Source organism: Cupressus sempervirens, chromosome 3 (genome assembly GCF_028749045.1).
Source record: "Cupressus sempervirens isolate cs-2001-9-10 chromosome 3, ASM2874904v1, whole genome shotgun sequence".
Classification (NCBI taxonomy): domain Eukaryota; kingdom Viridiplantae; phylum Streptophyta; class Pinopsida; order Cupressales; family Cupressaceae; genus Cupressus; species Cupressus sempervirens.
In genome coordinates, this window is record NC_143120.1 from 971,989,718 (window position 1) to 972,133,896 (window position 144,179).

Here is a 144,179-nt window from a genome sequence, read left to right on the forward strand (position 1 = left end):
ATATAAAGGCTTCTGAGATGCATCTAGAATGTCTCAGAATCAACATCATGCTAAGTCATACAACTAGACACATGTCCACCAAATATGGGTTATCTTCCATTAAGCATGAAAGTAAGTGCAATGATGAGAGGATAAGCCTACAATGGTGTGACACACAAAATAATGTTGTAGACAACATGTGCTAAATTAGGAGTGTGAATAATTGTGTTTTCTACATGACAACTTAGTGAATGATGCAAACTCCTGTGTTGTAGAGACCATGTGCTAAATTAGAGTTGCGTACTTCTGTGTTGTCTACATGACAACCCAAAAAGGTGTGCAAACTCCTAAGTGTCTCATAAAGAGAAATAATAAAATAATGCACTAACCTATGTAAACTTAAGTAAAGTGTAAATAGTAAATACCTATTTACACCAACACCCCCCCTTAAGTGCAACTTAGGGGAATGCACTTAAGCTCACTAATGCATAATGGGTCTTGGCTATGAGGCCATGTTAGGTACCCATGTACAAAAGTAATGCTATAGAATGATGCAATGCAATCTCTCATGAAATGGAGAAAGAGGGAAAACCTCATGGGAAAAACCCTCCTCCAAAAAGAGAGATGAGTACAATAAAGAAGATGAGAGAGAGAAGACCTCATAAGAGGAAAAAATCCCTCCCAGAAGAAGAAGAGAGAAGTCAAGGGACTCCCCTATCTACAACATCCTACACTCCCAAGAGATCTCGCAAATGAGTATACTTGACCTCGCTGAAGGGTTTGGTGAAGATATCAGTGACCTGCTCTAGTGTGATGGTTTGCTCATGTATAAGCTCTCTGATATAGTGCATAACCTCAATGTGCTTTGTCTGCTAATGCTGAACTAGATGCTTGGAGATTTCAATGGCACTCTAATTATCACAATGAATAATTTTAGGCTTAGGTAGATCAAATTCAAACTCCATTAGGATGTGTTGTAACCAAAGAGCCTCTGTAGCTGCATTAATAGCTCTTTGATACTCAGCCTCTGTGGAAGAAAGAGCATCATTGTTTCTCTTCTTACTTTTCCAAAAAATAGGGTTGAAACCAAAGTGAAATATGTACCCTAAAGTGGACTTGCGAGAATCTAAGTCTCCTGCATAGTCTAAGTTTGTGTATCCAATCAATTGAAGTCTTGTACTTGCTGCATAATGTATCACATGTGTATGTGTACCCTTGATGTAGTGCAAAATGCACTTGGCAGCTTTCCAATGAAGCTCATGAGGTTCTTGTATAAAGCATGAAACCATGCCAACTGCAAAAGAAATATTAGGGCATGTATGTATCAAGTAGATAAGGCTCCCAACTAACTATCTATATAATGTAGCATGAATGAGTGGAGTGGTACACTTTGCGTCTAGCTTGACACCTGATAGGGAGGGAGTAAGAGTAGGCTTGTAGTCACTCATGTGAAACCAAGAAAGCAAGTCAAGAGCATACTTGGGTTGTGAAAGTGTTATCCCTACTAAAGACTATATGATCTCAATGCCAAGGAAGTAATGTAGCAAACCCAAGTCTGTCATGGAAAATCTATCCTATAGAGAGGTCTTGACACTGGCAATGATGGATGAAGTGCTTCCTATAATGATCAAGTCATTGACATAAAGCACTAGTATCAAGTGAGATTCATCTTTATAAGGAATGTAAACATTCAAATTAGAGTGACATTTGGTGAAACTTGCTAAGAGGAGGAAGGAATCCATTTTGGCATACCAAGCCCAAGGAGCTTGCTTTAGACCATAAATAGACTTCTTCAATCTGAAAACCATAGTAGCATCCTATATGAACCCCTATGGTTGCTCCATATAAATTTCCTCATGAAGATCACCATTCAAAAAAGTGCTCTTAACATCCATCTGGTGTACAACCCAACCTTGAGTTACAACAATTGCTAGTGTCAGGCGAATGGAGTTCATCTTGGCAACTAGTGCAAAAGTCTCTATATAGTCAATACTTGGAACCTACGAGAAACCTTTGGCAACTAGTCTAGCCTTATGTTTATCAACACTTCCATCTACTACAAATTTGGTTCGATAGATCCACTTACATCAAACCACTTTTCTTCCCTTATGAAGGGGAACTAAGTCCCATGTGTAATTTTTCCTCAATAAATTGTATTCTTCCTCCATAGCCTTGTCCCATTTTGGAATCCCTAATGCTTCCTTAAAAGACTGTGGATCTGAAGCAATGGCTATGTATGCATGTGGAAATGACTTGTGTTGTGACCTAGTCCTTTGAGTGTCTGAAGGATTTCCCACCAATGAACCTGGTGCATCAAGATTTTTTTGTGCCCAACAAGGTTTAGTGGAAGAAGAAGAAGGAATGGCCTCAACTATTTGTTGACCGTGCGAAGGTGGTGTCCTGTGAGTCAAAGTTGGAGGAATTTCATCTTTCGAGTCACTTTCATCACTATGATCACTATCCATGAAGGAGGAAGGAGGATTTGAAGAAGCCAAGCTTGGACATGTCTCTTCAAAATGAACACTCCTCTCATAAAATATTTCATGAGTCTCTGGATCTATTAGTTTATATGCCTTGAGATGATCAGGATATCCAACAAATATGCATGGTTTTCTTTGTGGTTCTAATGCCTTTCACTTTTGTGGAGGTATCCTTGCCCATGCTAGACAACCAAAAACTTTGAAGTGCTTGACACTTGGTTTCCTTCCACACCAAGCCTCAAAAGGTGTTATTTCATCTAAGGCTTTATGCAAACTTCTATTTTGGATGTAGTTGGCACAACACATGGCTTCAGTACAAAAGACTTGATCTAGAGACTTGTGTTGAAGATGCAAGTGGTCATTTCCTTAAGGGTTTTGTTCTTTCTTTCAACTACACCATTTTGTTGTGGTGTGTATGCAACTGAATGTTGAAGATTTATACCCTCATGTGTGCAAAAGTCTATAAGTCTGGAGTTGACATATTCTCTTCCATTATCTGTCCTTAGGATCTTGATGGATTTCCCTAATTTTTTCTCAACTTGGTCTTTAAATTGGATAAAGTTGTCAAAGACTTCACTCTTATGACCAAGAAAAAAGACCCAAGTGTACCTTGAAAAGTCATCAATACATGTGAGAACATAGTGGACCTTACCAAAAGATGGTACTGGAAATGGGCCAGCTACATCACTATGAACCAATTCTAGAACAACAATTGCCTTCCAAGACTTCTCCTTGTCATATTTCTCTTCAAGATGCTTACCTGCTTCGCAAATTGGACATACACCCTCTGAAAACTTGACTTGAGGTAGACCAATGACCATTTCCTTACTACTAAGATGCTAAAGGTGGCAATAATTAAGATGTCCAAATCTCTCATGCCAAAGTTTATTTTGTGTATTTGAATGAGTCAGCAATGCAAGAGACATGGACTTAGGAAAAAAATGTGAGAATGAATAAAGTCTTGTCTCATGATTTGCCTTTCCAACCACCGCCATTGAATCATCTTTGAGATTTTTCACCACTACTGTGTTGGAAAGGAACTCTACTTTGTTGCCACATCCATAGTGAGTTATTTGATAGATGGAGAGAAGGTTGGTGCTAAGGTTAGGAACATGAAGTACATCCTTGAAGATGCCATTTTCCAACTCAACATTGCCTTTACCTTCTACTTCAACTTGAGTATCATTGCCCACATAGATGTAAGGTACATTTGATTGTTTTAATGAGGAAAATTGCTCCCTTGAAGCATCCATATGATGTGTTGCTCCTAAATCAAGAACCTATTCCTCTACATTATTTGTACTTGCAACTAAAGCTTGTCCCTTACCCTTTAAAGTGGATGAAGATCCCTTCTCCTTATATGCATTTGGAACATCAATTTTGTGTTTCCTCATAACGTTGACCAATTCATCAATCTGCTTATCCTTGCACTCATGTTCATCATGACCATTCCTCTTACAATAGGAACATGTTTTCTTCTCCTTTTTGTTGGAATTGTTCCCCTTTTAATTATTTTTGGAAGAAGACTTTCCTTGTTGTGAAGAAGAATGTTGAGTGGAAGAAGATTGATTTGAGGAAGATTGTTGTTTTAAGGAGGACTATTGTGTTTCATCTTGTGGCTTAGCTTTCCATTGCTTCTGCCTCTTGTTTGAGTTTTTGCCACTTGAATTACCTTCATTTGCTACCAAGGCTTTGGTTTTGGAAGACTTGAGAATTCCCATACCCACTAGATTGTCATGTTCTAAGATCAACATTTATGATAATTTCTTAAATGAAGGCTTAACATAGGCACTACTCATTGTAAATTTGTGTGTATTGAAGCTAGAAATAAAAGGAGCATATTCAGGTGGAAGATGAGTCATGATGTGTCTGATCATCTTTCCATCCTTGATGGGTTCACCATAATCCTTCAGTTGTGCCTTATACATTTCTACTTGGGTAAGATAGTCCTTAATGGTGTCAAAAATTTTAGGATCCAACTTGAGAAGTTTATCCTCTATGGTGTAAGCCATGTCTTCATCTACTATCCCATACAAAGCTTCAAGTTTAGCCCAAACCTCTATTACATATGTAAGCTTCCTAATGTGAAATTTGACAGGATTAGAGATATTTTTCAACAAGGTTCCTAGGGCCATCTCTTGTTTGGATTCCTAGTCTTCTTTTTGAGCTTCATCAACATCAACGGGAGGTTTCTTTGCAGCACCAGTGACATAACGCAATAAACCTTTTTCTACCAATGGCTCTTTAATATTTTCTTTCCAAGTAGCATAATTATGTGGAGTTAACTTTGAAAAAGAACCCATAATGCAAGAACACAAGATCAAGGAGACACAGTACATAGTACACACCCCCCCTTTTCACTCAATCAAAAAATCCTCCCCACCCCCAAATAAATGACTTTGGCACTTTATAAATAGTGCATTTACAATGGGCCACTTGCCAAAAATGGACAAAGTGGGCTTTCTGATTTTGCTGATTACAACCTCTATATAGAATACAAATCTGGACTATTACAATGTAGCTCAAAATTGCAACAATTGTGAAGCAAAACAATACAAAATAGGACCTATCTCTGAAAGTGATACTTTTGTCCAAATAAGACTATAATCTAACTATAGATCTAAAAACTAGATGAAAAAATATACACTTTCAAAAAAAAGGAACCTAAAAAGTAGTCAAGATGAACCTGTACGATGTGTTTGAAGTTGCAAAAAGCAGGATTAGATAGGTACAGTCACCAAAAAACACTTATATTGACAAATTCATGCACCAAAACTAGAAAATAGCTGCACCACTGAAAAATTCATGAAATTTTACCCAAAATCAAAAAAATTGCACCTGATTTGGAGTCTAGATGACCGAGTTATGGTCGTTTGAAGTCAGACTACCAAATCAAAATTGCATATGAAGAGGGGTCTAAAGAGGAAAACACTATGTTAAATTTGATGGTCAAATGGCCATCGCAGTAGTTCAAAAATGCCCTAGTATGACGGCCAATTGGTCATCAATTTTAGCATAGGCATTTGCTAACATCAGCATCTGTGCAAGCCCCTGCTAACGTGTTGATGATGTCATCCATACAGATAATGACATGTCACATACGAAAATGTACGGACTATATGGAAAAAACTGACGTGGTTAGGTACAGATCTACACTAATGTGACGTATGGTGCTGCTCAATTGGCGATGACATGTTGTCTGCATCAGATCTTATGTGGGCATAGGAGGACACTAACATGTTGCTATGAATGACTATGTAATATTCAGTGGCATAGAGCAAGCCACATGCCAAACTCCATGTGGCTCAGTACTGGACTGTGTAGCTGACTGCGTGCTTGTTTTAAAACTAAACACTGTGGTTGCAATGTAAACTTTGACCGCCAGAAGTTATAGAGTAGGCCGCTTGCCAGATTTTGATTACGAGCGATTGAAAGTCAGTCAAATGCCAGTATGAATGTGTCATCGAATTCCAAAAGTGGAATAATTCCCCGATGCTAACTGTAGAATATTATGCCAAAACCAAATATGTTACGTGCAACAAATAGAATATTCTCTATGGAATATTCAACGTGTAGGGTCGGGAGCTGACAGCCCAGTACTTGTGCACTAAAAAAAAAATCTTTTCCTTTCTCTGCACACCCATTTGGGAAAATAACTCAAAAAAAAATTCAAAAAATGCAAGAAAAAAATAGCAAAAAAATTGATCCTAAAAATTAATTGTAGATCAAATAATGACCATACCCAGATTTGTAGATCGAGCCTTTGGGTTCTTATTTGCAAAAAAAAATTGCCTCCCCATTGACTATGGCCTAAAATAGGCAAATTTATAGTCAATCTTCACCGAATCATTACTCCGGATGCAATGGCGAGGTTCGCTTCGACTCTAGATGCTCCCAATTATAGCTGATGCTCCAGATCTAAATCGAGTCCCTTAGAGAGATGAAGCAATGAGGTCTCAAATGGCTATGTGATGAGTGTCTCCCTCAGCTCTGATAAATGTAAGAATCTACCTTAGGGAAGAATTCACCCAAGACCAAGGAACTCAAAACACAAGCACAAATTATACTAGAGTATGATCATAATAACTGTATAGTATTCAATACAATGTACAAGTATACTAGGAGTGCCTAAGTATAAAGGCCTCTAAGATGCATCTAGAATGCCTCGAAATTAGCATCATGCTATGTCATACAACCAGGCACATGTCCACCAAATATGAGTTATCCTCCACTAAGCATGGAAGTAAGTAAAATGATGAGAGGATAAGCCTACAATGGTGTGACACGTAAAACAGTGTTGTAGACAACATGTGCTAAATTAGGAGTGCGAACAACTATGTTGTCTACATGACAACTCAATGAATGATGCAAACTCCTATGTTGTAGACACCATGTGCTAAATTACAGTTGCATAATTCTATGTTGTCTACATGACAACCCAAAAAGGTGTGCAAACTCCTAAGTGTCTCATAAAGAGAAATAATAAAATAATGCATTAACCTAAGTAAACTTAAGTAAAGTGTAAATAGTAAATACCTATTTACACCAACAGTTTTTGTATCCCCAAACAAAACATTGAAATTTTTTTCTCAAGAATTCAAAGAGAAAAACTCATCGTCAAATCTCATATGTTTAAAAATAATAATTTTTGACCCATTTTCATTTTAGGATATCTGAGAATAAAGTCCAAAACTATATTATTTACTTTGTTGGTTATGCTATATTATTTAAATTTATTGCAGCTTAGTTGTTAAAACATTTTATTAGTTTATTGTATAAAGTTATTTTTATTTTTCACATTGCATTTACATCTTAGTTTAATCATGGTTTTAATTAACTAATCTCCTTAGCTCACCAAAGTAATAGTAAGGGTAACAAGTTCCCTTCTACACACTCTTATATGAAATTGTAAACACCTCTGACATAGATATGAACCCATATGCATAAAATTAATTAAATAAAATATAAGATTTTTTTAAAGCTACCTAGGGGAAGAGCACCAATAGCTAAGCATGTTCCTATAGCCACACTACATTTCACAAACTAAAAAGCTACTAGAAAATCATATATGAACCAATAGTCATTGAGTTTTGAAAAATGAAGAAGAAATTAGCAATTAGATTATGTTAGAAAGTAAAGTCCACAAAGATAACTAATAGTGGTGGGGGGGTGAAGTAGTTATCCAACTATTAAAACATTTATCAACTTTACCAATCCTTAACCATGTGAGCAATATACTCAAAAACCATAAGAAGATATACATATACAATAGTACCCGATATGTTAACTAGGGAAACCCTTGATAAGAGGGAAAACCCTGGTAGGGATGGTACCCACAAAATGATGAACTAATATAAAAGTTCCTTGTAAGAGGATGGACTCTGTTAGGAGCCAATGAAATACATTTAGTACATATCAATCCCTATTAGGAGACTTTGACTCCCTGTTAGGAGTTGTAGTAGGCAAAAGGACCCACTGTCCAAATAGCTCCAAGGGAAAGACCACCAAACTCATTGTCCAATTGATCTCTTTATTATTCCTTGCATAGTAATAGAAAATGAATAGTCTCAAAATCCTCTGTCCTCTTGACCAGACCTATCCTCTTCTAATCCCAATACTAGATCACCAAGTTTGCATCCAAATAATCCCTTGGATCGCTTACTTGCATTTACCAAATACTTTGCATATCACACTTGAATATGCACTTGATCACATGTCACGTTACTCTACAAGGAAAATAAACTTCCTTAATGTCACATCCTTAAAATAATTCCTTGAGTTGGCCTTGAGGCTTTCCTAATTAATTATAGTAGGACCTCATTAAAATATTACAATCATTTTACAAGTACACAACATTGTCAGCTCACAACCTTTACAACTTCTCACATGTGCAACCTCTTACCTTGCACACTTATTTATATCATCATTACGCTATTGACTATCACTATCTAACTGTGCTCATTGTGATTCTATCCCAGTTAATAGATACAAATCAATCATCATAAACCACTTATTAGGTACTTTGTTTGCTTGCTGCCTTTTTATAATTCAAGAATATCTTCTGCATGTCTTTGACTCTCTACACACACACTTGTCCACATAATTAGGATAATTCTGCTTGACCTCATCATCAATACATAGTTCATATGACTTTATTCTCTATCTGCTACTCTCCTAGTCTTTATAAAACAATGCTATGTTAACATTAATGACAAACACAATCATGAATGCAACATGTCAATCATGTAAATAGTCTCTCCAATGTGTAGGATACTCCCCCAAAGAAATACCATCAACATTCTATTGGATAAAATTGTTCAATTGTGTGTTATCTTTGATGTTACACAAATGTCATATTAGTTATCAGACAGAGTCTACTGAGCTTAGTTGGTCAGCAAAGCAAATTCTAAAGTCTACCGAGCATTCCTAAAAGTTACTCTATGGAAATAGTTCTTACCAAGCTCACTCGAGCGTCAAAGGATTTTGTGGCAGAAGTCAATTTCTACCGAGCTCGCAAGATTAGCGAAGGAAAGTCAGTATTTATCAAGTTCACTCAGTCTCCAAAGGATTTTGTAGAGTTTGCAGTGTTTGCCGAGCTTTAGTTGGTTAACACTAGAAATCATTTTTGGAGCAGGGTCGGTCAATGAAGGATTTCATTATTTTGGGAAATAAAGTTCAATTGTTTAATGTAATGATTGTAGTCAATTGATGTAATGATTATTGGCAATTGTAACTTGTAAATGAGCCGACTTGATAATTTTTAAGGTATATATGAAAGGTCAAGTTGGTTATTCAAAAGTATGAAATGAGAAAGCATGCAAGTGTATTGATTAGGTGAAGAAGAAAGTGTGAGAAAATTTTGAAGAAGGATCAGATATCCTTCAGGAGCAATAAAGTTGTATTTGATCAAAGAGGATCTAGTGAAGCGGAACAGAGATTTGTATCAGCAATTCAGTTGCATCTCATTCAAGTCAACTCATTGTTACTTTCTCACAATTCTAGCAGTGATTTCTAAATCTCTTAACAAAGTTGGTTTAACAGCCATTTTGTAAATCCTCTAACAAGGTGACAGTTCTATTGAATTGTTCTCAAGTCTTCTAGCAAGGCCACTCCTAGCAGGGTGATTAAATCCTTTAACAAGGTCACACCTAAAAGTGTGTTTTGTAACCTTTAACAGGGTTGGCTCCTAACAGGGCTCACTTCAAAAGAGTGAAAATTAGTAGCTAGTTACTTAGTGGTTTTTCCCATATTGGGTTTTCACGTTAAATCTGGCATCTCTTGTGTTCATGTTATTTGTTTATGAATGCATATTAATCACTGTGAATGCTTAAGTTCTGTTAAAGATAACATACATTGCATCTATCAAGTTACAACATTTTTCTGTGTGACTATCGAGTGACAGAAATAACTAGTTTTATAAGACATCTAGGGAATCTGTGGATTTATTTTTGTAGCAACTGATTCACCCCCCTCCCCCCCCCCCCCCCCCCTCTCATTTACTCCATCTATATTTCCAACAATTGGTATCAGAGCTTTTTGTGCTTGCAGGAAGGGTTTCAAGGATCTAAGCTAAAGATCAAGATGTCTTACAAAAGGGAAATTTCAAGACTTAACAAGGATAACTTTTCAACATGGCAAGGTCTCATGAGACTCCATATAGCTTCCATTGGAGATACAACATTGAAATATCTTGATCAAGAATATGTAACTCCTTCTGGTACACTATCTGTCAATGACTTTGCTGAGAAGAAGACTCATAACACTATGATGATAGACATTACATCTACCCTAAACTATGAAGAATTTGATGATATCAAGGACAGCAAAACTGCCTTTTCTAGGTGGAACAAGTTGAAAGATATCTATGGAGGTGATGATAATGTGAGAAGAGCCAAAGTAGAAAGTCTAAGAGGACAATTTTATCAGATGAGGATGAGAGAGGATGAGAACATTGCTAAATATGTTGAAAGAGTCAAAGCAATTGTTAATGCAATCAAGGCTTCTGGAGGAGATATCAAAGAGGAAACAGTTGTAAGTAAAGTTCTTAGAACATTATTTCCCATTTATGCAATTAGATTTTCTGCAATTCAGGAAAGAAGATGTGACGCAAATCATAAGATAAATTTAGAGGCCATAGTAGGAAGATTGATTGCATTTGAGCTAGATAACTATGACAACTATGTTTTAGCTTCCAAGAACATTGAATTAGCATTTGAATCCAACCTTTCACTCAAAGAAAAGAGCAAAAAGATTAAGGGTTCTCTGTCAGAAAGTGAAGAAGAACCAGAACAGAGTTCTGACAGTGATCTTGAGGTGGTTGAAGCTCTACTAGCAAGGAAATATTCTAGAGGCAAATGAAAATACAAAGGTAAGGTTCCTTTGATTTGTTTTTCATGTGAGGAAATTGGTCATATTGTTGTTAGGTGCCCAAACAAGAAAAATAAGGATGAGAAGAAAGGTCACAAGTGTAATGGCAAGACAGACTTCAAATCATTCAAGGACAAAAGTAAGAAAACATTTTTCATGGCTAAAGATTCTAAGGATTCTGACAATAGTGAAGATGAAATTGTTTACATTGCTATGAAAGATGAATTTGATAATGATGAGGAAGATAAGATGGCACTTATCTCTCATGTAAACAAAAATGATACATGGATCATAGATAGTGGTTGCTCTCGTCATATGACTTGTAACAAAACTAAGTTTGAACAATTTGAAGACTATGATGGTGGTAGTTTCAAGTTTGGTAATAATGAACCTTGTTGCATAAAAAGAAGAGTCCTAGAATCTCACTAACCAAAGAGCTTGTATGTGATAATTCCTATTGGGTTGAAGGACTAAAACACAATTTTCTGAGTGTGGCACAACTAATCAATATTGGATTCAAAGTGGAATTCATGCATGGAAAAGTAAGACTATTGGATGATAAAGGAAAGTTGATTGGATTAGGCATACAAACAAAAGGTAACTTGTTCTATCTTGAACTTGGTGAATGTTCATGTTTTATTGCTCAAATTGAAGAAACTTGGTTATGGCACGGAAGGTTATGTCATGTGAACTTTGATAACCTGGTGAAAATAAGCAAATTCAAGAAAGTAAGAGGCATTCCTAGTATAAAGAAACTTAATGTTGGTCTATGCAAGAATTGTCAGATTGGTAAGATGGGAAAGACTAGCTTTAAAAGTAAAAATTATCAATCTAAAGAAATCTTGGAAATTGTGCATACTAATTTGTGTGGACCTATTAGAATTGAGAGCTATACTAGACAAAAGTTCTTCATTCTTTTTGTTGATGATTACTCTAGAATGATGATTGTCATGTATCTAAGAGAAAAATCAGAAGCATTTAAGAAATTCAAATGGTATTTGGCCAGAGTAGAAAAAGAAATAGGGAAAAGATTGAAATGCTTGAGGTCATACAAAGGTGGTGAATTCATCTCCCTTGAATTCAATAACTTTTGCATTGAAAGAGGAATCAAAAGATAGGTATCAGCTCTTGGAACTCTTGAGCAGACTGGAATAGCTAAAAGGAGGAATAGATCCATCATGGATTGTGCAAGAACTATAATGATTGAAAAGAACATTGCTATCAAATACTGGAAGGAAGCTATCAGCACTATAGTTCATAACTTGAACTAAGTACAGTTGAAGAAGGACTCATTCAAAACTCCCTATGAGTTATGGTATGGCTATAAACCCAATGTAAGTTACTTAAAAGTATTTGGAAGCAAATATTATATTTTGAAAGAATCTAGAAAAGGAAAATTTGATGTGAAGGTTGATGAAGGTATTTTTTTGGGATATTCTTGCAAGAGTAAGGCATATAGATGTTTGAATTTGTCTACTCACAAAGTTATAGAAAGTGCACATGTGAAAGTTGATGAGTTTGTAGAAAGGACTGAAGAAGAAAGAAAAAAGGAATTAGAAGATTATAGGAGATTTATTTTCATTGAACCTGATACAATGCCAAATACATCTATCAATCAGGAAACTTCTACTCCCAAGTCTTCAGTCACTGAGTTGCAAGAAGTTCAAACCAAGTCGCAGGAAGCCGAGTCACATTCAGATGCTACCAAGCCAATGCCTACCGAGTTTGAAGGACGCGAGAAACAATCAAAATAGCTAGAACCTAAAATTGAAATTCAAAATGAAGACAATGGAATTCAGTCAAAAGGTAAGGAACTTGTATTGGCCAAGTATGTCAGGAGACATCATGCACCGGATCAAATTATTGGAGACAAATTTGAAGGTACTATGACAAGAAGTAAGTTAAAAGGTACTTGTTTACTTGCTGATTTTGGACCTAGAAATGTCAAAGATGCATTAGAAAATCAAAGTTAGATTAGGGCTATGAAAGAAGAGATAGAGAAAATAGAGAAGAACAAAACTTGTACTCTTGTACCTAGGCCTAAAGACAAAAATGTGATTGGAATTAAGTGGGTATTCAAAAATAAGTTGAATGAAGATGGTAAGGTATCAATAAATAAAGCTAGATGGGTATGTAAAGGCTACTCTCAAGAAGAAGGAATAGACTATGGAGAGACTTTTGCTCCTATTGCAAGACTGGAAGGTGTCAAGACCTTACTTGCATATGCTGCATACAAAGGATTTAAGGTATATCAGATGGATGTCAAATCAGCATTTCTTAATGGTATTCTGGATGAAGAAGTCTACATTAAGCAACTTGAAGGTTTGTTGATCCAGACAAGAAGGATGTGGTCTGCAAACCACACAAAGCATTGTATGGTCTAAAACAAGCCCCTAGAGCATGGTATGAAAGATTGCATAACTATCTTATTCAGATTGGTTTTCAGAGAACTAATGATAATAGTAGCTTGTATATCAAGGAATGACCAGATAACAAGATTGTTTTGGCAAAAATATTTGTGGATGATACTTTGTTTACAAGAAATGATGATCAATGCAAAGAGTTTTCAGATCAAATGACAAGGAATTTGAGATGTCAATGTTTCGTGAGATTAAATTCTTTGTCGGTCTTCAAATTCAGCAGAGCAAGAATGGTATCTACATCACTCAGTCTAAATACATCAAGGAGATACTCAAAAGCTTTGGTATAGAAGATTGTAAACCAATTGGGGCTCCCATGTGTACTGGACTAAAGCTTACCAAGGATAATGAATCAAAAGAGGTAGATCATATCTTATATAGATCAATGATTGGGAAGTTGTAGTATGTAGTTCATACAAGGTCTGATATTGCTCTTGCAGTTGGTATTGTAGTAAGATTTTCAGAAAAACCAAGAGAAAATCACATGATGGCAATCAAGAGGATCTTGAGATACTTGAAAGGGACCGAAGATTATGGATTGTGGTATAAGTTTGGAGAAATTTGAACTTGAAAGTGTTATTGATGCTGATTGGGCAAGAAACATTGATGACAGAAAAAGCACAAGTGGAGGAGCATTCTTTCTTGGAAAGATGTTGGTTTCTTGGACAAGTAAAAAGCAAAATTGTACATCTCAATCTATAGCAGAAGCATAGTATGTTGCAGTAGTAGTGAACTGTTCTAATATTGTTTGGTTCAAACAATTGTTAGAAGGCATGAAAGTTGAAATCAAATAACTAATTGTTATGTTTTGTGATAATACAAGTGCAATTAAAATTTCAAAGAATCTAGTGATGCATTCAAAAACCAAGCACATTGCAATAAAGTATCACTTTGTTAGAGAATTGGTGCAGGATAAGGAGATTAGATTGGAAGATGTCCATACAAAGGAGCAAATTGCTAACATATTCACCAAGCCATTACCTAAGGATGCATTCTTGTATCTAAGAGGTAAGTTAGGGGTCATTCTCCTATCTAAAACTTACTAAAATGAAGTTTTAGTGATGCATCAATAGGAACCAAGTTGAAGATCTTTTAGTTGATGCAGCATAGTCATGGAAACATTGCATATGAATTAGTACTCAAGGTACATTGTTACTCATTTGGCTTGTGTTGTCTTTGGCATGTGTTTTCAAAGAGGGAGAGTATAATAGCATATCTTTTTGAAATTTGAATTTGATTGTGGAGAGTTTTCTATTTAGAAAAGAAGCTATGTAATTCCTTCATAGAGGGAGATTGCAGCATTAGAGAAGATTGTGGCATAAAATCTATGAGGGAGAAATGTTCTGTCAGAAAAGACTTGTTCTCAAATTTCATCTGCTATGACATGTTGTGTTGCCATCAATGCCAAAGAGGGAGATTGTTGGATACAATTGTCCAATTGTGTGTTATTTTTTATGTTACACAACTGTCATATCAATTATCAGACAGAGTCTACCGAGCTTAGTTGGTTAGCAAAGAAAATTCTAGAGTCTACCGAGCATTCCTAAAAGTTACTTTGTGGAAACAGTTCTTACTAAGCTCACTTGGGTGTCAAAGGATTTTGTGGCAAAAGTTAGTTTCTATCAAGCTTAGAAGGTCAGCGAAGGAAAGTCAGTATTTGCCAAGTTCACTCGGTCTCCAAAGGATTTTGCAAAGTTCACAATGTTTACCAAGCTTCAATTGGTTAACACTGGAAATCATATCTGGACCAGGGTCGGCCAATGAAGGATTTCATTGTTTTGGGAAATAAAGTTTAATTATTTAATGTAATGATTGTAGCTAACTGATGTAATGATTATTGGTAATTGTAACTTGTAAATGAGCTGACTTGATAATTTCTAAGGTATATATGAAAGGTCAAGTTGTGAATTCAAAAGTATGGAATGAGCAAGCATGCAAGTGTATTGATTATGTGAAGAGGAAAGTGTGAGTGAATTTTGAAGAAGGATCATATATCCTTGAGGAGTAGTAAAGTTGTATTTGATCAGAGAGGATCTAATGAAGCAGAGTAGAGATTTGTATTAGCAATTCAGTTGCCTCTCATTCAGGTCAACTCATTGTTACTTTCTCACAATTATAGCAGTGATTTCTAAATCTCTTAACAGAGTTGGTTTAACATCCATTTTGTAAATCCTCTAACAAGGTGATAGTTCTATTGAATTTTTCTAAAGTCCTCTAACAAGGCCACTCCTAGTAGGGTGATTAAATACTTTAACAAGGTCAAACCTAACAGTGTGTTTTGTAACCTTTAACAGGGTTGGCTCCTAATAGGGCTCACTTCAGAAGAGTGAAAATCAATAGCTAGTTACTTGGTGGTTTTTCCCATATTGGGTTTCCATATTAAATCTAGTGTCTCTTGTGTTCATGTTATTTGTTTATGAATGCATATTAATCACTATGAATGTTTAAGTTCTGTTAAAGATAACATATATTGCATCTATCGAGTTACAACATTTTTTTGTGTGACTACCGAGTGACAACAGTAACTAGTTTTATAAGACATCTAAGGGTCTATGGATTTTTTTTTGTAGTAATTGATTCACCACCCCCCCCCCCCCCCCCCCCTCAGTTACTTCATCTATATTTTGAACACATTCATGCAAACAAATTAATTGTGAAAAAATATTGGTATCATTAATACACCATTACTAGGACATTTGTGTAAAATTTGTATAAATGTGTAGAAAATTGGATCAATTGTGTAAATTTTTGGTTGTTGGAGTAAGCAGAGGCTCTAAATGAAACTTTTTTATTCATTGAGTGAAGCCGAAAGAAAATTACAGAAAAGAATAGTAGTTCAAAGCTAGACTAGCAGTAATAAAAACAATGGTCAAGGGAAACTGCTATCAACAACCAAAGCTATACAATAGACATTAAAAAAATACTAGACAATTACAAAGACATAATCAACAATCCTCCACTAAACAATAACAAAACCTCAAAGGAAAAGATATATTGACAAGATATATAAACTATTACTTGATTTAAATGTAAATATACATTGGAGTTGTCTTCTACTATGGATATCCTTTCCATGAAGCTATAAAAACCTATACTTGATAGCTTCCAATTGCTTGTGATGACAAACATCATTCATCAACTAGGAACACGAGGAAACAAATTGTAGTATGATGTCAAAGTACAAATTTATAGTTTCCATTTCACAAGGAAAACTATGATTAGAAAATAAGACTAAACATCTACTTCTCCACATTTTGAGAAAAAATGATTCTCTCATTATCTCATTATATCAATAATAACATTATTATTAATCCAACTGCCAAGTAAAGCCTTCCTCCAATTTAATACATGGCAAAAAAATTATAGGAAAATGAGTATCTATAATTTGTTATTTTTTCAATACAAAACATAGTCCCAAAAAATATGTTTTAGATTTTCTGTATGGTGGAAAAAGGGGTACTTGGTGTGACCTTTAAGCATTTTAGTTTATCACCAACGAGGAGCTTAAAATGCAAGATTTTCCACATTAGGTATTGAGCATTAGCTTCTTCTTTTGACTTCTAGATCTGAGCACTAAGGCTCCTCCATTTTATTTCCTGAAACTTACAACACCAGTTTGTTTTGAGTCTTGGATTTAATGACATTCAAAAGCAATTTCAAATACATTTTCTTTAGGGGAAATACCAAATCTGATTGTTAACCATATCTAGTCTTTCAAAGAGTTACAAATGACAGGATACATATTTTATTTTAATAATAAGTTCTATTGGTACGAGGGATTTAACAAAAGTTACAAACCCCTTACATTTGTTATTCAAACAAAATACATCCTTTATGTTTTGCCAATTGACCCAATCAATGGATTTTGAGTCTCAATATGTCCAAACTATTGTATACCCTTTAAAAAAGATATTGTGCTTGTTAGTGAAGGTAATTTTTAGAAGCTACCTATGATATTGTACAAGTATATTCCACCATATGAAAGGTTTCCAAAAAGTAAACACACAATAAAAATCTTTTTTTTTTTTTTCCCAATTCAGAGATGTGTGGGCTTGTTGCCATGCCTTCCAAATAGATTGCATTGGCAGGGAAGCTTTGAGATAGAAGAGAGAAGCAAGCAAAATTTTGTGTCACCACCCCATATCTCACCATTCATTGTTCATGGTTGCACTCTCAATTCAATGATGAAGCATGATTTTCCATCATTCTTCTCATGAGATCATTCTTACAATCTATTTAGCTGCTAAGCAGATTCCCTATACCATCTTTAAACTTGGATTGAATACCATGCAACCATGAAACATATTTGAAAATTGTATTCCCTTCCCAATTATACCACAAAGAAATGTTGAATGATTTTATTTAGATCTCCATAACCTTTCTTGGAAGAAAAGTAATATACATGGAAAGACAAAAAAAATTGTTTAATACTTGTATCTTTCTAACAAATAGAAGAATTTATTGCCCCAAGTAAATAATTAGTTTTTAACTTAGCTAAAAATCAGTTCCACAAATAATGTAAACTAATTCCCATGCTAAATGGTATGCATAAGTATAGTGTGATTTGTCCATGCTTGATTTGTTCTAAGGCATTAATAGCTAACACATACAAAAAGAGGGATAAAGGACAACCTTGTCTAATAGAACATTGCAAAAAGAAAATTTCTATTTATAAGCTAATGAAACTCAGGTGGCATTAACATCTTAGAAAATCATTTGAACATTTTGCATAACTTTGGTCTAAAACCTAGATGTTATAAGATTTTGATAATGAAACTCCACCTCATTAGATTATGCACTTTATTAAAATTCAATTTCACAACTTAAAATCCCTATCAAATGTTTAATTCTTGTGGCTAATGCTTTAGCAATTATTTTATGCTAAGTATTAACTAAGATAACAAAGTGCCATCCAAAAATTTAATCTTAAATTTTTCCTTGGAATTGTTAGTTGCTATGTGACCTCATTCAAGGAAGACTTTTATATGGGCTTGAAGCTTTGAAGACTTTTACAATGAAAATTAAAAAATTGAACCCTAAAACAAAAATAAACTCAAATGAGCTAGTAGGCAACTATGCACTCCTTTGTGTTCTTTCTCAAAAGTTGTTTGTACAAAAGATAAGTTGATTGGATAGCCACTAGGGGAGGAGACCCTGTAATCAATAGGGGGTCTAATAACCCTGATAGAGTTTTGTCATAAATACACCCATTAGCTGATCACACATGTATTAATAGTTGATCAAACTTTACCTTTTTTTGGTTGGTGATTGACCAATTTGTGCACCACTTTTGAAACGTTTCATAACAATTACTAGGACATTTAATCACAAGTATTGGTAGTTTTTGGTGTCGACTATTAAGAAGTGAACATAATAGGCCATAACAAGTATTAGCAAGTGTTTTAAAGTAACACTTTTTGACCACTTCACACTTCACAACCTCTATAGAAACCTTAACTTTGAACTCAGAGGTACACCGAAAAATCAACATAATTCAACTTCGAATATAGGAGATCTAGGTGGACAATGACTATCCGAGAAGTTCATTTGACTGCCCACATGCCCTCTCCCCATCATGGCCATGCCCCTGACTCATGCCCTCTATGCTCCCATGACCTGTCAATTTTATGTCATTCTTTTAGGTGTCATGCAATTTCAAATTATGTTGAGTTAAATGTTTTTTAGTACACATGAAGAGTTTAAGTTTAATGTTATATTACTATTTAATAAATAAATTATTTTAAAAATATTAATTTTATTTTTTATCAGTAAATGGTTGTAGCCTTTAAATCTTTTATATTAATAAAATTAAAAATACAAGGGTTCCTTCATTCTAATGGGCACTGGTAGGAAAGAACAGAGAAAGAAAACCTCTAGTCTAGCCCGAGACCAAAGTCTTATATTGTACATCAATAAAAGGGGTATACCCTAGTTTAAAAATCAAACATAATGTCAAGGTGATTACATCATAAAGTGTTTAAGTTTGATTTTAAGACCATCCTGGCATGCTGCAATGGAAATCCTGATCTCTATAAGACATCACATAATAAATAGCAAGGGATGTTAGAAGTTAGAAAACCATAATTAAATAATTGTGATAGTGTTTCACGGAATCCAAAGGGAGAAAACTCCATCATATAGTAGATAATTTTGAGAAATCAAGATTTAGATAGTAAATTATTACCAATAAACGAATGATCAAGTGGGTTAACGTGAGTAATTTCTAATTATAAGTGCAAATCACTTTGTAGAGTCGAAGCAAATGAATGAGGGAAATGTCAAAACTCTACATGGCAAGAAAATGATCTTGAAAGTGACACAAATACAAACGAAGGAAAACCCAAATTAACAAACTGAAATGATGTTTGCGTGCCAAAATTACAAAGACCATTAACCAGATTAGGAAGCTAGAAGAAATGTCATAAGTTACTATCTTTATCTATTCTGGTAATGGAATTTACATATGAAAATTATATACATGATAGATTCGGGCAGATAAGAGGACTACTTATAAAATACATCCTTACAACCAGTTTGTCAAAAAAGGAACAATAACTATAGACAAGTCTATTAAAAGAAATGAACCAATAGCTGTATGTAAGTACTATGCCCTATATTTACCTGGGTCAAAATATTACTATCAAAATGACCTAGAATTACAGCTAAGTATGCCAATATTGTTTCTTAAAAACCATGATAATCTCTGAAGCCTCATGCAGATTTGTGGCCTTTGAACCCAAAGGGAACTCATAGGTCGTCCTGCCTCTACTTGATTTATCATAATTTGGGAGGCAAAATTCCACATTGTTCAAATCAGAGAGATCTGTGTTCTGGTGGATGTAAGTGTCAAAGGCCCTCAAATAATTTAGGAGCTAGTCTCTACCAAGGTCCTCAATTATTCCTCTCCATCTTAGCAAGAAGTTAATTCTTGCTTCCATCATTAGCCACTCTTTGAAAAACTGAATGTTGTCCTTGATTTCTAGACATGGTCGCCTCGGACTTATAGTGAGCTCTGGACTATCCAACTTGTATTCTATGTATGCTTCAAGAAGGGGGATCTGAAGCCTAGCATCAATGTTAGCTACAACTATCTCCATCCCTAGCAACCAACAGGGGTCAAAAATGTTGTAGCTCAACCTAACAATGTCCCATTTCTCCACCCCTGCCCTAGCTAGGCAACCTACCCATAGCCGTAAAATATCACTATTTGTCTTCCATGAATACTCATAATCGAAAACCCTCTCACCCAGTGTTCTACTAACTACAATTTGGCTCACATCATCTATTGGCTAGAATAACCTATTTCATCTCTCTTGCTTAATCGGACTACAAAAGGCCATGGTGTCATTTTCGAATGCATGGTAAAGATAGATATTTGTATCCATGGAGAAACAGATTTGCAAACCACCAACTACAGTGAATGTAAACACTTCCAAGCCGAAACCACTAGTTATAGATTTAAGAAGGAAAAATCTAGAAACAGAAATAATGACGAGGATGCCCTAATGGGTTCAGAAATGCCACTTGAAGTCATAATTGAGTGGATTTTCATACATGTGAGAGAGATATGCCTCATAATCTAGTACAAGGATTGCTTTAATGATTAATAAAATCTCAATAGGGGAATAAGATGGGAATGAGAATAAACAACTTAGGTGAAATAATATCATAAGTTTTGGTTATAAATTAATAAGTTTTCTCCATCAGTTCCTTTATTAGCTAAGTTATCAGCTTCCTCGTTGCCTTCTCTATAGATATGCAAGAATCTTGCTTCTTCAAATTTTCCTAGTACATTGATAATCATTTCTAATTTGGAATTTATGATCCAATTTGGTGTTTCCCCTTTTCTGAGAGTGTTTAATATGATCTGAGAATCCCCTTCAATCACGATCTTTTTAATGCTAAGCCTATTGTATATTTTTATACCTTCTTCTACTGCTTCAAGTTCCACTATATTATTAGTCAATATTCCCAATGATTTGGATATTTTTACTAACCAATTTCCTATTTCATCCCTTATAATACATCCTATACCTGCCTTACCTGGATTGCCTCTTGATACCCGATCGAAATTCAGTTTCTTTCATCCTGGCGATGGAGGTTACCATTTACAAGCTTGCCTAGCTAGATTGTTTTTCTTTTTATAGTAGAGAGTCAGATTAATGATAAGAGGAATTAATCTCTACATCCCATTCTATAAATGTTCCTTCTTCTCTTGGTCTCTTCCTAAGATCGCTATTCATAACTTTCGTTATAGCTACTTCAATCTTTGTAAGGAGAGCTTGCACATTAAGATCTTGATTTTGAAAAATATGACGATTTCTTCCTTTCCAAATATTTCAGATTAGAATTGTTGGGGATATATTCCACATTTTCCCATATATTTTATTAGGACAGTCTTTAGGCCAACCCACTAGATGATCAATCCATTTACCTGGAAGAGGGGCAGTCCAATTGAGTTTGTATTGGAGCGACCTCTAGCACTCCTGAGTATATTTACAAAGGTATAGGAGGTTTTCAATAGTTTCTTCACTTTCTTTACATAATATGCATCTTGATGGTCCCTCAAGACCCATTTTTTTAATTCTATCTATTGTTAGAATTCTCATTTGCATGGCTGCCCAAAGGAACATGCCTGCTTTTGGGAGTCCTGTTGGATCCCAACATAAATTTATTGGGAGGGTACTAGCTTCCCATCTTTGGGAGTTTGTGATCAATCTATACCCTTCTTTGACTTTATAAATCCCATCTTTAGAGGTTGCCCCCATTAGTTTGTCCTCCCTGTTTTTAATTCAAATTGGGCAGCTTTTTAGAATGTTTTCAAGTCTCTCTTGATCCACCTGGTTGAGTCCACAGTTAGATAGGGTTTTCCATTTCCACGTCTTTCTTGACTCAAAGTGATTTTCCTCTAAATAATCTTTCACTTTTGACCCCCATGTTGTCTTAAGGTGATCCATGGCTTCTGAGATGATATCTGAACAACTTAGTGGTGGATTTCCATTTCATGAGTCTTCCCAAAATAGAGCTTTGTCTCCTTTTCCTATATCCCAAGTGAGATATTTGGATATCAGGTTCTGACAGTTAATAATGAAGTTCCATCCTGCAGAACCTTTAGGGGGTTCTCTAATTCTGAATAAAGAGGTGCTATCCAATGGGTTAAGATATTTGTTAAATAGGATTCTGGCCCATTTCCTGTCACTTTCTTGGTACAGTCTCCACACTTGTTTAGCTCCTAATGCTTCATTTTGTCATTCTAGGTTTTTGACTCCTAGGCCCCTCACTTCTTTAGGTTTTGCAAATATTGCTCCCAACTAATTAGAGCTGCCTTTTTTTTATCCTCTAATCTGTTCCAGAAGAAATCTCACTGTTTCTTCTCATTTTTTTAGATTTATGTTTTTAGGTAATTGTGTATAAGAGAGCTGGTAGGTGGGAATTGCGGATAGAACTAGTTTGATTTTAGTAGTTCTCCCTGCCTTGGTCAACCATCTTCCTTTCCACAATTTTGTTTAGTTATCCATTTTCTCATGTATATGCTCCCATCCTAGGCTAGATTGACTTCCTTTGTCTATGAACATTCCTAGATATTTAAATGGAAAAGTACTCTTTTTGAATCCTAGTTTATTGCATATCTAAACTTTTGTTTCCTCAGGTGTGTTTAAGAAGAAGATTTCTGATTTCTCAGCATTGAGTCTTTGACTTGATGCTTTAGTGTATGTCTCTAAAAGTGTTGATTCCAGCAAGAATAGTGTCATTTGAAAACTATTGATGGGTCATATTTTCTACGTTGTTTGTTACTTTAACTCCTTTAATTTTGTTTTCTACTTGTGTAGATTTGCTTGCTCTTCCAAAGGATTCTACCATGATGATGAATAGAAAAGGGGATATCGAGTCTCCTTGTCTGAGATCCCTAGAAGTGTTAAAGAATCCTTCTAGAGTACCATTAATGAGAAAAGAAATTTTTGGGGTGGATATACATTGATAGATGATATTTATCCATTGTTTAGAGAAGCCAAAGGCCTCTAAAGTTTTACAAAGGAATCTCCAGTCTACTTTATCATAAGCTTTTTGGATGTCTAGTTTTAATAGCATACACGCTTCATTGTTTTTTATTGCAGAGTGGATAGTTTCTTGTATGATAGAAATCCTGTCTAAGATAGATCTACCTAGAACAAAACCAATTTGTTCTTTCGAAATAAGTTTAGGAAGGAATTTTTTTAGCCGATTAGCTAAATTTTTTGAGAACACTTTATAAATAGTATTACAAAGAGTGATTGGTCTAAAGTCCCTTGGTTCTACACATTCCTTTTTTTGGGGGATAAGAGTAAGAAAAGTATGGTTGATTTCTGTTAAGAGGGATCCTCCATTTCTGGAGGCTTCCAGAACTTTCCATAAATCTTCTCCTAGTATATCACAACATTGTTGAAAGAAAAATGTTTGAAACCCATCCAGACTTGGGCATTTGTCTGGATTAATATTGAAAAGTGCAGATTTAACTTCTTGCAGAGTAAAAGGTTTATTTAAGAATTTATTATCCTCATCTATGATCAGCTTGGGAATATATTTTAACATTTCCTCTTGATCTATTCTATTAGAGGAGTCAAAATTATTAAGAGTATCATTAAAATAATTAACAATGATATCAACTATTTCTTCTGGATTTTCAGTTTGCTCACCTTGTGGATTCTTAATCTTTGTTATGTTATTACAATTTCTATTATAAATAATGTTGTTATGAAAGAATTTTGTGTTGCAATCTCCTTCTAATAGCCATTTTTCTCTAGATTTTTGTTTCCAAAATATTTCTTCTTTTGCTAATATTTCTTCTTGTTTCAATAGGTACTGTTTCTCTAATAGGTAAGATTCATTATTCATCCCCTTCATTATAATTTCTTTGTTTAATTTACTTATTTTTTCTTCTACATCTAGTTTTTCTTTGAAGATATTTTTAAATTGTGTTTTATTCCATTTTAAGATTTTTTCTTTAATATTTTTTAATTTTGAAACTAAGCAAAACATTTTTTATCACTGAAACTGTTCTTCCTGCCACCATCCTTTTATATGATCCATAAAAGATTTGTCCATAAACCACATCTTTTCACATTTGAATGGATTCTTGCTAGGTTTGAATTGCTCTTTGATTTCCAACTTTACTGGGAAGTGATCTGAACCTGCCATTGGTAATATTTCTGCATTTATTTCTTTATCCATTATGTTGAGCCCACCTTTTAGGAAAAATCTATCCAAACATTATGCCATATAACAAAAACCTTTCCTTCTATTATTCTATGTATATACACTGTTCTTGGTGACAATATTAATAAGGGAGTCCTTCTTAGTCCAATTTTTGAAATCTTCCATGGCTCTAGATAGTGAATTATTTCCTCCATATTTTTCCTCTTTTCTTAAGACAACATTAAAATCTCCTCCTATAATGAAGGTCTCATTTGGCTTTGAATTGATAAATGTGTTGATTTCATTCCACACTGTTGATTTCTCTACTGATTAAGTGGGCCCATAAACATTTATTATAATCAACTGTATGTTTGATTTTGTGCTGATTGCTCTACTTCCCATCTAGTTAGTGTGGGAGGTTATTTCTTCTATATTCACTTGCTGGAAGTTCCAAATGATTCCAAGACCTCCTGAAGCTCCCTATGACTGATTAAATTTTGATTTCCATTTCCCCAATTTTTGTTTTAACTTTATTCCCTCTTCCTTGTTTAGTTTTTTTTCTTGTAATAATGTAATGTCTAAATCAAATAAGGTGAGATTACACTTTAATAAGCATTTTTCGCTATGGGCATTTAAGCACCTAGCGTTCCAAGTTGTGATTCTCATTAATCCTCGAGAAGGATCTTCCTCTTCCCACTTTGTAGAATATTGAAGATCTTGGTTTGTTCCTTTACCTGTCCTGCTGCCTCCTTGAGTTCTTTTAGTGATATCCTTCCTTGTTTCTACTTAGTTTTCCCGCAGTTTGGTGTCTTCATACCTTATTGATTTACTGATATACCTATCCTTTCCAAATTTTGATCCTTTAGCACTTTTTTCGCTATCATTAAATCTGTTTTCTCTTGGATGTCTTTTGTAATTATTTCTTTGATTATTATCTTATTAATTTGATCATCTTTATATTCTAAAATTTGGTCTTTCCCTAATACCTTGGTTTTTTTTTTGTGTCTATCTTTATTAGGGTTGTCCCCTAAGTCATTCCATATGATTTTCTCTTCAATTAACGTGTTTTTTAATTCTAGAGTTGTTATCCTTGTTCCTAATTTTGTTTTTGTTCCTTTTGTGATTGATGCAAACATGTCCTTACCATTACTGGGAGTTTGCCAAAATTTGTAACTCCTCTTTTTTGCTTTCTTTCTGATAGTGATGTTACTCCATTGAGCTGAATCTACCGGAGGGATGTTTGCTTCTTGTTTTGAGGTCCTTATTTGGTGGGCTTTCTCTTAAACTCTGTCATTTGTAGGATCATTTCCTTTATTATTGCTTTGTTTCATTTGCTCAATTTCTAATTTTTCACCTAAGACTTCTAAATGTTCTTCTCCTCGGGCTTTAGTCCAGCGATTTATGTTCTTTGATGTTTCCCTTGTTTCAAATATTTGAATCCTCTTTCCTTTATGCTCTTTATGAACAACTTCTGCTAATATAATTTGATCTATTAGATCATTCTATAGTAGAAGGATTTCATGGAATATCTTATTTACTTTTTTAATATTGAGTTCCATTTCTTCTATAGTCTCTCTTTCCATTTGATAGTCCTTGCATTTTTTAAATTTGTCCAGAGAGTGCTAATAGTTTATATTGGCCATCCAATCTTTTTCCTCCATTCCTTCAGTATCCATAATCTTTTTCTTCTACTCTTTGGCTTCCTCTATTATCCTTTGTTGTTACAGCCTCTTCTACTTTCCTTTCTTTTCCTATACCTCTGCTTCTTTTCGTTATTATACTATTTTTTATGTTGTTTTTGATATGCAGTTTATTTAAGTTTGGATCCTTTATTTTATCTACATCTCCTGAGTATTCCCTGAAAGATAAGTTGTAAATGGATCTGTTGGTAATAATTTTCCTATTTACTATGTCGTTTAGATCTAATTTAACTAGAACCCTAATTTTATTGAATTTAACTATGTTATCTTTGAAACCTATGAGAGACGCTAAGGATTCACCAATTATCTTTATGATATTATCCTCCATTAGTTTTGATGGAATTTTTGAGCATTCCATCCATTTGATAGTTTTTATATTTTTAATGTGATTTTTGTTAAAATTTGGTTGCCATGCTGTGAAGTTAATGTGATGTCCCTTACAAAACTTGTAATAATCAGAACTTAAAATTTCAGCTTTGTCCTTTGAATTATGGCAAAGAATGAACCATTATTTATCTACAAAGGAGGTTATGTTACTTACCTTGTCATCCCATTTCTTAGATATGATGCGTACCAACTTGATTTTGTATTTTGGTGGTCCGTTCCAATACATGTAGATGCCCTTTTCTACGCAATCCATCCATCTTCCTTCACTATGCGAATTACTGATGATGATTCCTTCATTATTTTTGTTCTTGATTGGAGATCTTGCATTAGGGTTTCTTGCCTCTCTTTGGTTGATTGTTGCTTGATTTTTCTTTTTGGTGCAATGGAATATATGCCTCCTTTGCTAGGTGGAATGTTGGCTTCCACAGAGTGCTTTCACAGCTGTTCTTAAGTGAGCCATGAGTTTCCAATGTCTTAGGGAAGCTCTTCAATGCAGGACCTAAAGGAATTTTATTGGCCTCCGAAATTGTTCTGGGCTGATCTACTTGCTTGGTTTGACCTAGCTTCCTTGGGCTAGGGTTTTGATTTGGTAGAGGAGCATATTTTGTTTTGCTAAAAAACTCTTTTTGGATTTGTAGTTTTGTTGTAATTCCTTCCTTGTCATGTTGTCACCGATTTTTATTTTATTTTTTCCTGCTTTGCACGATCTACCATCCATCTTCATTCCTATAGTTTTGATTCTTGGTAATTTTCGCATTATGTTTTTTATGCTCTTGGATTAGGTTTTCAAACCCATTTGTGCATGTTCTGGTTTTACTCAGTCACTTTCTATTCAGAGAGGAGAGGCTTTCAAATTTGTTGCTGGTTATCAAGGGACCGAGTTCCTTTTTCTATTGCTGGTACGAATATTGGAGTCAAGTGGAAGATTTAAAATTTCCTTGTGAATTTGTCTTATTCACCATTTTGCAGAGCAGAGCAAAATTTATTTAATATTAAATGTTATTTTACTAAGATAATTTATCAAATTTTAAAAATTTATAGATTAATAATATTTAGAATTATAACTTTGTTTTTTTATTCAATTGTATTTAAAAAAACAATATGATTTTACAAATATTTTTAAAAATATAATAATATTTTAAATATTTATATTATATTTTGACTTTTAGATTGTAAATTAATTATACTAATTGTAACCAAAAAATTAAGAATATTATATTAAATTAAAAAAAGATCTCAAATAAATTAATAAAAAATCTATCAAACTATTCTTGATGATTAAATAAATATTAAAATTGTATATCTATAGATTACATTACTTTTATTATTTATTTATTTTAGAAACTTGATTAAAGTTTATACATTGATGAGTAATTAAGCGGGACAAATTTTATTATCATTTTAAAGAGGGGTAAACGCTTTGACCTGGAGCTATGAACCAGTGAGGCCACAAACGGGGGACCTCATCCCCATGAGATTTGAACTTTGATGGCAAGGATAACAATGCAATAACTTAACCATCACAACATGCCACTGTTGGCAAAAGGGTTTGTGGTAAACCTAGTGTGACTCGAACCGGAGTTGATGCGTAGCACTGGGATCATTAGCCTAACACTACGCCTCACGACTCGCCTTCACACCAACTCGGCTACTCACTCACCCTTAAAAAAGGGTTTGTGGTAAACCTAGTGTGACTCGAACCGGAGTTGATGCGTAGCACCGGGATCATAACAAATTTTTTTATCACTATTATATTCATCACAAATTAACATTTGTACTTAAATTTTTTTGTCAATACCATCTTAATTAAATTAATAACATATAATAAAATTGAATATATGAAAATTTTAAAATAACATATATATATTAGAATTAAATCATATCTACAATATATAAATTAAACTATTGTTGAAGAAGGAAAATCATGCAAATAAAAATTATAAAATTCAAAATGATGTTATGAAATCCAAGTGAAGTATTTATTGATTAAACTCGCAATGTAATTTAGAAAATTATTTATAGATTAAACTTATAATGTAACTTAAATGTAACTAAAATTGTACAACTATATCTTAGTTTTTATAAGTAAAGTTATTTTAAAATCCAAATACTAAGAATAATTTAAATTAGGTGAGTTGAAATCTTTTTAATTTAATTTACAATTTATAATTTTTATTAGTTAAAATACAAAACCAATAGCTAACAATGATTCTAAAAATTTATCGAAAATAATGTAAATTTTTTAAAATGATGTGTAAAATTAAAATTAATTATAATATTAAGTATTTTACTATTAAGTATATTAAAAGAAGAATACTATTAAGTGTTTTACCATGCTTATTTAAGATAATCTATCTTGATTTTTGTTATAGTCTCACTATATTTCTTGATTATTTATTATCATTCACTCTAGTGCCACATCTTTAATTCTAATTCAGATATGGCTAATCCAAAAAAATTATATGAAGGGTTTTTGTTAGGAATTGACAGATCTAGAACAATATAAGAATAAACAGTTAAATGTAGAAACAAAAGAAGAAAACCATAAGAACATAGATAACACACAAATTTAATGTGGTTCACCCAAACCCTGGGCTACGTCCACCTACATAGCCTTCCAACCTTTCTTATTATCCAGTGATTACAGTACAAACCCTTACAGCTCAATATCGCTACAAGAACAACCTATCTCATTATACATTGCATTATCATGATCCCTAACCCTAAGCTATCTTATATGATATATTCCCACTTTAGGGTTACAATTTTCAAAAAATTACAATCATAAGACAACGTGCCGTATTATGTTAAAAACATAAATATCTTTTATATTGTGCTCTCTAATCATCACATTTTGATTCAAAAGATTTTGTTGAGTTCACCAAATACTATGTAGGCACATAACTTTTCATACAACAACAATTACAATAATAATAACTCAAAACAAAGGTTTAAAGGGTTGAAGGTTCCCAAATTTAAAATTAATTATTAATAATTGTTTCACTATTTTTAAAAGAATAAAGTACATGTTTATGTTTTTATTTAAGAATGTGGAAGAAGAAAGTTCAAACTAATCTTCAAAACTACATTTGTAGGTTAAATTATTAAATTTTCATACAAAACATATTTTAAAATTATAATATAATAATTATATTAATATGAAAAATGGATAGATGGCCTTTATGATAGATTGCCTTCATCATATATTAGAAAATATGATGTGAAATGTTAAAAAAATCTAAAGGCAAATAACTTAAAAATATATAATAATTTATCAACAAAAAATTACTATGTATTATTTGAAAAGTAAGCAATGTTATTAAAATTAATACATAATATATGTTCCAAAATGTTAATTGTTTATTAAAATGAATATAAATTAAAACATTAATAACAAAAATTATGTGTAAGTTAATTTTTTTTATAGATTATATTTATTATTAAAAATATATAATAATTTATCAACAAAAAATTACTATGTATTATTTGAAAAGTAAGCAATGTTATTAAAATTAATACATAATATATGTTCCAAAATGTTAATTGTTTATTAAAATGAATATAAATTAAAACATTAATAACAAAAATTATGTGTAAGTTAATTTTTTTTATAGATTATATTTATTATTTTTCGAATATGATTTAATCAATTTTCTTACTTAAATTTTTTAATTTATAGCAATATACGGACTGTGCTCTCAGAGGCCATGTCCGCTCTGTAATATTACTTCATATATTTCGAACACAGGTATGCCTAGCGAAAATTCTTCACCGATTGACGGTAGAAAATAAACTATAGGAAAATAGTCCGCTTAACATTGCAGTGTTTATGGCTTGTAATTTATAGGTTTTCTTTCCGGCAAATTTTTGTCATGATTTTGAAGTGTGAAAATAAAAAGACAAACATCTGCACAACATTTCAGGAAGCGTAGTCGTTGGGATGGTCCCTGCGTCTCGTTGTCGAAGGAATCGATCCGGGTAAACCTCAGACCCAACAATTGTTTTGGGAGTCAGTAAGTATAGTTTTTAAAATTTGCACATTCGCCAGGAGGGTTCTACTTGAAAAAGGTCAAATTGTTTATTTTCTAATTTCATGTTTTAGATGATCGAAGTCATTGAGATGGCTTGGCCCCCTGCAACTCGCTGTGGGAGGAATCGATTCCGATCGCCATCTGGTATATCTCAGACTCAATAATTATTTGGGAAGTCGTCATATATGGTTTTTAAAAAATTGCACATTCATTAGAGGGGTTCCACTTGAAAAGTTTAAGATGTCTATTTTCAATTTCATGCTTTAGGTAAAGCATATAATTAAGAGTTTTAATGGCTTATATTTGGGGGAGATTTTGCAAATGATGTTGCAAGCAAAGTGGGCTTAACATTGGAGGAAACGTCATGGTTAAGCACGGTTGGATAAAGAGGGCTTAACCTTAACCTGGAGGAAAATTTGTGTTTAAGCGTGCTCGAGCTTGAGTAGTACAAGGATGTGCAACCTCTTGGGAAGTCTGATGCTTCATCACCTAGGTGCAAAGAATGCTAGGTGTTCCATTCATTTTCATGAGAGACGAGTTCTTGTGAACCACTCCTCATGAAATATGGACCAATGAGGTTGACTCCAAAACTGCACAATACGAATTTTGATAGCAATATCACAATGAGTTTTTTTTCTAGGTTTATTTATTTATTTTTATTTTATTTCCACAAAAAATCACGACAAGATTTTGTTTAATTTTTGCCATTAAAATCAAGGAGAGTTTTGCATGATTTTGTCCTTAGAAATTGTGTTTTTTTGGGTTATAACCTTATGAAGGCATGTAATTTCAACATCACATTTGAGGGTTTGACGGTTTCTTCACACAATCATGGGTTGCTTTTTGCTAATTTTTTTGTCAATGAAAATGGAAGCTTTTTGGCTTTGTTACCCAACACTAGGAGAAGAGACCTAGTAGCCGTTAGGGGATCCAATGACTGTGATAGTGTAGATCTCATAGATACCTCCTAATAGCCAATGATACATCTAATTATAGATCAATTTTTAGCTTTTTTGGTTGGTGATTGACCCATTTGTACTCAATATCTTTAACTCGCAAAATTACCCCTCTAATATTATATTCACCAAAGGATGTGATATTCTCATTCATTAAACGTATGGAACTAGCACTAACACGACTTGCATAATTGTGTCTTCAAACGGAAAAAATAAGTCATGGGTGAATAGCAGCAAATCATAAACACATCCCCATCTGAATAATCTGATGAAAAAGTAGAATGTATCTGAATGAGATTAAGAGTTTAAGAAGTCCATACAATTCACTTGGTATGTTGTGGATAATTATTTCCAAGAGTCAATTTACAACATGTATCGGTGCTTCATAAAGAGATCTTCAATTTATGGTAAGTGACCTTCCTGATAAACATTTTAACAAGCTATCAGCTTTCCTTTGAAAATGAGGTTTTTGGACTGGATTATAAACTATAATGCATGAATGGTCTATGCTGCTACTATTGTTTTGTTGGAGTACAAAAAGACACAGTGAGAGAGGAGGTTGGGGGAGGTAAGTCAATGTCTCATAAAACCCGACAAATGTTTTGACCAAAACATGAACATGAAAAGACCAAGCATAGAAATAATGATAAGACTTTGCCCATTAAAACTTCAACCCATTTTGATGACAAATAGGACTACAACACGGATACTGTGATGACTAAAACAACTGACGCATATAATGATAACTATTGCTGAACTGGGATTCAGGACACTTCTTGTTAAATTGACATGAATGTTAAAATCATTTTGTACTTTCAACAACGGGCTGTATTAATTATACCATGAAACAATGAATGTGAACTCACGATCAACAATATAATCATAAGAGACTGTAAGGTAAATGAGCAGTGTGCATTTATACAACATATTAAACACAATGGATAAATGCAGATCAAATGAACTTAGAACTATTTTAAAACTTGATGATACATGATATGTAGATGATTATGAAAAACAGAAACATCATAACACCAACAATAATGTTATAATAACAATACATAAACACAATGGATAAATGCAGATCAAATGAACTTAGAACTATTTTAAAACTTGATGATACATGATATGTAGATGATTATGAAAAACAGACACATCATAACACCAACAATAATGATTGTGATAATAACAATACATAACACCAATAATGTTAGAGTGGAAACCCTCTGGGGAATAAAACCTCTTGAAGTTGCCTTACTGGCTTATGTGAAAATTTTCAAGTTTACAATGCCTCACTAGCCGTAGAGTCTCACTGAGAATGCTATCTCACTGATAGACTTCTCTAATACCTCACTAGCCAAGCAATGCGTCTCACTGGCAATGTGTCTCATTGACACTGTGTCACTGCTAAGCTGTCACACTTAATTTCTTTACAAATTAACACAGAGTACTATCTTTGTTTCTTTTAATAGCCTATTCTTGTCTTGCATCACCTGAGACTTGGAATCATTTGCATAACATTAATCTAAGATTCATACAGTATGTCATTGCAGATAATAGTCCTATATGTAACAATATATCATATGTATTCTTGATACTAATTCGCTATCAACTCTGTATGATCAAATCAATACAGTGCCTTTTAACTACTGAAATATATCACAATAATTCCTTGTCTGACATGTGTTTCCCCTGAATGTACATATCTAAGCTCATCATTATTATATATATATATATATATATATATATATATATATATAATGATCTATGTTTTCAGTTGAAATAAAACTGCCATACTGATCAAAACATAACAGTCAACTTGTTTTTCAAATATATATATATATATATATATATATATAATGATCTCTGTTTTCAGTTGAAATAAAACTGCCATACTGATCAAGACATAACAGTCAACTTGTTTTTCAAACTTATCAGACTTCTTCCACTGTAACTAAAACATCCTTTGTTTAACAAGAGAGCTGTTAATCTGAAAACCCCAATCACCTTCGAAACAAGAGAAGCTGAAAGCATAGATGCAAGTAAGAAAAACATTATGATCTTGAGTCACAATCTTGACAAGAAACTGAAACACTAACCATGGTTTACTAAACTTCTTCAACTGTAACTGAAACATCTTTTGTTTAACGAGAGAGCTGTTAATCTGAAAACCCCAATTCCCTTCAAAACAAGAGAAGATGACAACATAGATGCAAGCAAACAAAACATTATGATCTCGAGTTACAAACTGGACAAGAAACTAAAACCCTAACCATAGTTTACTAGACCCTTTCCTTTATCTTTCTTAACAGGTATGTACAAGGAGTTCAATTTACATAACAAAAACTGAACAAGCTTTTAATGACACTTGGGTAACCAAAAACTTGACAACAGAACAAAGACATGCTTATGTTTCACTACAATATATGTACACAAAGTACTATAACTTATGACAAAAGCTTAACAAAAACGTTACTCTTAACCAAAAAGACTATATTGTGCAAAGAAACTCAAACAAAAGTCAAATGAAATGAGGGACCCTTGTTGAGTTTTCGAACCAGAATACATAGGAATAAACAACAAACAGAAACAAGTAAAAACAAATAGCAAGAACATCAGAGATACCCTTGAGGGAAAAACCCGTCTCCTCGAGGGGAAAACCCAGCCACCTAAAAGATCTTCTTTATTGAATAGTCAAAGGGACCCAGTAAAACGTTCACAAGCTTTAATCTGGAAAGAATCCTTCACAGATATTGTTAACACTTAACAATCACTCAAAAGGTATTGAAGACAAAATGCCCTCCTCCGCACACATATATTCGCACCAGCTGCTCCAGCCATTATTTCTCTTTACAGATTGAACATTTTGTCTATAGATATCAGAATAGACAATGGTCCCTAAAGTCTCACAGAAATAATCAACACTGAAAATCTTACAGGATATGTCAATCATGCACATATTGAATATACTATATTATTATAACTATAAAACCAAAAGCGTTTCACAAAAGACCAGATGGACAATATTTGTGCAACAACCACATCTGCTGTTGAGAGATGCTATAAATATATTTTCTGTTGCAGCATCTATTGATTAGACTTCTAAGAACAGAAGAGTCGCCACAGGGAACACACAAAGTCTCTTAAGTAATGTCCAAATTTGATAACACTAACATCTCTTTTAATAAGCCATGGCACAACAGATATAATAGAAAACTAATCTATCACAATGGACTGACAATTATCAAGGCACCAGGTAAGACACAACAGTCATAATGTGAGCCGCTGTGAACATCAAGAAGACCTAATGCCATGTCAGTACAAACCGGATATGAGGAGGGAATTGTTGAAAACTACAATTGGAACAATTGTTGTTTTGTCTTTGATGTCAAATCTACTGATGAGACATGTTGATATCTGATCTAAATGTCATATCTATTTTGATTGATGAAGAGGATTTGAGAGATTGCTCATAACAATAGCATCTAGAGGAAAGGTTGAGTTATGAAAAGGACGTTACAATGGACATTTGATTCATTAGACTTTGACAAACCAAAATGATTGTTTATATCATTGATGTAAAGCTTAACCGAGCAATGGAATGAAAGACTAAGGATTGCCGAGTGATGCTAGTGTCAATTGAGCCACAGTAAGTGCCAAGAAAATTTAGTGTTGACTGAGCATCAATATCGACCGAGCAAGCTAGTTGATGTCGAGCCAAGATGTTCTACAATGACCAAGTGATTAAGTGATGACCGAGTGTTAGAAGTTAGTTATTGCCAAGTAACAGTATTTTGAATGCATTTGAGGAATCGTGATTTGCAGCCGACTTAGTTGATTTCTTGGGATATGGAAACCGTGTTGAAGATAAAATTGATGAGTTCAATCATTAAATCCAAGGAGAGGATTAGGTAGAATACCTAAGATCGAATTCGATGGATGAGAAGTTTCTAGAAAAGAAGGAAGATGAATAGATACAATGAACCTGATGAACCAGATTGCAAACCCTGAGATCTACAGTGATCATGGAAAACAACAAAACAAGAATTACCTATTTAAGGAGCTATAGAGCCGAACTTTAAAGTGATGCGCACAGAGAAAGGTGGAGCAGAGGCACACAAGTGTGTAAGTGTGAGACCGAAGCAAAAGGAATGCTTGCGCAAATGCTGCTGAAGTTGATAAGTGAATCTCAGCAGAAGGCTTAAGTTTGATGTGAAGGGGGATGACTGCTTGAAGGGTTGCCAAGCGAGTTAAGAGACAAAGTTGAAAAGGGGAACTTATCAGTGAATCAACATGAGCCAAACAGTGATTTGAACCTGCAAAAGTGAGTTGTAAATATACATATCAAAACCCTACTGTTTTCTTTCTAATAATTGTAAACAATTTGTATTGAAATCCTTTTAATCAAAGGTTGACCTAATAATCATTGAAGGACTTCACTGTCTATTTAAATCCTTTAGCAATGTGAATGTGACATTCTAAATGGAATGATCAAAGTCCTCTGACAAGGTCACTCCTAATAGGGTGATTAAATCCTTTAACCAGGTTACATTTAACAGTGTGTATTGTAACCTTTAACAGGGTTGGCTCCTAACAAAGCTCACTTCAAAAGAGTGAAAAAGTGGTGACATGTTGCTGGTGGTTTTTCCCAAATTGGGTTTCCACGTTAAATCCTAGTGTCAAACTTGTGTTGAATGTTTTATGATGTTTTACATATACTTGTTTACGCTCAGCAAAATCTGTTATAATAGGACAGTGAACTGCTAGTAATTTTGTTGATCAATATTTAGTAGAGACTAAGTTACAGTAGGATAAGCAGAACAGTGAATGTTTATGTTTCATTGTTCAAATGGTACTTAAGGACCTTGAGTAACTGATTCACCCCCCCCCCCCCCAATTATTCCAAACATTTCTAACAAGAATATCAAGCAAGTCTTCTTACAGCAAGGAGAAAAAAAACCAATGACATATAGATGAAAATATATGAATGAATAAAACAATTTGATGTCTGGCACCATAACATTATGAAATCATGCAGAGACGGTAGAGCAAGAAGTAGGATCATCTTCAGATAAATACTAAGTCTCTGACAAATAAGATATAGCTACAGAGCAATCATTTCAGGTAAATGATCTCTCTCACGGCTACTCACAAACATGAACACTCCCTCTTAGTAAGGAAGAGATCATTCATGTGACACAGTGTGTCTTCAACCTGACAAGCACAATGGAGCTGCAACCAAAGGATGTCAATAACAAAATAATAAAATATCATAACAAAATTTCTTAAATGTAATCTCAGCATGACATTCTCAATGGTTACTCCTAGAGGATAAAAGAACAAAAAATAAAGTCATGGAGTCTTACACATGACTTCTACCATGCCTAGTCACAGAGGGTGGAACAAGGCTTTTTCACCTCAAAATTCTCCTAGAGAAGAATGCATCTCCCCCATGCCTACTCGCAGAGGATTGAACATGGGATTTCACCTCAAACTACTCTCATAGAGAGAAACTCATTAACAAGGGATTACACCTCAAACTTCTCTCTCTCGGACAAGAACTCATTAACACAAAGATCATTTGAATACTGAGACTCCCTCTCAGTAGGGGCAGCATGCTCAACCTTAGATTATCACCAAAAAAGCCTCTCTTCAGGATCTTTACTAGACCCTCTCTGATACCATTTTAAGTTTTCAAACCATAATGCATAGGAATAACCAACGAACAAAAACAAGTAAAAACAAATATGCAAGAACATCAGTTATACCTTGGGAAACCCGTCCTTGAGGGGAAAACCCAGCCACCCAAAACATCTTCTTTATTGATTGATCAAAGGGAAACAGTACAAAATTCACAAGCTTTGATCTGGAAAGAATCCTTCACAAACTTAACAATCACTCATTCAAGGTATTGAAGACAGAATACCCTTCTTCACACACATATATTCACACCAGCTGCTCGAGTGGTTATTTCTCTTTACAGATTGAACACTTTGTCAATAGATATCTTGATAAACAACTGTCCCTAAAGTCTCACTGAAATAATCAACACTGAAAATCTTACAAGATATGTCGATCATGCACACATCGAATAGGCAATATTATTATAACCATAGCTGAAGTAAGATAGGGCAATTCACAAAAGACCAGATGGACCATATTGATGCAGCAACCACATCTGCTGTGGAGAGATGGTATAAATATATTTCTTTTGCAGCATCTATCAATTAGACTTCTCATAACAGAAGTCTCCACAGGGAACACCGAGAGTCTGTTGGAGTAATGTCCAATTCAATTCTGCTCTGCTGTTAGCTCAAACTATGTTTCGCAGAAAGCCCAAAAACAATCACCACATTTGATAGCACTAACAACTCTATTAATAAGCCACGCCACAACAGATATGATAGAAAACTGATTCATCACAATGAACTGAGGATTATCAAGGCACCAAGTAAGACACAAGAGTCATAACTTGAACCACAACGGACATCAAGAAGACCTGATGCCATGTCATTACAAACCCAATACGAGGAGGGGATATCAAGCAACTCTTGTAGCTGCAGGGAGAAGAATAACCGATGACATATAGATGAAAATATATGAATGAATAAAACAACTTGATATCTGGCACCATAACATCATGAAGTCATGCAGAGACAGTAGCGGCAAGAAGCTAGATCATCTTCAGATAAATACAAAGTTTCTGAAGAATAAGAAATAGCTGCAGAGCAATCATTTCAGGTAGATGATCTCTCTTGCAGCTACTCACAAACATTAACAATCCTAACTAGGGTTATACTCTTTTACTATTTACAAACCAAGAAATGATGAGACCTGTATCAGGGTTGAGAGAGAACAAAAGCTTTTAACTTGAATAAACAGACCTCGTACAAATTTTAGGAAACACAAAGAAAGCCTTAGATTATCAACAATCTAAATACTGATAAGGAAAGACTGATAGAGATTAACAAACAAACTACAATGATAATCAATAGTTAAAGACAGGATTAAAAAACACCTCAATATCTCCATGATAAGGATTAGTTAATTTGAAAGCTATCATATCAAATAACCAAACACCATGCTACATTCCTTGTTCAAAAACTGTCTCAGATTTTTTCAACTGTCTTAAACCGAGCAACATTCCTTCCATAGAGAGAATCAAAACTGTCCATCATGCTTTGGCTCAACTCGAGCATGAAATTTTCAAACTACATCATGAACCAAATTTATGCTTGAGCTCAAGGGCTTCCAAGATAATCAAGCATTAAATTGATGAGTTACAAATGAATTCACGGGTGGTGATTATCCAAGGAGCACCATTACCAACTTATGTGTAAGTATCAACATATCAGTTGCTGCCTTCTCTGAGATCATGCATTGATGCTCCTCAAATGATGTAATGATAGGCTCTTTGTTCCATTAATGTGTAATGGAGAAAACGTGAAGCCTTATAAACTAGGTTCCATGGGTGTGCATATCCACACCCCTGGGATGCGTACCGGTACCCCACGTACTGGGTACTCAGTGGAAAGCATCATTGGTAAGGACCTTTATTAAGATTTCTGATTTTTGTTCAGTTTTGTTGTAACGTATCATCCTGTTGCTTATCAAGTACTGATTAATAGTAAACTATATCACTGTTCAAGTCAAGTTTATCATTGCAATATTTCATTGTTATAACTTGTATGATTTATGATCTTCTTGTTCATGTTTAAAGTCCGCCTTCTCTGATAAGCATCTAAACATTTATCATATATTATTACTACTGTTTTCAAACATATTGCAAATCTGAAACTCAAAGCAATACATTATGTCTGCAAAATTTATCACTGTTCTTGTGTTAAAAAACCATTGTCATGATTCATACTTTCAGATTTTCTACAAATATTAAATTATATTTAAATAAATGTTTGACATACCCAACCCTGTCCCCTATTTTGAAAAATACCTGTACCCGTACCCTAAGTACCCAAGTACCCCTGTCCCCGTGCAACCTTTATAAATAAGGCTTTTTTGAGCAATGAATTTGACATTTTCTTATTAAAAAATATGCTTGTGTTTGAACTTTGGATGATAAAACTAACGGTTCTCTTGCCTTTTTTATGATTTGATACCCCCACTGTCATTTGATGCCTTCAGTATACTTGTAACCCTAATCTTGGAAATGGAAAGACATGTTTCCTTCCAGAGTGGCGCCTGTTCATTGTATTATTATTTCCTAACTAAACAGGTTGTTGCTAGTTACTAATGTTTGTTATATGTAACTGCTCCTTGACAAACAATTGCTCTTAATAGGATTGCTACATTATTATCAGAGTGTTGTTTTAATTATGACCATTGCTGAGTTTATACAGATCACTGTTACTCTTATAATCAATTTCTGATTCTTATTCATATGTGCTGTAATAAATCTGTCATCTCCAGAGTTGTCCGCCTCTTTTCTGAGTCATACCATTCTATCCAATTATAGCAATATTTCCAATAATTTTTTTCTCAAAGTAGATATATTAGAAATAATATGTTCTATATCAGATCGATGTCTTTGGAACTGCTTCATTATGGCAATTGTATGGACTATTGGAAAAAATTGTTTGAAGGTCAAGTAACATGATCATTGACTAAATTTCATGCTTGTATTTCCTTACACAACTAGGAATAACATCCTCGGTCATACATTTAACTTCAAGCCAACCTGTGCTCTGCTCCAAACCATTGCGTGGTCCTGCATAATTTGCCTTTGCCTTTGCTGCTTGTTTCTAAGCTTCTTGAGATCTCAACCTTACCAGTCTAAGCAATCAAGGTAAGCATAACCGTAGCAACACTTTCACTCTTCAGTCCTAATCACTGAAAATCCCCAAGCTTTAAATGGCATTGACCTGTCCAACTGTAGTTTCAGACTTGAGAAGTGTAATAAGTAAATGTATTGCTTTTGAGTTGGAACCAACTGCATCTGTTCTATTCTTTCTAAACCTAACAAAATACTATAATCTGTTTCTTCTCAATATGTTTACAATTGATGTGCATGTATATACCTGGAAATGCTCAATATAATGAGCTATAGTTGCCTATACACCAGCTAGATCTTCCATTCCTATACTTTCATCCGGACTGCAAAACAGTTATCTTAAAATGTATACATATAGAAAAAGAAAAGTGAAACCTGCAAAGTTGATGTTGTTTCTCTTACAATAACAGATTGCCATCCACTAACAGAACCATTTCCAGTAAAAATCTCCCTTAATTGTCTTCAGAACTGCATCATTATAAGGAGTGGTGAATTATGGAATAATTCTGTAATGCTCTAAGAAGATGATCAATGACTACTTTTCTGTTTTTACACCTGAGGCGTAATTGCTCAAATGAACTTAGAATAATATTCTTGATCACAGATAAGTTCCTCCAACCCTGCTATGGTAACAAACCACCATGTCATCCTGCTTAGTTGCCTTTGTTGCTGATTTCTAAGACTTTGCAAACTCAAGCCTTAGCAGTCCTCTCTACATTCATTCTTAAGTCTTTCTTACCTCGTGAGGCATATCAAAAGGCCAAAAGGCAATTCTATTTCCAGGGTGAAGAAATTTGGTAAATTACAAAAATTCCATTCTCACAAACCAGACAAACCAATGTTCAATATTGTTTAACTCACAAAAATTATAAAATATCTCTTTAGGCACCTGGTCCAAAGGATGTGATATTCACATTCATCAAACCTAGACGAATAGACAATAGCACTAGCAATTATGGGCAAACAGAAATTAATCATAAATGCATTCCCATCTTAATGTTCAGATATAAAACACAGAATTTAGATAATCAAAACTTTATAAAGTTCCCACAACTCACTTCTTTTTCTCTGGGTGATCATTGCCATGCTTTAATTTGCAGTATGAATAGGTGCTTCACAAAGAGAGCTTTGATTGCAGTATGTTCTTTTCAATTCAGGTGGATGTGTTTACCTGGTAATGCTCACTAAATTGAGCTAGAGTTGCACTTATGCCATTGGGATAATTTATGCTTGCCATTCCATCCAAGTCTCTAAAAAAAATATAGAAAAAGAAATTTGAAGCCTGCAAATTTACATTTGATGTCTTTGATTATCATTTATCTCAAGCTGATCAAATAGTATCCAATCATATCAATATTTCCTTCAAAAAACTCCCTGGGTAGATAGATTATAAATAGTATCTTTTATATCATATCAACGTTTTTTGAACTACTACATCAGCATATACAATGTATTGATTATTGCAAAAAATTTGTAGTACACAAGTAAGATGATGTACGACTATTTTTTCATGCTTGTACTTGCTCCAAACAACTAGGAATAACAAACTCAGTAATAAGTACAGACCAACCTGCTCTGCTACTAAACCAGCATGTAAATTGCCTTTTCTCCTTCCTAAGTTTTTTCGGTATCTAAACCTTACCAGTCAAAACTATGGACATATGCATCATAGTAGCTACGCTCTCACTTTTACATCCTCGTCACTCAAAAACCATAAAGCTTAAAGCTGCATTGACATGTACAACTATAATTTAAGACTTGAAGTGTAAAATGTGAAGGTATTGCTTCTCTGAGAACCACCTGCATCTTCTAAATCATTTTATATGAAGATCTAAAAATCCTTATGTTCCCATTTCCTTTTCAATTGATTTGCATGTGTTTAATGCTCGATAAAATGAGCTATACTTGCCCAAATACCATATAGACCTTCTGACCTTACTATTCCGTCTGAGTCTCTGCAAAATAATTTTCTTAAATATGTATATACAGAGAGAGAGAGAGAGAGAGAGAGAGAGCTGCAATGTTGAATTTGATGTTTTTGGATGTCAATTATCTCAAACTGTCCAAATACCATCCAGTAATAACAACAGATCTAATAAAAATCTCCCCTGCTAGATGTTCAAGTTTGTAGCTGCGAGAGAGATCTTTATCTTTGCTGTTATAAAATGGAAATATGTTTGTTATGACCGTTATGGTCACCTTCAACTGAAAGAGACATTTATAAGAATATTTAAATTAATATTATATAAACAGACATGTCTAATACGTCTAATGCGAAGAAGCGTGCATATGGAAATGTGAAGCGTTAATGTGTGGAAATATGAAGGGTCTTTTTTTTGGGACTCAAAGAGACCTACTTGTGAAAGATGAAGAGTCATATACAATCTATTTATGTCATTGATTGGTATAGTGTAAATCAATCAAGTTGAAAAGCCATGCCATTTAATTGATTATTACATGATCAATAAAAGATATTTTTTCTGGTGTGGTATCGGCAAGAGACCTGCAATGTTAAATTTGATGTCTTTGGATGTCATTTATCTCGAACTGTCCAAATACCATCCAGTAATAGCAACAGATCTAATAAAAATCTCCCCTGCTAGATAAGTTATAAAAAATATATTCATTGTCAATTTGTCTTGCGAACGGCATGATCAGATTGAGTGAGTGCATTATTTCACAAATTTGGTGATACTGCACTAAGATGGCCATTTATCACTTTTAGCACATGTACCTGAGTGGCAACTGCTCTATTGAGATTCTGCATAAGATTGTCTTTGCTGTAGTTTACGAGCTTCTCTAGACCCGGACCTTATTATCATAAATCTCAAACTGACCAAATAGTATTGAATAATACTAATAGCAATATTCTCTTGTTAAATTTCCTTTAAAGTTAATTATAATTAAATATATTCTGGATCGCACCAACATGTTTGAAACTGCATCCTTATGGCAAGTGTGTGAATTACTGCACATATTTTGTATGCTCTGATAAGATGGGCCTTGACTACTTATTTTTGCATGTAGCTGAACTGCAGCTGCTCTCACAAACTAGGAAGAACACACCCTCGGTCATAAATATTTACATCTCAATCAGCTCTGTTACTAAACTACCATTTGATCGTATATAGATTCCCCTTGCAACTAGTTTCAGGGTTTATGCACACGTAGACCTTCACAGTCCAAGAAAACTAGGTATGCATCCTCCTAGCAACACTCTCACTCTCCAGCCCTCCTGATCGCAAAAGAATCCCTAAGGTTAAAGCTGTGTTACATTCACAATTGTATTTCCAGACTTGACAAGTGCAACATGCAAAGGTAAACTATCTAGACCATTGAAAATACAAGCTTTCTTCATATGCAAGTTCTTTCCATCGATCCCTATTTTCTGTAACTAATGCAAAGCTTTATGACAACTATCGCTAATTTCTAGTAACTGTCATTTCTTTATACTTTATCCTGTTTCACAGAAGTCTGGTATAATTGAGAATCAGTCCTTGCAGTTTTGGATATTGAAGTGTTATGAACAATCTGATCTGGTATGTTAAAGAGATTCCAATATATTTTGGATGAATTATAATTCCACTCGATCTTCCATCTATATTAGTGTCACTGTATCTAATATGTCTTCTTCCTGCTTAGGCCATGTCTTGGAATGCTGCTGTTTTGATTATGCACTCGTGTGATCTTGTCACTTGCCAATTGTACATTACTGGTACCTTTCTATTCTGCTATAACGCTTTAACAGCCCTTAGTTTGCAATTTATATAAAAATGATCTTTATTCCTGCCTTTGAGTGATTGAAAAACTTATATTTAATATGTAATGAGGGGTTTTACGGAACCAAAATGTCTATTGCCATTTGCACCTCATCCATATAACTAATTGTTTACTTAAGGTGGCAATTACGCAAGGAGCGTCATTACCAATGCTTAAGTGTAATTATTAACATATCCATTTTAATGTGTGCTTTAGAATGATTAGTTTCTACCTTCAAGTGTATGCATCAATGCTCTCAAGTGATACAATGATAGTTTCGCTGCTGCACGTGCACGAATGTGTTCTGCAGAAAACATAAACCCTTATAAATAAAATGTTTTCTGAGCAATGACATCTCCTTAAAATATGCTTGTGTTTAGATGATAGATCTGCCTTTTCTCATGTGTTTCTTACGATTCTATCCCCCTCTTTCATTTGATGCCTTAGGTATACAGATACGTATAACCCTAATCTTGGAAATTGGAAGACATGTTTCCTTCTACAGTTATGTCTCTTTGCGGAGTAGTGGCTGTTCATTGTATTATTATTTCTTAAGTAACAGCTTGCTGCTTGTAGCTAATGTTTGTTATATGTAACTGCTCTTTGACGAACGATTGATCTTAGTAGGATCACTGCATTATTATCAGGTGGTTGTTTAAATTTTGAGCACTGCTGAGTTTATACAGTTCACTGTTACTCTAATCATCGATTTCTGCTTATCATTCATGTGCTGCAATTAATCAATTATCTCAAGTGTTATCTGCCTCTTTTCTTAGTCATATCAGTCTATCGAGTATTGCATATATACTGGCCTCCCTGATGACGTGCTTTTTCTGGGAGATTTCTTCTGTTATAACACATTGGTTTCCAGAAAATCGTGAAGTCTTAAAGACAATTTTCTGATGAATGATAGTTATGTAGAACCCTCATATCAGGGACATGACATAAACTGGGTAGGTGGTATCCAATTATAGCAATATTTCCAATACATTTTTCTCAAGTAGATATGAATAATATGTTCCATAACATATCACGGTGTTTGCAACTGCATCATTATGGCAATTGTATGGATTATTGCACAAATTGTTTAATGGTCAAGTAAGATGATCATTTACTACTTTTTCATCCTTCTGCTTCCTTACACAAACTAGGAGTAACACCCTCTGTCATACATATATCCTCAACCCACCCTGTTCTGCTCCCAAACCATCATGTGGTCCTGCACAAATTGCCTTTGCTGCTTATTTTTTAAGCTTCTCAAGTTTTGAACCTTACTAGTCTGAGAAATCGAAGTATGCATAACCACAACAATACTTTCACTCTTGAGTCCTAACTTCTAAGCACACAGAATCCCCAAACTTAAAAGCTGCATAGACCCATCCAACTGTAGTTTCAGTCTTCAGAAATGTAATAAGTAAAGGAATTGCCTGTGAGTTAGAACCGATTGCACAAATCATTTAATGGTCATGTAAGATGATCATTGACTACTTTTTCATGTTCGTACATACTTAGACTAGGAATAACACCCTCAGACATATATCTATCGTCAGCCCAACCTGCTCTGCTCCCAACATATATATATAATGATCTCTGTGTTGACTTGAAATTAAACTGCCTTACTGATCTTAACAGAATGTTGAACTTCCTTTTCAAACTAATAAAACTTCTTCAACTGTAATAGAAACATCATTTGTCTAACAAGAAATCTCTTAATCTTAAAATTACGATCACCTTCGCAACAAGAGAAGCTGACAACATAGATGAAAGTAAACAAAACATAATGATTTCAAGTTACAAACTTGACAAGAAACTGAAACCCTAACCATGATTTGTTAAAACCTTTCAATATACAAAAAGTTCAACTTACATAGAAAAAAATGAATATGCTTTTAAGTACACTCAGGCAACCAAAAATTTGACAACAGAAAAAAGATGTACTTATGTTTCACTACAAGATATGTACATAATATACTATAAATTAAGACAACAGCTTAACAAAAAACCTTAACCAAAAAGACTATCTATTATGCGAGGAAACTCAAACAACAGTCAAATGAAATGAGGGGCCCTAACTAGGGTTATACTCTTTTACTATTTAGTATTTACAAACCAAGAAATGAGGCCCATAGCAGAGTTAAGAGAGAACAAAAGTTTTTGACATACAAAGATACCCTAGATTATCAACAAACTAAACAGTGAAATTTACCAAGTTCATACAGGTCACTGCTACTCTTATCATCAATTCTGATTATTATTCATATCTTCTGTAATAAATTGATTATCTGCAGAGTTTGCTGTCTCTTTTCTTAGTCATTCCAGTCTATCAAATATTGCATAGAGCACTGGCCTAACTACATGCTTTTTCTGTCAGATTTCTTCATCATAGTGCACTGGCCTCTCTGATGACATGATTTTATTGTTAGATATCTTCTGCTATAGCTTATTAGTTTCCAGAAAATCGTTAAGTCTTACAAGACACTTTAATGATGATTGATAGTTATCTAGAAATCCCTCATGTCAAGGACATGACACAAACTGGTTAGGTGGTATCCAATTTTAACAATATTTTCAATAATTTTTTTAGCAAGCAGACATTCAATAAATAATATGTTTCATATCATGTCAACATATTTGGAGCTGCATCATTACGACAATTGTATCGATTTTTGTACGAATTGTTTAATTGTCAAGTAAGACGATCATTGACTACTTTTTCGAGCTTGTCCTTGCTTACACAAACTAGGAATAACACCCTCAGTCATACATACATTTTCAACGCAACCCTGCTCTGCTCCCAGACCATCATGATATCCTGTATAAATTGCCTTTGCTGCTTTTTTCTAAGATTCACAATATCTAAACCTTACCAGTCTAAGCAATCGAAGTATGCATCACCATAGCAATGCTTTCACTCTCCTAGTCATACAGAATCCCCAAGGTTAAAGCTGCAGTGACGTGTCCAACTGTAGTTTCAGACTTGAGAAGTGTAATAAGTGAAGGCATTCGTTGTGCTTAGAACCAATTCAATATGTTTCATTCTTTCTAAACCTAACAAAATCTGATAATCTTTTTCTTCCCAGTTGTTTTTGCAATTGACATGCATGTGTTTACCTGGAAATGCTCAACAAAATGAGCTATGGTTGCTCATATACCATATAGAACTTCCAACCCTACCATTCCATTTGAGTCTCTACGAAATAATTATGTTAAATATGTACACAGAGAGAGAGAGAGAGAGAGAGAGAGAGAGAGAGAGAGAGAGAGCTGGATGTCTTTGGATATCAATTATTTCAAGACTCAAAATGACCAAATACGATCCATTATATTAATGGTTATAATAAAATTCTGCCCAGCTAGGTAAATTTAAAAATAAATTCATTGTCACATTGTCATAGAACTGTATAATCAATTCGAGTGAGTGAATTACTAGATAAATTTTGTAATGCTTCACTGAGATGGTTATTTACTAGCTTTACCACATGTGCCTGAGTTGCAGCTGCACTATTGTGATCCTGCATAAGATTGTCTTTGCTGCACGTTTGTGAGCTTCTCTAGACCCAAAACTTAGTTTCATATATCTCAAACTGACCAAATAGTATCAAATAATAGCAATTTCTCTATAAAAAAGTCCCTGAGAGATAAATTATAATGAATTACGTTCCTTATCACATCACCTTGTTTAAAATTGCATTTTTATGGAAAGTATGTGAATTATTGCACAAATTTTATAATGATCTTATAACATGGACATTCACTATGTTTTGTGAATTTAGCTGAACTGCAGCTCCTCCCACAAACTAGGAATCACACAACCTCGATCATAAATATTTATTTATCTTGACCAGCTCTGCTACTTGTAGGAGAGGAAAGAAAAAGTTAGAACTCATACAAATAAAGATCCTACTTAACATTGAAGCAGAAATCATACAAATAAAGATCCTACTTAACATTAAAGCTATGATGCAAAGTGCATAAATATGAAACAAATCAACACACTCCCACGAGATGTTCCAACACTTTTCTTTCTTCTTTCAATTTGATATGTTGCTCCCATATGACAATATGCACCTACTCATGAAAGGAAAATAATAGCATGATCATAAGAGTGTTCGAAAAATGTGTTTAGGATTTGATGAAAATAATGATCTCATTATAGGATTTTGAATTAAATATCCAATTTAGCAAATGAATGCACCATTGGGAAGATATCATAATTGAATAGTTTAAATTGTAAAAATCCCATGGCTTATGACAAGAGTTTGAAGTTCATTTTAGGAATAAGTCAACATGAGCTTTAAAACTTGGAAAACGGATTAGTAGGTAATAGGAGAGTGTAAGAATTTGAAAGAGGATAGTGTAAGGGTTGAAGGTGTAAGTGATGGAGAGAAAAGAGGGAGTGGGAAATGGAGAGAAAATTGGAAGGTGGAAGAGTCAAAAGTGGAGAGAAATTAATATGAAAAAGATATAAGTGCAGTTAGAAAAGATAGTGAAATTTAATAAATAAAATTATTAATTCTCTCATAATTGAAAAATTAGACAATTAAATAAATTAATCTATTTAATTGTTGGAAAAGGGGAAAAGGATGGTAAATCAATATAATTTATTTACCAAGACATGAGACCTTAGGATAATGGGGATTAAATAAATAAAAATTTGCCCCTAGGACCAAAGTTTAAATAATTGATGAAATTGGGCGGGGGCCCTAGCTCGGTTGGCTGAATCTTCCCTGTTGCAGGGGGTTGGTCACGGGTTCTAGTCTCCCCCATCCCCATGGTACCGGTGGGCGTGTCGCACCAGCACTACCAGTCACGTTAAAAAGTTTACCCGACACACTGTAGTTTATAGGGGGGGCCGTGCTGCGCCCGATTCCTGCAGTCTAATCAAAATAATAATAATAATAATTGATGAAATTATTTAATCAAAGACAAAATGATAGGACAGGATCAAATTAGAGGACGGAAATTAGTAATGAATTAAATGTTTTGTCATTATCTAGTTGATAGTAGAATGACAAAATATTGGTGAATGATAAATATCAAATGCGCAATATAGAAGACATGTTAAGAAGGGGGCCATAGGCATTAACCATTTTTTATTGTCTATATTTTGACCCTCTTTGAGATGATGTGATTATGAACGTTTGTTTTAAAGAACAATAAAATTGACTTTGAAAATTGTTAGTAGAAAGCTGAAATTAGACAAAGTTGAGTTAGTAATGATGAAACTTGCTTTCATAAGTGCACTTTTGTCATGAGAGCTTTATTTAATGTGGCAAACTTGATGCATCGCACCATGACACAAAAAGTCAAGGCGATAATGCAATCCCTTTGCATAAATATTAAAAACAAACACAATGTACACAAGGAATGTTTCCATTCATCCTGAAGGATATTACATACGCGCCCCAAAACTTTATGAAAAACATCACGCAAATAGAAGAGAAAATAGAAAATAAAGGACCGCCATCTCGACCACTCCCATTCACTCAGTGATATCCTTGACCCCAAAACTTTATGAAACACTGTGCAAATAGAAGACAAAACAAAAAATAAAAGACCACCATCTTGACCACTCCCATCACTCTGTGATATCCTTGGTTAGCATAGGAACATGACCAATGATAAATCAGAAAAAGATAGAGCTTACTCCAAGCAAGTCAACAACCATTCTGATCTTGCTGTCAAAGTTGATAGTTTGTTTGATTGATGTTGATGATGATAATGTCTAGTTTCAAGAATGGAGTACCCCGTCTAAGACTAATAGCATTTGGTTTTGAGTATATTACACCTTGTATAAGACAAATGATGATTGATAAATGAATGATTGATATTGATGTTGATTGATAGGACAAGTTTGATGCGATTGACGTGATTCGATAATTTATCTGATGATGCATGATTTCTTAAAGCGTGATGTTTGAAAAGTCTTTAGATTGTGTTTGCTTAAACATGTCTTGTTAGAAAGGACAGTTTGTTGTAGTGAAACCTGGGGACTCCCCCCTCCAAACCTCAAAGAACTCATCCCCAAGACGTCCCCACACTGGGTACTTGGAGTACTCGAGTACCCCACCTCTATTTTGCAAACATGCCGCTGCTGGGATGAGTGCTTGAATTTCTATTTAAACTTTGATTTTTTAATGTTACTATTCAGTATGTACTATGTTACTATGTTGAATGTTCAATGGTTCTAGTTCGTGTTTCAATTTGGTATGTTATACTAAAACATCGTTTCATAATAACTAGCATTTCAAGCTCTATATGTATAATATACAACCCCCCTCCCTGCCCCAATGTCCCCTTGAAGCCCATTGTCCCTGTGTCCCAATAACACGTCCTAACGTACCCTAGTGCTAGTGTTACATTGGTTTATTAATGACATGAAAAAGATTGTGTCCAAATTGATTGCTGATTTGGATCATTTTCTAATTTTTAGGGTTTTTGAAATATTTGTTTTCCGAGCCTTTTTCTCAGCACTTTATACAATTTTTAGGATTTATTTGGACTTTTTATGATTTTTGGGGATTTTTCAGCATTGTATGCGGTTCTTTTGGTCTATTTCCATGACTGTATTTGATTTTTTTTTTTTTTTTTAAATTAAGACATTAGGCAATTTTTTTGTCTAATTTTTTGAGGTCATATATGATGTTATTGATTTTTTTCAGGTATTTAATATTTACATGAGCAAGAGTTGCCCCCAATGCCTAGCAAGGAAAGGAGATTATGGATAGATGGATGGAGAGGTAAATAGATAAAGGACAGGGGTTACTTAATGTCTTTGAAGTTGTTTAGATCAAAGTAACAAGACTCGGACCCGGCTCTGACTCGACAAGGGCAATTCAACTCATGACCCGGCTCGGACTTGGTCATGACTTGGCAATGACTCGACGAGTCAGGGTATATAAATAGAAATGCCTCAAAGAAATATAAAATATTTGATGACTTGGTAGGTCAAGGTCACGGGTCATTTTAACCCAACAGGGGTAACTTGAATCATCAACTGAGGTGACTCGCGTGACTCACAGTGAGTCTCGTTAACATTAGATTGCCAAGGAATATCCACATAATGGTTGAACATGTTTTCCCCAAACGTAGGCATTAGACACGACTATATAGGGTAATGAGACTTTTTGACTTTCAATGACATGCAATGCATAGGAATGAACATGTCAAGATGTTTCTGTGAAAACATGTTTTTCATTTTATTCCCTTATTTTAATTTGAGTGTCTACTTAAAGCTCCTACCAAAAATATAAGTACCCTAGGGGCTATAGTACACATCACCTTATATATTCATTTCAATTTATGTGGTAGTGTTTACTTGGTAATGTTCAAATCAGGTAGAGCAATGATAACACCAATAGAGTCATCCATGTGTGCTATTCCATCCAAGTCTCTACAAAAGTATTATATCAATGCAAACAATAAAAAATAGAGAAATGAATTGGAAGCCTGCAAATTTAAATTTATTGTTTGTGGTTATCATGTATCTCAAACTCACCAAATAGTATCCAATCATATCAATATTTCCTCCAAAATATTCCCTGCGTAGATAAATTATAATTGTATAATCCATATCATATCAACGCTTTTTGAACCGCATCAGCATGGCCAATGTTGATTATTGCACAAATTCTGTAGTGCTCAAGTAAGATGATCAGTGATCACTTTTTCATGCTTATACTTGCTGCCAAAAACTAGGAATAACAAAATCAGACATAATATCAGCCCAACCTAGTCTGCTAACAAACCGCCATGTTATCTAGATTGTGGGCGTATGCATCATAGTAGCTACGCTTTCAATTTCACATCCTCATCACACAAAATCCCAAGTGTAAAGCTGCATTGATGTTTAAAATGTAAAGGTATTGCTTGTCTAAGAACCACGTTCATCTTCTACATCCTTTTATACCTATAAGATCTCATAATCCTTTTGTTCCCATTTCCTTTCCAATTGATAAGCATGTGTTTACCTGCAATGTTAAATTTAATGTCTTTGGATATCAATTATCTCAAACTGACAGAATACCATGCACTAATAGCAACGGTTCTAATAAAATTTTCAAATCTCCCCTACTAGATAGGTTATAAAAAATATATCAGAAGTCACAGAATCTTGGGAACTACATATCAGAGCAAGTGAGTGCATTATTACACAACTTTTGTAATGCTTCTCTAAGATGGTCATTTCCTGCTTTTAGCACATGTAAGCTTCTCTATTGTGATCCTGCATAAGATTGTCTTTGGTGTTGGTTGATTGAGCTTCTCTAGACCTCGAGCTTAGTAATATAAATCTCTGACTGACCAAATAATCGAATAATAGCAATATTCTCTATCAAATTTTTCCCTGGTAGATAAATTATAATGAGATATGTTCCTGATCACATCAACTTGTTTGAAACTCCATTGTAATGGCAAGTTTTTAAATTATTCCAGATATTTTGTAATGCTCTCATAAGATAGGCACTGACCACTTTTTTGTGCATGTAGCTGAACTGCAGCTGCTTTCACAAGCTAGGAATAAAACACCCGCAGTCATGTATAATTTCATCTCAACCAGCTCTGCTACTAAACCACTATGTGATCGTAGATAGGTTACCCTTACAATTAGTCTCAGGGTTTATGCACTCATAGACCTTCAGTCCAAGAAAAGGAGGTGTGCATCCTTCTAGCAACATTCTCAGTCTCAAGTCCTCCTTATCACGAAAGAATCCCTAAGGTTAAAGCTGCATTGACGTTCGCAACTGTATTTCCAGACATGACAAGTGTAATGAGCTAAGGTAATTCCCTATACCATTGAAACACGAGTTTGCTTCGTATGCATGTTCTTTCCTTTGATCCCTTCTGTCCTAGTATTTCTCTTGGCATTTCTCTGCACTTCTCTTATCTTATTCTTGTTTCTTGTTGTTTGCTCTTCTCGGACACCGTTTGGTGCTCCTTCTTTTGTCAGTTGTCCTGTTGTAAACTTTCAGTCCCATAGACCTTTTGTGGTTTTTTGTTGGACATTAATATTATTATCTTATCTTATCTTACCTGTAACTAATTCAAACCTTCATGAAGTTACAAGCTTTTTTTGTATGTAAGCTCTTTCCATCGATCCCTATTTTCTGTGACTAATTCCAAGCTTATGAAAATTATCACTTATTTCTATTAACTGTCATTTCTTTATATGAAAATGTATTTATAGTGTTTCACATGGACTTCAATAATTGGCTAGAGCTTTCACCAAATGAATTGTACCCGATTCACACAACTAGATTCGAAAGGGTGTCAAAATCAACTATTTTCCATGTGCATTTTAAGATAGTTTGTGACCCTATACATGGTGTCCAGCTAGATTTACTGATTTGACCAAGATTCTTTAGAAAAATTGCCTTTGTTATTTATTCCATAAGGATATGATCTTGTGCTTATTTTGTATGGACAGTTGTTCCAACTTCCTCCAAACCACATATTGTTCCGTTTTCTTTGCAAACAATCCATTTATAATTAGCCAACATTACTTGCCTCATTCAAAAGGTAATTGCATGTTCATATTTCTTTCATACAAAAGAATTTCAAAATTCTCTAGTTTAGTTCCATTCACCATTATGTTTCCCTGTTGATATTGAATTGGAGCACAGGAGAGTTATAGGTAGCATTCCATGCATTGTACTAATTGTTGAGCATTTTGTCTATTATTAGCAATTAAATCACACCATCTGCATACACCAAAAGCGTAAGAAAAATGCATCAAATAAATTTTTAAAACATGCAAAGTCCATCATCAAGATTCAATGTGCTGAATTTAATAAGCTTCAACAGTTGACTAACACAATTCTGATCTAATTGAGAATAATTGAGGGTTTGGATGTGAAAGTGATATGAATAATCCAATCTGATATGATAGAGAGATTTCCGATATATTTTAGATGAATTGCAATCCCACTCGATCTTCCATATATATTATTGTTGTTGTATCTGATATGTCTTCTTCTTGCTTAGGCAATGACTTGGAATGATTCTGTTTTTATTGTACGCTCATGTAATCTTGTTACTTGCCAATGGTAGATTGTTAGTACCTTTCTATTCTGCTATAATGCTTTAAGAGTGCTTAGTTTGCAAAGTATACAAAAATGATCTCTATCCGTTCCTTTGAATGATTGAAACACTTATCTTTAATATGTATCGAGTGGTTAAATTGAACGGACATGTCTCTTGCCATTTGTATCTAATCCATGAACTAAACATTTGGTTCTTCTCCTTGGGTTGAGATTATGCAAGGAGTGCCATTACCAACAAATGCCTAACTATAAGTATTAATATATCTGTTGTATGTGCCTTCCTTAGAATTATGAATTGCTGCCTTCTTCAAGAGTGTGCATCAATGCTTCTCAAATGATGTAGTGATAGGTTCGCTGGTCCATGAATGTGTTATGCAGAAAATCGAAAGCCTTACAAATAAGATGTTTTCTGAGCATTGGCATATCCTCCTTAAACTATGGTTGTGTTTGGAATACAAAACTTGTAATAATTTGGTATAGCTCTGATACCATTTAAGAATTTTCCTAAGGGCAAAATTCACTCAAGAACTAAGAACTCAAACACAAACACAATTGTATACCAAAAATGGATATGATCAATTAATCAGAGTATGTCTTAATACATTGCTCTGTTTAGTATATGATATGATGTGCAAACACACTAGGAGTGCCTGTATATAAAGGCCTCTTAGGAAGCACCTAGAATGTCTCTAGAAACAACCAGGAGATAAGATAAGCATTGCCAACTAAGCACACACCTTATCCAACATTCTAGATGAGTGGATAAGATTAGAAGGTTGTAAACACCATGTGCTTAATTAGTGTGCTAACTCCTGTGTTGTAGACAACATGTGCATAAAAGAGGAGCGGACTCCTGTGTTGTCAACATGACAACTCACAAGAGTGCACAAACTCCTAGGTGACTAATAAATAAATAATAAAAATAATGCATTAACCTAAGTAAACTTAAGTGAGTGTAAATAGTGAATACGTATTTACACCAACACCCCCCCCCCAAGTGCAACTTAGGGGAATGCCCTTAAGCTTACAAAAACTAGGATGAAATGCATGATGGGTCCTGGCTACTAGGCCATGTTAGGTACCCATGTACATAATGAAATGGAATCTCTCATAAAGCAGAGAAAGAGGGAAAACCTCATGGGAAAAACCCTCCCCCAAAAAGAGAGATAAAAGGGGATGCATGGATGGATGGAGTAATCAAAACCCCCCCATTACGACATACATCCAGTATATACAATAAAGAAAAGAAGGAGAAGGACAAAACCCCCTAAGAGGAAAAGGTCCCCCACAAAAAGGAGAAGGAGACAAGGTAGTCCCCCCCCCTTAAAAGTAGTGTGCCGATTAGTGAGAAATGCTCCAACGTAGAAGCTGATCCATGACCTTTGAATGATGTTCCTCACCTTTGGAAGAAACAAATGCAAGGGTACCTGTGAAATGCGTTCCCTGGATGGAGAAGGAATCTCTATGATGACCGATGTCGCTAAAACCTGTCCAAAAGTCCCTATGTCGAAACTGATGATGGCTTCCTCCAATACTACTGAAGAAAAGAACAAATCGAATGAGGAATGATGAAGAACCTGTTTCAAGAAACCAACAGTCTTCTCAAATGTGAAAGAGACCTCCTGCAGATGCTATAAATGAGAATCCACAATCATGCCAACCTGAAAAGATTGATCATGTAGATAATGGACTTGAGGGTCAGAGTGTGCCCTCGCAACAACTGTAGGAGAATCTACCTTAGCAAAGAGAAGCGATAAATCATCATAAAAGTCTCCCATATCCATTGTGTGTGACTCCAAGAACAAAGCTAAAATGTCTGGCAAGAAATCATCACCTGGAAGACTGTGTACTTTGCAGTGCTGAAGTACATGAATCTATCACTGCGGCAAAAGAAGAAGTATCCGCCTCAAAAAGAAGATAGATGTCATCAATAATGTCTCCCACATCTTCAATGTGAGACTCCATGAACAGGCCTACAAGGGCGGGAAGGAAGTCTTCGCATGAAGATAATGTAGGAAGACATAAAGGTTCCTGCTGGCACTGAATTTGAAGCATCTATGGCTGGAACAGGATCAGTAGGAGCAACAAGAGTTGGAGGTGTGATCTCATCTGAAGTTGAGGAAACCATAGCTAGAGTGACTGGATGTAGAATGTCCTCTAGAGATGGAGGAACATAAGGATCTCCATATGCTTCCCAAATAGACATCCAAATATCATAAGGAAAATGTGCCAATCTAAGAGGAGCAAAAGATTCCTTACTCATACTGTTAGATAGAAAGCGACAAAGGTTTACAACATGTTTCCAATTAAAATGTGGTGGCAATGAATAGAGATAAGGAAGCAATTTTGGATGGTCTCTTAGATGGTCAAGTATCAAAGCACTCCATTTGTGATAGTTCCTTGTTGTCAACTGTGGTCTAATACCAGACTGACAAATCTGACAAGACTCCATGAGATCAATCAGTGAACCCCCAAAGAATCAAAGAACTCCCCCCTAATGAATGATTTAGGCACTTGATAGCCACTTGCCAATTTAGGGCCTATTTCTGAAAGCAGTATTTCTGTCCACAGAACCTATAATATGATTACAGATATGGAAAGTAGACAAAAAAAAATGCACTTTCAAAAAAAAACGAAACCTAATTTGGAGTCCAGATGAGCCCGTACTAAGCATTTTAAGTGGCAAAAATCGGGATTTTGGAGTTGCAGAAAAATTCAGAAACAGAGATTTCAAACCACCTGCACCAATGTGTAGATCATGAAATCCTACTCCAAAACAAAAAAACTTGCTCGCAAAAAGGAGTCCGTATGAGGAAGATATCGCTATTTGAAAATCGCTACTGCTGTTATTTTTTCTGAATCGCCGCTGTGCCTCCAAAAATCAAATGGCTCTAGATTTTGCCTCAGATGTCCGATTTGGATGAAACAAAATCCGACTTGAGGGTTTTTGGACCTACTGAATGTGATGCAAATATCTAATTTGCACCGGCTAGCACCAATCTTCACCTGCAAAAAATCTCTCCTATGGCCCTATGGCCAAAAAAATTTCAGAAAATAATGCAGATCTGAAAAAAATAGCAGAGATGCAAATGAAAAAAATGTAAATCTAAAAATTAAATGTACAGATCTGAAATGATCATACCAATTCTGCAAATTGGTCCTTCAGGTACCAGTTTGCAAAAAAAATGCCTCACAATTGACTTTGGCCTAGGGTAGGCAACTTTATAGCCAATTTTCACCGAATCAGCGTTGGACGCAATGGTGAGGTCAGATCTAGCTCTAGACAATCCCAATTTATGCGATACTCCAAAGTAGAACTGCGGTGATGAAGCAAGAAGATGGTCTCGAACGGCTATGTGATGAGAAAATCTCCAAGCTCTGATACCATGTAATACTTTGGTATAGCTTTGATACCATGTAAAAATTTGCCTAAGGGCAAAATTTACCCAGAAACTAAGAACTCAAACACAAGCACAACTATAGATCAAAAATGGATATGATCAATTAATTAGAGTATGTCTTAATACATTGCTCTTATCAGTCTATGATATGATGTGCGAACACACTAGGAGTGCCTGTATGTAAGGGCCTCGTAGGAAGCACCTAGAATGTCTCTAGAAACAACTAGAAGATAAGATAAGCATTGACAACTAAGCACACACCTTATCCAACATTCTAGATGAGTGGATAAGATTAGAAGGTTGTAGACACCATGTGCTTAAACCTTATTTAAAAGCTTACATTCTTTTGGGTGTAAGGTGGTTGTTCTAACTTAGTGGCACCACCCTTACTAATAAATATCCTCATAACAACTTGTTCTGCTACTAAACCAACATGCAATCTTGCATAGACTGTTGATGGTTTCTAAGCTCATACAGACCGAGACCTTAGCAGTTCAAGCTTTATTCAGGTCTTCTCTGCAGATATAGGAGTATTACCTATATTTTTCCCTGATAGATAAATTAATAAGAATAAGTTCCAGATGACATTGAGGTTTTTTTAACTTCATCATTACAGCTAGCATGTGAATAGCTGCAAACATTTTATCATAATCCAGCAAGATGCTCATTGACTACTTTTTCATGCTTGTAGCTAAGACGCACGTGCTTCCACAAACTACAAACAACCTCCTCACTAATAAATATCATCCTAACCTGCTCTGCTGTCAAACCACCATGTGATTCTTCATAGATTGTTGCTGGCCTAGCAATCCAAGCTCCAGATTTGAGAAGTGTGAATGAGCAGAGATATTGCTTGTGAATGAGAACTTAATGCATTTTCACATCCTATCTAGACTTAGCAAGACCCAACAGTCCCTCTGTAGCAAACTCTTTTTCATTTGTTGTTGATGTGTTTAACTTACCTGCAAATTCTCAATAAATTAAGCTATAGTTGCACATATATCATCTAGATCTTCCACTCCTGCTATTCCATGCAAGTTTCTGCAAAACATTATGTTAGAACAAACATACAGAAACAAAAATTGAAACCTGCAAAGTTAACCTTGATGTTTCTGGATATCATGATAGATAGATAGATGGAATTTTAACGTCCATGAGGCTAAGCATAGCCTATGGGACAGCCTTCCCACTAAACCAACTTAAGTAATTCGGTTCTTTTTCTGTGCAAGTTGATGATGAGCCCACCCAATTGTTCAACATTCTCCTTGCTGAATAAGTCGTGCCAAGAGCTGTTAGATATAATATCTGCAAATTCAACCCTGCTGTCCCTGTCATTTATCTTAAACTGACCAAACCTTATCCAGTAATAGCACTATTTTCTATAGAATTCTCCAAGGATAGATCATTTATCAAAAATAAGTTCCATATCACATCAAGGTCTTTTTAATAATTATGAGTACTGTGTGAACTATTGAACAAACTTTGTTAACATCCAGTAAAATTGCCATTGACTACTTTTTCATACTTGTACATGGATTGCACATGCTCCCATAAACCAGGAATAACACCATCAGTCATAAATATTTTCATCTGAAACTGCTCTGCTACAAAACAACCGTCTGATCATGCATAGAGTGGCTTTGCTGATGCTTTCTAAGCTTCTAAAGACCCATACTCTAGCAGTTCAAGCTCCAGACTAGCAAAATTTAAATGAGCAAAGGTATTGCTTGTGAATGAGAACCTATTGCATTTTAACATCCTATCTAGACTTAGCAAGACCCTTCTGCTGCCACCTCTTTTCGTATGTTGTAGATGAGTTTACCTGCAAATACTCAATAAATTGAGCTATAATTGCTCGTATACCATCCATATCTTCCATCCCTGCTATTTCATTAGTCTGTGCAAAACATTATCTTAAAACAAAATATACGAAAATAAGAATATTGAAACCTATAAAGTTAAATTTGATGTCTCTGAGTATCACTTATCTCAAACTAAATAAATGATGTTCAGTAATATCTGCTGTAGAACTCTTCCCTGATAGCTGAATTACTGAAAAAGATGTTTCAATTTGGAACTGCATCATTAGCTAGATCCAAAAATCCTTTTATTGCCAGCTCTTTCAAAAGATGTAGATGCGTTGACTTGGAATTGTTCAATAAATTGAGCTACAGTTTCCCATATACCATCAAGGTATTTGGAACTGCATCATTAGCAAGATCCAAAAATCCTTTTAATGCCAGCCCTTTTCAAATGATGTAGATTCATTGACTTGGAAATGTTCAATAAATTGAGCTACAGTTTTCCCATATACCATCAAGATTTTCATTCCCTGCTATTTCATTCAAGTTCCTTGTAAAACAATTGCCTTAAAACACATACGCAAAAAAGAATACTGAAACTGGCATAGTTAAATTTGATGGCTTTGGCTATCATTCAATGTAAATTGACCAAATGGTCTTTGGTATTCACTAACAGGAGTGTTCCAATAAAAGTCTCCCTTGATAGATTAAATACTGAAAATATGTTCCAGATCACATCCATCTTTCAAATTGCATCAGTTTGTGAATTGTTGCACAATTTTTGTTAGCCTTCAGTAAAATGGTTGTTGACTACTTTTTCACGTGTGTATTTGAATTGCACCTGCTCTCACAAACTATGAAAAACAACCTGTCATATATACCAAGACTTAGCAAGACCCAAATTCCTCTGTAGCCAGCTCTTTTTCATTTTCTGTGGAAAAGTTTAGCTTACCTACAAATTCTCAATAAATTGAGCTATAGTTGCTCATATATCATTAAGATCTTACATTTTTGCTATTCCATTTAACTCTGCAAATATTATCAAGACCCTTCTGTTGCCACCTGTTTTCGTTTGCTGTAGATGTGTATATTTGCAAATGCTCAATAAATTGAGCTATAGTTGCCGTTAGTAGAAATCATATCAATATCTTTGGAACTGCATCATTATGCAATCGTATGGATTATTGTGCAAATTGTTTAATGGTCAAGTAAGATGATCATTGACTACTTTTCCATGCTTGTACTTGCTTACACAAACTAAGAATAGCACCCTTGGTCATACATATATCTTCAACCCAGCCTACTCTGTTCCCAAACCATCATGTGGTTGCATAAATTGCCTTTGCTGCTTGTTTCTAAACTTCTTGAGATCTGAACCTTACCAATCTGAGCAATTAAGGTATGCATAACCATAGCAATGCTTTCACTCTTGAGTCCTAATCACACAGAATCCCCAACTTTAAAGTGGCATTGACCTGTCCAATTGTAGTTTCAGACATGAGAAGTTTAAAGGTATTGCATGTGACTTAGAAACAATTGCATCTGTTTCATTCTTTCTAAACCTTACAAAATCCATCATGTTTCTCCCAATTTATTACAATTGATGTGCATGCATTAACCTGGAAGTTCTCAATATTATGAGCTATAGTCGCCCATACAGCATGTAGATCTTCCATCCCTGCAGTTTCAAAGAGACTCTGTGAAACAATTATCTTAGAAAGTATATATAGATATATAGAAAAAAGAAAATTGAAATCTAGAAAGTTAAATTTGACATCTTTGGGTCTCATTTCACTTACAATAGTAGATTGCCATACACATAGAAGTATTTCCAGAGAACCTTTTTTCTTCAGAACTGCATCATTATGACCAGTTCAATTATGGAATAATTCTGTAATGCTCTAATAAGATAATCATTGACTACTTTTCCGTGCTTGTACCTGAGGTGTAATTGCTCATACAATATCAAATCATATCATTATTTCCTTCAAAAATTTCCTGGGTAGATAAATTATAAATACCATGTTCCATGTCATATCAATGTCTTTCCAACTGCATTAGCATGGTCAATTCATTGATTATTGCACAAAGTAAGATGATCTGTGACTACTTTTTCATGCTTCTACCTTCTCCCTAAAAATAGGAATAACAACCTGAGTCATCATAAGTTCAGCTCAACCTGCACTGCTACAAAACCACCATGTGATCCTATAAATTACCTTTACTCGTTTCTAAGCTTCTTGGCATGTTGACCTTACCAGTACAAACTGTGGACATAAGCATCATCACACAGAATCCCTAAGCTTAAAGGTGCATTGATGTTTGCAACTATAATTTCATACTTGAGAATTGTACAATGTGAAGGTATTTTTTGTCTGAGAACCACCTGCATCTTCCACATACTTTTATAGCTATGAAGATCTGATAATAGTTTTGTTCACGTTTCCTTTTGAATTGATGTGCATGTGTTTACCTGAAAATGCTCAATAAAATAAGCTACAGTTGCCCATATACCATGTAGACCTTCTGACCCTACTATTCCATTTATCTGCTACAAAATTATCTTAAATATGTATATGCAGAGAAAGAGAGAGAAACGGAGAAAATCAAAGCCTGCAATGTTAAATTTGATGTCTTTGGATATCAATTATCTCTAACTGACCAAACACCATCCAGTAATAGCAAGGGTTCTAATAAAAACTCCCCTGCTAGATATATCCAATGCCACATCATCTTGGGAACTGTATAATCAGAGCGTGTGCATTATTACACTTACTTTGTAATGCTGCACTAAGATAGTCTTTTACTACTTTTAGCACATGTAGCTAAGTTGTAGCACTTATATTGTGATACCGCCTAAGATTGTCTTTGCATATAATTTATGAGCTTCTCTAGACCCAGTCTTTAGTGTCATATATCTCAAACTAACCATGTAGTATCATTTTGTAGCAGTATTCTCTATAAAAAAATTCCCTGACAGATAAATTATAATAAGATATGTTCCTGACACATCAATTTGTTTGAAAATGCATTGTTATGGAAAGTGTGAATTATTGCACATATTTCATAATGCTCTGATAAAATGGGAATTGACTACTTTTTTGTGCATCTTGCTAAACTTCAACTGCTCCCACAAACTAGGAATAACCAACCCTCAATCATTAATATTTTCATCTCAACCTGCTCTGCTACTAAACTACCATGTGATCGTACATAGAATTCCATTGCGACTAGTTTCAGGGTTTATGCCATGTAGAACTTCACAGTCCAAGAATAGGAGTTATGCATCCTCCTAGAAACGCTCACTCTCAAGGCCTCCTTATCACAGAAGAATTCCTAATGTTAAAGTTGCATTGACCTTCACAACTATATTTCTTGACTCGACAAGTGTAACAAGCAAAGGTAACTCTCTATACCATTGAAAACACGAGCTTTCTTTGTGTGCATGTTCTTTCCTTCGATCCCTTCTGTAACTAATCCAAACCTTCACGAAAACTACCACTTATTTCTAGTAACTGTCATTTCTTTATATGAAATGCATTTATCTTGTTTCACACGGACTTAATTAATTGGTATAGATGTTACGCCAAATGAAATGTACCTGATTCACACAACTGAATTCAATAGGGTGTCAGAATTAACTATTTTCTATGTGCATTTCAAGATAGTATAAGACCCTATACATTGTGTCTTGGTAAATTTACTGATTTGGCCAAGATTCTATCAAAACTTTTCCTTTGTTTTGTATTCCATGAGGATATAATCCTGTGGTTATTTTGTAGGGAATTATTGTTCCTCCAAAGCACATGTTGTTCCTTTCGCTATGCAAGCAATCCATTTATAATTAGCTAAAATTCCTTGCCTTAGATATTAAAAGGTAATTGCATTTTCAAATTTCTTCCCTTCAAAAGAGACTTCAAAATCATCTTGTTAAGTTCCACTTACCATTATGTTGCCCTGTTGATATTGAATTGCAGCACAAAAGATTTATTAGAATCACTCCATGCATTGTACATGAATTCCAATATGATTGAGAATTGGTCCATGCGCGTTTGGATGTGGAAGTGTTATGAACAATCCCATCTAATATAATAAAGCAATTCCCAATATATTTTGGATGAATTATAATTCCTGTCGATATTCCATACATTAGTGTAGTCGTATCTGTTATGTCTTCTTCCTGCTTAAATGGTGTCTTGAAATGATGCCATTTTTATGATGGGCTCGTGTGATCTTGTACTTGATAATGGTACATTACTGGTACCTATCTATTCTGCTATAAGGTTTTAAGAGCACTTAGTTTGCAATATACATAAATTGATCTCTGTTCCTACCTTTGAATGATTGAATGGCCTCTCTTTAATATGTAATGAGGGGTTGTATGCAACCAAAATTTCTATTGCCATATTAACATATGTGTTGTATGTATGTGTTTTAGATCTATGAATTGCTTCCTTTATCAAGTGTATGAATCAATGTTGTTCAAGTGATGTAATGATAGTTTCGCTGCTCCAAGAATGTGTTCTACAGAAAATGTGAAGCCTTATTAGTAAGATATTTTCGGAGCAGTGACATCTCCTTGCTTGCATTTAGATGATAGAACTGTCTTACTTCCTCCCTTTTTTACAATTCAATTCCCCCAATCTCATTTGCTGCCTTAGGTATGCCTATAACCTTCATCTTGGTGGAAAGATATGTCTCCTTTTACAGTTATGTCTCTTTAAGGAGTGGTGCTGTTCTTTATATTAGTATTTCTTATTTTAACAAATTGCTGCTTGTAACGAATGTTTTTTATATACAACTGCTCCTTGGTGAACAATTGGTTCTAATAGGATCACTCCATTATTATCAAATCATTGCTTCAATTCTGAGCACTGTTGAGTTTATACAATCATTGTTACTCTTATCACCAATTTCTAATTATTATTCATGAGCTGTAATAAATCGATTATTTCCTGAGTTTGCTGCCTCTTTTCTTAGTAATATCAGTCTATTCAATATTGCATATTCTAATTGCCTCTCTGATGACATGCTTTTAATGTCAGATTTCTTCTGTTATAGCATCTCAGTTTTCACAGAATTTTGATGTCTTACAAGATGGCTTTCTGACGAATGATACTAATCTAGAAATCCCTCATGTCAAGGATATTTCACAAACTGGCGATGTGGTATCCAATTATAGCAATATTTCCAATTATTTTTTTCTCGAGTAGATATATTATAAATAATATGTTCCATATCCTATGAACGTCTTTGGGACTGTAACATTATGACAATCGTACGGATTATTGCAAAAAAAATTGAACACTCAAGACGATCATTGACTACTTTTTCATGCTTATACTTCCTTAAACAAACTAGGAATAACATCCTCGGTCATACATTTATCTTCAACCCGACCTGCTATGCTCCAAACCATTATGTGGTCGCATAATTGGCCTTCGCTGCTTGTTTCTAACCTTCTCAAGATCTGAACCTTACCAGATCGAGCAATCAATGCATGCATAACCATAGCGTCACTTTCACTCTTGAATCCTAATCACACAGAATCCCCAAGCGTAAAGCTGAATTGAGCTGTCCAACTATAGTTTCAGACGTGAGAAGCGTAATAAGTAAAAGGTGTTGCTTGTGACTTACAACCAATTGCATTTTATTTTTCATTCTTTCTAAACCTAAAAAATTTAATAATCTGTTTCTTCCCAAAATTTTACAATGGATGTGCATATATTTACCTGGAAATGCTCAATAGAATGAGCTATAGTTGCCCATACACCATCCAGATATTCCATCCCTGCATTTTCACTCTAGATTCTCCCTCTATGTCCTGTGCTGAATTATTCCACAAATTCCATAATGCTTTAATTAGATGATTATTGACTACTTTTACGTGCTTGTACCTGAGGCATTATTGCTCATGCAAGCTTAGTATGATGCTCTTGCTCACCGATTTGTTTGTCCAACCCTGCAATGATAACAAACCACCATGTCATGCTGCTTCATTGCCTTCATTGCTGATTTGTAATCCATTGCATACCCAAACCTTAGCAGTCAAGAAAAGGATCTAATGCATCCTGTTTGCAACAATTTCACTCTTTAAGTCTTTCTTACCTCATGAGGCATATCAAACACCAAAAGACATTTTTTTTCAGTGTGAAGAAATTATGTGAATTATAAAAAAATCCATTCTTGCAGACCAGACAAACCAATGTTCAATATTGTAAACTCGCAAAAATATCTCTTTAGTCATCTCCTCCAAAGGATGTGATATTCCCACTCATCAAACCTAGATGTCTAGACAATAGCACTAACAATTTTGGGCAAACATCAATTAATCATGTATGCATTCCCATCTTAATGTTCAGAATTTAAAAAAACAAAATTTAGTTGATTAAAACTTTGTAAAATCCCCACAACTCACTTCTTTTGCTCCGGATGACCATTACCGAGTGTCAATTTGCAGTATGAATTGGTGCTTCATATAGAGAACTTTAATTTATAATAAAAGTTTTATGGTAATTGGCATTCTTCTTGGTCACTGTTTTAACAAGCTGTCAACTCGACAAATTAGTAATTGTAATGCATAAAAGGCTCATGCCATAATCAATTCTTTTGCTCTTTCAGGTTCACATAAAATTAAGTCACCATGAATCTTTTAAGCATCGAGAGCTGCCACCTAAGATGTTCAGACTTTGATTGCACCAACCATGTATAGGATGCGCAGAGTACCCTATTTCACTTTTGTACAACATTAAACGCTCACCAGAAATAGTTTTGATAGCCTTCACAATCTTTATTAATTGTTATAGTTGCTGAACCTCTTCCTCTGAAGCATCGGCAACAGTGAAAAACAGAAACGTTTTTTATTTAATGGACACTTCTAAAAACACATGAAAAAAAGAAAAAATAAAGCTGCTTGAATGATATCAAACATACTGCCACAATCTGTAGAGCTTAGAAAAATATTATCGTAGTAAAAAATGTGGCTAAGAGCTTGCAATTTTTTGTTAAAAAAAGAGAATTTGAAAATTAGAAAGGCAAATTAACCGTCTTCACAAAATTTTCATTTTTCTCTTGTATTAACGATGGATCATAAAAATAGAACCACAAAAAATTCAGTGAAATGTGACAAGCCAGCTACATTCTATTAATGTATGGATTCCAGGCAACCATGAATAAAAATAATGGCACATTTATAGCAGGATCAAAATAAATGGACACAGTCAGTTTGAACTTGTTAAGCAGATGAACGTTTTACTTCTCCATTTTACAAATACCTTTTATGGACTACTACATTGTGAACCATGTAAGTTTTTATTGAATGTCTACTTAAAGGCTTAAAGTCCCTTCCAAAAATAGAAGTACAGAGGGCCTACAAGTACACATCACCTTATATGCTCTTTTCAATTTATGTTGATGTGTTTATTTGGTAATACTCAATAAATTGAGCTAGAGTTGTATTAGACCATCATTAGGATCATCTGTCCCTGCTAATCCATCCAAGTCTCTACAAAAAAATCAAATTAAAGAAAACAATAAATATAGAAAAAGAAATTTGAAGCCTGCAAATTTAAATGTGATGTGTTTGGTTATCATTTATCTCAAACTGACCAAATAGTATCCAATCATATCAATGTTTCCTCCAAAAAAAATCCTGAGTAGATAAATTATAAATATTAGGTTCCAGAATCCATATCATATCAACGTTTTTTGAACTGCATCAGCATTGCCAGTGACTTGATTCTTCACAAATTTTGTAGTGCTCAAGTAAGATGATCAATGACTACTTTTCACGCTTTTACTTGCTACCCAAAACTAGGAGTAACCACCTGAACTATAACTTCAGCTCAACCTGCTCTGATACCAATCCCCCATGTGAATCTTGCATAAATTGCCTTTACTCCTTTCTGAACCTCTTGTTACATAGATGTTACCAGTCCAAACTGTGGACATATCCATGCGATGCTTTCACTTTTACATCCTCATCACAAATAATCCTTAAACTTAATGCTGCATTGACATTTACAACTATAATTTCAGACTTGAGGAATGTAAAATGTAAAGGCATTGGTTGTCTGAGAGTCACCTGCATCTTTTACATCCTTTTATACCTACGAAGATCTTATAATCCTTTTGATCCCATTTCTTTTTCATTCATTTGCATGTGTCTACGTGGAAATGCTCAATAAAATAAGCTATAGTTGCCCATATACCATACAGACTTTCTGACCCTACTATTCCATTTGAGTCTCTGCAAAATAATTATCTTAAACATGCATATACAAACAGAGAGAGAGAGAGAGGGAGAGAATCAGTGCTTGAGAGTTTGGAGGTGGAATTGTTATGAGCAATCCGATCTGGTATGATAAAGAGATTTCTGATATATGTTGGATGAATTACAATTGCAATCGATCTTCCATGTATATAATATTGTCGTTGTATCTGATATCTCTTTCTTCTGCTTAGGTGATGTCTTGGAATGACACCGTTTGTATTGTGTGCTCTTGTGATTATATTACTTGCCAATGGTACATTGCTGGTAACTTTTTATTCTGCTATAAGCCTTTAGGAGGACTACGTGTGCAACATACAAAAAAATTATCTCTATTCCTGCATTTAAATGATTGAAAGACTTCTCTTTAATATGTAATGAGGGGTTGTACGGAACCAACGTGTCTATTGCCATTTGCACCTATGCATATAACTATTTGTTTGGTTAACTGACCGTTCTTCTCCTTGGGTGGTGATTATGCAAGGAGTGCCATTACCAATGCTTAATTGTAAGTATTAACATATATGTTGTATGTTTGTGTTTTACAATAATGAATTCTTGCCTTCTTCAAGTTTATGCACCGATACTCTTCAAGTGATGTAGTGATAGTGTCATTGCTCCATGAATGTGCTATTTAGAAAACGTAAAACCTTATAAATAAGATGTTTTCTAAGCAATGACATCTCCTTGTTTGTGTTTGGATAATAGAACTGTCTGTTTTGCTGCCTTTCTTATGATTTGATTCCTCCTCTCTCATTTGATGCCTTACGTCTACCTACAACCCTCATCATGGAAATGCAAAGACATGGCTCCTTCTACAGTTATGTCTCTTTGCAGAGTGGTGGCTGTTCATTGTATTAGTATTTCCTGATTAAACGGGTTGCTGCTTGTAGCTAATGTTTGTTATACATAACTGCACCTTGACAAATGATTGATCTTAATAGGATCATTGCATCATGATCATATCATTGTTTTAATTCTGAGTGTTGCTGAGTTTATACAGATCGTTGTTACTCTTATCATCGATTTCTTCTTATCATTCATGTGCTGTAATAAATCAAATATCTCAAGAGTTTGCCGCATTTTTTCTTAATCATATCAGTCTATTGAATATTGTATATTATACCGGCCTATCTGATGATGTGCTTTTGCTGTGAGATTTCTTCTGTTACAGCATATTAGGTTTGAAAAAATCATGAATAGTTATCTAGAAATCCTTTGTGTCAGGGAGACACAGACTGGCCAGGTGGTATTTGATAATAGCAATATTTCCAATAAATCTTTCCCAAGTAGATATATTATAAATAATATGTTCCATATAATATCAATGTCTTTGCAACTGTGTCGCTATGGCAATTGTATTGGTTATTGCACAATCCTTCGAATGGTCATGTAAAACGATCATTGACTACTTTTTCAATGCTTGTACTTCCTTACCCAAAGTAGGAATAACACGCTTGGTCATACATATATTTTAAGCCCAAGATCTGAACCTTAATAGTCTGAGCATTTGAGGTATGTCTTTGCAACTGCGTCGTTATGGCAATTGTATTGGATATTGCACAATTTTTTAAGTGGTCATGAACAATGATCATTGACTACTTTTTCATGCTTGTACTTCCTTACCCAAAGTAGGAATAACACCCTTGGTCATACATATATTTTAAACCCAGGATCTGAACATTACTAGTCTGAGCATTCAAGGTATGCGTAACCACAGCTATGCTTTCATTCAAGTCCTAATAACACAGAATCCTCAAGCTTGAAGCAGATTTGACCTGTCCAACTATAGTTTCAGACTTGAGAAGTATAATTATTAATAAGTAAAGGTATTTGCTTGTGAGAACCAATTGCATCTGTTTCATTCTTTTTATACCAAAAAAAGTTTGATAATCGGTTTCTTTTCCATTTTAACAATTGTTGTAGATGTTTTTACATGGAAATGCTCGATGTAATGAGCTGTAGTTTTTCCATGCACCATCTATATCTTCCATCCCTACAGTTTCAATCCAGACTTTGCAAACAATTATCTTAAAAAAAAATATATATATATATATATATAGAAAAAGAAAATTCAAACCTGGAAAGTTAAATTTGATGTCTTTGGGTATCATTTCTTTTACAATAACAGATTGATATACACTACCAGAAGTATTTCTCGTAAAAATCTCCCTTAACTGTCTTCAGATCTGCATCATTATGACCAGTGGTGAATTATTGCACAAATTCCGTAATGCTTTAATAAGATTATCATTGACTATTTTTCCGTGCTTGTAATTGAGGCGTAATTGATCATACAAACTTAGGATAATGCTTTCTGTCACAGATTTGTTCCTCCAACCCTGTTATGATAACGTACCACTTTGTCATCCTGCTTAATTGCCTTTGTTTCTGATTTCTATGCTTTTCCAAACCCAGACCTTAGAATTCCAAGCAAAGGACCTAATGCATCCTTTAACCAAGTTATGAACACGTTATCTCTTTAGTGACATCTTTTCCAAGAGGATGTGATATTTCCCATTCCTAAAACCTAGACAACTAGACAATAGCACCAACAATTATGCATTCCCATCTTAGCGCTTAGATGTAAGTCACAGAATATAGTTAGTAAAAACTTTATGAAGTCCCCACAACTCGCTTCTTTTGCTCTGGATGATATCATTATGAAGTGTCAATTTGCACTATGAATTGGTGCTACATATAGAGAGAATTTATAACATCAATTTTGTTGTAATTGTCATTCTTCCTTGTTACCATTCTAACTAGCTGTCAATTGGACCAAATTAATAGTTGTACCGCATAAAAAGCTAAGGCTGTAACCAAGGCTGTATCTTCATCCCATCCCGTTCTATTGTGATCCTGCATAAGATTGTCTGTGTTGTTGGTTATGAGCTTCTCTAGACCCAGAATTTAGTGTCACTTATCAATTAGTAGCAATATTTCCTTATGTTCCTGACCGCATCAATCTGTTAGAACCTGTGTTATTATGGATAGTATTTGACCAAGATCCTGCACAAGATTGTTTGTGTTGTTGGATATGACCTTCTCTGGACCCGGATTGTAGTATCATTCATCAGTTAGTAGCAATATTTCCTTATTCCCCTGAGAGATAAATTATAAAATTATGTTCCTGGCCACATCAATGTGTTTGAACCTGTATTATTATGGAAAGGATGTGAATTTACTAATTTAACCAGTTTTCTGTAGAAAATTTTCCTTTTTTTTTTGTACTGCTGCAGTAAGATGGTCATTTACTACTTTTCACGTGTACTAAGTTGCAGTTGCTCTCTCAAACTAGGCATATCACCCTCAAGTCATAGATATTTTCATCCTGCTCTACTGTGATCCTGCATAAGATTGTATATGTTGTTGGTCATGAGCTTCTCTGAACCCGGACCTTAGTATTTATTGATCAGTAGCAATATTTCCTTATTTCCCTGATAGGTAAATTATGGAAAATTATGTTCCTGACCACATCAATGTGTTTGAACCTGCATTATTATGGAGAATATGTAAATTTACTAATTTAACCAGGAGTCTGTAGAAAATTTTCCTTCAGTTTTAATTCCACAAGGATATGCTCCTGTGCTTATTTTGTAGAGAAACTTGTTCCCCCAGACCATCTATTGTTCCTTTTCCTATGCAACAGTCAATTTATAATTAGCTAAAATTTCTTGCCTCAAATATTAAAAGGTAATTGCATTTTCAATTTCTTTCTTGCATATGGGACTTCACAATCATCTAGTTTAGCTGCACTCACCATTACGTTGCCTTGTGATATTGAACTGTAGCAAAGAAGATTTTTAGAATTCACTCCATGCATTGTACTGATCTTTGAACTAATACCAGACCATCTACATACACCAAAAGCAAAAGAAATATGCATCAGATAAAACATACAGAATTCGTAATCAAAATACAACATACTGAATTTTGTAAAATTTTAATATCTGGTTAACCCTTTTAAATGTTGAACTGAATTGTCAAATCTAATATTTGAGAATTGATGAATAGGATTGGGCAAAAATAAACTATAAAATTTTCTTTGCCAGTTTTGTTTTTCAATGTTCATATAAGAAGAGACTGTTGATTGACAGAGAAAATAGTTCATTTACAACTGAACATTTTTGATAAAAATAGCCCATAATATTATTGTGGCTATTGATTTTTTGGAATGGTGAACATTTTTGATAAAAATAGGCCATAATATTATCATGGCTATAGAACGGATTGCATTTGCGACTTTTAAGGAACCTTATTTAAAAGCTTACATTCTCTTGGGTGTAAGGTTGTTGTTCTAACTTAGTGGCACCACCCTTACTAATAAATATCCTCATAACAACTTGTTCTGCTACTAAACCAACATGTGATCCTGCATAGACTGTTGATGGTTTCTAAGCTCCTACAGACCGAGACCTTAGCAGTTCAAGCTTTATTCAGGTCTTCTCTGCAGATATAAGAGTATTACCTATATTTTTCCCTGATAGATAAATTACTAAGTTCCAGATGACATTGAGGTTTTTTTAACTTCATCATTACAGCTAGCATGTGAATAGCTGCAAACATTTTATCATAATCCAGCAAGATGCTCATTGACTACTTTTTCATGCTTGTAGCTAAGACGCACGTGCTTCCACAAACTACAAACAACCTCCTCGCTAATAAATATCATCCTAACCTGCTCTGCTGTCAAACCACCATGTGATCCTTCATAGATTGTTGCTGGCCTAGCAATCCAAGCTCCAGATTTGAGAAGTGTGAATGAGCAGAGATATTGCTTGTGAATGAGAACTTAATGCATTTTCACATCCTATCTAAACTTAGCAAGACCCAACAGTCCCTCTGTAGCAAACTCTTTTTCATTTGTTGTTGATGTGTTTAACTTACCTGCAAATTCTCAATAAATTAAGCTATAGTTGCACATATATCATCTAGATCTTCCACTCCTGCTATTCCATGCAAGTTTCTGCAAAACATTATGTTAGAACAAATATACAGAAACAAAAATTGAAACCTGCAAAGTTAACCTTGATGTTTCTGGATATCATGATAGATAGATAGATGGAATTTTAACATCCATGAGGCTAAGCATAGCCTATGGGACAGCCTTCCCACTAAACCAACTTAAGTAATTCGGTTCTTTTTCTGTGCAAGTTGATGATGAGCCCACCCAATTGTTCAACATTCTCCTTGCTGAATAAGTCATGCCAAGAGCTGTTAAATATAATATCTGCAAATTCGACCCTGCTGTCCCTGTCATTTATCTTAAATTGACCAAACCTTATCCAGTAATAGCACTATTTTCTATAGAATTCTCCAAGGATAGATCATTTATCAAAAATAAGTTCCATATCACATCAAGGTCTTTTTAATAATTATGAGTACTGTGTGAACTATTGAACAAACTTTGTTAACATCCAGTAAAATTGCCATTGACTACTTTTTCATACTTGTACATGGATTGCACATGCTCCCATAAACCAGGAATAACACCATCAGTCATAAATATTTTCATCTGAAACTGCTCTGCTACAAAACAACCGTCTGATCATGCATAGAGTGGCTTTGCTGATGCTTCTAAGCTTCTAAAGACCCAGACTCTAGCAGTTCAAGCTCCAGACTAGCAAAATTTAAATGAGCAAAGGTATTGCTTGTGAATGAGAACCTATTGCATTTTAACATCCTATCTAGACTTAGCAAGACCCCTCTGCTGCCACCTCTTTTCGTATGTTGTAGATGAGTTTACCTGCAAATACTCAATAAATTGAGCTATAATTGCTCGTATACCATCCATATCTTCCATCCCTGCTATTTCATTAGTCTGTGCAAAACATTATCTTAAAACAAAATATACAAAAATAAGAATATTGAAACCTATAAAGTTAAATTTGATGTCTCTGACTATCACTTATCTCAAACTAAATAAATGGTGTTCAGCAATATCTGCTGTAGAACTCTTCCCTGATAGCTGAATTACTGAAAAAGATGTTTCAATTTGGAACTGCATCATTAGCTAGATCCAAAAATCCTTTTATTGCCAGCTCTTTCAAAAGATGTAGATGCGTTGACTTGGAATTGTTCAATAAATTGAGCTACAGTTTCCCATATACCATCAAGGTATTTGGCACTGCATCATTAGCAAGATCCAAAAATCCTTTTAATGCCAGCCCTTTTCAAATGATGTAGATTCATTGACTTGCAAATGTTCAATAAATTGAGCTACAGTTTTCCCATATACCATCAAGATTTTCATTCCCTGCTATTTCATTCAAGTTCCTTGTAAAACAATTGCCTTAAAACACATACGCAAAAAAGAATACTGAAACTGGCATAGTTAAATTTGATGGCTTTGGCTATCATTCAATGTAAATTGACCAAATGGTCTTTGGTATTCACTAACAGGAGTGTTCCAATAAAAGTCTCCCTTGATAGATTAAATACTGAAAACATGTTCCAGATCACATCCGTCTTTCAAATTGCATCAGTTTGTGAATTGTTGCACAATTTTTGTTAGTCTTCAGTAAAATGGTTATTGACTACTTTTTCATGTGTGTATTTGAATTGCACCTGCTCTCACAAACTATGAAAAACAACCTGTCATATATACCAAGACTTAGCAAGACCCAAATTCCTGCTGTAGCCAACTCTTTTTCATTTTCTGTGGATGAGTTTAGCTTACCTACAAATTCTCAATAAATTGAGCTATAGTTGCTCATATATCATTAAGATCTTACATTTTTGCTATTCCATTTAACTCTACAAAATATTATCAAGACCCTTCTGTTGCCACCTGTTTTCGTTTGCTGTAGATGTGTTTACCTGCAAATGCTCAATAAATTGAGCAATAGTTGCTCATATACCATCCAGATCTTCCATCCCTGCTATTCCATTAATCTCTGCGAAACATAATCTTAAAACAAAATATACAAATAAAAAAATTGAAACCTGTAAAGTTAAATTTGATGTCTCTGGTAATCACTTATCTCAAACTAAACAAATATTTTCCAGTAATATCTGCTATAGAACTCTTCCCTGATAGATGAATTACTTAAAAAGATGTTTCAAATCGCATCAAGGTATTTGGAACTGCATCATCAACAAGATTCAACAATCCTTTTATTGCCAGCTCTTTTCAAAAGATCTAGATGCATTGACTTGGAAATGTTCAATAAATTGAGGTACAGTTGCCCATATACCATCAAGATCTTCATTCCCTGCTATTTCATTCAAGTCTTCCCTGCAAAATAATTGTCTTAAAAAAAATATAAAGAATACTGAAATTGGCATAGTTAAATTTTATATCTTCCAGTATTATTCACTGTAAATTGACCAAGTGGTATCCACTTACAGGAGTGTTCAAATAAAAGTTTCCCTTGATATATTAAATACTGAATATGTTCTTGATCACATCCATCTTTCAAATTGCATCAGTGTGTGAATTGTTGCACAATTTTTGTTATCCTTCAGTAAAATGGCTGTTGACTAGTTTTTCATTTGTGTATATGAGTTGCACCTGCTCTGACAAACTATTTTAAACACCCTCAGTCATAAATATCTTCATCCAACCTGTTCTGCTTCCAAACCACCCTGTGATCCTACATCGATTGCCTTTGCTGCTGGTTTTTGAGCTTGTACAAACCCGTCTTTTAGCAAACCAAACTTGGAAGGTACGGATCCTTCAAGCAAAACGTTCATCGACATTCTCATCGCACAAAATCCCTAAGGTTAAAGTTGCATTGACCTTGCAACTGTAGCTCCAGATTTGAAAAGTGTAAATGAGCAAAGGTAATGCTTGTGAATGAGAAATTATTGCATTTATGATATTTTACATCCTGTCTAGGCTTAGCAAGATCCAACAGTCCTGTTGTTGCCAGTTCTGTTTCATTTGTAGTCAATGTGTCTACCTGGACATGTTCAATAAATTGAGCTCTACTTGTCCATGTACCATCTAGATCTTTGATTCTTGCTATTCCATTCAAGTCTTTGCAAAACAATTATCTTAAAACAAATACAGAGAAATAGAAATAGAAACCTACAAAACTTATGTTTGATGTCTTTGGATGTCATTTATCTCAAACTAACCACATGATATCGAGTAATAGCAGAGTTTGCTATAAAATCCATCCTTGACAGATACACTATTAAAAAAATGTTCCAAATCACATCAAAGTCTTTGGAACCACATCATTATTGTCAATGTGTGAACATTTTCCTGTTAGAAATACAAAACCAATTACATCAGTTGGACTTCTACAAAGTTGCATAACTACCAGGTAGCTAGTTCCAAAGAGTTAATGCTAGATTCTGACTATGAATACCAAACACAAATGTTTCTTAAAACAAATATAATAGGTTACCAATATAAGTAATTAAAAGCTATTTATTCTCCAATGAGAAACCCACATAATACCTAAGAAGACTGAACATAATATATTTTTGAACAGTATGGCTCATTTAGCTGCAGACTTAAAGTTGGTTTAGCACTTCTTTATGGAGGATCAGCTAAAAATATTTAAGGAACCCTAAATATAATTGGGACAGCAAAAGGTCATCAAGAAAGAAATGTTAACAATACTCTTTGAACATGAAATGTAAGCACAAGGATATAGAAAACCCATTGTATGTAGCAGAAGCATATTGATACAACTAGACGAGGTAACTAAAATCATGGTCCAATGAAAAGCAAATTTCCTAAAATCAACTTATCAGCACTTTAATTGGCATGAGCACAACAATGATGAGATATAAAATATAAAGAATGTAACTCAAGTTTCCTAAGATCTTATAACAAGGAATTCAAAGATGCCTTGTCCTACCTAATACATGTGAATGTAATGTTTGGCTTCAAAATCTGGAGATTTAGAGCTTTCATTGAAGAATGGCGTCTTATGAATATAAATAATTTACCAGTTAGAAAAAAGAATTCCAATTGTCACCCATATATTGTAAAGCTTATACAGGTGAATTCCAGTTGTCACTAGTACAGGTGAATGTGATGCTTGGCTTCAAAATGTGGACATTTAGAGCCTTCATTGATGAATGGCATCTTATGAATATAAATAATTTAGCAGTTGGAAAAAAGAATTGCAGTTGTCATCCATATATTGTAAAGCTTACCTAGAACTGAAAATGAATAAAGAGCATGTAATATGGAGAAAAAACATATAAGAACAGTTAAAGTGCTCCACATATTTTAAGGATATATACTGATTATAATTTATAAATTTAAGTTCCAGAAAACTGTCTGCATCAAAGGAATGAGTTCATTGACAAACACATAAAAGGATTGCAAATGATCTTATAGGGATAGGACAAGATATGATTAGGTATTTAAAGAGAACAGACATGATTGGCAAACGTAGGTACTTAAATGACCGTGAGATAATATCAGTAAACAATTCAAGTGTACAAGACCAGTGTTACCTAGGGACGTGTCCCCAATATATTTTCGGCCGTCCCTGTCCTGGAAACATCTCAGAGACTTAAGGACACCTAGGAGACTTTGACTTTGATATCTAGAACAAATTAGACTTTGACTCTCAAAGTAACACAAATTTGGCATATGATTTCTGCTGATTCTTAAATTTTAAGATTCTATTATGTATAAGTACATGCTTTATCCATGTTTTCATATAAATATTTTAAAAATATATCTATATATTTTAATTTGCTCTATTGTTATATAGTTGTCCCCATTTGCCATCCCCTCCAGTCCCCAAAATCAACAAAATTTGTTGCTGTCTCAAAAACCTGTCCTGCTGTCCCTGCCGTCCCCGTCCTGGAAACTCGGGGGAACATAGTAAAAGACTAATTCCAACTTGTCAGAAGATAGTTTTTCATTACAGTGGTAGGGGTTAGTTGTCTGTAATACTGTGATGGGACCAAGCCAAACTCTCTGATGGAGTTTTTCATTACAGTGGTAGGGGTTAGTTGTCTGTAATACTGTGATGGGACCAAGCCAAACTCTCTGATGGAATGCATAGTAAAGAAAATTGTAAGACATTAATTCCAAAATACAAACATAATAGAAGGTTTATTTTAGACCAAATGGTGATTAGTCCAATAATTGTGATTAGTCGTCATGTAGATGCTAGAAATGGATATCTCAAAAACAAATTAATACTAGAACATTGTTAACACTAGAGTCCTCATTGAGAAACATGGACTCAAAAAATAAGTCTCATAGTATCAAAATTCCCTACAGTTCATCTTTCCCTTGATACTATGTAAATGGTACCATGGAAGGCACTTGGGGCTCTTGTTTACACTTTGCAGACAGTTTTGTGGTATTTAAACAATGCAGCTACATGATTAAAATGAATCTAAGTCCTTTAAAAATTTATAGCTGCAAATTTTAAGAGCGTAGCAGGAAGGGGGCCTGAAAGATTCCTCAAGTATTATTTGGTCGATAACTTTTTCTCATTAAAGCATCTTCTTCATTTAAATTTTTATAATAGGGAGAATTGAAAAAACATGAGGCCCCTTGCTTTAAGCTGGGCTGCTACTTTTACCCACTAAGTCCTGTTTACAAATTACAGAAACCCACCTCAATGTGATTATAGCCTAAACATCAAGTTCTCAAGGCGCCACTGTAGACACATTGAAAGTTTTAGCATTGTTAGTGTAATTTGTGTTCATTAGAAATTTTTAAGCTGTTATTTTTTATACACTAATTTATTATTTAGATGCCCACAATCAAAGACCATGCCAGGCTTCCCTAACCATCTTCTTGTTATAAATATGTGAGTCCAGCAGCGGGAAAACCATATGCAGAAATGGCAACTCATTTTATAGTTATATATTTTGAATAAGCAACCTCTACTATCATTCTCAAAAACAACAAGAAACTGTTTCTTATAAACAATGTCCCAAAAATGTTAACTGAAAGGTAAGTTTCACTGAAACCTTACTGTTGGAAGAGCAAACAGATTTAATGCTCGTAAGCAATTGCCCCTGGCTAGACATGCCAGTTTTTCTTAAATGGACACGGTAGACCAATTAAGCAAGCATGGTGCATTTAAATATAAATCTGATATGTATCCATTGAGGCTACTTACTATGTTTTACACCTGTAAGTTAGTACCATAGGCTCGTCTTTTGATACCTTTTTTGTTTCCTATTGTTCACTGTTTATATGCCTGGATTCCCAAATAGGGTGTAAACTAAACTTTAGATGTATAAAGAAAAACAAAAGCATTTTCCATGCTGCCCTGTTCTTTTGTTTCTTTGTCATTAAGGTTCCCTAAAACGTTCTTTATACGTTTTTATTCTTGGTCTTATTCTTTAGATACCCATATTGGAACAATCATTCAACCCCGCCCTTTTCTAAAATCTTGGAAAAGAAGATCTCCAAACCATTTAAGAGAAAATAAAAAATGATGCATGCCTTTAAACTTGTCCGCAGAGATAATACACCAGTCATGGAACAAAATATAAGAAGAAAAATTGCAGGAGCAGCTCTTAATTATGAATGTCTAGCATCCCTTATTAGAAAATTGGTTTTCCATTTTTGTACCCTTACTCCAATTACAATAAACTGAAACTTTAAGACACACCTAAATTGCACGGCAAGTTTTCCATTAAAATCTTGCAACAGTACAAAAAATACAAAATTCTCCAAATCACTGATTAAATAATTAGATACCCAAGTACGAATATTGTCCATATAGGCCTTAAGAAGGTTTACATGCAAAGGAAACACAAATTATTTCCTGCTCTACTTTGTTCTTCTGTTTGTTTGTCATTGTGGATCACTCAAAAATTCTTTATATGTTTCCATACGTGTTCTTTGACTCTTTAGCTACCCAAATTGAAACAGACATCCTACCCACTTCATCCTTCCAAAAATCTTGTAACAGAAAGTCTCCAAATCATTGAAAGAGAAAAAAGAAGCATACCTTTAAATTTGTCCTTATAGATAATGCACCAGCTATTAAACAAAATCTAAGAAGAAAAAGATAGCAGAAGCAGCTCACAATTATGATTATCAACCATCCTTTATAAAATCAATTGGGAAACAGTGCATGCAAACGTATCTATTGGCTTCTGATTTATCTGCCTCTACTCCAATTATAATCAACTGAAACTTTGGTAAAAGCAAGTTTTCAATAACATTCTCGCTAAAAGCAATTGGGAAACATTGCATGCAAACGGATAAATTGGCTTCCGACTTTTATGCAACAAATTTTCAATTGTGCGGCAAGTTTTCAATAAAAATCTTGCAACGACATGCAGGGAAAATACTTTAGAAAACTAGAAGTAGTTGTTTAAGTAGATGCCTATATTAGCAATTTACCCATATGAGCCTTAAAACAGATTGGATGTAGAAGGAAACACAAAATTATTTCCTGTGCCTCCCTGTTCTTTTGCTTCTTTATTATTTTTTTTCAACGCAAAATCTTTAGTGATTTCATTCATTTTGTTATTTATAGAAGTCCCAAATGGAAAGTTTATCCTACCCTAGTATCCACTCTGTTCTTCCATAATTTTTTTGTAAGAGAATTTCCAATTCAATGGAAGAGGAAAAAGAAGAGTACCTTCGAATTTTGCTACAAATTAAAAAAGAAGGTTAGAAACACCAGCTCAGAATTGCAATTATAAAACTGTGCGGCTGCATGAACGACTAAATTGGCTGCCGTTCTTTATGCTTTACTATAATTATAAGTGCGCGTAATTTCGCGACACGTGTAAACTGCGCCGCAAATGTTTCGGATTTTATGCTTTATACCGTTGGCATCTGAAGAATTTAAATTTAAATTTTCGGAATGTAATTTTAAGTTCGATTTACTTTATTGAAGGGACGCCGCTGTTTTTCTTAACAAATTGCAGACATGATGTCAATTTCTATTTTGAGACAGAATTGCCTACAACGCCACCTAAAATCCAGCGCGACCTTCATCGGTTTCAAATTTAATATTAAGAATTATCTGTTTTCTTAATGATATCCTCATGCATGTGGCAAACCCTTTGTCGAATGATTATTCATAAGAGAGTAAGTTCATGTCCATGGATTCGTCAATTATGTACAAGAAAGTCAAATTTTTTTCAAAATGAAAAATGTTTACATTGAAGATTGCTGCCACTATAGAAAGACTCTCAGCTTAAAAATTATTTTTTTATTAAAAAAAGGTAATATTAAAACTAGGAGAGTTAAGAATTTAAAAATAATAATAAGATAAATAGTTATTTTTCATTAAAAGAAAATAATAGAAAATTATGCATAAATGTTAAAAATTAAGGGAGAAATAATATTTAAATTATAACTAGCTTTTATATATATTATATATATAAAATAAGCCGAGAGATATCCTTCTCGAGGCACTTATTTTCATAATCTCATAATTTTCATCATCGAATATTTATGTGAGTCTAAGAGGCATGAGGAAATGATTCGAGGTTCTTGATCTGCCTCATTTTTACTTCCATTTCCTCTTTGTAATTTTCACGATTTTAATTATAATTATATTTAGTCTATTTCTATTTTGTTTTTTGACATGTAAATGAACGTCAATTTTTTTTCAAAATGGAAAATGTTTACATTGAAGATTACTACCATTATAGAAAGCCTCTCAGCTTAATTAGAATAAGTCAAAAGAAAGATAAATTATTAGACGCAAGCTTTTGTGTTTACAATGATGAACTAATAGATGTTTACTTTAAGTAAAATAGAACTTAAATTTGTAATACATCAAATAAATAATATTTATTTATTTAATTTATTATATACTAATAAATTATCATTTAAAAAATATTCCCATAAAAATCTATTATGTAAAATTAATATGAGAAAAATAACATGTATAAAGTGGAGCAAAAAATGTAAACTAAAATAATTATAAAAACTAAAAACTAAACTAATGGAAGTCTGAGTGCTTCACCTCTGTGAGCATCACCTAGATCCAATCATTGCTAAGTGTTCTATTCATTATCATAAAAGATGGATTCTTGTAAATTGCGACTCATTAAACATGAGTCAGTGAGTTTGACTCAAAACTTACATACTTAAACCCTAATAACATATCACAATTTAACTTGCTTTGAAAAATATCTCCTACTTATTAATTTAAAGTCTATTAGATTAAATATATGAATAAAATCATTTAAAAAAATTAAAAACTAAACTAATTTAAAATCGACCAACTTAAATATATGAAAAAAAATCATTTAAAACCAATCTCTGTAAAAAAAACTATTTTGAAAAATTAATATGAGAAATTATATATATATATATATATATATATATATATATATATATATATATATATATATATATATATATATATATATAGCAACTCTGGCAGATACCATATTGGTTAAACTAAATATCAATATTTAAATGAAAAACTATACTAATTAAAAAATAATTTAATAACTAAAACTTCAATCATACAAATATCCTAATCACTAATCATATTCGCTAAACTCAAAATCAACATTTAAAATGAAAAATTAAACTAAATTTAAAAAAATAAAATAAAATAAAATAAAACTAAAACTTTAAAAAATAATTATAAAAATTAAAAACTTAACTAATTTTTTCTATTAGATATAGAGAGATCAAAAAATAATTACACAGTTCTCCGAGTTTCACAAAAGAGGCGTAGCCTCAAACTGGAACCACAGTAACAAAAGAGCAACTAGAGAATATTAGATGCAACAAAAACCAAACAGCACAAGGCTAGTACAATATATCACAGAATAAATCTACCCAAGCATTCCATCCAAGTGGGCCTTCCATCCAAACAACACTCATCTGCTCCTGAATCTGGGACAGCATAAAGATTTCCTCCTTCCTGGCGTTATGGTTCCTCTTAATTGCTTGGTTCAACTTGCAACACGTGTGCTCAAACAACCATAGATTATCCATAGTCCTTCACCACTGATAGCCATACTTAAGTTCGTGAACAAAGAAAGTAGTTTGCCTATCTTTAAGGAATCTTCTTAATTTGTCCTTTTCAATTATCATGGTGGTTTGCACTTGCAAAAAGATTTTGAAATGTGTGAGTTTTCAAAAAAACTCAGTAGGAACCCTTATATTACCTTGGTACTTTTCCTCATTCTTGCATTTCCAAATCTGCCAAAGAATGTTAGAGGACAACATATTCCAGAAACAATTAGCATCCTTACTAATCCCACTAATGTGGCCAGTAACAATCTCAATGATGCTCACACTAATGGGATAGTAAATACCAAATAAATTCCAAATTTCTTTAGCAAAAAGGCAATCAAGTAAAATATGTCTACTAGTTCCAGGTAACCTATAGATTTTACAAAGATCAGACTGCTGATTATCTCTTCTAATAGGAAGTCTATCAATTAATAACAACCATTTAAAACATTGAATTTTTGGCTCAACAGGACTTTTCTAAATACAATCCAGCAGCTTATTCCAAGCTTTATAATCAAAAGAACAGTACTGGATTTTATTCAAATGAACAATAATATCCTCATTATAATCAATAACCTTGTAGATGTTTTTAGCTTAAGCTTATCCAAAACAGTACCATCAAGCCATTTACATAGAAGCTTTTCAGTAAATCTATAGTCTTTAGCATACTTTTGACCAATGGTCTAAATAAACCTTTTCTAGGCTGGAAGAATAGCCTTCCATTTATCAATTATGGAGGACTCTTTAAGATTATAAAAGTTGATGTTCCTAATGATATGAATGGCACAAAGGACATCATCATCTTGAAGAAGCTTAGTGTTTAACAAGAACTTGGTACAGGCAAGCTTTTGACGGGTAGGCTCAGAATTGATACTAATCCTGGTGAAAATAGGATGATGGTCAGACAAGGTGATAGCAGTAACCGTGACGATGTTACCATTATAATCAGGGAGAAAAGAGAAGAAGTCCTTATTACCATAAAATTGGTCTAATCTAGAATAGATTCTAGAATGACCTTGCTAGAAATTGCACCAAGTGTGCCAAATTCCAAGGTGAGTATCCTTCGAGTTAGCAAGAGGATCAAACAAGTTTTTAGACTTAGTAAAATTGGACCAATGCACATACTCATGATCCTTCCAACTAAAGGGATTGCCACCAGATTTATCAATTTACGATTCAACCATATTAAAATCTCCTCCAAAAAACCAGGGTATATTAGGGAGAGTAGACAGCTAGTTCCAAAGAGAGATTCTGGCTTTAACATCATTGGGAGCATAAATTGAGCAAAAACCAAAATGATTATTATTAATATTAATAGTAAACTAGGCCACCCTTTGACAGGGAGAAACACCATTATTAGAAATGAGAGATCCCCATTTAGGGTTGATAAGAATAGCAATTCCACCTTTACCCCTAATATGAGTAGAGTGGAACTTAATAGAATCTTTCCATATAAAATTAAGGTTGGTTTCAAGATTGAAACCAGTAGCTTTTACTTCTTGCATCATGAACAAATCAATAGAACCAAAAGAATTTAAAACTCACTTAATAACATACTTTGTATCTGAAGACTCGAGCCCCCTAACATTCCAAGATAGACAATTCATTGAGAAACATTGAAAGGGGTTTGGCTTGCACTTTCATTATTCGTTAAGGGACTACTGGAAGTACCCCCATCTATCTTGCTAGCAATTTTGTTTTTTGACCCTGGTGGCCTTCCATGCCTTTTCATAGAAATAGAATCCACCCTAGAAAAGTCTTCAAACTCAGAAGACTCCATATCCATATTGACCTCATTCGGATTCGACTCAGTAGCCGAAATAATTTCAAAAATATAACCATCATCAATTTCCTTAAAAAAATTTGGTAGTAATTTACAAGTAATCAAGTCAGATTTGATAGTTTCAGAATTTGGAGCAGGAAATTCGCTCAAGACAACACTCGGAGGAGGAATAACGAACAAAGAAGAGGGAGGTAAATCTTTGTGATTTTTGGGCTTAGGGTTACTCGAAATATTCCCTTTCCTTTTCTTCCTGTTCCTAACCATAGTAAATCCTTCATCAAGCTCAAGCCACGACACTGCCTCAAGAAGCAGATTACAAGGTTTGATGGGATTAGGATCAAACTGGGAGTTAATCGTGGTGTCAATAATGTTCTTAGCAAATAAACCAATGGAGGACTAAACAATAGTAGGGTTAATCGAAGGAATGGGGCTAGGAGTAGGGTTAGGGCTACTGGAAGGTCTAGCAGAGGTTTTATTAATGACAGGGCAATCCTTCCTGCGATGACCCTCTTTTCTACACAAAAAACAAGCATTCAAACCTCCTAAAACTTCAATAGGGCATACAAATTTTTCATTGAGCACATTAATATTAATCTCATTAGGTATTTCTTTGCTGGGGAGGATTGAAATAAGAACCCTAGCATCCATGTGAGGGACCAATCTAACAGTTTCATCCATCCTGATAGTTTTTCCCAAGTTTTCCATTAACTGAGGAAGGAAATGCCAAAGAAACGGGGGAACATTTTTAACCAGAATCCACCTGGGAGCTAAGAGAGCTAAAACTTCCTCATGCAGGGCTTCAGGGGTCCATGCTAGAGCATGGAAGGAGGTTGAGCCCACTACCTAGTATTGCCTTTTTAACACCTCTTGTTGTGCCTCATGATTAGCAAAAAATATAACAAATAAACCCTTTTGAATCTGTCTGCAAAATGAAATATTAAACCTTAGCTTGATATTCCAAAAATTATGAAACCAGTCATCCAAAAATTTGCGAGGTGAGAACTTATCAATTTCAATAGAAACAAAGAATATAACGGTATCTTTAAGCCTTTTTTTCCCTTAATAATCTCAACTATCATCTCAGAATTTGGAGTCAAAGAAAACGGAGCCGAGGAAGCCAAAGGGTTCTTACTTTTGTGGGCACCCTCATCATTCCTTGGACTGACTAAAAACCTAGCTCAAGCATCAATATTATCAGCCACGCCCGTAACCGCTTCCAAAAATGACGTAGTTTTGAAAGAAATGGTAGGATCCGAACCGGAGTCACCATTATTAATGGCATGGTTGCTCGCAGATGAGGGATTAATTGAAGGAGCAGAAGGATTGAAAGACGTACCTGAGCAAAGGTTCAAATTAAATGGGGGAATAGTGGAGGAGATACCACATGTTGATGTCATACACGCGAGGACTTCCAACTATCCACTACTGTCGACATTCCTACTGCTTGTTGCCACCTTGCCAGTGGGAGTAAGCCCTAAAACTGTAAATTGTTACCAAAAAACCTTGACAGCAGATCGCATCAAACTTAACTAATTTTAAAGTCTATTAGCTTAAATATATGAATAAAATATTTATTTAAAAAAATCTCAAAAAAATAATGTGAAATATTTAAAAATATAGTAAAAAAAAAGGAACTCCTCCCACAAATATCCTATTGGCTAAACTAAATATTAATATTTAAAGTAAAAAAAACTAAATTAATTAAAATAATTTAAAAACTAAAACTTCAATCAATTTTAAAAATCAAAATTAAATAAAAATAAAGAAAAACATGAGTTAAAAGTGGAGATAACAACTAATTAATTTTTTAAATAAATAGAAAAAATAAGAGTTAAAATACAAGAGTTGAAAATGGAGATAAATAAATAAATAAGAAAAATAAGAGTTAATAGTGTAGATAATAGCTAATTAAATTAAATAAATATGAAAAAAAAGAGAGTTAGAGTTGGAGTGAGATAAAACTAGTCAGAAAATAATTAATGACAATTTTCGATCAAGGGCTGACAATTTTCTGACCGAAAAAGTAATTTTATAGGAACAAAGACATATAGCCTATCGGCTAAATTAGATTAAAAAAATAAACCATCTATCTTAGTTTAAATGTACATAAAATAAATTTATTTGTTATACAATAAAAATTAATCTAATAGATTGAGCCTTAAAAGAAGTTATAGAAAACTACATTATGCAATATGCATACCTGATAGAATTTTAATAATAAAATTTTAAAAAATAAACTTACACAAAAATCTATGGGGTTAAACGTGGTTCATCATAACTGATCTCTTACAAGTGAGCTTGATAATTAAATAACAAAATTATACTTGTATTTCATGAGATAAATTAAACAATGGTGTGTATAATTTCACATGTTTATATTACAATTTTTTGGCTTTATTTTTAAAGGAGGGTGCTCTTTAAGTCTTAAATTCGACACATTACAACGCTATTGATGAAAGTTTACTAGATACCAATGGAATACATATCAATATGTGGCTCAGTTAGATCTATATATTCAACCCATACAAAGAGCCAATTTCGTCAAAATTACAAAATATTGCAAAAATCATAGTAGTTTATCAGATTAATTCTTCAATCTTGAACCAAGTAGTCCAAGGGAGTGGACCATATGCCAACTTCAGTCTAAGTTGCTCTTCTTGGATGATGTTATATGGATTAAAAAATCATGCTTCCCAAGGTAGTGTTGGTGGAGAAGACACACCCATAACTATGCATGGAGTAGGAGTGCTAGTATTGGCATTGTTGATGAGCTTTGTTGAGGATCTAGATATGGTATGTTGTCGGTAGATGCATCTTGTACCTTCTTCTTCTTCTTAATTTGATCTGGGAATTGCTTTAAGGCACAATCAAAATCAAATTCAACGTTGTCTTTTGTTGTAAATTTGAAGCAAATGCCTTCTTTCCTGAATATGGAGGTACATTCCTTGATGATTTTAGCCAATTGATGATCTTTCACTTATCGAGTCATAATCACTTGCAAAAATATGTTAAAATGAACAAATATCTGCAAAGACTTGGTAAGAATTCTACGACTACCCTTGAAAATATCCTCATTCCTAATCTTCTAGATGTGCCAAAGCATAAGAGGAGAAAAAATAAAGCAAAAAATATTACATTTATTTTATCAATTCTAGGAACAAAATTAACCAAATATTGCTCGAAAAAATAGAAATAACATTGTCCACAGAGATGCTAAAGGACTCCCAAACCCCCTTTGGAAAGGGGCATTAAAAGAAAACATGGAGAATAGATTTGGGGAGTTGAAAGACTGAGTAGGTGGGGGGGTTGTCATTAGGTTTAAAGAAGGGAAGCCTATGCAAGAACTTCCACCACATGAAGCATTGAATTTTGGGTTCAATGGGCAAGTGTCAAAAGTTACCAAGGATTCTTATCCAATTTTGATGATCAAGGTAACATGCCCATTTAGAATTAAGGTATTACTAGGTAGGCTAAGAATCTTCCTTTTCACCAAAGGGCAATCTTGTCTAAGGTGGCCTTCCCTTTTGCATAAGAAACACAAATTAAGCCCACCAAGGAAATAAGTAGAGAAAAAATAGGGATCATGGAGTTGGAAAATAAGTTCTTTAGGTAAATATTTGGGGTCAATAGCAATAAAGATCCTCACATCCATATGTGGCAAAACAGGTCGTCAGTTTTATCCACCCTCAAGACTTTTCCAAGGGGTTTGAGAGCATGTGGTATAAGATTCCACATAAACAAGGGAAGGTTTCCAACACTAATCCAATGAGAGGAAGACATGGCCATAATCTTTGCATTAATGACATCCAATGACTAGGGCATGGCTTTTGAAACTAGATGAGACAATCCTCCAAAATTATTTTTCAATGACTTCTTTTTGAGATGCGGAGTTTGTAAAGAAAAATGGAACCCTAATTTCTTACTGTTAGGATTAAACCACAAAAAATAACAATTAAATGCAAATAGAACCAATATCAAAAAATATAAATCGCATGGAAGAGAACACAAGACACGAAGACTTAATGTGGTTAACCCAATCCCTAGACTACATCCACCAAAAAATGAGTCCAATATTCTTATTATCTAGTGTTTACAACCTGATTACAATCTATCATCTCTTAGAACTCAATATCATCGCAAGAAGCTGCAAACCCATCATTCATTTTCTGAAATTCCTAACCCTAAGCCATTTTATATAAGATTTTTTCCATTTATAAAATTAGGTCTAGAATAAGTCATCTAACAGAAAAATAGTAGCTGACACCTTTTACAATGATAAAGTCAGTTGAGCTTTCGAGAGCATTGCCCATGAAAACCCCCATGAGGGCATTGCCTCTTGACTTCACCTTGTACTGCGATAGGGAGCACACCTAAGGCTCTACCCCAAGACCCTGCAAGGGGCGCTAGCCCCCAAACCCCTGTAGTAAAATCAGGGCAAAAAATCGTGTGAAATGAAGTGGGGAAAAATCAACCTCTGTTTGATTAGGCTCTACATCGTAACACTTACTCTAGTAATTATGTAACCAATGATTCAAATAAAGCCCTATATGGATGTTTCATAGTAGCCTAAGCCGCAAGAAAAATGGTTGAATCCCTATGTCTATTAATCTCTACATCTATGGCCCTATCCATCTGAGCATTAGGTTTAAGAATACATATAGGGGTAGCCAGATTCTTACATCTACCTCATTCTCCTTTGACTCCTCCATCGTAGCTTCTTCGACCTTCGAAAAAAGCCTTTGTAGGTAGTGGGGTCTTGTTGTTGAGTGTTTTCTTGAATGATCTAGGTTGCTTGACATGAGATGACAATTATTTTTGCAGAGGTTTTTGGTCTTTTGAAAGGTGGGTGCCTAGTGATGTTTTGTCCATATTAAATCAATACTAGAAAATACCTTCATAAATAGTGCCAGCCTATGTCAGGTGCCTAGTATGGCTAAGGAGAATGACATTCCGCCAGCAAGGAAGGCCTCCTCTGCTACAATCTAGAAATTTAGGCCCAAGTTACAAAGCACTATTATGTAAGTTACGTATCTAAAATTTGATTAGAGAATAGAATGGATTATAAAAGAATTTGTCTATTATAAACGCCCTTCTACAATATCATTAAAATGAAAGCTTTCCACTCAAATAAAGACCTATAATATCATAAATCAAGAAAGTTAATTTTAAGAAGAAGAAAAGGTAAGTTTCTATTTTCCATTGTTGGAAAAGAAAAGTTATCTAGGAAAAGGGCTTACAACTATTCGACAAAAAAATAAAATTTTCGGGAACAAAACTCCCACAAATAACCTATCAACTAAAAAATCTCAATGACACTTGCTAAATTTTATTTAGGAAGCCCCTATCATGGGACAACACCCTTACATGAGGGTGTCATCTACATAATGAAAACATTCAGATTAAACAGTCTTCCTTCATTTATTAATTAATTACAAAAAAAAATTAGAAAATGACAGTATTACAAATTTTTACTTAAATAGTAAATTGAAGAAATTATCTTGTTAGGTAAGTTTTGTCTATTGTATAGCTATTTCATTACTAGAGTAGCCACCACTTAAAAATTGAATTTTTCCTTTACACTTGAGTAACCACCTTTAAAATTAAAAATAAGGGCATATTCTAGTGCAATTGCTTAATTTGAGGTACCATTGGAGGAGGTGAATATTTAAGATTCTATGCTTTGCACTATTAGAATTTGAAGAATTCAAACTTTAGTTTTATTAATGATTTTTTTAGCTTGATTTACTTTATTGAAAGGATGCCAATTTATTTATTTTTAATTGCAGTCACGATGTGAATTTCTATTTTTTCATGGAATTGCCCACAACACCCTGAAATACTAGCTTGACTTCATCAATTGTATATTTATTGCTAAGAATTATTTGTTTTCTTATTTTTGCAACTTTAGTGATTTCAAACTTGCATGATTTCAACACACATAATCAATTATTTTATTCGATGTAAAAAATGTTAAGTTGTATGTAAAAAAATCAGATGTTAATCATGAAGAATTTGAGCAATACAAATCCACAAAACCCGAAGAACACCTACATGCAAGAACTTGTCACAAAGAAGAAAAAACAAATAAGAGGCAAGGGTTTTGCTCTGAGAATATGCAAATTGTATTATCAAACTAAAAGGATTGACAAATATTTACAAAATATCAATCCTTATAGAAGGATATTGAAAAACCTAAAAGGGAAACCCTAAGAGGTAAAGTGAAAAAAACTCAAACAAAAGACCTTTTGAACTTCGGTATGGCTATGCACCTAATGTCAATTATTTCAAAGTCTTTGGAAGCAAGTGTTATATGCTAAAAGATGCAAGGAAAGGTAAACTTGATGCAAAAAGTGATGAAGGTATATTTCTAGGATATTCCACTAAGAGGAAGGCATATAAGTGTTTGCATTTTAACACTAACAAAATTGTGGAAAGTGCAAAGAGTTGATGAATTTATAGAAAAAAATGAAGTGGAATGCAAGAAAGAACCTAAAGATTACAAAAAAAAATTCTATGTATATGAAGGTGAACTTAGCACCTTACCAAAACCATAGAAAGAGGTTATCGAGCATCAATAGTCAGGCATTGTCGAGGTTCATCAAAAAAGCTCTGCCAAGCATCAACAGACTATCGAGCATCAGACTATAGGAGCTGAGCTATAGACATTAGAGATTGAACATTAGAGAGGAAATCAAACATCAGCCAGACCAAGCCAAGTTGCAACTAGAGATACCTGAAGTAGAAGAGCAAGTAGAACCAAGTGAAATACATGAAGAGGAAAGAAGAATTGAACTTGTCTTAGCATAGTATGTAAGGATGAATCATACATCAGATCAAATTATTGGAAGCAAATATTTAGGAGTCATGATAAGAAGTAAGTTGAAAAATGATAAATATTTATAATATGAAGTTGAACCTAAATCAGTTAAAGAGGCTTTGAAGAATGAAGATTGGATAAAGGCAATAAATGAGGAAATTGATCAAATAGAGAAGAACAACACATGGACATTGGTACCCAGACCAAAGAACAAGAATATGATTGGAACTAAGTGGGTTTTCATAAACAAGCTAAATGAGAAATGTGAAGACACAAGGAACAAGACAAGATTAATTTGTAAGGGATATGCACAAGAAGGAGTTGACTATGATGAGATTTTTTTCCCTAGTTGCAATGTTGGAAGGAAATTTTCTTGCATATGCTTCTTACAAAGGATTTAATGTATACCAAATGGATGTCAAATCTGCATTTTTGAATGGAATCTTAGAAGAAGTCTACATTGATCAACCTGAAGGATTTTTTGATCCTAGCAAGAGAAATATGGTATATAAACTACACAAAGCTTTATATGGTTTGAAGCAAGCCCCTAGAGCATGGTATGAAATGTTACACAACTATTTGGTGAAAATTGGTTTTGCAAGAACTAATGACAATAGCAATTTGTACCTAAAAAGTGAATCTAAAAGTAAGATATTGCTAGCTGAAATTTTTGCTGACGATATCATATGTGGAGGACATGATTTATTATGTCATTTACTAATGAGATGGAAAAGTAATTTGATATATCAATGTATGGTGAGATCAAGTTCTTTTTTGGTTTACAAGTTTATCAGATGAAGAAGGGTATTTACATTACACAATAAAAGTATATCAAGGAGATATTGATGACTTCTAGAATGTAGGATTCAAGACCAGTTGGAACACCTATGATCACTAGTAAATTTAAAGAATGATGATTCAGCTAAGGTGAATCAAATATTATATAGGTCAATGATTGGAAAATTGTGAGTGTTGTACATAGAAGAACCGACATTGCATTAGCAATAGGTATTATTGTGAGATTCTCTTCTAATCCTAGAGAAAATCACATGATGGTTGTGAAAAGGATACTAAGATATCTGAAAGGGACATAAGACTATGAATTATGGTAAAAGAAGTGTGACAAGTTTGAATTAAAAGTTTACACAGATGTTGATTGGGCTAGAAACATTGATGACAAAAAAGCACAAGTATGTTTCTGCAATAGTCAATTGCTCTAATATTGTGCAGATCAAGCAATTGTTGAAAGGTATGAAGAAAGAAACTATTGAACCTATTGTGATATGTTGTGATAACATAAGTGCTATAAACAGATCAAAGAATCCTATGATGCACACAAAAACCAAACATATTGCTATCAAGTATCATTACTTGAGAGAATTTTTACAAGATAAAGAAGTGAAAATGAAGTATGTGAATAAAAAGGAGCATATAGTTGATATATTCACTAAGGCATTACCTAGGGATGCTTTTGAGTATCTAAGAGGTGAGTTAGGGGTGATTCCCCTATCTGAAGAAAGCTGAGAAGAGATGTTGCATTGCATCAAATGATATGATATGAATATCTTATACATTGACGCAAAGAGGTCACACTTTAGGAGCTACCTAAAGATTGTAAAGAGATGAATTGAAGCATGAAGCATATGAGACTACACGGAATCAAGGTAAAGATGAACGAGAGTGATATTTCTATATCAGTCAAACAATGATAAATTGAAGATGATATGTATGCTATAGAAAAAAAGAAGATACATGTGAATGGTTTATGTCTTTGGCATTATTGTCAAAGAGGGAGATATGTATAGTTACCATTCCTATTATTATCATGAGGGAAAATTTGTGAAGTTACCATCCTATATATGTATGATAGAGGGAGCACCTATATGAAGGTATTGTTGTGAAAAGAGGGAGACATGCCGTTGGATGAGGGTGAATAGAACTAGAGGTGTTGTCATCTAGTGACAAAAGAGATATGAAAGAGGTTTTTCCAATAGAGTTGGTAATGCAATTGGTATTACCATTGAAGAGATATACAATTGTTATCAAAGAGGGAGTAGTGCAAGTGAGTGAAAGATGAGAATCAAAATAAAACTAAGGATATTAATGAAGATTTGTATCAAATCATAGAGGGGGCTATTATTGTTAAATCATGAGAATGTATTTTGCATTTGCATGGTAACTAGAGGTGTTGCCATCAATGCTAAAGAGGGAGATTGTTGGAAACTACAATTGGAATAATTGTTATGTTGTCATTGATGTCAAACCTACTAGAGAGACATTTACTAACAATGTAGAGTGTCACATCTATTGATTGATGAAGAGGATTTGAAAAGAGAGGTGACTAGATGAACTAGTGAAGTTGTTGAGTGAAGAGGAGAAATTATGATAGGATTACAATGGGCATTTGATCAGTTAGTTTTTGACAAGATGATGTATTGTTCAATCATCCTTTGAAGTATGGAAGTGTGGAGTTGAACACAAGAAAATCCTAGTAAAATATGGTCGGTCAATGAAGGAGTTGAAACTTAAGGGTTAGCCGAGAAAAATAGTATTAGCCGAGTGATAGTTATGGTTGAGCAAGTTGATGAAGCAAAATGTAGTAGCGACCAAGTGTAGTGATGATCGAGCAAGCAAGTGGAAGCTGAGCGAGACATAATAGCAGAGGTTGAGCTATAGAGTAATGACCAAGTGTCAACAAAAGTTACAATTTGTGAAAGAATTGAGTTTGAGGCAGACATAGTTGAATCTTTGGATTAGTCAAAATGTGTGGATGATAAGGATTGATGAGTTGACATATTTAATGCATGAATTGAGTTTTTTATGCGATCAAAGGAAAGGATCTAAAGAGAAGTTTCTAGAAGTATCAAGAAAGGACTAGAAGAAAAAATGATGGATAGATTCAATGGATCTAACCTAACCTAAAGATCTAGAGTGATGTTTAAGTGAAAAAATATCAAAATTACCTATTTAAAGAGGCATAAAAAATGTTTTCTAAGTTTGGTTCATTGTTGATTAGTGATCTTAAGGATAACCTATGAAGAACTGAGTAGCAAAGGAGACGTAAAGAGTTTGGTGAAGTGTGATTGATTGAAGGGTTGCCAAGTAGATCAATGATGGAGACGATAATGAAGTCCATTCAATGAGCCAACAAATGAGCCGAATGAAGATCTAAATTTGTAAAGTGATTTTTGCTTTACAGATCAAACTTGTTGTTACTTTCTAACCATTGCGGTAGTCAAACTCCTTTAGTCAAGGTTAACCTTATAGTCATTTTTTAAATCCTTTAATCAAGGTGACATTCTAATGGAATGATCCACAGTCCTCTAACCAGGACACTCCTAACATGGTGATTAAACCCTTTAACAAGGTCACACCTAACTATGTGTTTTGTAACCTTTAATAGAGTTGGCTCTTAACGAAGCTCACTTCAGAAGAGTGAAAAGTGGTAGCATGTCCCTTGGTGGGTTTTCCCAAATCGAGTTTCCACATTAAATTCGGGTGTCATATATGTGTGAATGTTATATGTCTGATGCATGTTATTTATTGTTATTGATTTTGGTCAGGATATACTGAACAAGGAGTTAAGTATTGAACATAATGTTAAGTTGTTGATGAGTTACTATATGGACCAAGTGTTTTAATAAGATTGTTTAAGTTGTTTGAAGTTAGGAAAATTTGAATTGGTACATCTGGACCTAAGGATAATTGATTCACACCCCTCCCCCCCTCTCAGTTATTCTAAGTATTCTAAAAAATCATATTGTCACACCCCTCCCAATGTTTTATGCCCCAGATGATACTTTGTGGTTTTCTTAAAACAATATTATTGGGAACTAACTTGATGCCCTAGATAATACACGCTTGTGTAAATAAAATAATTATTTATGATTTTTTATACCCTAGAAGTTTAAACTGGTTGTTCATGAAATAGTGGTTTTAATTATCTAATGTCGTAGATATTAAGTGCATGTTTTAACGAAACAATGGTTTATTGATTTTATGCCCTAGATGGTATATAATTTTTTGGAATAATGGTGTCCAATAAGGTAATGATTAATGTGTTCATGTTTCTTGGAATAATGATTCAAAATGTATTCATAGATATTAATATAGTTATCTTTATGTTATGGATTATTGTTATGCAATATAGTCTTTTTTATAATAACATACTTGCTACATTTCATGTTCGAGTGGGTGTAGAAAAAATCCATCCTATAAGAAATGAAGGAAAATATCGCTAGAGTTGGCCACTAACTTTATTTGGAGCATAGGAGGTAACCTGAGAGGATTTTGTCAAATTTTTCTATACCTTAGACCTGATTGATATGACCATGTGTCTAGGTATTGACGATGGTCACCTTGCACCTTTCTCATTGGATAATCCTAACCTTTTGTATGTTATTCAAATGTGTTTTATTTAATCTCATTTGAATTATCTATGGGTGTAATATTTATGTGTGTGTCTAATTGGGGGTCATCGAAAGATGCATCACAATTATATATAAAAATAAATGCGGATATATAATTGTTAATAATATATTATGAGTTTAATTACTACATCGATAGACTTATTGTAGGAGCTTTGCTCCCAGAATTTAGTTTTTTTGCCAGAAAATTTGTAAGACCATGTCAATTTTTTAATTTTCTGATTGATTTTCTGATGTGACTTAAAACTCATTATTAAAATTTTCTAAAAATTATTTATTCTTTTGAAATACTTTCCTTTTAAATATTGTAATTTCTCTCATTTAAAAAACTTTCCAAAATTTTAAATATGTATTATTGTAGATTTTTTCTAAAAATATGGTAAGATAGAAACTCGGAGACATAAGGCATAAATATATATATGAGATCGAAAATATGTAACTAATTTTTTAATCTTGTTAAAATTTTGAGAAACTTTAAATATAAAATTTTAATATTAAAAATTAGATTTAATAGTAAATATGATAGAGTTATTTAAATGTGATAAGGAATAAATCATATAATTAAAATTTTAATGTGAATGCTAATTTATTTGTTTTATGATAATTATATATTAAAAAATATTATGCTCCTCTTCATATTAAAGAAACTTTATTAAAAATAAATAAATAAATAAATACAAATTTCCAATGATATTAAAAAAACCAATAAATAATAGAAACTTTCATTTCGTTTCCAAGTTATCTATTTTTTAATATTGAAAGTGATTATATTATTTCGTCACCTATCTTTTTGTTATAGAAATTTTTGGAAACTTTTGAAAATATTGTTAAATAATTAGAAAAACCCAAAAAAATGTTTTTAATTAAGTAAAGCAGCAAGAGGGTGCTGGCCCATGGTACAAAAAACTCACACTAGATACTGCTAACCAGAATTAACAACACCTAATGCCAAATCCAGGATCACCAAGGATCTACAATATAGACTTACCTCTATCAAAGACAAAGGTCTAAGAATGACACACCTTGGGACAAGCCCCATACAAGCTGTGAAACATAACCAATCACAAGAACCAAGGACTTGGATGAGCCCTTTAAAACTTCTAGCGTACATCCAATCACAAGAAGATGATAACTAGGAAGAAAGAGGTCCTTTCATCACCATAAATATTGAACAACTAAACAATGTAGCAACCTGCCTACCCTTACTTCTCTATTAGAACCAAAGATCCATAACCATCTTGGCCCCTTTCTCAGGCCAGCACATTCAAAGATCTTCCAACTCACAACAGTCTTCTTTCCCACCTCAATAGTGAAGGGTCCCCCATGACACAAATAGGGGGAGGGAAGATCAAAACTTCAAGGTTAGGAAGATGGAGCCACCAACCCCCCAGCCTATCACCAGCAACAGCCATGAAATTGTCCCCCTCACTAGGAGTCTCCAATAACTCACACCAAATCTCCACCTCAATAGGAGATAGCTTCACCTCCATAGAAGCCATGCAAGAAGGAGCAGAGACAAAAATCCAAGCCCACCACCACTGTAACAACATTTTTCTCATAATGAGAGGACAAAGGAGAGCCCTCCCAAAAAGGAACCAAACATCAAGGTTAGGAAGATGGAACCACCAACCCCCCAACCTATCACAAGCAGTAGCCTTGAGAATGTCCCCCGCAATAGGAGTCTCCTCCACAACTAGCAGCTCATATGAGACCTCCACCTCAATAGGAGATAGCTTCATCTCCATAGAAGCCATGCGAGAAGGAGCGGAGACAAAAAAACCAAGTCAACCACCTCTGTAACAACATTTTATTCCCAGTGAGAGGACAAAGTAGAGTCCTCCCAACAAAGAACCAACCACCCACTAGTGGTGGAACCCAAGCTTGGTCAACCAGCGTTAAGGCACAAGAGCCTAATGCTTGAAACTAGTAGTGTCCAAGAGAGACAAGCCACATAAGCCTCCACAACCCAAGATTGCCTCGAAGGTAGCAACCCCTCCTGACATCCAACAAAGGGAGGGGGTGAGAAACCATCCCAACCTAGTCTTTACCAGCATAAAATTGAGGAGAACCATGCAGATAGCTAAACTCCCCACCCGAGCTTGGGAAGACATAGGATCCAAAAGATATGATCTAAAAAAAGTCGTTCCAAGGTAAGATGAACCAAGGAGAATGAGAGCCTTGGACCAAGCCTTGAAATCCACTACTCCCACCCTTACCCATGTTACCGTCACAACTAGCTATGAATCTAGGGGAACACCACTCTCCCCACAGATGTAAGCTAATCTTCACAAAAAATAGACAACAACCCTTAGAAGAAAGTTGTCCCCAACAAGGAGTGACACCCTGAAGGAACCCATCAATACTGTCACTAGCAGGAAAGGTACCGAATACCAAACCCCAATCTTTACACATCCTTCCCAAACAAAGAAGATGATGAGTTTGAAAAACCCTAGCCTTCATACTAACAACCAAAGAGCACTGGGATAGCAAGACAACCGGATCAAGTAGGAAAAAGTCCTCCAAAAGCCCAAAAAAAAAACTCTCTCAAAGCCAGGCATCGCATTGTCCTCATCATCATCGTTATCTTTGCCCTCACCAATCTCAGACACCCCTAGATTGCATCTGCATCTACAAGAAATCCTCCATTTGAAAATCCCAGACCCGCTCCCTTTCTCACTCATCACTCATCGCTCACCCCTCACCCAAAAAATGTTAAATATATAGAAACTTCTTAAATTTTGTTTCCCAGGTTATCTTTTAAATATTCACAAGATGATATTATTACATTGCTTTTCATTCTCTTACATTGAAAACTTCTTTTGCAAGTCTTTTGTTCTACAAGCTAACAAACTTATGTTGCAGATTCGTCCATTGAACAAGAAGTTGGAAAGTTTTGTATTATTCTCCTCTTCTTTAATGGTCAACTATTTTATTACAACATTTTTTCATGGCTATGTTCAAATTGCATGTATTTCTCTATTAAATTTTTTATAATGTCTCTTTTTCTTGTTACCAAATACACTTGTTAATTTTCGATCCCAATGATACCTAATATGAATGCTTTTGTGAGTAACCAACCATCTTTGCATTACATCTTCTAAATAATATCAAGATTTTCAATTTTTGCTATGGAAATAGAGAATAAACCCTTTCCATAATTTTGCACACATGCGGCCTTCCTATCTTCTATCTTGCAAGTATTAATTCCTGCTCTTGTCCAGTCCTTGGGTTTCCTTTGATTATTGTTTGGACAACAAAGATTATGTACTGATTTAATGCAATTGTTCCAAGTGTACTAAACCTCCTTTTAACTATAAAGAAACTACTCTCAAAATAATATGATAGCAAACAAGAATTAACCATGAGGGAACTTGCAAAATCCTTTCAATATCCAAAACGATGGAACTTACAAATTTTAATATCGATGATTCAGTTGATAGAAAACATCTACTTTTTGAGATCCATAAACCTCACCAAAATTATTTTTCAAATTTTCCAAAATGAGGGAACTTACAAAATTTTACCTATTCAAGTATTGAACTAGTTGAATAGTCTTTTGTTAACTTTTACATAATTTACTAAGCTAACATGATTCCAATGCACTTTTGTAGATCACAACATACAACTTCCCTTCTCCAATAAAATATTTCTTACAAGATGATGCATGCTACAACATCAATGCACTTTTGTAGATCACAACATACAACTTTCCTTCTCCAATAAAATATTTCTTACAAGATGACGCATGTTGCAACATCACAACCTTTAACACTACTAGCACTCTTTCACATTGTTCTTCTCATTTCAAATACTTTCAGATATTTTGACATTAAAAGTATTATTACAATTTTACCACACACATATGAAGTTTCAAATTCATGGATCTTTGATTTTGTAGTTTCAAATAAGGCCCTCCAGTAGTCTTTAATTCTCAATCAACATAGAATCTAAAAGCAAATTTTACATTTATCAAAATAAACATTTTTAAAAATTTCTTACAGTTTGTTTTATGGCTTTAATATCCAGAGTATGGAATTAGACACTAATTTTTTTTCAACAAAAGGTTACCCAATATTCAGATGTACCAATCTACAAATAATACAATCTTTTATATATTAATGAACTTGGACAACCAAATAGCCTTATCTTAAATACACTCTTTTTACATGCATAGAGTGATGTTAATTAAATATTGTAATTTAAATGCACATTATTCAAATTAATATGAATAGTCAATACATTTAATCCATTTTTTCCATACACATCCATGCAAGTATTATGTCAAACAATTGGCATCTCTTCTCAACAGTCTCATATTTCAACAAGTGTGTTGCATCTATTTCAATGTTTGAAAATTAAAAAGTGCCAAAAAAATATGTGGCTTTAGATATTGCTTCTATTACCAATAGAAAAGGTTGTCATTATATATTTATTTTCTTCACTCAAGTTCTTTTAATCATTAACTAGCACAATATAAAATAATGGTATTGTGATTTGTCTAATCTCAATTGTTTAGACTGTTAACATTTACCATAAAATATATGGTTAATTTAAAAATACTTGGATCTACAATTTGGCACTACGGGAAAGGACTCAGTAGTTGAGCACCCTAACTTTGTGCTTCTCAAAACCCTATGTGAAAATTTCAAATCACTCTTATTTTTTGATAGTAGCTTACTTGGCAAGTCCCATGCTTATAACTAAGGCTTCAGAGCCACATCATGAAATATGATACCACATTAGCATACTTTTTGCCAAGGTGTCTAAAATAACCCAAAAAAAAGTGAGACCAATCATAGTGCATTAGAGAACCCCATACTTGTGCAACTAATGTGGAATCACACTATTGGTTGTTTTTGGGGGAAAAGGACACTTTTCATTCAATTATGGGTAGTCATCATTAGCAAAAATAACATTAAAGTCACAACTATTGGTACAATAAAGTCACAACTATTGTTACAATCTTGTCAAAAATGTTAGATATTAAATCAACAAGTGTGGGTGTTAAGTTAATAACTCTTATCACAACCATTGGAACATGCTCAAGTATTGGGTCCTCTCCCCTAAGCTTATTGTAATTGTCCTCTTCATTTTCTAATGAGATTCAAATGTAAATATTTCTTTAAAATTGTTTATGAATTACAACCCCTTCTCACAAAAAATTCCTATCGGCTAATCGTTGCATGTACTTAAATGCACAACTGGTAGTATATAAATGTATACATATATAAATTTGTAATATAGTATATGCTTGTTCTTGCAATTCGTATTTAAATAGTCAACCTTTTCAGTAAATATAATTTCTTATCTAGCATATTAACTATAAACCTTATTTCCATCTATTTGTCGAAAATGAATTTTAGTAATCATTTTCATGTTGAACTAATAAATGCTTATGGAATCTCTCCTTGGTTTGTTTATTAAATAAAATAATAATAGAAAAATTAATTTTGATAAGTAAAATAATGCAAGGCAAAATTTATTACCCATGCATATATGATAGGTCAAAATAGAAAATAATGTAAATTTATATTATTATTTCAAACTTGGGTCAAAGAAAGGGCCACATTATTTTTATGAAAATGGTACTTTGAGGAAATGAAATTAACATGAGTCTTTAGGAAATGAAAATAAAATGAGTATTAGATATGAGATCACTCATGACTCATAAAAAAAGTCTTCCCTTATACGTTAGAGATTTATTATTTTCTACTAACAATGGGAAGAAAATTCAGAGGCTCTTTTATTCATGATAGGAAGGAAACACAACATAGAAAAGAAGTGTACTATCTCATTTAAATTAATAATTATTACTAATAAATTATGAGTTTAGCTAGATATAATTTTTAATAGAGTAGACACTTGTTCTTGCAATTCGTATTTAAATAGTCAACCTATTCAATAACTATAATTTCTTATTTAACATATTGACTATAAACCTTATTTCCATCTATTAATTGGAAATAAATTTTGGTAATCACATTAATGTTGAACTAATAAATGCTTATGGAGTCTCTCCTTGATTTTTTATCAAAGAAAATAATTGTAGACTTAGATTAATTTTCCTAAGTAAAATAATATGAGGCAAAATTTATTATCCATGTATATATGGCAGGGTCAAATGGAAAATAATGTAAATTTATATCATTATTTAAACTTTGGGTCAAAAAAAAGGGTCACATTATTTTTATGAAAATGGTACTTTGGGGAAATAAATAACATGGATGTTTAGGAAATGAAAATAAGATGAGTATTAGATATGAGATTTCTCATGACTTATAAAAAAAGGCTTCCTTATACATTAGAGATTTATAATTTTCTTCTCTCTTGTTCACAATTGGAAGAAAAAAAAGAGGCTCTTTCATTCATGACAGGAAGAAAACACAACATATAAAAGAAGAGTAATATCTCATTTAAATCGTTCTTTTGGCCTTAGCTATGGAGAGAATAAATTATATGTACATGATTAGGCAAGAGACATTAGCTTTTTTTAGGAAACTACAAGCTTTTGAAAGGTTTCTCCAGGCAGAATGCACTTTACCAAGCATACAGGGATTCACCTATGAAGTTGTTTAATGGAAAGTATTATCATATTTTGGTTTTGATTTCATAAAATTTAATTTTCAATGTTCATAATTTCCATATTTCCTCGCTTTTACATTTGGATTTGAGTCTATGCATAGTTAAAAAATCTTGTGGATTTCATAGAAAATAAGAATTGATTAGTTTAAGAGTTTTTCCTTCTTGACTCATGGAGTTCTTCCAAGATCTTAGAAATTTGTGAAATTTTTCTCTTCCTTCTTTTCCTCTATTTTTAAAAGAAAAATGGAGTGTAATAAATTTGTTAATAAGGTTGCATACTTATGTAAAACCTTTGTAAATCTTAGTAGGATTTTATTTGGGTATAGAAAGAATTTACATTTAAGAAAATGTTTTCTTAATGCTTATACTCTCTAAAGTTTTTCCTTCATTCTTAAGTGTCAGGGGAATGTAATATGAGTTGAGATTGTTACCTAACTAAATAAGGCTTTGATATTTTATAAAATTGGCTCAATTGGGAGATTCATATAGAAGTTTAAGAGTTAATTTGGACTTAAACCTTTGTTGCATTTTAAAAAAAAAAAAAATTATTGATAAATAGTCAAAGTCTTATATTATATTAGATAAGAAAAAAATTACAATATTACAAGAATTCTCCATTCTGACGGGCACTGGTAGGAAAGAATGGAGAAAGAAAACCTCTAGTCTAGCTTAGGACCAAAGTCCTATATTATACATATAATAAAAGGGGCATTCCCCAGTGAGAGAAGTACATCTTAATATCATAATGCTCAAAGTAGTGGGAAACCTTATGAAGAGAGGGTCTAAGTGTGCTAGAGAAAGCACCATCCATGGAGAGAAAACCAACAACCTGTCGATAAGGTAAATGAACAACAGCAACAACTAACAGTCAAGAGGGTTAAGCATAAATAAAATTAGAATGATAAAAGCTAAAGCTTGATTAGGACTAATTTAAAGAGAGAAAAAGTTCCTTTCAAAACCTAACGATAAAAATCAGAAGTCCCAATTACCAATGGACTAGCTAAAATGCTCTAAAATGTTATAGCATTTACTTTGAGCTGAATTTTAAGTATCTGTCCTACTTATTATTTAATATGGTGAAGTAATGCCTATTTTTCTTTTCTTTTTTTATGTTTAATTTTATTACTTGATTTGCAATTAATAGTTGTTTTGGGTGATAGATATGGAGAGATCCAAACATACCTCAAGAACCCTTTGTAGTTTTGGTTTTAAATATTGAAGATTACGGGGTGAGTGGTGAGCAGGCTAGGATTGAATTGGATGCTCGATTGTAGTAATAAGGTCTAAATTAATGAAACCCAACCGAGAGTAAGAAAAGAGTGAGAAAAAATATTTTAAAATTGGGTACATTTTGATCTATTCATATATCATGATTTCATGTCCATATATAGACAAGAAAAAATGTTGCTAAACAAAAGGGCCAAGCCCGGCCCCATTCGATTGAGAAACGAGCATTTTTCGAGTTAATTAAGAATCTATGAGAATAGCATAGACACCAAAGCTTGCCTAAAAACAAAACCTTCCAGAAGTCAATACCAAAACAAATGAAAAATGAGTAGAGACTAAGTAAGGATATTGAATTAATATTAACAGAGTATACATCAGAGAACTTCCAAACTGAGAAAATTATGAATTAGTTATGATTGAAAATTAATAAGTGGTCTCCATCTGTGCCCCTAGTTGCTAAGTTATTAGATTCAACATTACCTTCTCTAAATATATGAGTGAATCTAATTTCTTCAAATTCTTCCAGAAGTGTTAATGTTGCTTCGAATGGGGAGTTTAATATCCAGTTTGAAGTTGCCCCTTTTCTGAGTTCGTTTAGGACAACTTGGCAGTCACCTTCGATTATAATTTTCTTGATTTTTAGATTGATACAAATTTTTAGACCTTCTTCTACTGCTTCAAGTTCTGCCATGTTATTTGAAATAATTCCCAGAGGTTTTGCTATTTTTGCTAGCCAATTCCCTAATTCTTCCCTAATTATACACCCTATTCCTACCTTGCCAAGGTTGCCTCTAGAAGCCCCATCGAAATTCAGTTTCTTCCAGTCTTTCGGTGGTGGTTCCCATTTGCATTCTTTTCTAGATGCACTATTGTTCTTCTTATATATGAGGGGTGGATTGATTAGGGGTTTCTAGTGTTTTTTAAATAATGCATCCCATTCTAAAAATGATCCTTCTTCTGTCATCTTTTTCCTTATGTCACTATTTATTACCTCCACTATAGTTGCCTCAATTTTGTTGCAAAGTGATAGAAAGTTTAGTTCTTTGTCTTGGAAGATTTGCCTATTTCTCTCTTTCCATATATCCTGGACTAGTACTGCTGGGGTGATGTTCCAGAGTTTTCCATGTACTTTCTTGTCTGAATTCTTTGGCCATCCTATTAAGTGATCATGTCATTTTTCTGGAAGAGGGGTTGTTCAATTGAGTTTTAATTTGAGTCATATCCAACATTCCTTCACAAATTTGCATTGATATAGAAGATGCTCTGCTATTTCAGAATCTTCCTTGTAGAGAATACATCTTGATGGGCCTTGAATTCCCATTTTTCTAATTTTGTCCCCTGTAAGTATTCTATTTTGGGTAGCTGCCCATAGGAAGATGCCATCTTTGGGAAGCCCTTCTAGATCCCAACAAAGATTCATCAGGATATTTAATGATTCCCATCTCTACTAGTTTTTAATTTGTTTATATCCTTCTTTTACTTTGCAATTTTCATCTTTAGATGTTGTCCAGATGAGTCTATCTTCCCTATTTTTAACTATGATTGGCCGATCTTTTAGAATGTTTTCAAGAGTTTCTTGATCTATCTAGTTTATACCACAATTGACTAGGGGTTTCCACTCCCAAGAGGTTCCTGTGATGCTTTGGGTTTCTTTGATATAATCTTTAACTTTGTTGCCTATAAAGTTTTTAAGTGAATTTTGGTGTTAAGGTTTACAACAACGGGGGGGTATCCATTCCAAGAATCTTCCCAAAATAACGCTTTATCACCTTTTCCAATATCCCATGTTGTATATTTAATTATGATGGGATGACACTTCATTATGAAATTCCATGTTGCTGAACCTCTAGGAGGATTCTTAGTTCTAAATAATGAAGTGTTGTCTGTTGCATTGAGATATTTATTATATATAATTCTAGCCCATTTGCTATCTTTGTCTTGATACATTCTCCATACCTCTTTTGCTCCCAACGCTTCATTTTTCCATTCTAGGTTATTAATGCCTAATCCTCCTTCTTCTTTAGGCTTACATTTTTTTCCCAGTTGATCAAGGTTGCCTTCTTTTTATCTTCTAGGCCATTCCAAAAGAAGTCTCTTAATTTATTTTTTATTTTTAGATTTATGTTCTTAGGTAGTTGTAACAATGAGAGTTGATAAATAGGTAGAGCTGATAATAGGCCTTGATTTTTGTTGTTTTTACAGACTTAGTTAGCCATTTCCCTTTCTATGTTTTTGTCTGGTTATCTATTTTTTCCAAGATTTGTTCCCATCCTTGGTTGTTTTTGTTACCTTTATCTAAATAAGTTCCTAAGTTTTTGAAATGGAAGATACCCTTTTTAAATCCTAGTTTATTGCATATATAGTCTTCTGTGTTTGCTGGAGTATTTAAGAAAAATATTTCTAATTTTTCTGCATTGATTATTTGTCCAGAGCTTTTGTATAATTATTTAGGATTATTTTGAAATGATTTACCTCTTTCTTAGTGCTTTCTCTGGCTAAAATTGTATCATCAACGAATTGTTGGTGTGTGGTATTTTCCACACTTTTGGTGACCTTTACTCCTTTAATTTTATCTTTAAGCTACTTAGATTTGATTGCTTTTTCCAAAGGATTCTGCCAAGATGATAAAGAGGAAAGGTGAAATAGGATCACCTTGTTTGAGCCCCCTAGATATACTAAATAAACCTTTTGGGGGTACCATTGATGAGAAGTGAGATTTTTTGGGGTGGAGATGCATTGAAAGATGATGTTAATCCATTGTTTTGAAAAATCAAAAGCTTCAAGAGTTTTGCAAAGGTATCTCCAGTTTACCTTGTCATAAGCTTTTTGAATATCTAATTTTGGTAGCATACATGCTTCATTGTTTTTTATTACTGAATGAATCATTTCTTGGATGATTGAAATACCATCTAGGATAGATCTTCTAGGAACAAATCTTGTTTTTTCTTCTAATATTAATTTGGGAAAGAGTTTTTTTAGACTATTTGCTAGAGTTTTTGAGAATATTTTATAGATTGTATTGCATAGAGCAATAGGTCTGAAATCTCCTGGTTCATCACACTTGTTTTTCTTGGGTATGAGAGTCAAGAAGGCATGGTTGATTTTCTCTAATAGAGTTCCTCCGTTTCTTGACACTTCCAATGCTTTCCATAAATCTTCTCCTATTATCTCCCAAAATTTTTGGAAGAAGAAAGCTTGAAATCCATCTGGTCCAGGTGATGAATCAGGATTAATATTGAAAAGATTTGTTTTAATTTCTTGCAAGGTAAATGGTTTATTGAGGATTATGTTGTTGTCAGATGAAACTACCTTAGGTATAGTTTTCATCATTTCTTCTTGTTCTAATCTATTAGAAGAATCATAATTATTAAGGATATTTTTTAAGTATTCCACAAAGATTTGTGCTCTATCGTTTGGATTTTCTATCGATTCACCTTGCATATTTTTGATTTCTGAAATGTTATGATTTCTATGAAGGAGGGTGCTGTTGTGAAAAAAAATTGTGTTGCAATCTCCTTCTGCCAACAATTTTTCTCTAGAATTTTTTTTCTATTTTACCTCTTCTTTAGCTAGTCTTTCTTCTTGTTTTAGTAGATATTATTTTTCTAGTTGATAGGTTTCATTATTCATTCCTTTTATAATATCTTCTTTGTTTAGTTTTTCCAGTTTCTCTTCTATGTCTAACTTTTCTTTAAATATATTTTTTAATTGTGTATTATTCCATTTTAGTATTTTTTCTTTTATGCTTTTTAGTTGGATACAAAGAAAAACATCTCGAATCCCTGAAATTGTTCTTCTTGCCACCATTTTTTAATATTGTTCATAAATTATTTGCCCATAAACCACATCTTTTTGCATTTGAAATGATTCTTTCTTGGCTTAGTCTATTCCATGATCTCTATTTTAACTGGGAAGTGATCAGATCCTACCATAGGTAGAATTTTTGCCTTGATTTCTTTGTTTAGTTTGCTTAAATCTCCCTTAAAGAAAAATATGTCCAATTTCTATGCTATGTAATTGAAATCTTTTCTTCTATTATTCCATTTATACACTCCGTTTTTTGTTGGAATGTCAATGAGAGAATTCCTTTCTATCCATTCTTTGAACTATTCTATAGCTCTAGATATTGTTCTTATCCCTCCATATTTTTCCTCTATGCTTAATATTGCATTAAAGTTTTCCCCAATAATGATGTTCTCATTTTGTAGTGTATTGAGAAAAGTGCTAATCTCTCTCCAAACAGATAATTTGTCTAATGTCTATGTTGGCCCTTAAGCATTAATAATTATCTTTTGTAGATTGGTTTTAGTACTGGAAACTCTACTTCCCATCTAGTTTGTGTAGGAGGTTATGTCTTCTATATTGACTTTTCATGAGTTCTAGATAATACCCAGTCCTCCTAAGGCTCCTTGTGATGGTTTGAATTCTAATTTCCAATTTCCTAATCTCTGGCCTAACCTTAGACCTTATTCTTTGCTTGATTTAGTTTCTTGGATTAATAGAATCTTTGTATCAAATGGTGTTATACTACGATTTAATAAGAATTTTTTTCTAGGGGCGTTTAGGCCCCTAGCATTCCATGTAGTGATTTTCATTGTTCCTTAGGAAGGTTCTTCCCCTTCCCACCATGTAGAATGTCTATGATCTTAGTTTGCTCCTTTGCTTGTCCTGCTACCTCCCTTAACTCTTTTAATGATTTTCATCCTCATTTCTATTTTGGTTTACCACAATTTGGAGTCTTTAATCCTTCTTTGTTCAGAGATAAACCCAAGTTTTCCAAATTTGTTTGATTATTTACTCTTTCTACAATTTTAGATACTATTATTATCTAATTGTCCTCTACTAAGATTTCCTTGATAATATGGTTATCCATTTTGTTGTTTTCTTCTTTTGTAGGACTATACTCATTAGGATCATCTCCATGTGTTGTTAGTAATATATGTTCTTGCCTTTTGAGGTTTAGACGGTTCTTTTCTTCTTCCTCGATTAACCTCAAGTCCTTTTTTAGATCTTCATAAGTATAGTTGTCTCCACCTAGACTTAACACTCGCTGCATAAGATCCTCTTTTTGTGATTCATTGCTCTTGTCTAGATTCTCATAATCGAATACCTGGATCTATTCTTCAGATAAAAGTTCCAAATATTCCTTCTTTTCCTCATTTAATACTACCATTTCCTAATCTTCTATTTTTTCCATATCCTTATTTAAAAAATTCTGAAGATCTTGAGTTAATAATCCTTTTGCCTCACTCTGTCCATTATCCTTTGCCTTATTTTCACATAGGTTATGATCTGGAGAATCTATCCTTGCAGAAGGAGTTTGCCAAAATTTAGTAAACATGTTTATTTCCTTGATATTAGAGATTCTATGGTCCTTCATAGATTCTTCTAGCTACTTCTATAGGGTCTTAATGTTTCCTTCCATAAATTTGGTCTTTTCATTATTTGGGTTCCGGTGGAGAATAATAGAATATTTTCAATCTCTTCTATGCTTTTAGTTTTGTTGCTGGAGGATTTTGTATTTTGGTTCCTAAGCTCGGCATCTGAAAATGTCTTTTCTTTTTTGAGGCCTTTTGGAATTTTACCCTTCTTTGCATACTTTGATTTAGCTTTACACTTTTTACTGTTGATTGTTGAATTCTATCTTCTTATGTTGGCCATAGCTTGCTTGGTTTCAAGGAATCCTCCACTAAGTTCTTTGTAGTTTATCTCATCTTGCTTAGGCTGGAATTTCTTATTAGGCCTGATGTCCTTTGATTCCCTCAAGACTATCATATCACTAGAACCTATATCCTTAACTGATAAAGGGGGATTCTCCAGCTCTGTATTTTGAGTTTTCCCCTTTATGTCCTCTTGATAATGCTTAAGATCTAATCCCTGAACTTTCTTGGTGGTTTGTAGAGGGCAATTGGTATCCTTTGAAACCAAGATTGGTTTAGTTGGCTTGCCTTCTCTTACTTCTCCCAACTCTTTTTCTAAAATTACTTTCACTACTGTGTTCTGATGAAACTCCATCTTATTAATCTCCATAATGGATTTCTTTTGTTGTAATCTTTGATTTCTAATATTCATCATGGAGAAGGTAGAAGTGAGATCTGTAGTAGATTGAAGCTTTTTGAATGTTATTTTCCTCTCATCATCTAGTCTAATAATTTCTAAGATTTTGCCTTCCCATCTTTGAAAATTTAGTTTATAAAGAGATATGTTGGTAATTACTTTAATGGGATTGATCTCTAAGGTGTTTGCTTTGCATTTAATTAAAAGTTTAATGTTATTACAAAAATCAAATCTCCAATTGAAAAACCTATTTTCCTAATAATTTCTATATGCATTAATTCTTGTGGAGTGGATTGAAGGGTGATCTAGGTGGGAATCATGAAATCTAAATTATCGTCCTTACAATCTAGAAACCACTCAAAGAGTGTAACTGCATATCCTTTGAAGAAGCAATCAGAACATAGAGGAAATCTTTTTTAATAAACTCATCCCTATAGTGAATGTATAGAAATTTGTTAGAATGGTGAGAAATACTTACCTGATCTTTGCAAAAAACTTCAAGCCAAGTAATGAGATTGAGCATTTCTGATCTAAGCCCTTTCTAGAATGCAAATACATCAACAATTGAGCACCCCTACCATTGTTTTTTTCTATCTTGATTGCTGATAATGATGATCTTTTCTTCAGGTTTGGCTGGGATAGGGTAAAAGAAGAAAGGGGCAGAAAAGAAAAATGGGGCTGGGGTTGGAGTCTGAAATCCTTTTGTGTGGTGGAATATATGGATTCACAAGGGGATCTGCTAGAAAGCCTGTCTGTTGAGAAAATAAGGTATTTTTTATTAAAAACTGCATATTTGGTGAGGTTGAAAAATGGATTTGTCTATCTAGACTAACTGTTGATAAGATAATTGGGTGGGGATCTCTGTTTTCTATTTGAATTGTAGGTGAATGTTTAATAGAATAAATCTTGGCATGGGAAGAAGGAGCCAAATACACCTGATTAGGGCACCATTTGGATCAATTGCTAAAATTGTTGTTTGGTGTCTTCAATGTTTGACACCCTGCTCTTTCTTCATTATTTATCAGATTTACTCTTGAGATTGACTTTGCTTTGTGATTGTTTTGTTGCTTGTCTAGATGTTCCAATCCACATGTTTCATCTAGGATAGCAAATGGATTTGACATTTTAACAATGAAGTTAATTTTTGCTGGATTTTTAGTAGAGGATGGGCAGAGATTAGAGTCTTCCCTTGCCCTACCCTATCCGTCGCTAGATTTTCTAGCTATCTGAATAGGAGGTTCTTTGGAATTTTTTGTAAACCATAATTTCTTTAGCTACCATCTTTGATTTCTTTGATACACTTCTTTATTTGTGATGGTCAAAAAAAATTTTCGTAGTCTGCTCATAAATTGTCACTGGAAGAAGATTTGCGACCTGAATCGACCTCTTTAACTTCAAGTTGCTACATCTCCCTGAATTTATTGTACTTTTAACTTCATTACTTTGAACTTATTATTTCAAATTTTGAGCACCTTAGAGAAATGGATTCAATTCATGTTGCATGAAATTTTTGAAAGTTTAATCTATATATTGTCTAGTGGTCTGTTGTAGGGATTGTTGAAAAAATTATTTGATTCCTTTATCATAATATTGTTTCATATTCTGCACTACTGCAATTTGGTTTTGTAGATTTTTGAACGTTACAACTCGTCTAACCTTTGTTGCATTATTCTTCACCACTCCACAAAAAAAAAAAACATATTATAGTTCTATAAAGCTTGGAGGAACAAATTAGCCTTTCTTCTTGTTTTTTATAATTTTATTAATGTATTTGTGTTGTTGGAAAAGGGTTTCCTAATGTAGTCTTATGAAGTCTAAAATCTTTTGTAAATAGTTTAAAATCTTATGAATCAAATCTTAGATTAATCTTCTAATTTTATGACAAATACTTTTCATAATGCTTCTAGTAACCATTTTTATCTCATAGGAAATGTTTAAGCAATTATATTCATATTTGTAAGACAATGTTTTATACCAAAATCTGATTTGTACTTTGTGTTGAGTTAATATTGTTATCATCAGTCTCTTTCAACCTTATGAAGGTGAAACTTTTGTTTGATCGGTAAGAGGTTGAAGCCAAGATTAATTATTATAATGTGTTTTGATTAATTATTATTTATTAAGTTTGAGTAGACTCAAACCCAAGACCTCCCAGATAAGAGGCTCACAATTTACTATTTTGTTGTAGGCTCTTGTCTAGGAAGGATAAACTTATTATTAGCAACACTTTTATGATTAAAAAATAGCTTTAAAAATCCTGGCCTCGGATATGGGAAGAGATTTTAACTCTCTTGATGACAAATGGTACTCTAGAGACATGCTCTAGTTAAGTATATTATCAATGTTGTATTCATAGTACTAACTGAGTATTAATTGTAACCAAGCATGGATGTTTATACAAGAAACCCTTAATCTTGAAATGAATTAACTATATAATTGTGGTGGAGTCCAATTCATTATACTGACTAGGTTGATAAAGAATGAGCATTTGTAGCTCCCATTTCACTAGTGTTGCAATAGTGAATAAAGGATACCCTACAACTAGTAAGCTCAAAGATTAACCTTAACTAAGAAAATAAGAATTATTCTTATTTCAACACAAGTCACTAGACTGATGTGATTAGGGTGTGGAATTAATTATTTGAATAGTCTTTCTTGCATTAATTAAAAATTGGGCAAGGTAAACTATACATTAGTGATATTCAATTTTTTGGTATCAAATATACAATAGAGTCAAACGCCATGCTAGTTAGGAGTACCTGTAGTGTTTGACCAATTTATTGTGTAGGACCGACAACTAAAAGTCAGCTAACTTTACCTCTTGATCTCTTATACACCCTTGTGAAGGGACAAACCATCATTGAGTAGGAAGTGAGAAAGGGACATCAATAGATCTTTAGATGAGTGGTAAATATGCCTTGGTGGTGATTTCCCTCCTAGGGTGCATGAGAGATCAAGGGAAACAAAATGGAAACTCAAGTACATGGATGTAGTAATCTTGTAATTCAATTATATTCATAATTTTATTTACCGTTCGATTCAATTTCATTACTATATCTCTTACTTGTACTCCATTTTTTTTTTATTCTTAAAGTTAAAAAGATTGGCTTGATTCTTATTTAATTTTTAATTTTTTTAAATGTATTGTTGTTATTCAAATGCTAGAAATGATATGATTAAATGATTTTTGTATAGTTCTTTATTTTTTTGTGATGTGGAGCCTAATTAAACTCAAAGGTTTATTCAATGTGGTTTTCGCCCAAATTATTTCTATGGGGGTTTGGGGGTAGTGCCCCCAAGATGGGCTCAAGGAGAAGCACCCCTTGTGGGGTCCTAGGGCAACACCCTAGGTGTGCTTCCTATTGTAGTACAAGGTGGGGTTAAGGGGAAATGCCCCCATGAGAGTTTTTGAGGGTAGTTCCCCCAAAGCCAAAAATGACTCTACTATTGTAAAAGGTGTCGACTATTATTTTCCTATTGGACAACTTATTCTAGCCATAATTTTGTAAGCAGTAAAAATCTTGTATAAAATGGCTTAAGATTAGCGATTTCATAATGTATGATGGTATTGTAGCTTCTTGTGGTGGTGTTGAGTTGTAAGGGATTGCAAATTGTAATCACTAGCTAATAATAATATTGGACTTGTTGTTGGTGGATGTAGCCCACGGATTGGGTGAACCACATTAAATATTTGTATCTTGTGTTCTCTTCTATGTGATTTATTATTTTATGATATTGGTTATATTTTCATGTAATTGTTGATTTTGTTTGTGGTTAATCCTAACATATTTCTACATTTCATTTATTTAAATATTATTATATGCTTATGCTTGTTACGTATGGTATTAGGGCTACTAGGTGTTGGAAATATAAGAGGAGTAGCTAAGAGGGGAGGGGTGAATTAGTTACCACTAGAACAATTCCAAATCCCTTAGATGTCAATACAAACTTCCTTAAAACTCACAGCTCGGTTAGAAATAGATATACATTGCAACTTGGTTAACAAAGCAATTTGATATATTAATGTGTATTAACCTTTAGTAACTTAATTTTAGAAGGATAATGTAGTAAGAAAATAATATGAACACACGGGACATCAAGATTTAATGTGGAAACCTAATTTGGGAAAACCACCAATGTAACTAGTTACAACTTTTCGCTCTTCTAAAGTGAGCCCTGTTAGGAGCCAACCCTATTAAAGGTTATAAAACACATTGTTAGGTGTGACCCTATTAAAGGATTTAAATCATCTTATTAGGAGTGGCCTTGTTAGAGGTCTTAAGACACTTCAATCTAGAAATGTCACCTAGTCAGAAGATTTACAAAATAATTGTTAAGTCAACTCTGTTAAGAGATTTCTTCACTGCTACAATTGTTAGAGAGTAACAATGATTGACTTTAATTATGAAGAAATTAGATTTCAGATTCATATCATTGTTCTTACTTATCCTCTAGATCTTCCTCAATCAAAATATTCTTTACATCTCCTTGGATACTCTGCTCTTAATCAGATAGCCTTCTCTTTTTGCATCTTTTCTTCTTCAACTTCATTTTTCTCTTTATTCAATCCAAATCTTAACCTTTCATATATATGAAATCCAATGTCAAGTCATCTTGAATACCCTTTCAAACAAACAAATAACATCCACTGGGTCAACTTGCATAAACCAGCAAATGGATAAAACTAATATGTTGGAGGTCAGCTAAAAATGGGTCACTCGATTACCATTGAGTTCCTTGGTAACCAACCTGACTCGGTTTACACTAAACTCCTTTGGTAGCCAACCTGACTCGGCTTATACAAGAATCTCTAAACTTCTCTTGTTTTGAACTTTTTCTTGGCGACTATTGGAGTCTTCTGAATTTGGTTCCAACTGGCAGTGCTTGGTTAGAGAATAACATTTGTATAACATCAATGACAATATACAATTAATTAATTGTTATCAACAATCTCCCTCTTTGGCATTGATGGAAACACAACATGTCATTGAGAAAAGAAAACTTAAAGCAATCAAATGATTTGTAATATTTTATAATATCCTTAGTTTCATTTTAATTCTCCATCAATCCATGAGAGCTCCCTCTGAGATTCTCCCTCTTCCATCTTATCTTCAGACTCCATCAGGTCAAGTTCTCCCTCTTGCAGATTACTACCTCTGATTATTCTATGATTACATCAATCTCTCTCAATGAATATATGACATGGTTCTTTCCCTCTTTGACATCAAATTCCAAAGACTTGAAATAGTGATTTTATAATGTACCTAATGTACTAATTAATATGCAATGAGCTCTGACTTCTTTGCATCAACTAGATAGATCTTCAATGCAATTTGGTTGATGCATCACTAATCTTTACTCTAGTGAGCATCAGATAAGGGAATGACCCATAGCTTTCCTCTTAGATACAAAAATGCATCCTTTGGTAATGATTTGGTAAATATGCCAACAACCTACTCCTTTGTGTTAACATATTCCAATCTAACCCCTTTATCTTGAACCAATTCTCTCAAAAAATGATAGGTGATTGCAATGTGTTTTGTCTTGGTGTGCATTAATGGATTTTTAGATTTATTGATTGCACTTGTGTTATCAAAATAGATAACCATTGGATCCTTGATTTCTTCCTTCATTCCTGATAATAGTTGCTTGAACCACATTATTTTGGAATAGTCAACTATCGCAACAATATATTATGCCTCTACTGTAGACTAAAAAATGCAATTCTTCTTTTTGCTTCTCCAAGATACTAACCTCTTTCCAAGAAAGAATGTTCCTCCACTGGTGCTCTTCTTGTCATTAATGCTTTCAACCCAATCATAATCAATAAAAGATTTTAACTCAAAGTTTCCTCCTTTATTGTACCATAGACCATACTCTTGAGTACCTTTTAGATATCTCATAATTCTTTTGATTTCCATCATGTGATTTTCTCTAGGATTTGCAGAGAATCTTGCAACTATACCAACTGTTAATGCAATACCAAGTCTTCTATGAACAACATACTAAAGTTTTCTAATCATTCATATATATATATATATATATATATATATATATATATATATATATATATATATATATATATATATATATATATATATACCTCTTTTGAATCATCATTCTTGGATAACTTATGTCTAGTAGACATTGATGTTCCAACTGGTTTGGAATCTTCCATTCCAAAGGTCTTCAATATCTCCTTGACATATTTTGACTGAGTAATGTAAATTCCATCCTTTATTTAATGAACTTATAAACCAACAAAGAATTTATTTCTCCAAACATTGACATTTCAAACTCTTTCCTCATTTCTTCAAAGAATGACTTGCATAAGTCATCATGACTTGTAAATAGGATATCATCCACAAATATTTCTGCTACCATAATCTCGTTTAGTGGTCCCTCTTTAATATACAGACTGTTGTTATCATTAGTTATTTGAAAACTAATCTTTACCAGATGTCCATGAATTCTCTCATACCATGCTCTAGGAGCTTGCTTTAGACCATATAAAGCTTTGTGTAACTTATGGACCATGTCTCTTTTGTTTGGATCAATAAAACCTTTAGAATAATTAGTGTAGACTTCTTCTAGAATTCCATTCAAGAAAGCTGATTTTACATCCTTTTGATACACTCTAAATCCTTTAAATGCAACATATGCAATTAGTATTTTGAACCCTTCAAGTCTAGCAACAGGAGCAAACATTTCTCCATAGTCTATGCCTTCTTCTTGAGTGGATCCTTTGCACACTAGCCTTGCCTTATTCCTTGATACTTCTCCATTTTCATTCAATTTGTTTTTGAATACCCACTTTGTACCAATTAAATTTTTATCCTTGGTTCTAGGAACAAGAGTCCATGTATTGTTCCTTTCAATTTTCTCAATCTCTTCATTCATTGCCTCTATCTAACTTTCATTTTTCAATGCATCATTAACAATTCTAGGTTCAAATTTAGTAAGAAAACATGTACCTTTTAGTTTGTTCCTTGTTAATGTGCCTCTTGTTTGATCTCCAATTATTTTCTCAAGTCCACGATGCCTTCTAACATATCTAGCAAGTACAAGTATCTTACTTCTATATTATAGATTGGATTCACTTGGTTCACCACGCTCAAAAATTCTATGAATTTCCAAATTTTTCTCTATTTCTATTGTCTGAGACTCGGTTCCCACGGATTGTGACTTAGGTTCATCTATCTGAGACACGGTTTGAATTGTCTCCAACTATAGTTGCACTAGCTGTAACTTAGTTGACACTAATTGGAACTCGGTTGACACTCCAGACTTGGGTGACTTGGGTGGGGTAATCTATTGAATGATGGGTAATGTAGCAGGTTTAAAGTAGACAAAGATTCTATAATCCTTCATTATTTTTTGCAAACTCATCAATTTTCACATGTGCACTTTCTATAACCTTGTGAGTAGAAAGATTCAAGCATTTATATATGCTTTTCTCTTGTTGGAGTATCCTAGGAAAATGCTTTCATCACTTTTCACATCAAACTTTCCTTTCCTTGACTCTTTTAGGATAAAATATTTTCTTCCAAATACTTTCAAATAAGATACATTAGGTTTATATCCATACCATAATTCATAAGGTGTTTGATTTGTACCTTTCTTTAGTTGAACTCAATTTGACAAGGTATGAACTATTGTGTTGATTGCTTCCTTCTAGTATTTGGTTCCAACATTTTTCTCTTCTCTATCATCAGTGTTCTTCCACAATTCATGATGGTTCTATTTCTTCTTTCTACTATTCCATTCTACTAAGGTGTACCAGGTGCAAATGCTTGTCTTTTGATTCCTCTTTCATTGTAGAACTCATTGAATTCATTAGAGATGAATTATGCTCCTTTGTCTGATCTTAAGCACTTTAACTTCTTACGTGTTTCTTTCTCAACTCTAGCTAGATACCATTTGAATTTTTGAAAGGCTTCAAATTTATCCTTCAAGTACATTGCTATCATCATCCTAGAATAATCATCAACAAACCAAATGAAGAATTTGTCTCCAGTGTAGCTCTGTGTACCTATTGGTCCAAAAAGATCTGTATGAACTAGTTCTAGGACATCTTCAACATTGAAATTCTTACTTTTGAAGCTAGTTTTACCCATCTTTCCAATCTGACATTGTTTTTAGATGGCCATTTCAGGTTTCTTCAAATTTGGAATACCTCTTACTCTTTTGTTCTTGCTTATAGTAACCATATTATCAAAGTTTACATGACACATCCTTTTATGCCATAATCATCTTTCCTCTACATGTGCAAAGAAGCATGAACTATCAGAGAGATCAAGATAGAATAGATTACCTTTTGTCTGATTACTTATAAGATTATGTCTCGGTCCTTCAACCTTGTAGGCATTATCACATTTGATTCCATCAGTTAATGCAATGCAACCTTTTTGCTTCACATAACATGGTTCATTGTTTCCAAATTTAACACTTCCATCGTCATATTTCTCCAAGTGTTCAAATTTTGTTTTGTCACTAGTCATGTGATGATCACATCCACTATCTATTATCCATGTGTCATTCTTGCTAACATGATAAATAACTGTCATCTTTTCATTATCCTCATCATTTGATTCATCTTTAATAGCAATATATACCATTTCATCTTCATTATCACTACCAAAATCTTTAGCAATATAACAAGATCCCTTACCTTTGTCTTTGTAGTCTTTGTAGCTTTGGAAATCTTTCTTGCCTTTGAACTTGTTGGATTTTCTATCATCTTTACTTTCCTTGTTTGGACACCTTGTAGCAATGTGATCAACTTCTTCACAAGAAAAATAAATCAAGGAATTTTGCCTTTTATTTACCTTTTCCTTTTGGTAACCTCCTCGCAAGTAGGGCTTCAATGGATTCAATATCAACATCATATTCTTGATCTTCTTCACTGTCAGATATTTTCCTTTTGAGTTTCCTCCCTTTATACCAAGGGTTATTTTTTCTTTGAATGTTGATTCTATGTTGCGAGATCCAAGAAGATAGTTATCAAAGTTATCCAACTCAAAATTTGTTAACCTTCCCACTAGTGCATCCAAAGTTATATCACTTTTGGGATCACATCTCATCTCTTGAATAACTAAAACTCTAATTGCATAAATAGGAAGAAGAGTTCTTTAAACCTTGTTGACTATTGTTTCATCTTCTATTTTTCCTCCCAAGGCTCTGATTGCACCCAGACTTGCTTTGATTCTCTCATTATATTTTGCAATGTTTTCATCTTCTCTCATCTTTGTCTGATCAAATTGGCCTCTTAAGCTTTCTAATTTTGTTCTTCTCACATTTTCATCTCCTCCATAGATCTTTTGTAGCTTGTTCCAAATTTCATGAGCAGCAGGACAATCTTTGACTTCATTAAAATTCAACATAATTGAGAACAGAAGAAATGTCAATCATCATTGTGTTGTGAATCTTGTTATCTACCATCTAATCCAAGGTTAAAGGATTAGGAGGTGACACATACTCATTTTCTAGGAATTTTAGGCTTGTGTTTCAAATGGTTCCCGATTATAGCCTCGTGAGTTTTGGCGATGCTTTGAAGTTATCTTTGTTCAACTTGGGAATCTCTCTTTTGTAAGACATCTTGATCTTTAGCTTAGGTCCTTGAAACCTTTTTTGCAGGTACCAACAACTCTAATACCAATTGTTGGAAATATAAGAGTAGTAACTCATAGGAGAGGGGTAAATCAATTACCACTAAAACAACTCCAAATCCCTTAGATGTCAATATAAACTTCGTTAAAACTCACAGCTCAATTAGAACTAGATATACATTGTAACTCAATTAACAAAGCAATATGACATATTAATGTGTATTAACCTTTAGTAACTTAGTTATAGAAAGATAAAGCAGTAAGAAAATAATATGAACACATGAGACACCAAGATTTAACATGGAAACCCAATTTGAAAAAACAACTAATGTAACTAGTTACAACGTTTCACTCTTCTGAAGTGAGCCCTATTAGGAAACAACCCTATTAAGGTTTACAAAACACACTATTAGGTGTGACCCTATTAAAGGATTAAATCACCTTATTAGGAGTGGCCTTGTTAGAGGTCTTAAGACACTTCAATCTAGAAATGCCACCTAGTTAGATGATTTACAAAATGACCGTTAAGTCAACTCTATTAAGAAATTTCTTTACTGCTACAATTTTTAGAGAGTAACAATGACTGACCTGATTTATGAAACAACTGGTTTACAGATTCAAATCACTATTCTAGCTTATCCTATGGATCCTCCTTGATTAGAATATTCTTTGTAGCTCCTTGGATACTGTGCTCTTAATTAGATATCCTTCTCTTTTCACATATTTTCTTCTTCAACTTATTTTTTCTCTTTACTCAATCTACATCTTAACCTTTCATTTATATGAAATCCAATGTCAAGGTGCCTTGAATGCCCTTTCAAACAAATAAATAACATCCATTGAGTCAACTTCCATAAACTAACAAATGGATAAAACTAATCTATTGGAGGTCGACTAAAAATGGGTCACTTGGTTACTACTAAGTTCCTTGGTAACTGACCTGACTCAGTTTACAGTGAACTCCTTTGGTAACTGACCTGATTTAGTTTACACTAAACTCCTTTCGTAATTGACTTGAATCAGTTTACATAGGAATCCCTAAACTCCTCTTCTACTGAACTTTTTCTTGGTGAATACTGGAGTCTTTTGAACTTGATTCCAACTAGTGGTGCTCGATAAGATTATAACATTTGTGTAACATCAATAATAATATACAATTGAATAGTTGTTATCAACACTAGGTTCTATATTGGACCTCAGACTCGTTACAAAACAAACCTTAATTATGTAAATAAAATGAAACATTTTGGTTATTTTATTCGGATGATGATCCATACAAAATAAAATCCACATTGTAGTAAACATAAGAAATACTAGGATGAGAATCATATCAATCTTATATGTATTGGGAGGTGTAGAATTTTCTAGAGGGTAGAGATTCTTAGTACAAACAAAATTAGAAAATCACCTACATTCAGGTGGCCAAATTTGGAAGCCAAATCTGTATGCTTCCCTGAGTCTATAGCGATCGTATAATTTTTTTAGGGTTTTACAAGAACACCCTAAACATCAATCTTGTATGTATTGGGAAGAAGATCACAATTGAATTTTTCCAAAAAATATGGCAATTATACATGTACATTAGTTGAAGAAATGGAAGAAACAAATGAGTTGGAGGCCTACCATTTTGAGAAGTTTTATTTCACCTGAGCTAATTTTGATATCATAGGTTGGGTTGATAAGTTAATTCCCAAGTTTGGGGGACACCATTTGCCCTACTTGTAATATCTTTTGGGTGACTTAGCAAAATGATTTTGAAGTCTAGTGGAGAAAGTGGAGCCCCCTAAGTGTAAGCCATATTGAGTTCTTTGGCCTATGCACCTTCTTGATCCACTTCAAGGATGATGGGAAGGTAGATACCTTATATACAAACCAAGAGATAGATCAAATAATTCCCCTACCAATGTATTGGGATATCTCAGGGAATGTAGGGATGGAGACAGTGACATAGGAAGTGGTGGATAGAAGCCACGCCTATTTTGAATACGTATGGACCAAGAGTGTTGAGGCCCCTACTCCCAAAATAATGATGCAAGAGGGACCACCACAAGCTCCAACAACTTGTCAATCAATAGGTTAGGCAAAAGGAAAAAAAAAAGATACGTGATCCTCCTCCTCATCCTTATCTATATGAAGCTCCCTTACCAAATGATCTGCTTAGAGCATTAGTAAGAAAAATGGAGTGAGGCATGAAATTGGTTGTTGTAGTAGAGGTTAGGGTAATCATTAGCCTTGAAGCCATCCCTCTAGGTAGTGCACCACTAGCCACCAAATATTCCCTAATCCTTTTCCCATCAATGTGGACATTGAGACTAAGGCAAGAGTAGAGTAATATTAAAGTCCTTTTTTGAGAAAAAAAAAGACCAAATTAGAAGAGACATGGACCAAAGGGTGTATCCAGTTCTACTATGGAGGAAGGAGATACAAAGACCCTGATGGAGATTACAAGGAATTTTCATCTCACTAATACCCAATGGAAGTAATAGACTGTGGAAATCCATCAAAGATAGATGTCAACAAGATTTTTGATGATAAAAAATACACCTTTCCAAGGAATGAAAAATCAAGGATGAGGCTGAGGTGAAAGAAAGGCAAGATATTGAGGGACAAGCCAAAGAAGAATAAGAACTATGGTGAAAGGAAAAATAAGAGAGGCTCTAGAAGGAAGAGGAAGAACATTATCTCAACAAGAAGAGAAAAGGAAGAATTAAGATGAAGAATGAGAAGCTGAAATAATCTATAAGGAGGAAGAATGTGCTAAGAAAAAAGAGGCCTTGCTAAAGGTCAAGGAGGAGGCTAAGAAGAAACAAGCGACTAATAAAAGAGAGACCACCAAGAAAAGAAAAGATCATTTGAATATAATAGCACTTGCTTCCACACCTCTGGTTATTGAACTTGGGTGGAAGAAGCAAGAAGAGAATATTGTCAGAGGCCATAAATTTAATAGGAAACCCCAAAGGATAAACCTCTAAAGAAATAAATAGGGAGAAGGAACTACTGGTGTTAGAGACATTTGAGGCCATTATCAGCATACAAGAAAAATTGGAACAATGAGCATGGTCCTCCCTACACCTTCAAATTGTGTGGTCAAATCCTACTCATCCCATCCCCAAGCAATGTAATAAGGGACATGGTAATTCTCATCTTGAGAAAAAAGAAGGCCAAGATGCTTCACCATATTCAAAGTGAGTCAACATGGGAGGTTACTACCAACATTGTAGTTCCTCTAGAAGATTGAAATTAAAGCCCCTAACACTCTCCAACCTTTAAACATAGATATGCAATGTCTTCTTGATGATGTTTCCAAGTTTGTACAGATGACCACTTTGGTCAATCCTTAGATAGAGAGGGGTTTTTCCCTAATTGCTTCTTTTCAATTCATGTTTGATGAGTGAATAGAGGAGAGATTCTACCCCACTAGATATTTTGATGATAAGGTGATGCATAATCTCATTTATTTTGTAATAGATGCTCATGGGGGTGATAAACTCTATGAATGCTTACATATCCAGTTAGAGGAAGACAATGCCCAACTTGATTATAGAAAAGAGATAGAAAAAGATAAAGTTTGGAAGATTATTATGGTTTATGAAAAGTTATGGAAGGCTCATAGTGATAAGAGTTTGTTTAGCTAACCCTTCACTTCTTTCATTCTTTTTTTTGCAGTATCTAGAATTTTGGAGTCTAGAACTAACATTATTTATTCATTTATTATTTGTAGTGGATAGTGTTGATGAACTATCTAGATCCAAACATCTATCTTTCTAGAAGGCCTTGTCAGAGGTACCTTGATAGAGATGAAGTGATGGTCTAACATGGATATGAGAAGGAACCACAAAAATTACACACTACGTGAGGTACTGAAAGAGCATGTAAGATTACTTGTATAGGGTAGTACAAAAAGCATGGAGATAACATTGTATTTATGGAGAAGGTGGCTTGAGGATACTAGGCACAATGGACTACTAGATGTACACATGTAGTGATCTTTCATAGGATCCAAATCTCTAGAATCATTTTCCCCTTCTCTTCTGTCCTATTTGATAATATAAATATTGAAAGATGTACACTTTCTTTTTAGTGTCTACTTGTAGGTAGATGTAAATAGGTAAGATAAGGTGTGTTTCTGATGGAATTAACTAAGAAGTTTGTGTATAAATAGAAGGTTGTTTGACCCCTTAAGTGTCAAGAAAATTGATAATTTTGTTCTCCATATGCTTGCACTTTGAGTATATTTGCATTTCCAGTTTCTGGTTCAATATTATTAGTAGTGGTTGAATGCTTCCTTCGAGCACATTTACAAATGAACTAGTTATCATGATTAAAGAGACAAATAATAATTACATGCAAATATAACCAATATCTGAAAATAATAAGCCACATAGAAGAGAACAAAAGATACAAAGATTTAACATGGTTCACCCAATCCTTGGGCTACGTCCACCAACAACAAGTACAGTATTCTTATTATCCAATTATTACAACTTGATTATAATCTATAATCCCTTACAAATCAATATGGTCACAAGAAGCTACAATATCATCACACATAATGAAATCCCAAACTTTAATCCATTTTATAAAATCTTTTGTAGCTTACAAAATTAGGGCTATCTAGAATAAGTCATCCAATAGAAATATAGAAGGGATCGTATCTAGGGCTCTACTCGAGGACCTCGTAAGGGGCACTGACCCTTGATCCCACACTGGCGGGCCTTCCCCAAAACCCCCATAGTAAAATATAGGGGGAAACCACACCAAATAAAGTGGGGAAAAATTAACCTCTGAGTCTGATTAGGTTCCACATAACAACACTAGTGATGTTGGGCCCCTTGTAAATTTTTTGATACAACTAATGTTGATGAAAGTAAAGGTGAGATTGTTGAATGATAATGATGCTAATGAAGAACAAGGTCACAACTGACCAACAAAGTATATGTAGAAGAGTTAGATCAGTTGTTATATGTCATTTATGTTAAGCTAATTGACAGTACTAATTCATGTAAGTTGAAATCATCTAAAGGATGTGATGTTGATAGACAAGTAGAAGACAAAGTATGAAGATGAGTTAAAGAAGAGATGTTAAGTATGTGAACCTAATTGGGAAACTAATGAATCAACCTATGATAATATATTATTGGTTAGATAGTTTTAAATGATTTCATGAAGTGTTGAGATGATATACAAGAAAGTTAGTTTGGTGGGTAAAAGAAGGAATGAAGTTGGAAAGTGAAAAGATAAAGAATCGGTAAGTTACACTGAGCTAGAGATAGTGATTGATAAATGAACAAGATGAAAGGAAAAATATTAATCAAGAAAGTCTAGTGTTTATCAAGCACAAAATTAACCAAGTGATGAAGATGTTTGAGGAAGGAAGAGCACAATTTGCTAAAGAAAGAACAATTTGTGAAAGATAGAGTAAGAGATGACATAAAGTGGAGATCTAGACTATCATGGAAGATTCTAAGATAGGGACGAAATAAATTAGAAAGATTAATGACTAGAATAATTAAGGCAGATCTAATGGTGAAGATTTGAGAGGTATTTTTAAATCCAAGAAAATTTCAAGTTCCAAGGTGGAGATACAACTGACAAGATCCAAAATCATTTTATCTAGCACAAGATTCAATGAATGTGAGATTGTTTAGTTGAGAGGATTTCATGGAAACCCTAACGAATGAGATGAAGTGACAAAATATGTCTATTTAAGGAGAGACAAGAAGGAAAATGTTGTTGGTCCAGTTGATAGTCAAGTTATTGTGAAGTTGTTGAAGGAGATCCTATCGAGCATATCAAAGTGCAAAGTTGAACTGGAGTGAAGTGTTGGTGTGATGGCTAGTCAATGAACAAAGATATTAAGAAAAATGGAGATCTGAACATGCAAAGCAAGTTGCATATTTATAAGATCATTTTGTTGTTATTATCTAACCATTGAAGCATAAAATTTCTTAATTGATTGAACTCAACACTCTTTATTTGTAAATCCTTATTGTAAGGTGACATTCGATTGAATCTTTATAAGTGTTTAGGGGTAAAATGGAAGCACTTTAATAAGATGTAGACCTCCACTTTACACCACTAAGGCATTCAAATAGATAGGATGTGTATGTGGGGATAAAGGGATTTTCCAAATATGATTCCTTTTGGGATCCAAATTAGATTAGTGAGACTCGAATAAAGGAAGAATGCCAATACTCAATTTGAATCAATGAAAGGAATACAATATAAGGAAATAAACTTTGTCTCGTGTGTGGTAGTGTGTATGTAAGATTGAACCAATTGATTAAATAATGTAAATCTTGATGCTAAGTGTACACAATCAACCTAATTGAGATGGAGATCTAAGATAAATATATGAGAGGAAATAAAATATTAAAGAATCACCTTGAAATATATAGTATAATACGTATTTCAGCTCTAAAAGTCACAGATTCGAACCTTTTTCAAAATATCTGACCACGAATCTCAAATGAAATGATGAAAGGAACAAAACCTAGAAATCATTAGGCAAAAAGGCAAAAAGGACTAGATCAACCTGTTGGAAGGACATCTTACAAAACAATTGACATAGTCTGATGACATTGCAAAAAAATCCTCCAAAAATCTCCCATAGATTTATTTCTAGATGCACATGCAAAATCCTACTATCATGTTCCTACAAACATAAAAAATTGGTTTTTAGAGTTTTATTGGGGAAGGGCTTCCCTTGGTCAAGCCATAGCTTAAGGAATCAACCATAAATGAGAAATGTAAATGTATGTCAAGGAAACAAGATAAATGCAAGTATTCATCTTGCTTATAAAAACCCTTATCGATAAGGATTTATCGTGATGTATGTTGTGGATCTTGAATTCAATATGAAAGATGTAGGATATTTCCACAATTGCAATGGATCTATCATAACCAAATTATAGAGCCATTGATATAAATGTGCATCAATGAATAAGATGATGAATGCTTCAATGTAGATCTCCTCCCTTGATAGCTAACAAAATGCTAGATCTTGAAGAGGAAATGCCCACAAAGAATCTTTGAATGCTTGAAGAAGGCTTGCTTTCTTTCTTGAATGCATTGAGAGCTTGATGATTTGATGAATTCTTGGTGTCTTGAGAATGAGATATGAAAATGAATCCCCCAAGCCTCCTTATATACTATTTTTCATGTGGGAAAATAACTCAGGCCAACTAGGGAACAAAATAAACTAATTGATGAAATTGAGGAATTTTGGGCCTTGAACTCTGCAACCACCATGGACTAGGGAATGGATAGGAAGGCCTCAAAAAGGTCCAAAAGGAGGTACATGTGAAACTAAGAGATAACAAACTAACTAAGATATATGGCCAAAAAGGTGACAAAATGACAACTAGAAGACCATGTCGGAAGGCAAGAGATGATGAAGAAGCATGAAATGGAAGGGGAAAGGAGAAAAAGAGACATCAATCATAGGTCCATCCATTGTATGAGAAAGGAATTATGGAAAGGGTGTCAAAAGGTCTTAAAAGGAAAGTGCATCCATTTTATGATGGTATAGTAAGTCCTTTAGAGAAGCCACTCATTGAAGGGTGATAAGGTCTAAATAATATTTGGTGAAAATATCCTAATAGGGTCACACCTAACAAGTATGTTTGTAACCTCTGATAGGTTTGGCTCTTAGCTAAGCTCACTTCAAAAGAGTGAAATTATTTTGGGTGACTAGTCCTAGGTGGTTTTTATCCTAGTAGAGTTTCCACATTAAAAATCATGGTTCTAATGTGTGTATGAATATTTTGCATGTTAAAATTGTTATTATTTTTGTAAGTCAGTTAATGAAGCTGATACTCGATATAGGCAACAAATCTATTTATTGCATAAGGTTGGTTAAGTTACCATGATTACTGAGTTGATTTACTAATAAGTTGAGGTTATTGTAAGTGTGGTGATTTGTTTAAAATGACTTGAGGATAACTGATTCATCCCCCCAAGCTTTTTGACAATTGGTATCAAAGAATTGGTGCTTGGAGGAACATGTTTGAAAGGCTTAAGCTAAATATTTGTAGATGTATAAAAGAGAGATGTCAAAGCTGAACAAGGAGAACTTTCCATCATGGAAAAGAAGAATGAGATTGTACTTATCTAGTATTGGAGACTCTACATTGTATTACCTAGACAATAAGTACACATGGCCACCCCCTAGACCTATAACAGTTGTGTCGATGAGAGAAAAGCAAGAACATAACTCTATGATGATCAATTTTTCTTCTTCTCTGACCAATGTTGAATTTGATTATATCAAAGATTGTGTTACTAATAAGGAGATGTGGGACAAACTCATACTTTTACTTGGAGGAGATCATAATGTGCTAAGGGAAAAGGATAAAGGTTTGAGAGGTAAGTTTGATGACATAAAAATTCAAGAGGGTGAAAATATTGTGCATTACATTAACTAAATCAAGAAAGTGGTTAATTATATTTGAGCAGCTGGTGGAGTCATGAGTGATGAAGTTGTGGTAAGAAAAGTTCTTAGAACTCTTTTACCTATCTATTCTAATAGAGTGTTTGATATTCAAAAGTTGAGATCTACACCTAGAAATGATATTAATCTTGATGCTTTGGTCAGTAGACTAACTACTTTTGAGCTTAATAATTTGATAAATGTTGTTTACCTAAGATTGAATCTACTTGCAAGTCATCTCTAACTATTGAAAGTTCAAGTAAAGAGAAGATCACTCATCACAATAATAATGTTAGTGATAATGATCTAGAAGAGCTTGAACCACTACTTGCTAAGAGGCTACCAAGAGGCAAAGGAAAGTATAAAGGTAAACTACCTTTGATTTGTTTTAAATGTAACAAGGTTGGTCATATTGCATCTAGATGTCCTAAAAAAGATAGGAATGAATGGAGTGAAAAAATAGAGAATAGATACAAAGGAAGCAGATACTACAAAGACAAAGGAAAGAAGGCTTGTTACCTAGCAGAGGAGAATGACATCAAATATTAAACTTTTGATCCAGAAGAAGGTGAGGAAGTTGTTTATGTTGCAATGAAGGATGATTTTGAAGGAGAAGAGAGGTATAAAGTAGAAAAGGCTCTCATTTCTCAAGTACATAAGAATGATACACAAATTATTGATAGTGGTTGTACACATCACATGACTAGTGATATTGGAAAATTTGAAAATATAGAACACTATGATGGCAGATTTGTTAAACTTGGAAATTATGCTCCATGTATAATGAAAGGAAAAGGTTTTGTTGTGTTGAATGAAAAGATCAAATTTCATAATGCATATTAGATACCCGGAATAAAGTATAATCTATTGAGGGTGGCACAATTAAATAACACAAGTCATTGACTAGAGCTTCAAAACCTCAAGGTGAATAACACAAGTCATTAACAATGTTGAAAATCTGATCAGTACTGGTGAACAATCAAGAGGTAACCTATTATATCTGGATCTCATTAAGAAAACATGTTTGATTGCAAGTACTAAAGATGTTTGACTATGGCACATGAGGTTATGTCATGTTAATTTTGATAACATAGTCAATATTAGTAGAAAGAGAAGAGTGATAGGTTTATCGAGCTAAAGAAAACCTGATAAAGTGATGGGTAAGCAATGTGAAATTAGGAAAATGACTAAGTCAAGTTTCAAAAGTAAGTCTTACTCATCTCATGATGTATTGGAATTGGTTTATACTAATCTATGTGGTCCTATGATAGTTCAAATCTGCTATGGTGATCGATATTTTATCTTATTTGTTGATGATTTCTCAAGAATGATGTCTATCATGTTTTTTTTTTAAAATCTCATGCTTTTAAAATGTTCAAATGGTATAAGGCAAGAGTTGAGAAAGAAATAGGTAAACATTTAAAAATTTTAAGATCTCATAGAGGAGGTGAATTCATGTCTGATGAGTTTATTATGTTTTGCAATGAGAATATAATCAAGAGACAATTGTTTGCACTGAGGACACCACAACATAATAAAATAATTGAAAGAAGAAATGGGTCCATTGTTGATTGTGTTGGAACATTGTTGATTGAGAAGGAGGTTGCACAAATATACTAGAGAGAGGCAATCAACACTGCAGTCTATACACTGAATGGAGTATAATTGAAGAAAAGTTAAAAAAGACACCTTATGAACTCTAGTATGGGCATACAGTGAATGTGAGTTACTTTAAAATATTTGGAAGTAGGTTCTATATTCTAAAACATTTTAGGATAGAAAATTTAATTCTAAAGGTCATGAAGATATATTTCTAGGTTATTCCACTAGGAGCAAGGTATATAAATGTTTGAACAAGACTACTAACAAAATGGTTGAAAGTGCAAATGTGAGAATTGATGAGTTTTTAGAAAGGAATGATAAAGAAAGCAAGACGAAACTTGAAGAATATAAGAGTTTTCTATGTACAAGAAGAAGCACCAAGCACACTACTAGAGCAACAAGTTGAAGTCACCGAGCAATAGCAACCTGTAATTGAGAAACTTGTTGAGCCCACACTAAGTGGAGAAAATGTTTAGATATAGAGAACTGAGCCAGTTTTAGAAAAGTATGTCAGAAGGAACCATTCACTCAACCAGATAATTGGAGGCAAGGATGTAGGAGTAATGAAAAGAATAAATTTAAGAGATAATAAATGTCTAATTTGTGAATTTTAACCTTAATTTTAAAGATGCTTTGGAGAACAAAGATTGGATTAATACTATGAATGAATAGATTGAGAAAATTGAGAAGAACAATACATGGAAATTGATACCAAGACCCAAGGATAAGAATGTGATTGGTAATAAGTGGATCTTCATAAACAAGTTGAATGAGGATGGAGAAGTAAAAGAACACGGAAAGACTAGTTTGTAAGGGATATGCACAAGAAGAAGGTATTGATTATGGTGAAACATTTTACCCTATTGCTAGACTAGGTGTAAGGATATTTCTTTCATATGCTTATTTAAAGGGATTCAAAGTTTATTAGATGGATGTCATGTCTTCATTTTTTAATGGAATCCTAGAAGAGGAAATCTACATTGAGAAACTTGAAGGTTTTTTGGACCCAAATAAGAGGAAAATGGTATGTAAGATCCACAGGGCATTATATGGATTGAAAAAAGAACCCTAAGCATGGTACAAAATATTACACTCTTATTTGATGATAATTGGTTTTGTTAGAACTAGTGAGAAGTGTTTTGTACCCAAAAAGTGAATCTGAAGATAAGATCTTGATTACTAAAATATTGTTGATGACATTATATTTGGAGGACGTGCATTGATATATAGACCATTTGTTGATAAAATAAGGAATTTTTTTGAGATGTCTATGTTTGGAGAGATCAAATTATTTATTGGATTACAAGTTCAAAAAGTGGAGGATGGTATATACATAACTCATTCCAAGTATATCAAGGAGATCTTGAAGACATTTGGCATGGAAGACTCAAGACTAGTTGGTACATCGATGAGCACGGGGTGTAAACTATCAAAAGAGGATGATACTACTGAGGTAAATGAGGCACTACATAGATCTATGATTGGCAAGATATAGTACATATTGTTCATAGCAGACTAGATATTGCTCATTTTATAGGTATTATGAAAATATTTTCATCTAACCTAAGGAAACACACATGAATTTTGTGAAGTGAATCTTTAGATATCTAAAAGGGATAGAAGACTATGCTTTATGGTACAAGAAAGATAGAGATTTTGAGCTAAGAATTTATATTGATGTTGATTGAGCTAGAAATGTAGATGACAAAAAGAGTACTACTGGTGGAGCTTTCTTTTTAGGAGAAAGGTTTGTGACATGGATATGAAAGAAACATAGTTGTATTTCGTAGTTTAATGCAGAGGCTGAATATGTACTTGATTTTATTTATTGTTCCAATATTGTGTGGATCAAACAATTACTAGAAGGTATGCAAGAGGAACTGACTAATCCTCCAACAATCTAATGTGATAACTCAAGTGCTATAAAAACTTCAAAGAATCTGGTGATGCACGCAAAGAAAAAGCATATATCCATCAAGTATCACTACTTGAGAGAGAAAGCTCAAAAGAAATAAGTAAGATTAGAGTATGTGAAGTCAAAGGAGAAGATAACAGATATATTTACAAAGCCATTACCTAAGGATACCTTTGAATATATAAGAGGTAATTTAGGGGTCCTTCCCCTATCTAATGTTCACTAAAGGAAGATTTGGGATTTCATTGATTCATCCTTTATTGAAATATCTATTTTTGAGTTGATGTTGGAGTTCACTCTTTAGGCTTTCCTAAAGTTGTGAAAATGATGTCATGAAGAAGAAGTGATTGATAAATGCAAGGTGCAAGGTATAACTACATGGAACATAAGTTTATAACTAAAGCTTATTGTTATCGTTGGCATTGTTGTCAAAGGGGAAGTGTATGTGCATAGGAGAAAAGGGGGAGAGAATGAAAAGAGAAAATAATAAGTATAAATCTATAGAGAGATTCGTTAATGATTGTTGTCTTAGAGGATATAAGTTGTAGAAGAACATAACAAAAGAAAACCTAAATGAAGATCATATTTATTGTAGAAGAGTTAGATCAGTTTTTACGTTGTCATTGACGTCAAACTAATTGACAATACTAATTCATGTAATTTACAATCATCCAAAGGATGTGATGTTGATAGAGAATTAGAATACAAAGTATGAAGATGAGTTGAAGAAGAGATGTTAAGTATGTGAACCTAATTGGGCCATTGATAAATTAGTCTATGACAATATAATATTGGTTTGATTGTTTTACATGATTTCTTGAAGTGTTGAGATTATGTACAAGCAATTTAGTTTGGTTGGTAAAATAATGAATAAATTTGGAAAGTGAAAATATAAAGAATCAGTAAGTTACACTGAGCTAGAGATAGTGGCCAATAAATGAAGAGGACGAAAAGAACAATGTTAACCAAGAAAGTCTAGTGTTAACTGAGTGTAGTATTAACCGAGTGATGAATGTGTTCGGTGAAGGAATAAGACAATTATTTAAAGGAATAATAGTTTGTGAAAGATCAAGTAAGTGATGAAGTAAAGTGAAGATCTAGACTATTCTAGAAGATTCTAAGATAAGGACAAAATATGTTAGCAAGATCAACAGCTTGAATAATTAAGGCAATATCTAATGGTGAAGCTTTGAGACATATTTTTAGATCCAAGAAAATTTCAAATTCCAAGGTGGAGATATGACTGGCAAGATCCAAAAATAATTTTACCTACCATCAAATTCAATGAACCTAAGATCGTGTGAGAGGATTTCATGGAAACCATAAGGACTGAAATGAAGCAGCAAAAATATGTCTATTTAAGGAAGAGACAAGAAGGAAAATATTGTTGGTCCAATTGGTAGTCAAGTTGGTGCAAAGTTGTTGAAGAAGATCCTACCAATTAGATCAAAGTGATAAATTGAAGTGGATTTAAGTGTTGATGTGATGGCCAATCAGTAAGTAAAGGTATTAAGAAAAATAGAGAATTGAATGAGCAAAGTGAGTTGTATATTTATCATATCATTTCACTATACTTATGCTTCACTTCCACTATCTTTTATCTTAGAATGTAAGAGATTTATATCCATGTCCTTGGATTAAATAATGTATGGATGATATTATTTTCTTTGGGTAACAGTTTCATTTCAACACTTTCATGTGTTAACGATTATTGACTTTCCATGTGCTAAGTAGTTTACTTTATCACTCAAGCATGTATTGTTGATGGAAATATTAATGCCAGTAGACTATAGATAGATATTATTTAAACTCATTATATACTTTTATCTTTCTTTATTAATGGTTAAATGGTTGACTCTCAAATACATTATCTCTACATCTCTAATATAGAAAAGGATGCCAACATGTAGCTCCTTGAATAATAAATAATCACCTCGTACAACTTAGCCATGTCATGCATGATTGAGACCCAATTACTAGATGCTTTGGAGCTAAGAGGTTATTTCTTTCATAAACTCCTCTAGTTGATGTTAGTTGGCACATTTATACCCAATGACAACTATGAAAACCAAGATAATAACCTCTTCTTTTGATAAACATTATAAATCTTAAATAGGTCACCCATTCCACTCAACAAGAATATCTTCATATTGTTTGTTTCTTGTGCTCCTACCCATATGACTATATGATATATCCTCTACCTCTTCTATCAAGATACTAGGTGCTATAATATTTTACCATGCTTATGGTATTTCATCTTCATTACTTCCTTCATTATACTCTACTAAATCTGAAATATTAGAAATAAGTGAGATGTTAAACCTATTGGCATAATTGATGCAGTGATGATAACTGGCAGAAAACTATTGCAGTGATGCTACATAATATGTTAATGAAGATTGGTATATATTTGATAACAAGTGAATCAATTATTTTGTTTTTATTGATGTCAACTATTTGACTAAGTATTTTTAGGATGTTACCATATATTGATTGAGTAAACTGTGAGTTGTAGTTTGATTTTGGAGTTTCTATTCTACAGGAAGGTTATGGTATGTGTTATGATATTATGTTTGTGAGCACAACTTCTGGGATGAAGAATTGAGTAATTTATATGTGTTGATCTAAGTAATATATTTTTTAGAGTGATCATAGGATATGATTAGTGAAAAGGTTCATATGTTGTGTGTATAATCACAACTTATAATGAGTGTAGGTAAAGGTAGTTCAGTGATGAAAAGTGGTATTAACAATATGAACATGCAATGAATATTTATAGAGAAGTGAAGAGATTCAAATTGTTATTGGGATCACTGATGATTTTTGAGAAGTAGGAAGGTATTTATATGATTTATGGAAAATATTTGACTCGACATTGATCAAGGTATGCATTTGAGGAAGATTATTCAAGAAGTTTCTTTTTGGTCAAAGTGACTTATGAGATGGATCAATTTCCAACCTAAAATTCAATTGTGAGCCAACAAACTTAGAGGATAATTATTTTTGAGTGGTTAGATACATTGTATCTTATCAGATTTGATTTGGATTGTTGAAACTACATCTTTATCTAAGGCAATGGAAGGAATTCTACTTAAGGGAAAGTATGTGAAGGGGTTTATTGTTGATTGTGAAATTGGAAGAGGATTTAGTAGTAGAGAAAGTGCAGGATTTAAGTGCGATCAAGCCAAAGAAGAGAATAGGGTATGTTGAAAAGTTGTAGAGATTAATTGGGTCTAATCATGCAGAGGTAGTGCAAATAACATATTGTTTCTATATGTTTCTTTCAAGAAGTAGAAGGTATTTATGTGATTTGTGGGAAAGATTTGACTTCGCATTGATCGAGGTCTGTGTTTGAGGAGAACTCTTCAAGAAGTTTATTTTTGGTCAAAATTAATTATGAGATGGATTGGTCTCCAAGGTAAAATTCAGATGTGAGTCAATGCACTTAGAGGAGAACAATTTGTGAGTGGTGAGACATCATATTTGATTTGGATCATTGGATCTCATATTTGTTCTAAGGTGGTGGAAGGAATTATATTTAAGGATATTGAAAAATAGGAGGACTCGGTAGCAAAGAAAGTGCAAGAATCAAGTGCGATCAAGCCAGGTAGAGTATATGGTATGCTAAAGAGTTATAGATCTTAGTTGGGTTTGATCATGCAAAGGCACTGCAAATCAAAGATCATTTCTATTTGTCATTTTCTAACCATTTTTATAGTCAAATTCCTTAATAGGGTGGATCCTAATCAATCCTCATTGGAAATCCTCTAACAGGGTTGCATTTGAAAAGAGTGTTTAAAATCCTCTATCTAGGTCTCTCTCGATGGGGAAAATACTTTAATAAGTTTATAGATAAATCCCTTAATTCGGTAGCACCTAATAGTGCTTTTGTAATCCTTAGACAAAAAGAAAGCTCCTCGTAGGGCATACTCTAGAAGAGTACTTTTTTTTTAGCATCATCTTACACCATGGTTTTTACCCAAATTGGGTTTCCATGAGATCAATTTGGTGGTTTTATTATGTGGTTGATTTATTTGTGGACGTGCGTTGTTGAATTTCATTTTCATTTGATGCTGATTAAATGTTAATTTATTTTTTTGTGAATATTTTTTAATTAGTAGATTTGGTGATTACTAATTTACCCCTCAGTAATTGGGCCTATATAAAAAGAAAAACCCATCCAATAACGCTACCTCATAAGCATTTCTAGAATAGTGCTTCTTTAATATTTTACATGGTCCAAATTTCTTCATCTTCAATTTATAATATGTTCATATTAAAAACCTATTTTTCACAAATGAACCATGACTTCAACACCAATACAAAAATCCTTATGTCTCCTCTTATGCTCTACCTTATTCTTGTATTGAATATATATTTTAGCAATATGCCTTTTGACCTCTTCATGTACATTATTTAGGTGTTATGCAAAGTGTTCGCCGTCAACATTACTCTTTTCTCCTTTGTCCAATTTCCTTAATTGTGAAGTTTTAAAATGATTACTTCAATATACTATTTGTAATGGAGATGTACTAGTGATCCTATTGTATGAAAATTTTCTTGTGGAAAAATCATATACTATCCCTTGGGTTTATCACCTACTAAGAATCTCAACAAGTTTCTCAAAATCATATTCACCACCTCTATTTGTCCATCAGGTTGTAAATGAATTTCTAAACTCAACTTCAAATTTGTCCTCAAAATTTTTCATAATGTCCTCTAAAAGTACACAATAAACTTGATGTCTCAATCTAAAACTATGCTCTTTGGGAGACCATGTAGTTTCATAACTTATTTGAAAAATAACTATTTCATGTGAACGATGTCAGTATTCTTTCAAAGAATAAAATGTGTCATCTTTGTGCTCTACCACAAAATATAATCATTTCCTTATTGGGTCCTTGGTAAACCCCCAAAAAAAATCCATGCTAACATCCTCCCATGGCCTGTCTAGTATAGGTAATGGTTGATATAATCTTGTTTTTTTTTAGTTCTTTTTTCCATCTGATATGTTCTACAACTTTTCACAAACTTCTTAACATCTTGCTGCAATTGTGGCCAATAATTATTTCACTAACTAGAGAAATAGTTTTATCTTGACCAAAGTGTCCTAGCAATCCTTTGTCATGATTCTTCTTGATTAGGTTCTCTCTCATGGAGATATTTAGAATATCAAGGTTATATTTGTAGTGTTAAGCTAAAATAATTTATTGTTTAGAATAAATAATAAAACAATCTTTGCAAGAAGGATAGCTAGAGATTCATTGGAAAATATCTTCTTGCCAAGGGCGAATAGTAGGGGCCCTTTGTATCACCTACACCCTTGCATGCATGCATGACCCTACAGAAAGTTCACTCATTAGTGAAGGTTACTAAATGGAACCTTTGTAATAAATCAAGATGTATCAAGGGGTTGGGCTCCCTTGAGATCATGTCTATAAGTCCTTCTTGGAGTTCCTCGGTGAGAGGGAACTATAGCCCCAGTTAAGTGAAGGATCTTCTTGACCCTACGGGCATGCTCTGGATGATTATGATTCGTCATTCTTCTATTGACCCTGAGCCATCCACAAGAAGCCATTTACTTACCTTAAAATAGTAGGGGTATGCCAGTGCCCCTACCCTACAATTATATGGATAGTCTACATGGTAAAGTGAGTGGATGGATATGTATCTATATGTGGATGGGTTCTAAATTAGAAATACTTTTGGAGAGAGACATAGGACACTTGGGCAGCTCAAGAATATGCCCTATGCATACACACACCAATTCTTTGGTGGTGATAACTTGGGCTAGATCCATCTTACTACAAAATGGTGGAAGTGCTCTGACCTTACCCCCGTTGGATTGGGTAGGTTCCCTTGGGAGTGGCCCTTAGGGATGCTAGGGTGCTACATGTTAGTAAATAGATTTCTCTTCTTTGAAAATCCTTCACAAATAACTCTTAAATTCCCAAACTGAAAGACAAGCTCTAAAACCAACAATTGAGTCACTTGCAATAATTTTGCCAACTGTTCTCTAAATTTTGAAATGAAGGTACAGCTCCCTCCTTTTGATTTATAGTAAATAATTTTCTAATATGCCTTCAACTAGAAGGCAAAGAAGGAACACTAACATCCATTCATCAACATGATATGAATGTAAAGTTTGATTTAAATAACTCTAAAAGAAAATTGAATCTATGGCACACATACCATCTAATCAATCTTCCCATCTATAGAGAAATAAAATGGAGATTTGATATTCATTTTGCATATTTGGATGAATAAAACCAATTGATTTCATCGCACACCAAAAATCCTTAATAAATGAGAGCAAGATATTATTTCAAATGTGACTAGAGAAACCATAAGACCACTTCCAACTTGAGAAAAATAAATTCAAACCAACAAACCTCAAAATAAATTTCTCTTCATTTCAAAAGACAAAATAACCATATGATTACTTTTCTCTTGCACCATAAACAAGCTTGTAGATTAAAAATTTAATCCCTTTCCTTTTCTCTATTACAATCTTTAATCCCTAAAATTGTCTTCCTTTTCCTCCAGAAATGCATAGGCATGTGAAAACCAAAGAAGAACCCTTTTACAATAGAATTTCCCCTTTTTAAAGAAATTCTACTTGAGTAGTTTCCCAACTACCATAACTCCTTTTCATTAAAATTTATTTTCCAATAGTTTTTCCCGTACAAATTTTCCCACAAATGCCTCATGTTACAATAATAATTAATTCTTTTTAAAGAATTAATTATTTCAAATTCTTTTTCGTGTTTATCTTAGCCCCTTTAACTTACCCAATTTATCTCTCTTCCCATTATAATAATAATTAATCCTTATAGGATTAATTATGTGAGGAATTTATTTAATTGATTTGATATTCAAAAATATTTAATTCTTTAAAGAATTAATTACTATATAATGCAAAATAAATTTTAAAAGCTTACCTTTTGTATTTTTTCACATAGTTGAATGGGAGGAAAATATTTAGGGTTTCAAAACCCTAAGTAACATTGGCTCTAACTGGGGGCTGCATTATGTGCTAGGATGCAAAAATCTAGAATCTTTGGTTGTTGCTATCCAGTGTCTTCCTATTGGCCATAGAGTCATTGATACTATTATCATTCAAATGAATATCACAATGAAGGAATTCTATTCACTGCTTTGCTTCAACTTCAAAATCTACATGCAACTTGACAAGCTTTAAAACATACAACTCCTCACAAGACTTTGAAGTTCTCACAAGTTATTTCCATTTAAAAGAATCCGCATCAACTTCAACTTTATCTCATCACAATCATAATTTTAGATAGATGAAAATGCCAAACCATGCATTTATCCCAGTGATATAGAATCATCGACATGACTATGATATTTAAAACTGTATAACCTTTCCCATTTGTTTATGGGTTTCATAAAAGCTTGACACTTTGATTCAAAAATTCAGACCCCAAACAGTATTTAGATCACGTTCACAATTGGTACTTAGACTCATCCTTTCTATTATCTCTTCAAACAAGTGTCTGAAAGGCATGAATACATTGTTTTTGCAACACTTGACGGCCACCCTTAAACATCACACACTAAGGAAAGAATTAAGCTTGGGAAAAAAAAGTCAACTTTGACTATTTAACACTTTTGGTCTAGGAATTAAGCTTAGTGTGTGATGTTTAAGCCGTTCCACAATTGACACCATAAGAATTGCTATTTGATGAAATTTTCAAGCACTATATTAAGGGAAATCGGGTCTTGTCCACTTGAAATATTCTTGCACACACATATGCAAACACTTTTATCACTATTTATCATTTCATATGCGATACTCTTAAATCTCTTTCCCACCAACAAAATATCAACTTTTGTATTTAGGCTTTTTGCGGGCAAGTTCTAGGTTGAGCATGAATGTTTGTTGTAGCGAGGAGATTGTTGAACACACTTTCTCCCTCAATATACTCTTGACTTGAATGTGAGGAGAATCTATGATATGATTAATAAACATCCCCATGCTTCCACCTTATAAGTCATTCATTAGACGAACTTGCACACACCATGTATTACATATACCTCTAAGCATAGTTCTCTCTTAAGGTCTTCTGCCTAGTTATACAGAACATTGATCTTCTTTGATGGGAAAATTAGATTATTCAATGTCTGCCATTCAAATCTTCTTTCTAATAATTCCCAACTGATATACTGTGGTTCTTCCTTTACTTGTTTCTTTGTCTTTGGATGAAGGAGAAATGTTGAATCTCATAAATCAGACTCTCTATGTCTTCAACTAACCTGTCTGGCCTAAAAATTGCCATCCTACGCACATGATGAGAGTACTTGTCGAGTTCCGTGTAACTAGAGTGGAGATTGTGAAGGGGACACAGGCTTTGCAATTGCGCCAGAAACTTCCAATGCCCGTTTCAAGAATATAGCCCAAGGCATCGAATCTGTTATTCCAATGCCATCTCCAAATTTTCTACATATACCTGATCAATATTTTTAATTTTCAGAAATGAATCACTTTCTCGTTCACATTAAAGTTTCCATATTATAGCAATCAAGAAAGATGCTTTGAAAAATTATAAATTTGGTTTTTCATCTACCCCTCTTTCTTTTTTTAGTACTTACTCTGTGGCCTGTACTGCATGTGATACCACTGATCTTAATATTAGAAGATATATCCCCTATCCCGATACAATCACCGCCTGTTCAAATAGTGAAACCTCTTATAACTATATTTGTTGATATGAATTTATCAATTCCATTGATGTTTAGACTTTCTCCTGGTGCCCAAATTATAATATGTATGATATGGACATGGTCCCAACCTGTCAATGTCACATGAAATTGAGGACTGCTGATCACCCTAATTTTATGTCATTTTTTGTCGTACATGGAGCAAATCATCAATTGTATCTTTTAAGAAATAAATTTTTTCGGGGAGGTAGCACAAAGCTTGAACTCAAACCACTTTCATAACTAAATCTGAAGAGAGGGAGAAGATAGCCAAATATATGTATCCCATTGATATAGTCATAGCTGAATATGACAAAAATCTAGGTTGTGAATATTGGAGGAACTTGAACCTATTGCGCATTTCACAGACTTCCACATCAATGTATCCAGAAATAATATTTCATGTAGATTATACAAACCTTTTGTCTACACGACAGCAATAAGTGATTCTTCTCCTCAACATGAAGTGAGTTCTGTATAACCTGCACACATTCCTATATTTTCCTGCTTGGTGGCATGCAAATCGATAGAGAGAGGGGCACCACAACTAAGGCATCTTTTGCATCAGGCACAACCTCTTTATATTCTTATAGGTCACGGTCATCTTGTTTGGGAGTTTCTACGTCTGTTGTGTACCATATAGATAGGGGCAATGTATAATGTATCGACAACAAGGTCCCATCCAACATCAAGGTTCATTGGATCCATGGTATCTTTATAAAGTCAATAGGCGCTCTTGAACTACTCCAAACACAAGGGATGGAGATAACTTCTTTGTCTAGGATGCAAACTGGTTATTTAGGGTTTCCCATCGATATTTTTGCATGACGTAAGAATGGATGCACCTTTCAATTTCATGCCAATTCTATACCAACTTTCAACTTTACATGCGATCCACACATATTAGCATTTATCAAGGGGGAAGCATTGGCATATGGGAGCTCGATGTTTGACGATCATTTCACATGCTTTCATTACCATTATGAGAATTTTTATTGCGTTCCCTTGTGATCGTAACACCGAAATTATCGTCTGCAACAATGCATGCTAGGTCAGAATGCATTATGACTCTATCTTTCTTTCGTACACTTTACCATTCCTTTCCTAATTTATGCATTTTGAAGGCTGCCAATCAAATTTGAACCTTGAAACTGAAAATTTGCACTCGGCACCCCTGCATTGAATCTTTTATAAAAAAAAATTAGAGAGCGTAGTGGTTCCAAGATTATCAGCTAGATTTGACTTAATCCTCTCAATTTCATCTATACACCAACTACAAAAGGACAAATGTAACTCCGCCATATAGACCACGCACCATTTTTTTTTGGAAACCCTAACTTCTTGAAATGCAAATGAAAATAGCCAGAATATGTGGAAATAATTCTTGAAAAGTTCTTTTGAATCTGACAACTCTAGATAGTGAAATAAGATGAGCACAAAATGTTGCCAATCAATGAAAACGGTCTTCATTTCTTGAATTTTTTGGGAATGTGGATGGATAAAAGAAGGAAGGTAAAGTTCAATGTTGTACAACTTTATTAAAAGCAAATAAGAAGCTAAACAAAATAAAAACAAAGCCAAGTCAAAATTGCAAAAATTGGATGGCTATTTACAATGGAAAAAGGGAATCTGCCCTAAAAACTAAATGTGACTATCTATTGCCTGGAAAAAGTATGAGCCCTTTTGAATCAATTTTTTGTAAAATGGAGGAAGGTTTTGTAGAGAAGTGAGCAATGTGGCCAAAGTGATTTTTCACTCTTGTATGTAAAATGAAAGCAAAGAAGGGAAAATAAATAAAGATTCAAGATTTTCTTCAACATTTTTGAAATCAGCATTATCTTTCACAAAGATAGACAGAATGTCAATAGCATTTTGCATACCTTGAGTCTCTTGATTTTTTGATTGCTCATGTGATATTTGCATTGTAAACTACTACATTGATTCCTCCAACAGAACAAAATGGAAAAGATTTGTAAGAGGATGAAAAATACGTGAATCATTTTCTTCCTCTTGGCTGTCACATGATTCCCCTTCAAGATATTTAATTAGTTTGTTGGTCATTCCTCCAATTTCTTTAACTTCACACATTTCTACTACATTTTTCCAGCTCTTGCATAAGAGGTTTCTTTTGAATGAGGATAGCACCATAAAAAGATTTGAGAAATTCCACTTGTTTTGTCAAATGCCCTATGGCCTCTCTAATTGGATTCTCTTTAAATAGAGGTATAAAGATAAAGACATCCACATCATTTTTATTTATTATAGAAGTCCAATCCTTCAAAATATCTCGATATTTTTGAAATACTATCTGGTATTCAACTTCAACTTCAATAGAGCTGCCAACCTCCATTGTTGGGGAGGTACCTCAAAAAATTTACAAATCAATTGCACAAGGCACTCTAATATTCCCTCACAAAGTCGCCAAAAATCTTTTAGTAAATAGATTTATTTTCTTTGAATATCCTTCACAAATAACTCATAAATTCCTAAACTAAAAGACAAACTCTGAAACCAACAATTGAGTCACTTGGTAATTTTCTAATATGCCTTCAACTAGAAGGCAAAGAAGGAACACTAACATTCATTCATCAACATGATAAATGCAAAGTTTGATTTAAATAACTTTAAAAGAAAAACAAATTTATGGCACACATACCATCTAATCAATCTTCCCAACTATAGAGAAATGAAATGGATATCTAATATTCATTTTTCATATTTGGATGAATAAAACCAACTAATTTCATCACACATCAAAAATCCTTAATAAATGAGAGCAAGAAATTATTTCAAATGTGACTAGAGCAATCATAAGACCACTTCCAACCTGAGAAAAATAAATTCAAACCAACAAATCTCAAAATAAATTTCTCTTCATTTCAAATAAGACAAAATAACCATATGATTACTTTTCTTTATTACAATCTTTAATTCCTAAAATTCTCTTCCTTTTCCTTCAAAAATGCATAGGCATGTGAGAACCGAAGAAGAACCCTTTTACAATAGAATTTCTCCTTTTTTTTAAAATTCTACCTAAGTAGTTTCCCAACTACCATAACTCCCTTTCAGTAAATTTAATTTTCCAATAGTTTTTCCCATACAAATTTTCCCACAAATGCCTCATGTTACAATAATAATTAATTTTTTTAAAGAATTAATTATTTCAAATTCTTTCTCATGTTTACCTTAACCCCTTCAACTTACCCAATTTATATCTCTTACCATTATAATAATAATTAATCCTGATAGAATTAATTATGTGAGAGATTTATTTAGAATAATTTGATATTTAATTATTTTACATTTGAATATTTGAATATTTAATTCTTTAAAGAATTAAATACTATATAATGAAAAATAATTTATAAATGATCTTTAAAAGCTTACCTTTTGTATTTTTCACATAGTTGAATGGGAGGAAAATATTTAGGGTTTAAAAATCCTAAGTAACACTTCGGATGGGGGGAATTCATATTGACTAGTATGAGCCCTATTTATCTGGTGCTAACACTCTGTCTTCAACCTAATCTACAGGAGCTATGGAGGTTAGGTTGAGGAGAAAGCACAATGCCATATAGATAGGGCTCATAGTAGTCAGTTTGAGTATTCCCTCCCTCGGTTGGAAAGAGATGTCATGAGATATTAGAGAAGTACTTTGATAGATAGATTTTATTTTGATTGAGTGGCCTGAAAATGAATGGGCTTCTTAGCCACCTATAGATAGAAGGGGACTCTTGCAGCTCTATCCCACTTCTAGTAGAGCACCTATCTATATTATTGTGAGACCAGAAGGCCAAAGAATGTTAATAGGAGTCATCCCTATGGAAAGTTCAATATCTTCCTCGAGGTATAATATTATTCCTTTGAATAATATCCCATCTTGGATTATAAAATCCAACCACTTCGTCATGTCTAACCTTAAAATCCCCATGCAATCTCTATGAGCCTCTCCAAAATCAAGATTTTTTGATAAAAACTCTTGAGTTCACAAAACCCAAAAACTTTAATTTGTATATCTATCAACAAGTTATACCTCCTACTAAGGGCATATACAACTCTATTAGACCTTCCAGTCTTGTGTGCTAAAACAAAAGTATGAATTTGGAAAAACTTTGAACATTTTGAATGACTTTGATTCAAGTTTCCTTCACTATTCAAATTACTCAAGGCTTGATGATCAGTAAATAAGAAAAAATCATTAGGAAAAATATAATGTCTCCATATTATCAATTCTTATAATATACAATAAAATTCCTAATCATAAACATAATATTTTCTTTTGGAATCATTAAAATTCTCACCAAAATAAGTATTGAAATTGATAAAAGATCAACCCCGCAGCTCCCAAGAATCACCTACATGTAAAAACCTATCATAGAAAGAGATTAACAAAAGCTATGGAAGCTGAAATTTTCATATCCACATATGAGACATTCTTGATTAACAAAAAAGAGATTGTTATACATCAAAAGTGAATGATTGTTACAAAGAGAGATCAATCCTTATAAAAGGAGATCAAAACCCTAAAAGGTAACTAACTTAGGTTGCATGATAATAATTAATAAAAGAATTCA

The 144,179-nt window shown here is 33.6% G+C and overlaps 1 long non-coding RNA gene across 32 annotated transcripts; it reads left to right on the top strand.

Moving 5' to 3' along the window:
* Positions 1 to 30,145: 30,145 nt before the first annotated feature.
* LOC149569984 (uncharacterized) lies at positions 30,146 to 95,592 on the top strand. Of its 32 annotated transcripts, none has more exons than XR_016362853.1 (5): positions 30,146 to 30,253; positions 30,429 to 30,518; positions 30,608 to 30,680; positions 63,062 to 63,156; positions 63,257 to 63,742. It is a non-coding gene; the product is annotated as an uncharacterized LOC149569984 (long non-coding RNA). The 32 variants fall into 32 exon arrangements; XR_016362840.1 differs by having other exon boundaries at positions 30,429 to 30,483; XR_016362855.1 differs by lacking the exons at positions 63,062 to 63,156; positions 63,257 to 63,742 and adding exons at positions 43,748 to 43,816; positions 43,920 to 44,403.
* Positions 95,593 to 144,179: the final 48,587 nt, after the last annotated feature.